The sequence below is a fragment of the Palaemon carinicauda genome, chromosome 12, assembly GCF_036898095.1.
Source record: "Palaemon carinicauda isolate YSFRI2023 chromosome 12, ASM3689809v2, whole genome shotgun sequence".
Lineage (NCBI taxonomy): Eukaryota > Metazoa > Arthropoda > Malacostraca > Decapoda > Palaemonidae > Palaemon > Palaemon carinicauda.
Window position 1 is genome coordinate 65,946,014 of NC_090736.1, and position 117,500 is coordinate 66,063,513.

At 42.5% G+C, this 117,500-nt stretch overlaps 2 protein-coding genes across 2 annotated transcripts; both read right to left on the reverse strand.

The window, feature by feature from the left end:
• Positions 1 to 22,194: 22,194 nt before the first annotated feature.
• LOC137650862 (serine/Arginine-related protein 53-like) lies at positions 22,195 to 23,562 on the reverse strand. Its single transcript, XM_068384017.1, has one exon. It carries the CDS (start codon positions 23,560 to 23,562, stop codon positions 22,195 to 22,197), a length of 1,368 nt encoding a protein of 455 aa, XP_068240118.1.
• A 15,332-nt stretch (positions 23,563 to 38,894) lies between these two features.
• LanB1 (laminin subunit beta-1) lies at positions 38,895 to 108,129 on the reverse strand. The gene is made up of 24 exons (XM_068384475.1): positions 108,066 to 108,129; positions 106,645 to 106,861; positions 106,201 to 106,309; positions 105,588 to 105,638; positions 104,514 to 104,675; positions 103,038 to 103,158; positions 90,269 to 90,396; positions 88,079 to 88,274; positions 84,790 to 84,987; positions 84,147 to 84,324; positions 83,139 to 83,302; positions 82,752 to 82,976; positions 80,595 to 80,794; positions 76,952 to 77,048; positions 76,202 to 76,393; positions 75,060 to 75,240; positions 73,937 to 74,121; positions 72,788 to 73,023; positions 71,951 to 72,322; positions 70,956 to 71,100; positions 64,126 to 64,286; positions 62,479 to 62,676; positions 61,846 to 61,981; positions 38,895 to 40,263 (listed from the first exon to the last, which is right to left on the reverse strand). The coding sequence occupies exons 1-24, from the start codon at positions 108,112 to 108,114 to the stop codon at positions 40,115 to 40,117; spliced, it is 4,050 nt and encodes a 1,349-aa protein (XP_068240576.1). The 5' UTR covers positions 108,115 to 108,129; the 3' UTR covers positions 38,895 to 40,114.
• Positions 108,130 to 117,500: the final 9,371 nt, after the last annotated feature.

Here is a 117,500-nt window from a genome sequence, read left to right on the forward strand (position 1 = left end):
TACGCGCGCCAGTGCTTCCCTACGCGCGCCAGTGCTTCCCTACGCCCGCCAGTGCTTCCCTATGCGCGCCAGTGCTTCCCTACGCGCGCCAGTGCTTCCCTACACGCGCCAGCGTTATCATGCGCACCATTGCTTCCTCGCGCGCCAGCACTTCCGCGCGCGCCAGCACCAACAGTCTTCCGCGCGCGCCAGCGCCAACAGTGTTCCGCGCGCGCCAGCGCCAACAGTCTTCCGCGCGCGCCAGCGCCAACAGTCTTCCGCGCGCGCCAGCGCCAACAGTGTTCCGCGCGTGCCAGCGCCAACAGTGTTCCGCGCGCGCCAGCGCCAACAGTCTTCCGCGCGCGCCAGCGCCAACAGTCTTCCGCGCGCGCCAGCGCCAACAGTCTTCCGCGAGCACCAACAGTCTTCCGCGCGCGCCAGCACCAACAGTCTTCCGCGCGCGCCAGCACCAACAGTCTTCCGCGCGCGCCAGCACCAACAGTCTTCCACGCGCGCCAGCACCAACAGTCTTCCGCGCGCGCCAGCACCAACAGTCTTCCGCGCGCGCCAGCACCAACAGTCATCCCCGCGCGCTAGCACCAACAGTCTTCCGCGCGCTAGCACCAACAGGCTTCCGCGCTAGCACCAACAGTCTTCCGCACGCGTGCCAACAGGCTTCCGCGGACGCCAATGGTCTTACGTGCGCGCCAATGCACCTGCCCTTGCACAACCCGTCGCACGCTTGGGCGCATTCTAGGGAGACTGCACAAAACTACACAGTGCCATACTGCGCGCCAGCGCTCACCTGTGCTCTCATATCCAGCACACTCCTGCTCACTTGTGCAAGCCAATGTACTTACCCTTCACAAAGAGCCAGCGTTTGCCTGTTCACCAGCGCTCTTCCGCACTTTCCTGCACCCTCCTGCACAGTAGCGGTCTCAGATCCAATGTGCCAGCTCTTGCCAAAGAGCCAGTGCTCACAGATCCAATGCGCCAGCTCTTGTCAAAGAGCCAGCGCTCACCTGCGCACCAGCGCTTTCCTGCTCTCCAGCGCTCCTCTGCGCATTCACCGGAATCTGCGCTTCAGCGGAAACTTAGCACCAGCATCATCCTGTGTGCCATCACTCCAGTACTCTCCTCACACTCGCGCAATAGGCAGAAAAAAGGAATAAAACTTTTTGGACTGGTCACCACTGCCCCATTCCTCTCCCTGCAAATGCATAACATGGTCGCCAGGAAAAGAGGAAAGAGGCTTCACAGAACGATTCAAGATACCAAAGATTCCATCTTCCAAGGGGAATCAAAACTGGGAATCCATGGTCCCTATCTCTTCTGAAGTTTCTTTTTCCTTGACAGACCACCATCAGCAAACAAGAAAGCATCAACAGACTGATCTCTAGATCACTGTTTGCCGATGGCTAGTTCACTGCTTGCTGATCGCTAGCTCGCCGATCACCAGATCGCTAATTGTTAGCTCAGCTCTCACTGACCTCTTGTCCCTCCAATGACTAACGATCTCCGATTGCTAGCGTTCCAATCACCGATTGCTATTCAATACCAAGTCATCAGCTTGCTGATCACTAGAGCACTGATGGGCAGCTCATCTTTCTTCGATCATTGAACTCGGCTCGCTGATCTCTGACCAGCCCATCGTCAGCTTGCTGATCTCTGACCAATTAGGAGGGGCCATAGTCAAGTGGGACCCCAATGGACCCTGATTTTCAGGTTCAATAGCTTTGCTACTGAACCCAGCACTCTCAAGTTGCCTACTGGACTGGCCTTGTATAAGGAGGTTCGGGGTGGTCCAGATTCTCTCATAGAATCCTTGGAGCTAGTCGTGAACTGCTGGACAGAAGGGTCAGGTGTCGCACCCGACTCTCAGCTGAAGGGAGCCAAGCTCCGGGATGCCCTAGTTCAGCAATTTCTGAAAGACGCCGGTTGACTAGGCTTCAAACTGGACAAGACTAGCAGGAACAGGATCAAGGCAATGCATTTTCCAGGTACAGTCCCAGCTCTGGAGTTGCTTTTGGCAGCATCTAAGCTATTGAACCAGGAAATCTGGGTCCATTGGGGTCCCACTTGTCCCGTAGTCTATCGTAATCCATCCGTGACTGAGCCTCAGTGTGTGCATCTTCAGTGTCTGTCTGGAGTGCATTTTAACCCTCTGATCGAGCTCCGCAATTACGTCCCTCCAACTGACGTGATTCTGGGCTACAAGGCGGAGGTAAAATCTCGTGTTCCTGACGCTGAGGGCTTGGTCACCGATGATCAGGAAGCGCCGGAGGATTGTCCTGTAATCCAGTACGTGACAGAAAAGGCACCTCGTCAGTCCAGTTGTACCCATGTGTCTCAACACTCAGCAGTAGGTATAGTAATGATTCAGGAGACCTTATTTTGTGCTCTTGTTGATACAGGAGCACAAGTTTGTCTTGTTAATAAGTCTGTACTGAGCCAACTTGGCACAGAGTACCAGATACTGTCAGGAGAACAGTTAGAGGGGCTGACTGGTTCCTGCACCATCATTCTAGGCTACGTCCAGTTAGAGGTGAAGTGTCCTACCGGGTGGAGGCTACCGCTGTTTAACTATGCAGTGGTGGCTGCAAAAGACATTAACTTTTGTTTTGTTCTTGGTAGAAATCTAATGGACGCAGCCTACCTGACACTGGATTCACCCCGAGAACAATTGGTGTATGACCATACTACTGTTCTTCAGTTGTCTCCCAAGGTACTCTCAGTCTCCTCACTGCATACAGAGACCACTGTTATGAAGGTAACTGACCCTGAACCTGATTAGGGAGTGTTCTCCAGTAATGCTCTTCTGTCCTTTAGTCAGGTGTCCAAGATCAAAGATCATCGACAGATTCAATCTGTCATTTAAATGATCTACTCTGGGGTTCCTGCATCTCGAGTTCCACGCTCCTATCTACCCTATAGGAGGTGTTGGTCGGACCTGGAAGTACACCAAGGTTTGCTAGTGAAGCGGAACCCAGACGGCTCAGTAGTTCCAGTAGTCACCTTCAATGTCCTGATTGACCTAGTTGCCGAGACACCTCCAGAATGCTCACTGGGGGATCGGAAAAATGATTGCAATGCTCCGTCGACTCGTCTAGCACAGATCTTTGATTAATGTAATCAGAGATATGTGCCGGATGTGTTGGGAATGTCAGACTTGTAAGGCCTCAAGGGAGGTGGTTGCTACGCCGACCTTAAAAGTAGTGACCTTTTCTTTTGAATTGGTTGGTATGGACCTTGTGAGTCTCCCAACTACCAGTACTGGTTTTATTGGGTTTCTCATGGTAGTTGACCATTATTCCAAGTGGGTGACGGCAGTACTCATAAGGAATAAGAAGAGCAGTACGATATGCCAGGTGTTTTGAGACCGAGTTTTTCCTGTTATTCCTCGTCTTCCAGTTCAGATATTGACTGATAACGGCTCTGACTTTATATCCCAGGAATTTACTGAGTTGTTAGAGCGGTACAATGTTGTACATGTGAAAACAACTTTAGTAATGGTGCAGTGGAGCGGGTGAATCGTACCATGGGCGAGTTACTGAGGGTGATTTCTGGGGAATCTCGGAAATGGGACCAGTACTTATCCTGAGCAGTTCTCAGCTACAACCATTCTCACCACACTGAGATTGGCTGTACTCCTGCTGAGAACATACTGAAGGGTGCTCACGATTTTGATAGTATTCCGTTGCTGTCAGCAGAAATGAGAGACCCATGGGCTGAAGGACATCCTCGGTACAAACCGTTTAAAGAGGGTTCTCTGGTGCTTAAGAAGGTGCACCTGTTGGGACACCTGATGAACAAGCTCATTCCTAGGCTTGAGGGGGTATTCCGTGTTACTAAGGTACACGAGAATAAGATCACCTATGAGCTGCAGAGACTGTCTGATGGTGAACTGGTAAGAGCTCACCATATCCAGTTAACCCTGGATAGGTATCATTATTTGACCACCTTAATTAGATATCGATGGGTCGACCTCGACCTGAGGTCCTAAAAAAATTCATAAAATATTCATTTACGAAGCAATTAACAATCTTTTACTATTATTTAAAAAAAAAAAAACTTCAAAGAATATTCTATTCTTCCAAAAAAGTAAATGAAAGCTAAATCTAGAATAAATAATTATTACAAATAAATTAAGAAAATAAGTATAAAGAAAAAATGACTTTGCAAAAAAATTCACCTAAAATCTAAATATGGAAATAAGCTAAAACTATTCTAAGCACTTATTCTACAATAATTGAGCACCATTTGCTAAGATCCAGGGTGAGGAGGAACTATAAGGGAATGTTTCCTAAGATGAGAAAAAATGTGTATGTTTTTTTGGCTAAAAAAATCTATCCTCTTTTCAACATTTTTCTGTGGTAGGTAAAGGACATATTTAGTGACTGAAATTTTTACAGGATATTGTAATATTATTGTACAACAAAATTGTGGAAAAGAATCTGCACTTGGATATTATATAATGGTTTAAAAATTAGAATTATGTTTTTTTTTTTCGGATTTCTATTTTGATTTTTTTCATAAATAAAATCCTTATATCCATTGCTGAGCATGTTATTTATGCATGAAAATATCAGAAATTTTATAAAAAAGAGGAATACATAGAGCTATGCCAGCTTGTTTCAGATATGCTCACAAAATGGCCGCCAACCACACCACCTTGGAAGGTCAAATCTGCTACCTGTAATGGATAAAGATGTCAATATCAGCGAGTCATTTACTTATAAAATTCTTTGAGGATTTGCAGAAAATTATTAAGGTAGCTAGAATGAAGTTTATAGATTATTTTGTAATTAAATATAATAAAATAATTATCATAATTAAGTTATCGTAAAGGTACTGCACAAACTTACAAAAACGAGCTATTTTATGAAAACATACGGGGTAGAAGACATTCACAAACACTTTACAACAATCCTTTTTCATATAAGCCTAAACACTACTGCACATTCGATAATTATATAAAAATTTGATGTTGCACAACTTACCTTAATTAGGTATTGATGGGTCAAGCTCGACCTGAGGGTATCTCAGAAATAGCACAAGGAAAAGAGCTGGGATGAAATGCGTCCTCACCCGACTGCTGTGCACACTGAACTGAGGTCTTGCAGGTTGATATCACTCACAACAAATACGGAGGAAAAATTATGGCAAAAAAACCTGTTTTTTTTTTTTTAAACCTCGGGTCGTGTACGACCCACAACACCTATCCAGGGTTTGAACCTCCAGTTTATCTCAAGAGGCACTTTCTCTGGTATCCGAAGGGTCCTGATCCTGTAACAGAGATTCGGAATAGTCCAGGACTCATGGATGATAGTCCTACTTCCTCTGAAGTCTCTGAGAGTTCTGGTTCTAGTAGTGAAGGCGACTCCTATAGTGTGGCTGCAGTAGTTGCATCCTACCTTTTGTCCCGCGATTGTAACAAGTCCCGGCAACAGAGGAAAAGTCACTATCCTACTAGAGCTATTACTTAGCCTAAGCCCATTCTTAAGCCAGCTAGGACTTACAAGAGAAAAAAAGCACTGGATGCTTGGTTATGTCCTCCAGAAAATTGTGATAAGACTCCTGTATTAAAGCCTGAATCGTTTCGAGATTATATGGTTCTCCAACTGTGGGAGAACAGCCCCACTGAAATGTGTGAAACCCCAATTTGTCTCCCGAATCGGTGGTTCACTTTTCTTTGCCTGAATTTCCAACGCCCCAGTTCTTAGCTTCTTTCCGAGAGGAAGGTATCGTTCATCCTCCAGGGAGTTGGGAATTCTGGGAAGTTTCCAGTATTCCGTTATTGGAACTTTCTGTTGGTTCCAAGAGTTCCAGTCCAGATTGGTCAAGACCTGATACTTTAGAAAGCGTTGTTTCTGAATTGGCAGTGTCTATTCATCCTGATTATGACTTTCTCGGCTTTTTGCCACCCGATTGGGATGACCGACTGTTGCCTGAAGATCTCATTTCTAGTGGATTTAGTCCCCCATGGACTAGGTCAAAAGGTCCTGTTCTTGACCTACCTTTAGTTCAGCCTCACGTCCTGGAGTGGAGACCGTGTCTCCCTGACCAGATGAATACTATAGAGAGGGAATCGTCCTCCATTCCTGAGTCACCTCGGAATTCAAGCCCTTTCTGACATTCTGATGGTAGATTAAAACACCGGTCAGAGCTCGAGGCTGAAGTGGCACAGTCAGGTGTATCTAACCTGAACGCTACAACACTGTTTGGGTCGCCCGAAACACAACTTTGCCCTGAGCCTTGGCCTGATTTTTCGGGATTTTTATTGTCCTCTTCTGAGTCTAAGGATTCTGTCTGGTTTACCTCAAAGAATGTTGATCACCCGCAGATACCAACTGTTATGTGAGGTTATCGATCGATTAAAGACACCCAGCTTATACCTGGAGAGACGCCGGCTTAGCCTGTCTCCGGTGCTGCGAGAAATTAATATGGCTCGCCAGTAGATTGCTGAATCCCGGCGCATGTCCCGAGACAGAATTTTGAGACTCGGAAGAAGAACTATAAATCTCCCACTGAATTAATCTTTGTACAGTTTTTAAAGGAAGTTTTGATAATTACCCTTTTTTATTAGTCATGTTTTGATTCTCACCTTTGGGTGGATAAAAGGCTGGAGAATGGGACAGGTGGTGTGAGGAAATCTTTATTTAGTCATGGTTCGTGAAATAGTAATAATAATTATTGTACTGTAAATTGACCTTGACTGTGACAGTTATAATAGATTCAATAAATTTTTATTATCCTGTAATACCTGTAGTCCAAAATCAATGAGTTTTGTATTCTTTTAAATTGATTTTGGACTGAAATTAATGTAATCTTTTTCTTGACAGATCATGACTGTACAGGTATACCTGTAACACTGAAATGTTTCTTATAAATAATGAAATTAATTATATTGTTTGTTATTGGAGCATTGTTGGGAGGAATAGATGATAAGCTAATTTTTTGTTTTTAAGTACTGTATCTCCATTTGTCTGGTAGTTTATCGTCTATTCCTATTGCTTTTTGTTATATCAGTAAATTGTGAAATAATGTATTGTACCTAATGTAAATTCATATAATTGGATATGTATATGAAGGAAGGGATGATGAATTAAATCTTTAGTTGATCATCCTACCTTTTTACTGAATTTATTTTTTGCAAGGTAACATTTTTTCACTTGAATGTACCGAGTTTGTGTGGGGGTGTTGCTGTCAGTTACGAGGCCTTTTTTTGGATGGGCTTGAGGGCTAATGGGCGCGAATGAAATAATGCATGGTTTGTGTCTAAGAAAGCTTTGTGGGTTGAATGTTATGAAACACACTATTATTCTTTTTATTTTTTTTTATAGCCCTCTGTGCCCCCTAAAAAGTGCCTTAATCTGTTATTATTCCTTTCTAGTGTTGGGGGCAGTTGAGGGAGTGGTAAAAAATAGAGGGTTGGGCATGAATGTAAAGAGAGTTCTATATGAGAAAGTGATTGTACCAACTGTGATGTATGGATCGGAGTTGTGGGGAATGAAAGTGATGGAGAGACAGAAATTGAATGTGTTTGAGATGAAGTGTCTAAGGAGTATGGCTGGTGTATCTCAAGTAGATAGGGTTAGGAACGAAGTGGTGAGGGTGAGAACGGGTGTAAGGAATGAGTTAGCGGCTAGAGTGGATATGTATGTGTTGAGGTGGTTTGGCCATGTTGAGAGAATGGAAAATGGTTGTCTGCTAAAGAAGGTGATGAATGCAAGAGTTGATGGGAGAAGTACAAGAGGAAGGCCAAGGTTTGGGTGGATGGATGGTGTGAAGAAAGCTCTGGGTGATAGGAGGATAGATGTGAGAGAGGCAAGAGAGCGTGCTAGAAATAGGAATGAATGGCGAGCGATTGTGACGCAGTTCCGGTAGGCCCTGCTGCTTCCTCCGGTGCCTTAGATGACCGCGGAGGTAGCAGCAGTAGGGGATTCAGCATTATGAAGCTTCATCTGTGATGGAATTGTGGGAGGTTGGGCTGTGGCACCCTAGCAGTACCAGCTGAACTCGGCTGAGTCCCTGGTTAGGCTGGAGGAACGTAGAGAGTAGTCCCCTTTTTGTTTTGTTTCTTTGTTGATGTCGGCTACCCCCCAAAATTGGGGGAAGTGCCTTGGTATATGGATGGATGGAGGTACGGACAGCAGCCCCCTTCACTCAGAGGGGAAGTTAGACCAACCCATATGGCAATACTGTAACTGTAAATAAAGTACTTGTATGTGATAGAAAGTCCCTAATATTCCAGTCCTTTATTATGTCAATGAAGAATTGATGGCTATATGGTTGGATATACCGTTAAGCATAGTAAAATCAGCTTAAATTGCAGTTTATTCAGCTTGATTACTGCTTGAAGATGATTGCAAAGCTGGCGCCTGACAAGTCAACAAAGGTCCACTCAGTTCAACCCGAACAACCATTAAGCTTAGCCCATTTATAAGTTGGATGGAGTCACTTCCCAAACTTGTAATTGATGTCAGTGTTTTCTGAAAGTGATCTGTGACCCAGGTGAAGTTTTGGAGAAATGTATTGAGGGGTGTCATAAACATTAATAGTTCACCGGAGCTATTGAAATGGCATATCTGGTCGTAGGCCCAGGAAGTGAATTCAGATGTTAGGAGGAGAGTGACGGTGTTCGAGTTTAGTCTGAATTGTGCCAGAATTATCAAAACCCCTTCCAAGAATGAGAGAATTAGGCACTACTGTAGTTGGTCAGCAAAGTTTCGATGACAACGTAACCTTATCACAGGGCAGGTTTACAATTGGAGATTTTCTAGACATTACTATTGTGGGCCCACATAGACCGGCATAGCGTCGTGTGCGGCCATACTGTTCAAAGGTTAAGAATGTTTAAGTAAATTTGCAGCCGAATGGTCGACTGGATATTGATAAGGACAGTATTGATTTAGAGAAAATTATTGTAGTACAGTATTTTCACAGTTTTATATAATTTATTCTAGCTGGTTGATTTGATATTGTTTAGAAAACTTGTGAGTGTCCAGCTTGTGAATAGTTTTTTTTTTCTTATTCAAATCTTTTTTTTTTCTTGTTATCGTGAGGCTGGAGTGTAAAGGGGTGCTTTTTTTGCCTTTAATTGCTTATTTGAATTGACAAAACAATGTTAATGTAATCCTAACAGTGTTTTTTCTTTTTCAAATAAATATTTTTCTTGTTTTTTATGAAGACAGCATTTCATTCCAGTTCCTTACCCCAATGTGCTCCCTTTCTCAGCCACTGTCTTTTTAGTAATTTTTTTTCATTGTTTTTTTCCTTTCACCAAATGTTCTAATTTTACTTATACTCATCAAGATTAAGGCGGAGGGAAGAGAAAAAGGAACTAAGGTTCTAGCTGGGTCCCCTTGCTCAGTATAAATCAAGGGGTGGTGCCCAGAGCTCCGTTCTCTTGACCTGTTACCTAGATTTTTGGGTATTCCACCGTTGTATATTTTTTGTGGTGAACGTTGGGGTGTGGTCGGCATTCGGACACTAGGCAGTTTGGGTGCTACCTCTGGCCACAGTCCGCAAACCACTACAACGGGGAATCCATGGTCCCTATCTCTTCTGAAGTTTCTTTTTCCTTGACAGACCACCATCAGCAAACAAGAAAGCATCAACAGACTGATCTCTAGATCACTGTTTGCCGATGGCTAGTTCACTGGTTGCTAATCGCTAGCTTGCCGATCACCAGATCGCTAATTGTTAGCTCAGCTCTGATCACTGACCTCTTTTCCCTCCAATGACTAACGATCTTCGATTGCTAGCGTTCCAATCACTGATTGCTATTCAATACCCAGTCATCAGCTTGCTGATCACTAGATCACCGATGGGCAGTTCATGTTTCTTCGATAATTGAACTCAGCTCGCTGATCTCTGACCAGCCCATCGTCAGCTTGCTGATCTCTGACTAATCAGGAGGGACCATAGTCAGCTTGCTGATCTCTGACCAACCAGGAGGGACCATAGTCAGCTTGCTGATCTCTAGCTCACCGATCCGGTCAGTGATCGATCGCTGATCATCAATGGCTTACCATCACCAACTGACTATCATTAAACCATTCTGCTGTCTCTCAGGGCTCTCAAAGCAGATTACCAACTCATTTATCACCAACCTATCTTGACTGACTGACCAGACAGCCTTCATCTGCCAGTCAGTTACCATCCTCGGCTCATAGACCGCCGATTCACCGATCATCGGCAATTCTCCAGCAGTTAGTGACTCGGACTTACTAGTCAACCTCTGCCCATAGTTCCCTAGATCAGAAGGTATACAACATACTTCTCTCTACTGGCCGTTCGGCATCTCACTAAAGTGATTGGCAAAGGATCGACAATCCTCATCAACGGCTTGTCGACAGTGGACTACTTGCGAGCACTCTGCAACTGCACAGTAACCACGATACCCAACCGTTAACTATTGATTAACATTCGCCAGATTGGTTCTATTCTAAGGAATAGCATCAATCCCATCAGGGCGCATGGTAGGGTTAAGCGTTGCCTTCCTTCTGTTAGTTAAAGGAATTCTCTCTCAGGGGAGAATCCTTACACAGGGTATCGCATCTGATACTTTACGCCACGAGTCAAGACCCCAGCGTCAACCATCTCCCATGCAAAAGGGTCCGCAAGGAGCTGTCCCTTTGGGTCGATGTCCACACCATGTTGGAGTTCGAACATGGGCTAAGACATCAGGTCTTCATTTGCACACTGGATCTAAAGGACACATACTTCCAGGCCCAAACCATCCATCTAGGAAGGTTGGAAGATTCAGTCTAGACAAACAAGAAACACCAGTTCAGGGCACTGTGCTTTGGTGTTTCCACTACACCCATCCTGGTCTCACAGGATTGGCTTCTGTCTCCTCCATTTCGGGATGACTGACTGGCCTTAGCAGACTCAGTGGCACCCTTGCATTAGCACCGGAACTTCTGAAGTCTTTTCACCAAGATCCAGTGATCAAGGTAAACCTGTGGAAGTCTTCCCTACTTCCCTCCCAGAAGACTGGTGTTTCGGGGAATGATTCTAGACACCAATCTCCACAAAACTTTATCAAAACGAGAAGAACTCCCATCCCAGAGTGACTTGAGTCTGATTGGAATCAGACCCTTGATCCCCCAGACATTCTGACCCCCATGGGACCAGAAGTTTGGACGAACCTCAAGGGATGGGTGTCAGTCGAGAATCTACAGAGTGGTATAACCTTCACATCCTTCCCCACCCCTCGGACTTGATGCTATGCTTAGAACACATCAAAAGAAGAGAGGAGGGACCATAGTGCTGCACCACACGACCTCAGCCCTCTGGACAAAGTCCGAAAGTACCTTCACTTAAATCTCTTAAGAGATGAAGGCCAAGTTTCCGGTCCTTCAGCAGCCTCATCGTTCCTAACAGACCACTCAGTGATGTGATGGGCGACAATACCACACACCACATAGAGGCTCACATCGGCAAGCAAGAAGGAACTTGCTCGTAGTCTCTTCCCATCTAACAGTATAAACACTAAGATGGGCCAAAGTCTGTTCGGTGCCACTATCAGCTTGCTTCACTAAAGACTAGAGGTATGTGCTCGCCGACAATCTGTGCGTAGCATCTCAGATAAGGTATACCGAATGGTCTTTGGATCACCTTGTAGCCATCAAAGTCCCGACTTTACGGGGTCCTCGAACTAGGGATCTGTTCGCAACGCTCCTGAACCTCAGGCTGCCGTTGCTCCCCAGCCCTAGACCCCAAGGGTCTCTGGCAAAAAAAAACAGGCCAACAACAGTGGGTACAACAATGACGTTTACGTCTCGTCCCTGTTTTGTCTGGAGAAGGGCACTCAAGAAGGCTAGAACATCGGTCAGCCTCTCAAGGACTCTCATAGCTCCGCTATGGCATTACGCAGAACGGTTTCCAAACCTTTTGCAGCTCCTGATAGTCTCCAAGAGAACCCTCTCCACATCACAGACAACCCACTTCGACACCTACCACAAGCTATAGCTTTGCTATGATTGTACACCTGGAGACTACCCAGTAATTCCTCTCCCACAGAGGCTTTTCGCAATAAGTTGCGAAAAGGTTGTCTAGATATCTGAGGAATTCCTCAGCATCAGTCTACCAGGCAGTATAACGCCTTGTGTGGTTGGTGTCATATGAAAGTCTCTCTCTCCACTCGATACCTCTATTCCAGCAATAGCGGAATCCTCGAGTATATGCAAGTGGAAAAGACCCCCTATTCAGTGTCAACAGGTAAAGATGATAACTCAACCTTGATCTTTCACCTTCAAACTGAAAGGGAGGGACATCTCTCATCGCTAGACCTTTCCTAACTCATATGGACTTACAACTTGCCTTTCTCCAGTCAGAATTAAGACCTTCCTCTTGGAACATGGTTCAAATTCTCCGGTCTCTAAAGAGACCTCCTCATGTTCCACTTCACCAGGCATCAAATTTTCACGTGGTTTAAGAAGACAATGTTCCTACACACTCTGACAGCAGCCATACGAGTCAAGGAACTTCATGGTCTCTCTTTCGACATCGCTCATTAATGAGAAGGGCGAAAGGCAATGTCCAGTTTCGTCACCGAGTATGTCGCCAGACACAGTCTCCAGAGGTGATAGATCCTACACAAGTCTCCACTCGTAACGGACAATCCAGAACATCTGTTACTGTACCCAGGGTAAGGTATGAGACTCTACCTTAAGAGAATGGCAACAGCCCACACGGGTCCCTTCTCTTGTCATCAGCACTAGGAGAGACTAAAAGAGGACCAAAATATCATCTCAACATGACGACTCATTATGTCAGGGGCATAGCTATGCCCCTGGTCCTTCTTAGCAGATTACTCTGTGATGCAGGTTTTACAAGAAAGGATGTGAATGCTCTAGGTGCCTTTAACAACCTTTCTCCTGCAGGACGTGAACCACAGGAACTCGATACGATCTCTATCGGTCCGGTGGTGGCTGCACAACAGCTGGTTGTATACCTCAAGCTCCTTTGTGGTTGGTGTCATATGAAAGTCTCTCTCTCCACTCGATACCTCTATTCCAGCAATAGCGGAATCCTTGAGTATATGCAAGAGGAAAAGACCCCCTATTCAGTGTCAACACTTAAAGATGATAACTCAACCTTGATCTTTCATCTTCAAACTGAAAGGAAGGGAAATCCTCTCATCGCTAGACCTTTCCTAACTCATATGGACTTACAACTTGCCTTTCTCCAGTCAGAATTGAGACCTTCCTCTCGGAACATGGTTCAAATTCTCCAGTCTCTAAAGAGACCTCCTTATGTTCCACTTCACCAGGCAACAAATTTTCACGTGGTTTAAGAAGACAATGTTCCTACACAACTCTGACAGCAGCCATACGAGTCAAGGAACTTCATGGTCTCTCTTTCGACATCGCCCATTAATGAGAAGGGCGAAAGGCAATGTTCAGTTTCGTCCCCGAGTATGTCGCCAGACACAGTCTCCAGAGGTGATAGATCCTACACAAGTCTCCACTCGTAACGGACAATCCAGAACATCCGTTACTGTACCCAGGGTAAGGTATGAGACTCTACCTTAAGAGAATGGCAACAGCCCACACGGGTCCCTTCTCTTGTCATCAGCACTAGGAGAGACTAAAAGAGGACCAAAATATCATCTCAACATGACGACTCATTATGTCAGGGGCATAGCTATGCCCCTGGTCCTTCTTAGCAGATTACTCTGTGATGCAGGTTTTACAAGAAAGGATGTGAATGCTCCAGGTGCCTTTCACAACCTTTCTCCTGCAGGACGTGAACCACAGGAACTCGATACGATCTCTATCGGTCCGGTGGTGGCTGCATAACAGCTGGTTGTATACCTCAAGCTCCTCATTGGACAAGTAGCAGAAGGTTGAGGGCACTGTTACCCGGTTTTAGTCTGCGTGAATGAAAAGATTTGACTGGCTCTTATTCTTTTCTTCCTCCTACCCTCTCGTGGGGAAAGCAGCATCCTGGGTTCTCTGCATAAGCTGACCTCAAACCACTGCAGATAAACCATGCTCCCTTGTGTACCTAGTATTAAGCTAATACTGTTGCGGCCCCATACCCTGGCGAGGTGGTATTGGGAAAGTCTTGGTTACATCAGTTTTTTCCTACAGTAGACTTGGAATAACTTTACCTAGACAGTCACACTTCTGCATGTCTCAACCCACAGCTTGCGTAGGCCACGGACCTTGCGTAGCAAGGTTTTAGCGAGGGCAGGGACTCCTTATTTTTGAGTACTAATATACTCGGATAAGGAGCCCCCGGGTAGAGCCAAAAGCCAGATTGGCAGGGAGGTCCACCCTTCCTAATGGGCGAGTCACCCCTAATAAATAGCGTGGTTTGTATTCCAGTTACGGAATAAATGACAAATTCGTAGATAATTTGTATTTTTCCTAACTATACAAATCTTAGCCCGCCAGCCCTATCCCCTTGAAGTCCTACCTCCAAGCAAAGTGAGCTAAATCACAGGTGTGTGAATGGGAGTGCTAGCAAGCTAACCCCCGCTAACTAGCGGTGTGGGTAGTTAACGCTCGCTAAATTTTAATGGCGAGTAACTAGCAGTGTGGGTAGTTAACGCTCGCTAAATTTTAATGGCTCGCCATTTCAGCTCCGCCGAAAGTATAACCCCCTAATAAATAGCTAAGGTTTGTATAGTTAGGAAAAATACAAATTATCTACGAATTTGTCATATTTTGATACATTTTACAAAAACTTTCATAGTCCATTCATAAGGTTGGACTGTTGCCCCAAATAGCTATACAGTATTTGGAAGTGTAAAACAAATTATCATAAGACACGCAATTCATAGAACAATTTTAAATCTTCTATAATTAGGGACGTTGACTTGAAGAGCATGTATGTGGTTAACCCTGGAACGGTACGGTGGGTCGTTCGCGACCCCGAGCGTCAAAAAAAAACAGATTTTTCTCACGTGACTCACCCCCGTGACTGAATTTGTGGGTGATCGACCTGCAGTAGGTGTCTCGCCTACACGCTCTAGTAGTGTCCAGATGTGCATTGCTGTAGCTGTACTCCTTCCCCGATTTCTGAGCGCGACCGAGTTTACCCTTCTAAGGTAATTTGCATAATTATCAAAGTTATTATGTATTATGAAATTGTCGTAGAATGGTGCAACTTGTATAGGTTATCAGTTGTGGAAAGTCTTGGTGGATTGTTCGGCTACCATGTGCATGATTTTTTTTTTAGTTAAAATGTCGTTCATCACCACGAGGACCATTTTACCGCGAGTGCCCCTTTTTCATTTTTTTTCCTTTTTTTGCCAAGTCATTTTTCCGTAAGATATTGCCAAATAGTGTCGTAAAACTTTTGCTTTTTTAGTGTTGGAAAGTGTGTCTAGATGATCTGGCTACCCATACGTGACTTTGTTTTTGTCAAATACGACATAGTTATTGGTATATTGGGTATTTAACTGCTGTTGCCAATTTCTGTTTTTTTTTCAATATTTGTAAAAATTTACTACGTAGTAAGGAATTGCCGTATATTATTGATTTTTTTTTCATGTTTATGTGTTAGAAAGTGTGCCTTGATGGTTGGGCTAACACGTGCATGTCTTTTTTTTTTATCTGAGATGCCGTATATTAGAATGTTGGGCATTTTACCGCGAGTGCCCCTTTTTCATTTTTTTTCATTTTTTTGCCAAGTCATTTTTTCGTAAGATATTGCCAAATAGTGTCGTAAAACTTTTGCTTTTTTAGTGTTGGAAAGTGTGTCTAGATGATCTGGCTACCCATGCGTGACTTTGTTTTTGTCAGATACGACGTAGTTATTGGTATATTGGGTATTTAACTGCGGTTGCCAATTTCTGTTTTTTTTTCAATATTTGTAAAAATTTACTACGTAGTAAGGAATTGCCGTATATTGATTTTTTTTTCATGTTTATGTGTTAGAAAGTGTGCCTTGATGGTTGGGCTAACACTTGCATGTCTTTTTTTTTATCTGAGATGCCGTATATTAGAATGTTGGGCATTTTTCTGCGAGTGCCCCTTTTTATTTGTTTTGCATTTTTTTGCTTAGTCATGTTACCGTAAGGAATTGGCAAGTAGTGTCGCAAAACTTATATTTTTATAGTGTTGGAAAGTGTTTCTAGATGATCTGGCTACCCATGCCTATCTTTTTTTTAGCCAGATATAGCGTATATATAGGTATGTGTTCGATTTTCCTGTGATTGCCATATTTTCGTTTTTTTCCCATTTCTTTCAAAATTACTACGTACTAAGGAACTATCACAGAGTAATGAATGATTCATTTATATGATTATTTGTCGGAAAATGTACCTTGATGGTTTGCCTAGCAGGTGGCTGAAATTTTTTTTTCTGAAATGCCGTATATTAGAATGGCCATTTTTCCGCGAGTGCCCCTTTTTATTTGTTTTGCATTTTTTTGCTTAGTCATGTTACCGTAAGGAATTGGCAAGTAGTGTCGCAAAACTTATAATTTTATAGTGTTGGAAAGTGTTTCTAGATGATCTGGCTACCCATGCCTATCTTTTTTTTTTAGCCAGATATGGCGTATATATAGGTATGTGTTGAATTTTCCTGTGATTGCCATTTTTTCGTTTTTTCCCATTTCTTTCAAAATTACTACGTACTAAGGAACTATCACAGAGTAATGAATGATTCATTTATATGTTTATTTGTCGGAAAATGTACCTTGATGGTTTGCCTAGCACGTGGCTGAAATTTTTTTTTCTTCTGAAATGCCGTATATTAGAATGGCCATTTTTCCGCGAGTGCCCCTTTTTATTTGTTTTGCATTTTTTTGCTTAGTCATGTTACCGTAAGGAATTGGCAAGTAGTGTCGCAAAACTTATAATTTTATAGTGTTGGAAAGTGTTTCTAGATGATCTTGCTACCCATGCCTATCTTTTTTTTAAGCCAGATATGGCATATATATAGGTATGTGTTTGATTTTCCTGTGATTGCCACTTTTTCGTTTTTTCCCATTTCTTTCAAAATTACTACGTACTAAGGAACTATCACAGAGTAATGATTCATTTAGATGATTATTTGTCGGAAAATGTACCTTGATGGTTTGCCTAGTACGTGGCTGAAATTTTTTTTTTCTGAAATGCCGTATATTAGAATGTTGGCCATTTTTCCGCGAGTGCCCTTTTTTATTTGTTTTGCATTTTTTTGCTTAGTCATGTTACCGTAAGGAATTGGCAAGTAGTGTCGCAAAACTTGTATTTTTATAGTGTTGGAAAGTGTTTCTAGATGATCTGGCTACCCATGCCTATCTTTATTTTTAGCCAGATATGGCGTATATATAGGTGTGTTCGATTTTCCTGCGATTGCCACTTTTTCGTTTTTTCCCATTTCTTTCAAAATTACTATGTACTAAGGAACTATCACAGAGTAATGATTCCTCTAGATGTTTATTTGTCGGAAAATTTTGTTTACTTCTTTTTTGATTGAATATCATCAAATTTTTTTAGCTAAAATATTATATTGTTTTACATTTTTTTTTTTTTTCGATTTTATTTCCCTTCAAAAAAATTTTTTTGGGTCAGAATTTTAATTTTATAGTCGTAAAATAATCGACAATTATCCAGCAACCCACCATACAATTTTTATGCATATCCAAGAATAATTAGATTAGTAAATAACACCTTGAAATTGACATACCCTTCCTACATTTCAAGTGGCAGATTAGGGAGTCTGAGTCAGTGTGGTTGGCGGCCATTTTGTGGACATATCCGAAGCGTAAGTTGCCCTATCTATATATATTCTTGTTCCCTATAGAATTTGTGATATTTTGGTATATTTTTACCTGCATAAATATCATATTATATATTAAATATATGTATTTTTTTACGAAATTTCTAAGTACTCAAAAAATTACCTTTAGATATGGCCCCTGATATAAATGTAATTTACAAAATAATGAAGATTTTTTTACATATTTCTATTTTAGGATAACATATGTTTATTCCCTAAAAAAATTAGCCACTTCCTATTTCATTTGGGTACCCAAAAAAATTCATGAAATTTGGACAAATTTTTTGGCCAAAAAAAATTACCCTTTTTTTCTCATTTCAGATCTTCACCTCCATGGGTCTGACTTCATCCAAAATACATCAAGATGTGTCCTAAACATTCAAGAATCAATTCCTAAAAGGATTTGTGTATATATGTATAAACTTTTTTTTTCATGAATTTTTATGTAAGGTCTTTTCTTTTCTACTTAATTTTTAAAAATATTTATAATAAATAGTTTTTCTGCAGATGAGTAGTATTTATCTTTACAGTTGTTTTAAGCATTCTTTGAAGTTTTTTTTGGCAAAAGAAAAAAGGAGGTTACTGCAAAAACTGATTTTTTAGGAATTGTTTTTGGCGTCGGGGTCGCTCGCGTCCGAGTATACCCTTAAAGGGGTGTCCGAGGAGCGTACCTATCCAGGGTTATAACTCTAATTTGCCACAACTAAGAATTTTTAATTTTCTGGTACACTTCCATCACACAACTTGGCTCGAACCCGGAAAAGGGATTTTGACATAAGAAAAATCACAAATTATTAGTAATTTGTATTTTTCCTAACATACTGTACTTACCAAGAAACACTTTCTTAAGAGTTACCTGGAACCTCTCTCAAACGACCAGAGTTTTGTGTAGTTTACCCTACTGTATTCCCATTTTCTGTAATGGTAGGTCTAGCGGAAGGATACGTGCCCTGAGGGCAAACCCGAGGTAGGCCACATGTGCGCTTGGGTCGTGATCCCCAGTAAGTTTTATGAAAGTAACAATACTAAAGATCAGTGAGGCACCCGGGGGAAGGAAGGGAGGGCCATAACCCGAAAGTGTTTCTCGGTAAGTATGTTAGGAAAAATACAAATTACTAATAATTTGTGATTTGTTCCAACACAGAGACTTACCTCGAAACACTCTCTTAGGAGATTTACACTTTAGGAGGTGGGAGTGCCTCCCTGACTAAGGACCCAAACAACTGGGAAGTAGGATAAACTACACATTACCAGTGAAAAAAGTACTCACCCTACATAATTCCTTGATGATGTGCTTGCTGAAGCATGGATATACGGGGGTTGTGCCGGTCTACTGGCTAAGCCCTCCCTAGGCGATAAAAAGTAAAAGAAGACAAGGGGAAAATAGAAAAGATCACCTGTGTCTAATGGTTTTGATATTCATGATTGAACCTGGGGCTTGGGCCGTTAAATCGGTTGAAGCGCGGAGATGACTGACCCAATGGAAAAACCATCTAAGGACTTCCTCATATATTCCTTGAGGTAGTGAGACGTGAATGTCGACTGGTTAGACCAAGTGCCTGCTCTAAGAACCTGAGCTACTGACATGTTCTTTTCAAGGGCTAGAGATGTACTTATACCTCTAACGTCATGTGCCCTGGGCTTTCCTGGAACTGAAAGTCCTGCACTAGAATAAGCTTGAATGATGACTTGCCTGAGCCAAAAGGAAATGGTGTTTTTGGAAATTTTCTTTTTCGTCGTACCCGTGGAGACAAAAAGATTCTTTATACCTGGGCGGAGATTCACCGTCCTCTTTAGATATTTCCTTATAACTCTGACAGGACACAATTTTAAGTCATCTAGATTATCTGATTTTGGAATTGCTGGGATAGAGAAACCCTCGAACCTAGGATCCCAAACGGATGGGTTTTGGGTTTTGGCGACAAACGAGGGGACAAACTTAAAGGAGATATCGGGTACTGATGCTTCTAAAGGCTTTATTTTCCTCGAAGCACACCATTTAATAAAAGCTGCCCATTTTTCTTGGTAGACTGCTGTAGAAGACTGTCTCAGGTAACGTGACATTCTAACAGCCGTGTTGGTCGAATACCCTTGTCTTTTCAGGAGGCGCTGGATAACCTCCAGGCTTGAAGACGAAGAGATTGAGGGTTCTCGTGGAACCTCAGAAATTGTGGCTGCCTCAGGAGGTCTGGTCTGTCCGGAAGAGGCCACGGAGGGAGAATAGCCAGACCTTTTAGGTCTGCGAACCACTCTCTCTCCGGCCACCAAGGCACTACCAAAGTCATCTTTAGGTTGTTGGCTGTCCTTACTCTGTTGAGAACCTGCCTGATCAGAGCGAAATGAGGATAGGCGTACACGTCCAGATTGTCCCACTTGTGCTGAAAGGCGTCCTCCAATACCGCCTTTGGGTCTGGGACCGGAGAACAGAATACGGGGAGTTGCGCGTTCAGTCTCGTCGCGAAGAGATCCATTACCGGAGAACCCCACCTTCGGATGATGAATCTTGCTACTTCGGGGTGAAGAGACCATTCTGTCCCCACTACTTGGCCTACCCTGCTGAGGCCATCGTCTAGAACGTTTTTCTTTCCCAGAATGAATCTCGCCGACAGTCTGACTTGTTCCTCTTCTGCCCATTTCAGGACTTGCAAGGCTAGCACGCACAACTCCTTCGACTTCAACCCTCCTTCCTTCTTTATGTACGCCACTATTGTGGCATTGTCCGACATCAACGCCACTGAGTTTCCTTTTAGAAATTGACTGAAGTGTAGACAGGCTTCCAGAACCACTCTCATCTCTAGAACATGATGTGGAGAGCCTTCTCTTTTTTTGTCCAACTGCCTCTCGCTGCTTTTCCCAGAAGGTGGGCTCCCCACCCTTCTTTTGATGCGTCTGTGAAGAGCAGAAGCTCTGGAGGTCTGGAGGACAGTGGCATCCCTTTCAGAGTGTTCGCTCAATCTTGCCACCATTCCAGGGCCTGTTTGGTCTCCGGTAGAACTGGCACAATCATGTCTGGGGAACTTCTCTGATCCCACCGATCCTTTAAGTTCCACTGGATGCTCCTAAGCTTCTGTCTTCCTTGGGGGGACCAGCTTCTCTAAGGACACTAGGTGTCCTATCAACCTCTGCCAATTCTTTGCTCTTCTGGGTTGACCCTCCAGGAAGGGACGGATAACTTGGTCCAGATTGGTCAGCCTGTCTACTGATGGAAACGCCTTGATTAGTAAGGAATCCAGGACTATCCCCATGTACGTCATCTTGTTGGTTGGGGACAGGTGAGACTTCTCCAGATTGACGGTGATGCCCAGAGTTTTGCAAAGATGAAGAAGCTCCGCGCCTTGTTGCTTCAAGACTTCCTTTGAGGAAGAAATGAGTAACCAGTCGTCCAGGTACCGAATTAGACAGATCCCCCGTTCGTGAGCCCAAACGGAGATCGTCGTAAAAATTCTTGTGAATACCTGGGGGACTGTGGACAGTCCGAAGCACAGGGCTCAGAACTGCAAAATCCGGGCACCCCACTTTACCCGGAGAAACTTTCTGCTTGCTGGATGAATTGGGATTTGGAAATAGGCATCCTTGAGGTCTATGGATATCATGAAATCTCCTTCCCTCAAGGACGCCATGACCGTTCTTGGGGTGTCCATCTTGAATTGTGTTTTCCGAATGAATTTGTTGAGGGCTGACAGGTCTATCACTGGTCTCCAACCTCCCATTGCTTTCTCTACCAGGAAGAGTCGACTGTAGAACCCCGGACCCGGAAGATGCTATCCATTGCTCCCTTCTCCAACATTGTGGAGACTTCTTCCTCCAAGGTTGCTCTTTTCAGCGGGTCTTTGGGGGCCAACCACTCCGCCTGACTTGCAGGAATCAAGGGAGGTGGATCTTCCAGAAAAGGGAGCCTGTAGCCCTCTTTCAAAACAGTTACCGACCACGGTTCTTCTCCGTGGAGTTTCCAAGCTTGCCAAAATTGTCTGAGGCATCTCCCTACCTGAGGCTTGGGCAGGGGAGGGGGGCCTCTCACACTACCTTCTACGGGAGGAACGTCCTGAACGGCCTCTCCTGGCTGAAGAGTAGGAATTCCTATTGGTGGAAGGGGCTGAATTAGTTCCCCTTCGGAAGGGATACGTTGACTGAGCCCACTGTGATGTTGAAGGTTCTCTCCTCACTTGAGTTGGGGAAGACCGAGAACTAGCAGGCGCCTCGGATACAGGCCTTCTAAATACTGGTCTCCTCGCCGATTGCGACTTCGTTAAGATGACATCTTTCTTCTTAGCCAGTTTCTCCGCAACTTTTTTCGCCTTCTTGATTGGAAAAAGGCCTTCGTCCCAAACCATAATGTTCCGGAGGGCCCTCGCTTCTCTGTCCGGGATTTTCTTGGTAAGGTTCTTCAAGACCGAGTCTCTTCTCCTCAAGACCCAGTTCGCAGATAATGCCAAGGCCTGGAACGTGAGAAACTTAAGGGCACGGCCGCCCGAACCGACCAAGTCCTTTAGGGCTTCTCGCTTGGTAGGATCCAAAGACTCCATCCGGATCTGGGTACAGTACCTACTAAAGTAGTAGCCCACCAGTCCAGCCATGAGGTGACATTCACGAGATCCTTGGACATCTCCTCCATCATGATGGACTCGGATTGCGAAGAGAAAATGGGTGCCGTCGCCGCCCTGTCTTCTGGGGCACCTTGTCCTAACACCTCTAGGACGTCCTCTAGCTTGCTAGCCCCATGTGGTCGTCCTTCCATAGCATAATACTTGCTTTGTGATTTCAAGCCCTGTAGCAGTTTGGCCGAACTGTGACCTTTTGAGTTGTCCCCATTGCGGGTGACCACCTTATCAATATGGGCGCGCCCCAACTTCACGTCTCTCGCCTCCGGAAGAGCCAGTGATAATTTCCTCTGGACGGGCTCCTCCATGATCCTGTTAAGGCCAGACGTCCAGTCATCTTCTTCCTGAGGTAGAGGCTCCACAAGTTTATTGTGACTCCTTATTAAGGAGATCACCCTCCTATAAGCGGAGTCCTCCGTCCGTCGATGGGGTGAAGAAACTGCACGGGCATCTCCGCTCTGACGGGACCCGCGGCTAAGACCTTCCTCAACCACGTCCTCCATCCGTCGATGGGGTGAAGAAACTGCACGGGCACCTCCGCTCTGACGGGACCCGCGGCTAAGGCCTTCTGGAGAGACGGGCGCCCCTGTCACCTTAAGAGCCTTTGACAATGGAACGGGCTCCTCCGTGAAGGTATTCGACGGAGGGACCCGTACACGTCGATCCACACCACGAGCCAACTCGTCGAGGCTGCCTGTCCTAGGAGGCGACTCCCTCCGCTGGGCGGATTGAGTCTCCTTGGATCGGGACTTATGCCTACCAGACGAGGCCTTTCGGTCTGAGGCTGAAGCCGACTTACGGCTATCGGAGGCCCTTCTAGGAGGACTGTCTCCTGTCAGCCTAACCACTGAGCCAGAGACTGAAGACAGGTCTCTAAGCTTACTTTCGGGTACTAGGATCCATCGTTCCTGTGGAGATTCAGCTCTCCTGCACTTCTTCTGTGGGGATCGAGATCTCCTCCTCCTATACCTAGACTCCTTTGGAGACCTAGAAAAGGACCGCCTCCTCCTGGAACGATCCCTCTTCCTCCTACGTCTCCTGCAACGTTCTTCGTCTGACGACACGGAAGATTCATCTGCCGACGATTCGGACCTCCCATGGAAACGGGTCCTAGCAACAGATGGAGCCTTGCTCAACACCTGCTGGGTTCCTGAAGTCGACGGTTGAAGAAACTCCTCGGGAACTGCCGTCGAAGGTGCTGGAGGCGTAAAAGGATGATCTACAAAAGTGAAGCATCCGCTCAAATCTTCTTCCATCCCCATAGGGGACTTGCCTGGTGTCCTCGGAAGACTCCATCCCAGGGGATCTTCCTGCGGGGAATCCTCTCTATCCAGGGCGCCCTCCGCTGCGGAAGCGCCAGAAACATCCACCCACGAATCAGGCGAAGAAATGGGCACATGTTTATTCCACATGGGGTCCCCGGCCGAGACGCACTCCCCTTGCACAAGAGCAACGTCCCGCGGATCCCCACTACACATACCTTCAGGCACCTGCTTTGCCTTTAAAACAGCAGATACCCCAGAAACAAGACTCCTGGGGAAGAAGCACCGACTTCCCCTTAACAGACTTACCTCGTCCCCTACTCTGGGTAGGGGAAGAAGAAGGAACTCTACCAGAACCCTCTCCGGCCGAAGTCGCAGGAGAAGAAACACTAGCCTTCTTGGGAGAACACTTCGAGGACTTCTTTTTCTTGGTCCCGTACTTGACCCATTGGACCTCACTCCAGGCAGCACATTCCGGATACGTGTCCAAAGGAGAGCACACTTTACCCCTACACGAGAAACAAAGGGAGTGCGGATCTACATCAGGCTTCGATAAGAAAGCCCTACACGATTCCCGGCCCTAGGCCCAGGACAACGGCGAGTATGCTCCATCGCTCATAAACACAATACCGCTAGACACAGGCACAAAGCGGAAAAAGAATGAGAACACTAATAAGCACAAGCGAAAGCACAAAGGAATGAAAAGCCAAAGCACAAAGTTAAAACACTAAGCACGAGGGAGAGCACAACGGACCATGCGGTAACAACGTGGCCACGAGACACAAAGGGTCGCACTGAGATCAGAGGAGCGTCGAGATGATATCATGACGCGACCAGAGAACTTACTGGGGATCACGACCCAAGTGCACATGTGGCCTATCTCGGGTTTGCCCTCGGCATGTATCCTTCCGCTAGGCCTACCATTACAGAAAATGGGAATAGGGTAAACTACACAAAACTCTGGTCGTTTGAGAGAGGTTCCAGGTAACTCCTAAGAAAGTGTTTTGAGGTAAGTCTCTGTGTTGGAACAAATCTATTTTTGGGTGAGATAGCCATAACGTCTTGATGGACCCGCCCATTACTTTTCATCCCCTCCTAATTCTCAGTGAGGCCATATTTCATAAAAATGACTGCTGCTGGAATGGCAAACCAGCAAACGTGTTTATAGTAACACACTGGAATCAGAGTTGTATCGACTCTCCCATGCATCCAATCCTACCCTATAGTCTTCGAGACAAGATTAAGTCTGTTCGGGGAAGGATAGCTGTGGTTGTTTTAAACATGTACCTGTACCTGTCACATACACAATGTCTTTCGGGATATTTGTTCCAGGGGTTAGAACCCTGTGATACCTCTACAGGTAAAATTTACTGGTATATCACTAACATGTAATATCCCAAGTAGAAAGCTGCCTAGAGGAACTTCCATAGGACAACATGGCTATCTCACCCAAAAGTAGATTTTTCTTCTGTCAAAATCCCTTTTTTAAAATCTGGCAAGGATAAGTTTTCAGCAGCAAACTATCGACAAATTACATCGACATCTTGTTTATGTAAGATCATGGAGAAGAAGGTCAATGCAGGACTGGTGTGGTACTTGGAGAAGAAAAGAATTTTATCATTTATCCAGTGTGGATTTTGAAAAATGCTCTCAACGACTGATGTGTTGATACGACTTAAGTCCTCTATTTGTGAATCCTTTGCTTTGAAACAGCACCATGTAACAGTTTTTTTTTTTTTTTTCACCTTGTAAAGGCATATGATACTGCATGGAGATATGGTATACAGTACTTAAAAACATTCATAATTTGGGATTGAGAATAAAGCTACCATTCATATATTTATTTCATATAGGTTTTGTCAAGTTAGAGTAGGTGCAACTCGGTGAAGAGAGGAAATGTCAGGAAGAGGGAGTTCCCAAGGTAGCATGCTGTTTGTAACATTATTTGCATTAAGGTGCGTTCACACGATCGAACAATGTTCGACGGATATGATTGTTGCTAACTAGCAGTGGAAAGTGAAAAGGCTCGCTGATGACGTCAGAAGCAAGCACCAAGTGGTGTACCGGACACTGTCTGTGTTCCCAGCATCGAAACGTCACACACTGTCTGGTGTGGAAGTATACGATGCTGCCAGGCACACGATTAACATATTGTATCTCATTACTAGCCATTATTGCTTATAATTTTCTCTGATATATTATCTTTCTCTGAATAATTCTCTTAAATAATTTTAGATTATTTCTCTGGTACTCTCATTTCCAAATCTACCATAATCGAAGGATACCTTCCGCTTGTTGGTAGTAAGTGAATTTCATTCATACATGTGGAAGAAAGCATGTCCTTTATTATCGTAGACTAAAGCATTTCATTGTTTTCATTATATAATTTCCTTCGACAATCATTCACACGTTTGCACAAAACGACTCCAAATACTATATTTGTACATAGAAATGTAAAATGGTAAAGCCTTCCTCGAATGTACTTTATTTTGTTATGCATTGAGGAATCTGCTTTTCAACAAGGCTCATTAATATTATTATTATTAACATTATTCATAAATCAGATTTTTACAGTTAGGCAGATATGCGAGAAATATTTAGCAAAAGGTAAGGAGGTGTATGTTGCGTTTATGGATCTGGAGAAAGCATATGATAGAGTTGATAGGGAAGCAATGTGGAATGTGATGAGGTTATATGGAGTTGGTGGAAGGCTGTTGCAAGCAGTGAAAAGTTTCTACAAAGGTAGTAAAGCATGTGTTAGAATAGGAAATGAAGTGAGTGATTGGTTTCCGGTGAGAGTGGGGCTGAGACAGGGATGTGTGATGTCGCCGTGGTTGTTTAACTTGTATGTTGATGGAGTGGTGAGAGAGGTGGATGCTCGAGTGCTTGGACGGGGATTAAAACTGGTAGGCGAGAATGATCATGAATGGGAGGTAAATCAGTTGTTGTTTGCGGATGATACTGTACTGGTAGCAGACACAGAAGAGAAGCTTGACCGACTAGTGACAGAATTTGGCAGGGTGTGTGAGAGATGGAAGTTGAGAGTTAATGTGGGTAAGAGTAAGGTTATGAGATGTACGAGAAGGGAAGGTGGTGCAAGGTTGAATGTCATGTTGAATGGAGAATTGCTTCAGGAGGTGGATCAGTTTAAGTACTTGGGGTCTGTTGTTGCAGCAAATGGTGGAGTGGAAGCAGATGTACGTCAGAGAGTGAATGAAGGTTGCAAAGTGTTGGGGGCAGTTAAGGGAGTAGTAAAAAATAGAGGGTTGGGCATGAATGTAAAGAGAGTTCTATATGAGAAAGTGATTGTACCAACTGTGATGTATGGATTGGAGTTGTGGGGAATGAAAGTGATGGAGAGACAGAAATTGAATGTGTTTGAGATGAAGTGTCTAAGGAGTATGGCTGGTGTATCTCGAGTAGATAGGGTTAGGAACGAAGTGGTGAGGGTGAGAACGGGTGTAAGAAATGAGTTAGCGGCTAGAGTGGATATGAATGTGTTGAGGTGGTTTGGCCATGTTGAGAGAATGGAAAATGGCTGTCTGCTAAAGAAGGTGATGAATGCAAGAGTTGATGGGAGAAGTGCAAGAGGAAGGCCAGGGTTTGGGTGGATGGATGGTGTGAAGAAAGCTCTGGGTGATAGGAGGATAGATGTGAGAGAGGCAAGAGCGCATGCTAGAAATAGGAATGAATGGCGAGCGATTGTGACGCAGTTCTGGTAGGCCCTGCTGCTTCCTCCGGTGCCTTAGATGACCGCGGAGGTAGCAGCTGTAGGGGATTCAGCATTATGAAGCTTCATCTGTGGTGGATAATGTGGGAGGTTGGACTGTGGCACCCTAGCAGTACCAGCTGAACTCGGCTGAGTCCCTGGTTAGGCTGAAGGAACGTAGAGAGTAGAGGTCCCCTTTTTTGTTTTGTTTCATTGTTGATGTCGGCTACCCCCAAAAATTGGGGGAAGTGCCTTTGGTATATGTATGTATGTAAAAACTCATATATTCCATTCAGTTGGGTCTTGTGTGTCCACTCTCAGGAAATTTTTTTTTCATTATCAATTAATCAGGTTTTGAAAATAACATAAATAAATATTAAATATCTATGAAGAAATTTTGATGCAATACTGCCTTTAAAAAAAGGTTAACAAAATATTGAACATTGGGCAAACAATCTGAACCTAATATTATAAAGAAAACAATAAAGAAGCCAATTTTTTTAAAGGAACTGGGCAAACCTGTTATTATATAACTTAATTTCTAAATAGTTTTTTACCAGTTCCTTAATCATTTACTCCCCAGCCCCTTATTATCATAATTATTTAATAAGCTAGAACCCTATTTGGAAAAGCAGGATGCTACAAGCCTAAGAATCCCAGCAACGAGATCATGCTTGTTTGGACGTTGCCTATATAGAGAAAGGCAGAATGAACTATGAATGAAAAATCATAAAAAAATAATAACCACAATTAAATCGGTAACAACTTTAAATAGGTCAGTCTACTATAAAATGACAAATGTCAACCTGTTCAACAGAAACTTATTAACATATATCTAAACTTCTGAATATCCACCGATTAAACCACCAGGCTTTACGGACTGGTCACAGCAGGAATAAAACTTCTAGCTACTGTATGTCAAAGAGCCTTATGGAGGAAAAGCCAAAGTTGTTAGAATTAGCCTTCGTTACCAACGGACATCACCTTCGAATATTGTCCACTGGTCTATGCCCTGTGAGCAGATTCGAAACGGTGGTAAATACCCTCATCTTGTACCACTGCTTGTTGCCAGATCCGCTTCCATTGTTTCACCACTCATGACGTCATCCTGCTTCTCCTATGATATGGTAACGATTTTGTCCGTCGAACATGGTTCGATCATGTAAACGCACCTTTAGACATTAATGAGATATTCTCTGTCTTTCTCCATGATATTCTCTCTTCACTGTTTGTAGATGATCTCTCTATATCATTTGCTGGAGCTAAAATGTCAATAGTTGAGAGAAAATTACAACTCTCAATCGACAAAATAATTCAGTTGGCTATGAATGGATTCAAGTTTTCAACAAGTAAAATTGTTGTTGTCCATTTCTGTCGTATTCAGGGAGTACATCCAGACCCAGATATGTACATCAAAGGTAAACGGATCCCATGTGTAAGTGAATCTAGATTTGTTCCAACACAGAGTACTTACCTAGAACTACTTTCTTAGGAGTTACTCGTAACTCTTTCTCAACCGACCAGAATTTTGTGTAGTTTACCCTATTCATGTTTTCTATGGGGGTAACCTCAGGCAGAGTGATACGCGCCCTGAGGCGACCCGGGGTCGGAGAGCGTGCTAGCTCAGGTCGTGCTCTCCAGTAAGTTTCTGGTTGCGACGGGATTACCATCTCGCCGCGCTCTCTCTTACCCAGTGCGACCCTTTGTGTCTACCACGCGGTCCCCACGTGGCCTTATCCTTACCCTTTCCTCTGTGTCCCTGTGTCTCTTGGTGTGTTAGTGTTTCGTTATGGAGCATCCCCGCCGTTGCCCTGGGCCTGTGGCCAGTAACTCTTTTGGGGCTTTCCTCTCCAAGCCCGAGGTTGACCCCCACTCGCTGTGTTCGTCATGTAGGGGCAAGGTATGCTCCCCTACCACCACGTGCTCGGAGTGCGAGTCCTGGAGCGAGATTCAGTGGGTCCTTTATGGAACGAAGAAGAAGGCGGCCAAGAAGTCGCCCAAGAAAGCTAACGGGTCTTCCTCTTTGGTGTCTCCAGATGCCTCGTCGGAACGTGGCTCCCTTCCATCTTCCCCTACCCAGAGTAGGGGACGAGGTAAGTCCGTTGCGGGGAAGCGGCCCATTGCCCTTCCCCAGGAGTCTGAATTGTCTGTGGGGGAAGATTCTGGTGTGATAAAGGCATGTGAGGGGCCTGAGGGAGGTGCGTGAGGGTGTGTGGGAGACGAGGTCCTGGTGCCCGCAGGGCCCGTCTCTACTGAAGACCCTATGTGGGGGAAGTTGGGTACTACCTCTTCCCCAGCGTCATGGGTATGTGTTTCAGGTTCTTCGGCTGCCGGGGGGGAAACAGAGAAAGAAAGTTCGTCTAATTCGGACCCCGCCGTTTGGGATCCCCCTAGGAGGCCCTTCAGGTCACCCTTCAGGCTAGAGGAGGAGTTCGATCATTGGTTCTCCCGTAAGAAGGTGCCTCGGTCTCAACCGGCGCCCTTGTCAACGCTCCCGCCCGTCTTTCTGCAGCCCGCGACACCAGAGATTTGACATGGAGTTCCCCCTGCTGCGTTGGACGTCTCAGGTGATTCGGCGGATTCCCTCTCCTCCTCGTCGTCATCCTCATCCTCAGATTCATCATCATCGGAGGACGGAACCAAGTCCACGAAGAGGAAGCGGGAGAGGTCCCGGAGAAAGAAGTCCCACTCCCGTTCCAGACAAACCAAGAAAGAGTCCAGACCATCCAAGAAGAAGGCTAAAAGGAGTAGATCGAAGGATTGGGTGAACATCACGGTGCCCCGGAGCGAGCTGTTTAAGGTCACCACAGCCGCGGCTGCTTCCGGTTGGGTCCCTAGAGCCTCATCTCCACCGTCTCGCCCCTCCTTCTCCTCCTACGGACCAGAGTCCCATCAAGGGAGGTCTATCCAAGCCCCCCGTGACGCGCCTAAGTCCAAGAAGACCTCCGCTACATCGACCCTGCGGAGGGAGGCGCTTCACCAGATGGAAGGCATGGCGCCAGCCGCGGGCACCTTGGCTGACTTCATTAAGCACCAAGGGCGCCCGATGGTGGCCCGGGATAACCCCACGGACACGAGAAACCCCGCAGGGCAAGGTAATCCCATGACGGATACCTTCGCCTCTGCGGGTCCGCCCGTGCCACGGGCAGGCCCGTCCAACGTTATCCCCCCCACCGTCACCGAAGATACTCGTGCGGAGGGACTGGTGACGGAGGCCCTGGTAGATGGAGGAGAGTGCTCATCGGATGACATCTCCTCCTACCGAAAAGTGTTGGCCCTCATAAGACGGCACCTTCGGCTGGATGAGCCCAGCCCGCGGCGGAACAGACCTGGCTCTCCGGACTCAGTAGGCTTGTAGAGAATCCAGTGCAACAGAAACCCTCCTTAGCTCTACCCTTAGCTCCTGATGTCAAGCTGGGTATGGAGCACATAGATAAATTCTTAGCCGGCCTGGCAGACGCCCCTAGGAGCCAAAGTTCCTCGAAGCTGCTCCCGGGGCTAAGGATGAGAAGAGGTTCTACGTGCCAGAAAGTCGTCGTGGAGGGCCCCGCGCAGTGGAGGCAGCCATTACCACGTTGAACCAGGGTGCCGCTGAGGACAGAGCATCCACGGCCCCGGTGTGTTTTTCCCTTTCGGAGACTTCCATGATGGAGGACATGGCTCAAGACTTGGTTTACGTGTCCTCCTGGTTAGACTGGTGGGCCTGCATGTTGGTAGGCTTTCAGTCTTCACATGATCTCTCCCTTCCAGAGAACCAGTCCTTATTGAAAGAGCTGATTAGCTCAGGGGGCAAAGCCCTAAAGTTTTTATCTTACCAATCTCTCTCCCAGGCCACCAATTGGGTCCTGAGGAAGAGGGATAAAGTCCTCAGCAAGTTAGTGAGGAAACTCCCTGACCGAGAAGCGAGAAAGTTGAGGAATACCTCGGTCTGGGACGAGTCAATCTTCCCCCTCAAGGTAGTGGAAGAGACGATGGAGAGGGTGAGGAAAATGAAAGACTTGGGAGAACATAGACCTCCCCCCATGAGACGCCCACCACACAGGAGACCCTCTGTGGACGTCCTTCACCCTTCCCGTGCATCCCCTGCCCAACCTAGAAGAGAGGCTTCTCCGGATCCTTGGCTGCAAGCAACACACCCCCCCCCCCCCCCGTAGGGGTAACATGGCCCCTCAGTCAAACTTTAGACTGTCCTTTGGCAACTCAAGGAGTGGTCGGTCTGGCCGCTCCTCCAGAAGGAGATAGGAGGCGAGGCCCCCTCAAGTAGGGGGATGCCTCAAACACTCTTGGCAAGCATGGCGGGATTACAGTGCGGATCCCTGGACAGTGACAATCCTGAGGGAAGGTTACAGCCTACCCTTCATAGCAGAACCTCCCCCTCTCATTCCGGCCCTACAGGCCGAGTGGTTGATACCCAAGGACCCCTTGAAACGGGCGGCGTTGCAAGAACAGGTGTCGTCCATGATCTCCAAGGGAGCGTTGGAGCCAGTCGAAGATCCCGGCCCGGGGTTCTACAGCAGGCTCTTCCTGGTGGAGAAGGCGACAGGGGGGTGGAGGCCAGTAATAGACCTGTCGGCCCTCAACAAGTTTGTGGAGAAAACCGACTTCAAGATGGACACTGCGAGGACAGTGTTGGCCGCCTTGAGAGAAGGGGACTTCATGATATCCCTGGATCTCAAGGACGCTTACTTCCAAATCCCTGTTCACCCCTCCAGAAGGAAGTTCCCCAGGATAAAGTGGGATACCCGAGTCCTGCAATTCAAGACCCTTTGCTTCGGACTTTCGACGGCCCCTCAGGTGTTTACAAGAGTTTTCACGAAGGTCTCCGTATGGGCACACGAGCAGGGCATCCGTCTGATCCGATACGTGGACGATTGGTTGCTTCTTTCAGCCTCAAGGGAAGAACTGAGGGAGCAAGACGCAAAGTTGCTCCGTCTCTGCAAGGAGTTGTGTATCACAATCAACCTAGAAAAGTCCCAATTGAGTCCCACCACCAGGATGACCTACTTGGGGATGGTCCTGGACACCCTACTACGTGAGAGCCTTCCCCTCATTGGAGAGGTTGGAAAACCTGGAGCGAGTTCTGCAACCCTTCCTGACGGACCAACCCAGGAGGGCCAAGGATTGGCAGAAGTTGCTAGGCCACCTAGTGTCGTTAGAGAAGTTAGTACCACAGGGGAGACTCAAACTCCGGGCAGTGCAATGGAACCTGAAGGAACACTGGACCCAAGGAAGAAATCCCCACAAGGTGGTTCCGGTCTCCCCAGAAGCGAAGGTGGTCTTGCAGTGGTGGCACGACAGAACGAACAATGAGAGGGGAATGCCCTTCGCTCCCGACCCTCCGGAGGTGCTATTGTTCACGGACGCATCGAAGGAAGGTTGGAGAGCTCACCTACTCGACAAGTCGACAAAAGGAAAATGGTCGTGCGAGGAAGCAATGCGACACATAAACATTCTAGAGATGATGGCCGTTCTGAGGGCGAGTCAGGAATTCGTTCATCTCCTCCGGGGGAACACAGTAACGTTAATGTGTGACAACGCCACAGTAGTATCCTACGTAAAGAAGCAAGGGGGTCTAAAGTCAAAGGAGCTTTGCACGTTATCGACAGAACTACTAAAATGGGCTGCAAAAGAAGGGATAGAGTTCACAGCAAGGTTCATCCCAGGAAAGAAGAACGTCCTGGCAGACGGCCTCAGCAGAGTAGGCCAGGTGATAGGGTCGGAGTGGACTCTACACCCGGGGGTAGCTCAGGCAGTCATACTGAAGTGGGCTCTCCGGTAGTGGACCTTTTCGCTACACGTCTGAACGCCCAGCTCCCGTATTCTGTTCTCCAGTCCCAGATCCGTCAGCGGCGTTCGAGGACGCCTTTCAACACCCTTGGTACGGCCTCGATGTGTACGCCTTCCCCCCTTCGGGATGATCAGGCAAGTTCTCAACAGAGTGAGAGCAACAGCCAACCTCCGGATGACTTTGGTCGCGCCTTGGTGGCCGGAGAGGGAGTGGTTCGCAGACCTAAAAGAACTGGCCCTTCTTCCTCCTTGGCCGCTTCTGGACAGGCCAGACCTTCTCCGTCAGCCTCACTTCCAAAGGTTTCACGAAAACCCTCGATCCCTCCGCTTCACGCGTGGAGGTTAAAGAGCGGCTCCTGAAGAAAGATGGATACTCATCGAGGACCGCAGCGAGGATGTCGGGTTACTTAAGGTGTTCCTCAATCGCAGTCTACCAGGCAAAATGGGCGGTCTTCTCAAAATGGTGCACTTCCCGGGATATTAAACCCTTGGGGGCTTCGATTCACGACATAGCGGACTTCCTGGTGTGCCTCAGTGACGATGTGGGCTCTTCCATTCCAGCCATTAAAGGAGTACGTGCAGCATTAGGTCAAGTCTTCCTCCTCAAGGTCATTGATTTGGGAGCCTCCCGACACATCTCGATGCTCATCAGGAGTTTTTGAGCAGTCATGCCCCCCACAGGAGGTGAAGGTACCACAGTGGGACCTAGCCAGAGTACTCAAAGCCCTGTCAGAACCGCCCTTCGAGCCCCTCAAGGACATCCTGGATAAGGAACTCACCCTCAAAACAGTCTTCCTCTTGGCCCTGGCTTCGGCGAAGAGAGTTAGTGAGTTACACGGACTATCGTATGCGGTCTCACACTCAAAGGGGTGGCGTGAGGCTACGTTCGCGTAGCACTACCTGAAGGACTGTTCTAGGAAATCCTTGGACGGGTTAGCCCTTGGCCCGGTCATTTCGGCCCTTCAAAAGATTTAAGGTCATGGCCCCAGGGAAACCGGGGGCGGTAAGCTAAGAGACACATGTTCATCCCTTACCTTTCCCCTTATCATCCTTTCCTTGGCCCTTAATCCCCTGCGTGGAAGTGACTCGAAGGCCTTAGCGGACAGGATATACGTCTTCAGCAAGGAATACGTCTCGGAAGTGTTTGTACAGAGGTAAGCCACTTAGACACTAAGATAGTTTTTTGGGTAGTTTCCCCTATTTTCTTACAGTTTTCTAGTAATGGTCGTCGGAACCTTGTCCCCTATCTAGGTTCCTTTTCACTTCGTGCTTCCAACCTTAGGTCCCTAGTCCCTGCAGGACACTCCCACCTCCTAAAGTTTAAGTCTCCTAAGAAAGTAGTTCTAGGTAAGTACTCTGTGTTGGATAAAAACACAAATTTTCAAGTAATTTGTATTTTTCCTAACATAGTTACCTAGAACTACTTTCGGGTTATGGCCTACCCATCCTTCCCCGAGGGCCCTGTAGGGCTGAGGAGAACCTTTCCGACGAAACTTACTGAGGAGTACGACCTGAGCTAGCACGCTCTCCGACCCCGGGTCGCCTCAGGGCGCGTATCACTCCGCCTGAGGTTACCCCCATAGAAAACGGGAATAGGGTAAACTACACAAAATTCTGGTCGGTTGGGAAAGAGTTACCAGTAACTCCTAAGAAAGTAGTTCTAGGTAAGTATGTTAGGAAAAATACAAATTACTTAAAAATTTGTGATCTTTAGGATTGATATTTGATTGTAGGCTTACATGGGTTTCTCATTTGAAAGCTTTAAAAGTAAAGTGTCTTAAGTCTCTGTATCTTTTAAAATTTTTGTCCCATACATCATGGAGGTAGACCGCAAAACTATTTTAAAGTCATACAAGGCCTTAATTATTTAAAAAATTAGTTAACGGTGAGAAATATATTCGGCCACCCCAAGCCGATGAAAGACATTAGATTCTATACATCATACTGGTACCAGATTGGCCACTGAAGCCTTCAGAACTCTGCCTATCCTAAGCCTCCTTGTTGACACTGGAGAGTTACCTTTAGACCTTTACCCAAAGTCTTCTGTTGTTTGGTGTTGGTTTAGGTTGCAAAGACTTCCTAATTCTTTAGCCTATCAGACTGCAAACCTTGTAAGACACTCAACATACTTCAAGGTGCTCTCAAAATCTCCTCAACCTTATGGTTTTCTGGTAAAACAATTGGTACACAATCTTGATTTTGTTACTGTAGAAGTAAAGTGATTGCATTTAAGATATCATTAACCCCTCCATGGAAATTACCAGAAATATCTTTTTGTAAATGTTTTATTGGTGTTAAAAAGAATATGACTGACTTAGAAGCCAGGTCTCTTTTTATGGAACTTATTGCAGACCATGGGGAATTGACTTTTATATATACTGATGGCTCCAAATATGATGCTGGCATTGGATTTAGGGTACCAGTGTACAGTAATGCTTTGAATTATAGAGGTGCACTTCCTCTAAAAATTTCCATATACAGTACACTGCCAAACTGTATGGCATACTAACCACTATTGAGAAAATAGTGTTGGATGAGGAGGGTAATTTTACAATTTTTAGGGATGCAAGGAGTGTCCTTCAAGCTTTAGAAGGTAATTCCAGTAACCCTTTAGTTTTAAAGATTTAAGAATGCCTTTTTATTATTGGACTGCGAGGTATAACAGTTTGATTTTGCTGGGTTCCTGCACACGGCACATGTAGGTGTGTCTGGGAATGAGAAGGCAGATTTACTGGCAAAGAATGCTGCAGCTGAGTTGCTACCAAGAAGATATCCTATTCTCTGTGGTGATTGTTTATCCAGCATTAAGAGTTTGATTCATAGTAATTGGCAAGAGCATTTGGATAGTTTAGTTGAAAATAAAATGAGAGAAATAGTGAAAGTTATATCCCCTTGGAGGTATAACATGATGCCACGAAAGTGGGAGACTACTCTTTTGTCGTCTCCACATTGGTCATACTCGGTTGACACATGAATTTCTGCTAACTGGTCAATACCAGCCATATTGCGACGACTGTTTGGTACTCTTGACAGGGAGGCATTTGTTAACCGAATGCCCCACTTACAGTACCTAAAGAAATGGATATCTGTTTGAGGCTTGAGGGAAGGATGGCAGGTTCATCCTTGACAAGGTTCTTGGACAGAATGCATCGTACTATGCTAGTGGTATTTTTAGAATTATTTCTGAAGTTGGTCACCTGAAAGTTATTTACATTTTATAAGGCCACCTTCGCTTTTTTGTTTTTTTTAATTGAATATTTTATTCTTTATAAGAAACGATATTGTCGTTAATAATCTTTGATGTCAGGATGCCAGAGAATTTTCAATCAATTAATCAATCACTTTCCCCAAAAGGGTTCAGGGAACTACCAAATAAGTTCGGTGGTATTCTCATTTCTTCAGATCGACCGAGGAGGATCACCCAAAAGGACAATGCAGATGCCCGTTTGGATTGATGAAGCTAAGCAGCCTTCTTCCCCTCAGTTCCAGGTACAGTACCGAGGCAGCGTTCCCCAAGGAGGCAATCTCCACCACCAGGTCTCCCCAAGGACACCCTGGACTTGACTGCAGAAACTCCTTCATGGTTTGACACCTTGGTCAAAGCCATCAGGCAGGTATTGGTCGACACAACCCAGCAAGGGCAGAGATGCGTGCCTCCAACACAATCTCCTAAGCAGAGGTCGGCAATAGCTTCTACTCCTTTAGAGAAGTCAGTGTCCTCCTCTTCTGCTTTTCCAACGGACCCTAGGAGGAGACCTGTTTCTAGCAGGGTCCAGAAACACCCCATGGTTCTCTCACCCATTGGAAAACCACATACAACTGCGAGTGGGGGTGCCAGGAGATCCAGCTCATGCCTTATTTCAGACCCTCTCTAATAGAGCTCGTGCTACCGGAGCTCCGACCCATCTCCAGACCACCACTGGAGGATGAGGAACCTCCTGCAAGAGGGGTTCAGACCTCTACAGAATGGCTGGGACCTAGACCTCTGCTGGAGGAGTACCTGCCATCTTGCAGAGTCAAAGGATGCCAAGACCATTCCCAAGAACTCCAAGGCACGAGCAGCTCTCTTGTAAGAGAGAGCTAGATCTTCCTCAGCAGCTGGAGTGTCAGGAAGCGACATTCCCTCTGATGACAACCTCAACCCACCCCAGGCTCCTATGGGTGAGAGCTTGGAGGTGAATGATGATTTGTGCTTGGAAGATGACTATCTTCCTAGGGCTGCTAGCCCCAAGTTCCACTCTGAAGCTGAGCGAAGGGAGTCAGAGTACGCCTTTGTAAAATATGCCATGAACGCTACTTCGTGGCTTGATCTGTTGCTGGCATCAGTGGACCACCTTGTTAGAACTAAGGATTGGTCCAAGGAATCTAAAAGGTCTATGAAGACCTATCTCTTGTCAGGCACTTGCACCTTGGAATTCCTTTCCCACCAGGTTGTCAATCTATGAGCAAACGCAATTCTTAAGAGGTGGGATGCCATGATTGAAAGGTTCCATAGGCAGGTCCTTAAGGCTGAGATTATTAGGCTCAGAAACTCCACCCTTATGACGGCTCAGCTCTGTTTAAGCCAGAAGAGGTCGAGAGGGCGGCTGAGCAATGGAGGAAGTCCACCAAGGACTCTCTTCTCCACAGGGCATTCACATTCAGGTCCTATGGTAAGGCACCTCCACCAACCAGAAACAGCCGCAATCCACCAAGCCCTCGACCAGCAGGAGGCAGGGTCCTCCTAGAAGGTGTCGAAGCAACCCTTTCCTGCTAAAGAATCTAAGGGCTCCAAACCATCCAGAGAAGGTAAGGGTGGTAAGGAAAGTGGCCAAGGCTGCTCCCACTAGGAAGGGCAATCCTCTTACTTGTCTACCGGTGGTGTTATGCCTGCAACGCCAATAGCAGAGATGGCTGCAGCACAGGACCGATCCTTGGACAGTCTCCGTGATTTGCTCAGGGTATAGTGTCCCGTTCATTGAATCTCTCCCTCCACTAACTCGGGATCCAGTTCCATTGAGCTCCTACGCGAAGGGTCCGCAAAGGAGCTGGGCCTCTAAGCCAGTGTCCAGACCACGTTGTGAATGCTGCTCTCCAAGAGGTTATCAACAGCTCCCCAGGCTTCTTCAGTTGACTCTTTCTTGTGAAAAAGGCATCTGGAGGCTGGAGACCAATCATCGATCGCTCGGCTCTGAACAAGTTTGTTCTTCAGACTTCGTTCAGGATGGAGATGGCAGACATGGTTATACAAGCGGTAAGACTACAGGACTTCATGTGTACTCTGGATCTCAAGGATGTATGCTTCCAGATCCCAATCCATCTATCATCAAGCTAATTAACAGAGCTTACTGATAATACCGTACCTCTCAAATCCTTCTTAAAACTGAGAGGATGAATGTTTAGGCTTCATCATTTTTCAAACCTTAAGTTTCCTGTAAGATGAAAAGATTAACATTTTTTCAGATACAGTAATAAATTTTATTATTGAAAATTTTGTTAGTTATAGCAAATTATATAATTTCATGTTTAGCCAACTGGTTCTTTTTGGGAGGGACTTCAAAATATGTCAGTATATAGGGGATGTTATTTGATATACCTGTCAGCCGTGTAAGGGTTAACGGTGCATCCATGATTTGTGATTTTTTCCTATTTGTAGTCTTTGTTGCCTAACTGACCCTCAGTGGCAAGGTTTGCCTATATACTTACTGTATATAGTGTCTCACTTTTAACTGAAATATGAGGCCAAGACAAAGATTTGTATGTGACAATTTTTTTTAATTTAGTGGTGGTTGGAATTTTCATATTTTATACAACTACTGTATAGTACAGTATATGCAAATTAGATGAGAAATAATTTTACATTTTATTTAGAACATGAAAGTACAGTGTACAAATTAGAAAAAAATAAATTACATACAAATTATTTATATACTGTAGTACTTCACATATGTTTTAATATGTAAAATCTTCTTGTCACATGAATAGATTAAACATTTAATAATTACTGTACAGATATACCAAAGAGAATTTTTGAGAAAATTAAAAAACTTCAGCTTAAAACAGGTGCACAGTAACTGGTAATACTGTAAGTACTACCAAGTGCTTTTATTGCATTCACACCTGAATGATTAAAAAAGATATACCAGTAGTTAAAAGTTCTAAATCTTATTCTGTATTTTAGTTTTTGTACAAATGTCACTAGCACCCATGAAAAATACTAAATAACAAAATATAATTTGGTTACCAGAAATCATAGTCCCTTCAGATCTTTTGACAAGCAACAGATGTCAACTAGGCAGAAAATGGTTATTTTCCTCTGGATTTACTGAAAATTGGGACGATTTGAAAGCCTATGTTACGTAGCTCGGACCCTGAGTCCTTGAGTGAATGGCTAATGTAGTACTTGAACCTCTTGGTCTATTAAACATGTAAAAATATTCTACGGAAAATATTCTACTCATAAATCACGCAAAAATTCTATTATATCATTTCAATTAGTACAAGGAATATCTTGAAATGCTTTTCTTATGTAATCAGTTATTTTTACACTTGTTAAACTGTGAGTAATTTCTTTATAACCAATAAACTAATAAGTACTTATTGTCTTGTGACTTGTATCATTTTCAGAAAAAGAAAACGTTAGTGTATTTATTCTTGAACGATATGAATATCCAAATAATATACTGTAGATATACAGTATATTCTTCATTATTCAGTATACGGTACTGTATCAACTGTCTTGATAGAAAACTATACAAATTCTAATAATTACCAAAAAAAAATGCTCATGCCTCAACACACAATTTACAATATCTACTCTTATTCCATGAAGTAAACTGAAAGCACACACTTTTGAATTCCAAAATATTGGATACATATATTACTGTGTTTCTAGTTTTGAACAGGTGTAATATATTTATTAAAGTCATTAGTTAAATAAGTTTCTTACAACTTGGGAATCACTGTCTATTAAAGAACCAAAGCATGTACAGTCTTATTGGCACAATGATACTTTTTTAACTCTTGATTCGATCAGTTAAAATTCAAGATTTTCAAAACATCCTGGTGTGATCAGCGTCTCCCAGACTGGCATGTAGCATAGAATTCTGTCTTTTGAGATATACTGATATGATATTCTTCCATGCTTATTTCCATTCGTCTTATTTCCTCCTCAAAATTCTCGAGTATAAGTTCATTCTTTTGGAAAACTCCATCCATTTCTGAAAAAGTAAGGACTTATTAGAATTCATAAGCATTCGGTGGTTTGAAAAACATGGAAAGAAATAATTATAAAATCTTGTCTTTCATTTTGATACCCAACCAAAGTTTGAGCATCCATGCAACCAACAAGCCATTGACTTACATTTCAATTTGAAATGGAAGATTGCAAGGGCCTTTGGTAGGGAGATTATACTCATACCCTAAGGGGTTGGAGATAACCCCTCGTTGAGTAAAGCTCTGTCCACACGAGGGGCAAATGTTCTCTCGCTTTTATGCAATATTACCAGATCTAACAGTTGAAGGCTGGTAGTAGGCACAGGCAGGTGAACCTTTGACTTAGACTACGCGCCTGTCAAAGGGCAATGTAATCAGATTTGTGTTGGGCACCGTGGTCCCTTGTCAGGTACCCATCCACTGCCTCAACAACAGTTATCAGTACTTTGATGGTTTGCCCATGGTTTCCTTGTCTATGATGTCATCTACACCTCTGATTGCCATCCACCCATAAAATTGGTTACAGTGTCTACCTGTTGTGCATTTGCCTCTCACGTAGACAGGACTTGAGATTCTCAAATCTCTCGCCCTCCAGTTAGGCAGACTATGATCTTCTAACATTTCACTTATGTTCTCTAGTACAGCTGCTGATAATAACTACTAAACTGACAATTTTACTGGTTGTGTAATATATATATTCTCTCTCTCTCTCTCTCTCTCTCTCTCTCTCTCTCTCTCTCTCTCTCTCTCTCTCTCTCTCTCTCTCTCTCTCTCTCTCTCTCTCTCTCAAAATGGACTAATTTACTGTATAATCAAATTGGTTAGTAATTCCACAATTTGGCTAACCTGACATTCTAAAATCTAATAACAATCTGACAATTTTATCACATGCAGGTCTCAGTATAGTAAAGTTATTTAAAACTAAGTTTAGTTAAAATTACATTCTTCCTACTGCCTCCTTGGATCTCTATAGGCACACTTGCTCAGGTTTTAAACTCATTGAGAACTGAAGTGGGTAGGTTCTTGGATGGTTCAGTTCCTTTAGTTTAATCACAAACAATTCAATAAAAGACAATCCTCTACAGTACTCTTCTCCCCCCCCCCCCCCCCCGCCAAGGATTAGAGAGATTTTGCATTTCAGTTAGTCATACCCAACTAATAGATGTTTCATACTGTGTTTAAAATCATGAAGACTGGCTTAATATTTTAAAATGTTTTTATCTTGGGGACCTCCATATGGAATGAAACCAGTCACATTGGTCCTTTGTTTCTTTATAAAGAAAAAAAAAAGAAATCTTCATAACCTTGTGTTAATCTTTATAAGGCATAATTTCAAGTCTACATGCATGGTGCATACAGTAGTTAGGTTCCGAATGTGTATTGTGCTAAGAATAATGTATTTTTTACTTTGAAAATACTTTTAAGTACCTTTTACATTAAAAAAAAACTTGAAAGAAATATGCCTAATATACACCTAATTCACATACATGAACTGGTAATCACTGTAACACTTACTAGTGGTGGAATGTAACAGTAAATAATTAAAATATTTTTATTGCCTAACAGGTTTGTTGTAGAAAAAGAATGACAGTGCACCTTCTTTCCTGAAAAATTATGCCATGCTACAAGTTCAAGGCAGCCCAGTCTTACTACTCAAACAGTATTTTGCTTCTTTGGTTACATAAAATATTTTTTTTGGCAGAAACCTGATAAAGCACTATATTTCCATTTTATATTAATCAGTTATCAATTAAATAAACATTATATCATCATAATCATATGAATTTATTTTCCTTTATTTCACCAGGTGCATGTTGATATTGCGTAAGAATGCTGTGGGTCACTTTATGCAGCATAGTTTCATTTATAGGTCAACTAACCCATATGTGTTCTAGAGCAGCAACAAGAACTTATACCCAATATTTTGGATGCACAGTATTACAACATGGAGGTGGTTTACTTTCCTCCTAACACTATATTACTTATGCAGCTGATGGAATAGTGGGTCACTAGGAACTTGAAGCTCGTTACATCAAATACATGATGGACATACTGTACTCCAATCTAGAAGAGGAATCTTTCAAGGATGTGAAGAGGACATTAGATGCCTACTAGAAACAAGTCAGCTCTGGCTGAGTGAAGGTCTTAAATACTGACAATGCTTTCAATGAGATTGTGAAGATTGTGGCACTGGCAGAGTGACCATCAAAGGCTTCCGAGAAGTGGCTGAGATCATTGTCTTGTTTGAATGGCATCATGCTGAGATGACTGAGGAAGACCTTGAGGAGTTGGTATGTTAAGAAAGTGAAGAGGAAGAAAAGACAATGAAAAGGGGGTGGGGGGGGGGTATTAGGAACAGGGCATCACTTTTGATAAGTAGGGACATATCATAATAGCTGGAGGAATTGTGGGTACCTCAAGTTTGTGCATGCAGTGGTGAAGATTTTCTCTTCACAGAAAAAGTATGGCGGAAGAGAAAACAGCTCCCAATCATAGCATTTCTTAGCCCTCTGAGAAAACCTCTGCCAGCCACTGAATCCCCTTAACCTTTAACCCCCTTCTGCAACCCCAGTGGAAATTCACATCTGTGATGATGACGATGATGTAGACTAATCTCTGCTCATTGCAAAGAACAACTAAGTATTTTTACAACTCTAGTGAGGTCTTGTTCAAATTCTATGCTCCATAAACTGTAAAGATGAACATAGGCAATCTAATTTATTGGCAGAAATTTGTGTTTTTTTTACAGCAGTGATGACAAGTCTAGAGTATTTGTTCATGGGATAACTAGTAAAATATCCATACTGATGTTAAGATTTATTTTTTCATATTATTTAATGATAATCGGCCTTTAATTGTAACAAGAGTACATACTCCACAGTGCTTCCATAATATCACAAACTTCCCTTTTATTTTTAGTCTATGTTACTGTAATACATATTAGTAGGGTTTTGTATACAGCATGGTTAACTATGACCATGTCATAGTAGACTTCAGAGGTCTACTTGGCAAGGAAAGATTTACCAAAGCACAGTAAATCATTCAGCTTTGGAAATATTTTCTCAACACTCAACTGTTTTGAAATATTCTATGGAACGGAGAGTTGACTTCCGGCACACAGCTATGACTTGGTAAGGGTGATGAGTAATGCATTCTTGTTACCAGATAAGGCAGCCATAATTCAAGTTTATTTGCTTCTACATCCACCGTCACATGGTAATCTACTATAGGATAATTTTGATATTTGTAGGGATCTCTCAGATTAAATGGTACTGCATTGTACTAAATACAGTATGCGATTAGTTGGAAGCAAGAAAAACAGTGGAATATCGTCGAGCATAATGTTTCCCGTTCATCACAAAAAGACAGGAGGTGGCGACCCAACAGAGCAAGGACGAAGAGCTGGAGGCCCAATAGAAAAGGGACATGAGAGACCAGAGAAGACAGACACCAGAGAAGTGGAGTTTGGATGAGACATAGGCCCAGGTATAGCAAGCAAGAAAGAAACTGACCCAGTTATGAAGCGATGAGAGGTTGGGGTCCAGTTAACTAAGAACAGACGATGGCCAGTTTAAACGCAGCAAGGCAGCCAGAGTTAAACAGGCACAATACAGAGCTACGGCTTAAGCAGACAAGAGTTGGGAGTGCCAGCGGAGGTGGCCCAGCTGAGCAGGAACGAGTCGCAGCCTGGTTGAACAGGCGGTGTGCAGGCTGAGCAGGAACAAGTGGCAGCAGTCTCAGCCGAGCAGGAACGAGTGGCGGCAGCGGCCCAGCCAATTAGGAACAGCTAAGCAGAAATGAGTGACGGCAGAAGCCCAGCCGGAGGAGGAACAAGTGACGGCAGAAGCCCAGCCGGAGGAGGAACAAGTGACGGCAACATCCCTGCCGAGCAGGAACGAGTGACGTCAGCATCCTGACCAAGCAGGTACGAGTAACGCCCGCTTCCCGGCCAAGCAGGAACAAGAGACAGCAGGGTCCCAGCCAAGCAAGAACAAGTGACAGCAACGTCCTAGCCGAGCTGGATCAAGTGACGGCGGTGGCTCGGACAAGCAGGAACAAGTGACGGCAGCATTCCTGCTGAGGAGAAACGAGTGACGGTAGTGATCCTGCTGAGCAGAAAAGTGACGGCAGTGTCCCGGCTGAGCAGAAACGAGTGACGCCATTGTCCTGGCCTAGCCGAAACAAGTGACAGCACCATCCCAGCCAACAGGAACTACCAAGCTGGAATGAGTGACATCCGCGTCCTGGCCGAGCGAAGTGACAAGGTCCTAGCAGAGCAGGAACCGCCAAGCAGAAACAAGTGACGGCAGCGTCCCAGCCAAGCAGGAACTAGTGATGGCAGCGTTCCTGCTGAGGAGAAACAAGCGATGGCAGTGTCCCTGCTGAGCAGAAATGAATGACAGCAGCATTCTGGCTGAGCAGAAATGAGTGACAGCAGCATTCCGGCTGAGCAGAAATGAGTGACAGCAGCATCCCAGCCGAACAGGAACAGCCAACCAGGAAAGTGACGGCAGCATCTATGCCGAGCAGGAAAGAGTGACGGCAGCGTCCCTGCTGAGCAGAAATTAATGACAGAGCATCCCTGCTGAGCAGAAACGGGTGACGGCAGCGCCCCTGCCAAGCAGGAACAAGTGATGGCAGCGTTCCAGTGGAGCAGGAATGAGTGACGGCAGCATTCCTAGTGAGCAGAAAAGAGTGATGGCAGTGGTCCAGCCAAGCAGGAATGAGTGACGGCAGCGGGTCGGCCCATCAGGAATGAGCGACAGCAGCGAGTCAGCCAAGCAGGTACAAGTGACGGCACTTCCGAGCCGGAACAGGTGATGGCAGTGTCCCTGCCACGCAGGAACGAGTGACTTAAGCGTCCCAGCCGAGCCGGAATGAGTGACAGCAGTGCCTAGCAAGAACGAGTGACGGCAGTGCTTAGCAGGAACGAGTGATGGCTGTGCCGAGCGGGAACGAGTGACGGCAGTACTGAGCAGGAACGGGGGATGGCAATGTCCCGACCGAGCAGGAACGAGTGACATAAGCGTCAAGGACGAGCAGGAAGGAATGATGGCAGTGTCCCAGCCTAGCAGGAACAAGTGACGTAAGCGTCCCGGCCAAGCAGGAACGAGTGACAGCAGCATCCTAGCCGGGCTGGAACGGTTGACGGCAGTGTCCTGGCCGAGCAGGAACAAGTGACGTCAGCGTCCTGGCCGAGCAGGAACAAATAGTGGCCGTGTCCCGCCCGAGCAAGAATGAGTAGTGGTAGCGTTAAGGCCAAGCAAGAATGAGTGGCGGTAGCGTCCCGGCCAAGCAAGAATGAGTGGCGGTAGTGTCCCGGCCAAGTAAGAATGAGTGGCGGTAGCGTCACGGCCAAGCAAGAATGAGTGGCGGTAGTGTGCCGGCCGAGCAAGAATGAGTGACGTCAGGATCACGGCCGAACAGGAACAAGTAATGGCAGCATCCCGGCCGAGCAGGAACGAGTGGCAGTAGCTTCCTGCCCGAGCAGAAATGAGTGATGGCAATGTCCCAGGTGATCAGGAATGAGTGTCGATGGTCCAGTCGAGGGGGAATGAGTGTCGACGGTCCAGTCTAGCAGGAATGAGGGACGGCAGCATCCCAGCCGAGCAGGAAAAGCCAAGCAGAAAAGTGACAGCAGCGTCTATGTTGAGCAGGAAAGAGTGATGGCAGAGTCCCTGCTAAGCAGGAATGAGTGACAGTAGCATCCCTGCTGAGCAAAAACTAGTGACAGCAGTGCCCCTGCCAAGCAGGAACGACAGCTTCCATGCCAAACAGGAACAAGTAACGGCAGTATCCCTGCCGAGCAGGAACAAGTGACGGCAGCATTCCCGTGGAGCAGGAATGAGTGACGGCAGCATTCCTGGCGAGCAGAAAGGAGTGATGGCAGTGGCCTGACCAAGCAGGAATGAGTGACAGCAGTGGGTCGGCCAAGCAGGAATGAGTGACGGCAGATCCGAGCAGAAACAGGTGACGGGAGCAGGAACGGGCGATGGCAGTGTCCCAACTGAGAGGGAACAATTGTTATAATCATCTTGATCGAGCAAGAACGTGCGATGGCAGCGTTAAGGCCGAGCAGGTAGAATTGACGGCAGTGACTGTGTCCTAGCCTAGCAGGAACAAGTAACATAAGCGTCCCGGCCAAGCAGGAACGGGTGACGGCAGCGCCCCTGCCGACCAGGAACGAGTGACGGCAGCATCCCTGCCAAACAGGAACAAGTAACGGCAGTGTCCCTGCAGAGCAGGAACAAGTGATGGCAGCGTTCCCGTGGAGCAGGAATAAGTGACGGCAGCATTCATGGCGAGCAGAAACAAGTGATGGCAGTGGACCAACCAAGCAGGAATGAGTGACGGCAGCAGGTCGTCCAAGCAGGAACGAGTGACGGCATTTCTGAGCAGGAACAGGTGACGGCAGCATCCAGACCAAGCAGGAACGAGTGACGTAAGCATCCTGACTGAGCAGGAATGAGTGACGGCAGTGACAAGCAGGAAAGAGTGATGGCAATATTGAGCAGGAACGGGCGATGGCAGCGTCAAGGCCGAGCAGGTAGGATTGACGGCAGTGTCCCAGGTAGGATTGACGGCAGTGTCCCAGGTAGGATTGACGGCAGTGTCGCAGGTAGGATTGACGGCAGTGTCCCAGCCTAGCAGGAACAAGTGACATAAGCGTCCTGGCCAAGCAGGAACGAGTGACGGCAGCATCCTGACCAGGCAAGAACGATTGACGACAGCGTCCCGGTCGAGCAGGAACAAGTGGCGGCAGTGTCCCGGCCAAGCAAGAACGAGTGGCAGAAGCATCCCGGCCAAGCAAGAACAAGTGGCAGAAGCATCCCGGCCAAGCAAGAATGAGTGGCAGAAGTATCCCGGCCAAGCAAGAATGAGTGGCAGAAGTATCCCGGCCAAGCAAGAACGGGTGGCGGTATCATCCCAGCCGAGCAAGAACGAGTGACGTCAGGATCACAGCCAAACAGAAATGAGTGACGGCAGCATCCCAGCCGAGCAGGAACGAGTGGCAGAAGCGTCCCGGCCAAGCAAGAATGACTGGCGATAGCATCCGGGCCAAGCAAGAACGAGTGACGTCAGGATCACAGCCAAACAGGAACAAGTGGCAGTAGCGTCCCGGCCAAGCATGAACCACCAAGCAGAAAAGAGTGACAGCAGCATCTATGCTAAGCAGGAAAGAGTGATGGCAGTGTCCCTGCTAAACAAGAATGAGTGAGAGTAGCATCCTTGCTGAGCAGAAACGGGTGACGGCAGCACCCCTGCTGACCAGGAACGAGTGTCAGCAGCATCCCTGCCAAACAGGACCGAGTAACAGCAGTGTCCCTGCCGAGCAGGAAAAAGCAACGACAGCGTTCTCGTGGAGCAGGAATGAGTGACGGCAGCATTCTTGGTGAGCAGAAACAAGTGATGGCAGTGTCCCAGCTAAGCAGGAATGAGTGACGGCACCGGGTCGTCCAAGCAGGAACGAGTGACGGCACCGGGTTGGCCGAGCAGGAACGAGTGATGGCAGTTCAGAGCAAGAACAGGTGATGGTAGCATCCCGGCCAAGCAGGAACAAGTGACGTAAGCGTTCCGGTCGAGCAGGAACAAGTGATGGCAGTGTCCCGGCCAAGCAAGAACGAGTGGCAGAAGCATCCCGGCCAAGCAAGAACGAGTGGCAGAAGCATCCCAGCCAAGCAAGAATGAGTGGCAGAAGCATCCCGGCCAAGCAAGAACGGGTGGCGGTATCATCCCAGCCGAGCAAGAACGAGTGACGTCAGGATTACAGGCAAACAGAAATGAGTGACGGCAGCATCACGGCCAAGAAGGAACGAGTGGCAGAAGCGTCCCGGCCAAGCAAGAATGACTGGCGATAGCATCCGGGCCAAGCAAGAACGAGTGACGTCAGGATCACAGCCAAACAGGAACAAGTAGCAGTAGCGTCCCGGCCAAGCAGGGATGAGTGATGGTAACGTCCCAGGTGAGCAGGAACAAGTGATGGCAACGTCCCGGCGGAGCAGGAATGAGTGTCGATGGTCCAGTCGAGCAGGAATGAGTGACAGCAGCATCCCAGCCAAGCATGAACCACCAAGCAGAAAAGAGTGACAGCAGCATCTATGCTAATCAGGAAAGAGTGATGGCAGTGTCCCTGCTGAACAAGAATGAGTGAGAGTAGCATTCCTGCTGAGCAGAAATGGGCGACGGCAGCACCCCTGCCGACCAGGAATGAGTGTCAGCAGCATCCCTGCCAAACAGGAACGAGTAACGGCAGTGTCCCTGCCGAGCAGGAAAAAGCAACGGCAGCGTTCTCGTGGAGCAGGAATGAGTGACGGCAGCATTCTTGGTGAGCAGAAACAAGTGATGGCAGTGTCCCAGCTAAGCAGGAATGAGTGACGGCACCGGGTTGGCCGAGCAGGAACGAGTGATGGCAGTTCAGAGCAAGAACAGGTGATGGCAGCATCCCGGCCAAGCAGGAACGAGTGACGTAAGCGTTCCGGTCGAGCAGGAACAAGTGATGGCAGCGTTAAGGCTGAGCAGGTAGGAATGACAGCAGTGTCCCAGCCTAGCAGGAACAAGTGACGTAAGCATCCCAGCCAAGCAGGAATGAGTGACGGCAGCATCCAGGCCGGGCAGGAATAATTGATGGCAGCGTCCCGGTCAAGTAGGAACAAGTGATGTCAGCGTCCTGCCGAGCAGGAACGAGTGGCGGTAGAGTCCCAGCTGAGCAGGAACATGTAGTGGCCATATCTTGCCGGAGCAAGAACAAGTGGTGGTAGTGTCCTGGCCGAGCAAGAACGAGTGACGTCAGGATCAAGGCCAAACAGGAAAAAGTGACAGCAGTATCTCGGCCGAGCAGGAACGAGTGGCAGTAGCGTCCTGACCGAGCAGAAATGAGTGATGGCAATGTCCCAGGTGAGCAGAAATGAGTGATGGCAACGTCCCAGGTGAGCAAAAAGGAGTGATGGCAACGTCCCAGGTGAGCAGGAACGAGTGACGGCAATGTCCCGGCCGAGCGGGAATGAGTGTCAACGGTCCAGTTGAGCAGGAATGAGTGTCGATGGTCCAGTCAAGCAGGGATGAGTGTCGAAGGTCCAGTCAAGCAGGAAAGGGTGGCAGCTTATCTATGTGGCAGTGATCCTGCTGGGCATTAATGAGTGGCAGCAGCCTAGCTCAGCAGGAATGAGTGCTGGCAGCAGCTTACCAGTTGAGCAGGAATGAGTGCTGGCAGCAACTTACCAGTTGAGCAGGAATGAGAGCTGGCAGTGACTTACAAGCTGAGTAGGAATGAGTACTGGCAGAAGCTCACCAGCTGAGCAGTAATAAGTGCTGGCAGAGGCTTACCAACTGAGCAGGAATGAGTGCTGGCAGCTTCTTACCAGTTAAGCAGAAATAAGTGCTTGTAGTGGCTCTCCAACTAAGCAGGAATGAGTGTTGGTAGCAGCTCACCAGATGAACAGGAAAAAGCGCTGGAAGCGGCTTACCAGCAGAACAGGAATGAGTGCTGCAAGCGGCTTACCAGCTGAATAGGAATGAGTGCTGGTAGTGGCTTACCAGCTGAACAGGAATGAGTGCTGGTAGTGGCTTACCAGCTGAAGAGGAATGAGGGCTGGTAGTGGCTTACCAGCTGAAGAGGAATGAGTGCTGGTAATGGCTTACCAGCTGAAAAGGAATGAGTGCTGGTAATGGCTTACCAGCTGAAGAGGAATGAGTGCTTGTAGTGGCTTACCAGCTGAACAGGAATAAGTGCTGGTAGTGGCTTACCAGCTGAACAGGAAGTAGGGCTGGAAGCGGCTACCAGCAGAGTCGGAATGAATGCAGGCAGCAGCTTACCAGATTAGCAGAAATAAGTGCTGCAGTAGCTTACCAGCAACAGCAATGAGTGTTGGTAGCAGCTTATCAGTTAAACAAGAATGAGTGATGGTAGTAGCTTACCAGCTGAACAGGAATGAGTGCTGCAAACGGCTTACCAGCTGAATAGGAATGAGTGCTGCAAGCGGCTTACCAGCTGAAAGGGAATGAGTGCTGAAAGTGGCTTACCAGCTGAACAGGAATGAGTGCTGAAAGTGGCTTACCAGCTGAACAGGAATGAGTGCTGAAAGTAGCTTACTAGCTGAACAGGAATGAGTGCTGGAACTGGCTTTCCATATGAGCAGGAATAAGTACTGGCATTGGCTTACCAGCTCAGCAGGAATAAGTGCTAGCATAGGCTCACCAGCTGAGCAGGAATGGGTGCTGGCATTGGCTTACCAGCTGAAGAGGAATGAGTGCTGACAACAGCTCACCAGCTGAGCAAAAATGATTGATGAGAGTGGCTTACCATCTGAGCATGAGTTCTGGCAGTGGTAGCTTACCAGGTGAACAAGAATAAGTGCCGACAACAGCTTTTCAGCTGAATAGGAAAGAGTGCTGACAACAGCTTACCAGCTGAACAGAAATGCTGACAGCAGCTTACCAGGAATGAGTGCTGAAAGTGGGCTACAAGCTGAGTAGGGATGAGTGCTGGCAGCAGCTTACAAACAGACCAGGAATGAGTGCTGACAGCTGCTTACCAGCTGAGCAGGAATGACTGCTGGAATTAGTATTCCAGCTGGACAGGAATGAGAGCTGGAACAACTTACCAGCTGAATAATAATGAGTACTGAAAACAGCTTTTCAACTGAATAGGAAAGAGTGCTGACAACAGCTTACCAGCAGAACAGGAATGCTGACAGCAGCTTACCAGGAATGAGTGCTGAAAGTGGCCTACCAGCTGAGTAGAATGAGTGCTAGCAGCAGCTTACCAACTGACCAGGAATGTGTGCTGGCAGCAACTTACCAGCTGAGCAGGAATGAATGCTGGAATTTGTTTTCCAGCTGGACAGGAATGATTGCTGGAAGTGGCTTACCAACTGAACAAGGATGATTGCTGGAAGTGGCTTACCAGCTGAACAAGGATGATTGCTGGAAGTGGCTTACCAGCTGAACAAGGATGAGCTCTATACGTGGCTTACCAGCTGAACAAGGATGAGCTCTATACGTGGCTTACCAGCTGAACAAGGATGAGCTCTATACGTGGCTTACCAGCTGAACAAGGATGAGCTCTAGAAGTGGCTTACCAGCTGAATAAGGATGAGCTCTAGAAGTGGCTTACCAGCTGAACAAGGATGAGCTCTGGAAGTGGCTTACCAGCTGATCAGGAATGAGTGCTGGCAATGACTTACCACCTGACAAGGAATGAGTGCTGGAAGTGGCTTACCAACTGACCAGGAATGTGTGCTGGCAGCAACTTACCAGCTGAGCAGGAATGAATGCTGGAATTTGTTTTCCAGCTGGACAGGAATGATTGCTGGAAGTGGCTTACCAACTGAACAAGGATGATTGCTGGAAGTGGCTTACCAGCTGAACAAGGATGAGCTCTAGAAGTGGCTTACCAGCTGAACAAGGATGAGCTCTAGAAGTGGCTTACCAGCTGAACAAGGATGAGCTCTAGAAGTGGCTTACCAGCTGAACAAGGATGAGCTCTATACGTGGCTTACCAGCTGAACAAAGATGAGCTCTAGAAGTGGCTTACCAGCTGAACAAGGATGAGCTCTAGAAGTGGCTTACAAGCTGAACAAGGATGAGCTCTAGAAGTGGCTTACCAGCTGAACAAGGATGAGCTCTGGAAGTGGCTTACCAGCAGATCAGGAATGAGTGCTGGCAATGACTTACCACCTGACAAGGAATGAGTGCTGGAAGTGGCTTACCAGCTGAGCAGGAATGAGTTCTGTCAGGATCTTACCAGTCAAAAGGAATGAGTGCTGGCAGTGGCTTACCAGCTGAGCAGGACTGAGTACTGGAAGCAGCTTACCAGCTGAACGGAAATGAGTGCTGGCAGCAGCCTACCAGCGAAGCCGGAATGAGTGCTGGTAGCAGCTTACTAGGTGAACAGGAATGAGTGCTGGAAGTGGGTTACCAGCTGAGTAGGAGTGAGTGCTAGCAGATGTTTACCAGCTGAGCAGAAATGAGAGCTGACAGCAGCTTACCAATTGAACAGGATGAGTACTGGCCGTGGCTTACCAGCTGAGCAGAAATGAGTGCTGGTAGAGTTTCACTAGCTGAACAGGAATGAGTGCTGGAAGTGGCTTACCATCTGAACAGGAATGAGTGCTGGAAGTGGCTTACCAGCTGAAGAGGAATGAGTGCTGGAAGTGGCTTACCAGCTGAACAGGAAGGAGTACTGGAAGTGGCTTACCAGCTGAACAGGAATGAGTGCTGGAAGTGGCTTACCAGCTGAACAGGAATGAGTGCTGGAAGTGGCTTACCAGCTGAACAGGAAGGAGTACTGGAAGTGGCTTACCAGCTGAACAGGAATGAGTGCTGGAAGTGGCTCACCAGCTGAACAGGAATGAGTGCTGGAAGTGGCTTACCAGCTGAACAAGAATGAGTGCTGGAAGTGGCTTACCAGCTGAACAGGAATGAGAGCTGGCGGCGGGTTACCAGCTGAGCTGGAATGAGTGCTGGCAGTGGGTTACCAGCTTAGCAGGAATGAGTGCTGGCAGCATTATACCAGCTGAGCAAGAATGAGCACTGGCAGAAGCTTATCTACTGAGGAATGAGTGCTGACAGTGGCTTATCAACTGAACTGGAATGAGTGCTAGCAGCAGCTTACCAGCTGAGAAGGAATAGGTGCTGGAAGCATCTTACCAGATAAGCAGGAATGAGTGTTGGCAGTTGCTTACCAGCTTATCTGGAATGAGTGCTGACAGCGGCTTACCAGCTGAACAGGAATGCGTGCTGGAAGCAGCTTACCAGCTGAGCAGAAATGAGTGTTAGTAGTGGGTTACCAGCTGAGCAAGAATGAGTACTGAAAGCAGCTTAGCAGCTGAACAGGAATGAGTGCTGGAAGTGGCTTACCAGCTGAACAGGAATGAGTGCTGGAAGTGGCTTACCAGCTGAACAGGAATGAGTGCTGGAAGTGGCTTACCAGCTGAACAGGAATGAGTGCTGGAAGTGGCTTACCAGCTGAGCAAGAATGAGTACTGAAAGCAGCTTAGCAGCTGAACAGGAATGAGTGCTGGAAGTGGCTTACCAGCTGAACAGGAATGAGTGCTGGAAGTGGCTTACCAGCTGAACAGGAATGAGTGTTGGAAGTGGCTTACCAGCTGAGCAAGAATGAGTACTGAAAGCAGCTTAGCCGCTGAACAGGAATGAGTGCTGGAAGTGGCTTACCAGCTGAACAGGAATGAGTGCTGGAAGTGGCTTACCAGCTGAACAGGAATGAGTGTTGGAAGTGGCTTACCAGCTGAGCAAGAATGAGTACTGAAAGCAACTTAGCAGCTGAACAGGAATGAGTGCTGGAAGCTGCTTAGCAGCTGAACAGGAATGAGTGCTGGAAGTGGCTTACCAGCTGAACAGGAATGAGTGCTGGCAGTGACTTACCAGCTTAACAGGAATGAGTGCTGGAAGTGCTTACCAACTGATCAGGAATGAGTGCTGACAACAGCTTACCAGCTGAGCAAAAATGAGTGCTGGCAGTGGCTTACCATTTGAACATAATGAGTTCTGACAGCAGCAGCTAACCAGCTGAACAGGAATGAATGCTGACAATAGCTTACCAGCTGAACAGGAATGAGTGCTGGCAGCAGCCTACCAGCTAAACAAGAATGAGTGCTGGTAGCGGTTTACCAGCATAGCAGAAATGAATGATGGAAGTGGCTTACAAGCTGTACAGGAATGAGTGCTGGAAGTGGCTTACCAGCTTAGCAGAAATGAGTGATGGAAGTGGCTTACCAGCTGAACAGGAATGAGTGCTGGAAGTGGCTTACTAGCTGAGCAGGATTGAGTGCTGGCAGCGGTTTACCAGCTAAGCAGAAATGAGAGCTGACAGCAGCTTATCAGCTGAACAGGAAGAGTGCTGGTAGCATTTTACCAGCTGACCAGGAATGAGTGCTGGAAGTGGCTAACCAGCTGAGCAGAAATGTGTACTGGCAGTAGCTTACCATCTGGGCAGGAATGAGTGCTGACAGTGGCTTATCAGCTGAACTGGAATGAGTGCTGACAACAGATTACACTTTGAGCAGAAATGGGTGTTGACTATGGCTTACCAGCTGAGCAGAACTGAGTGCTGGCAGTGGCTTACCAGGTGAGCAGAAATAAGTGCTGGCAGCAGCTTACCAGCTGTGCAGAAATGAGTGCTGGCAGCTGTTTACCTACTGAACAGGAATGAGTGCTGGAAGTGGCTTACCAGCAGAACAAGAATGAGTGGTGGAAGTGACATACCAGCTGAACAGGCATGAGTACTGGAAGTGGCTTACAAGCTGATCAGGAATGAAAGCTGGCAGTGACTTACCAGCTGAGCAGGAATGAGTGCTGGCAGCAATTTACCAGCTGAGCTGGAATGAGTGCTTGCAGCGCCTTACCAGTTTAGTTATGAGTGGTGGTGGCGACAGTCCGCTTGAGAAGGAAAGTATGGTGGCGGCACCAGCCCTGTTGAACAGGAATGAGTAGTGGTGGCCCAGCTGAGCTGGAAAGTGTGACGGTGGCCCGACTGAGCTTAGTAAAGCGTGCTAAACAGTAAATGGGCGGAAGCTGCTCAGCTGAGCAGGAACGATTAGCGGCAGTGACGGCGGATTAGGAATGACCGACGGCCCGGCTGAGCAGGAATGAGTGGTGAAGGCAGCCTGTCCTGGCTGGGTGAGAATAAGCAGTGGCAGCAATGGCAGCAACTTGGCCTGGCTGGGATGGAACAAGATGTGGCCCTGATGAGCAGGAACAAGTTAAAAGGGGGAGGTAGACCATAAACAGACATGGGAGGGGGCAGCCCAGTTAAGCAGGCATATGAGGGCGCAGCAGCCTTGCTGAGCAGGCAGGTTGAGCAGGCATGAGAGGTGGCAGCCCAGCTGAGCATGCACGAGATGGGGCTCAGTTGAGCAGGAGTGAGAGGCGCACAACGAGTTGAGCAGCAATAAGAGGCTTAGTTGAATGGGTGTAGGCCATGAGCAGGCATGAAAGGGGGCAGCCCCGATAATGCAGGAAAGGGAAGCAGCAGTCCAGTTGAGCAGGCAGGAGAAGCAGAGTCCCAGTTGAGCAGGCTCAAAAGGCGGCCCAGTTGAACAAGCACGAGAGGCAGCGGCCTAGTTGAATGAGGGGTATACCATAAGCAGGCACGAGACAGGCATACTGGCTGAGTAGTCACAAAAGGGTGCAGCCCGGCTGAGCAGGTATAAGAGGTAGGGGCGAAGCAAGCAAAAAGGGGGGGAAATGTATAGCAATCCAGTAGATCCCAAGGATGTTGCAGTGCGTCCTCGAACGCAGCCGTGGGATCTGGTACTGGAGAGCAAAACACGGGAAGCTTGACGTGCTGTGTTGCGAAAGGTCAATGCTTGGTTCTTCCCAGAGATCGAGTACTCGACTCGCGACCCAAGGGTGAAGAGACCATTCTGCCCCTATTACCTGATTTCTGCTATTTAGGGCGTCTGCCAGAACACTTCTCTTGCCTGGAATGTACCTGGCTGACAAGGTTACGTGTTGACTCTATGCCCACAGAAACACCTGCCTCGTCAACTGCTGCAAGGGACGTGAGAGCGTGCCCCCTTGCTTATTGACGTGCGCGATCACGGACGTGTTGTCGCTCATCAGCACTACCGAGTGCTCTCTCAAACAGGCCTGGAAATGAAAGAATGCTCTCGAGACTGCCATCATTTCCAGCACATTGATGTGCAGGTGTTTCTTCTCTTCAGACCACACGCCTGACACGACCAAGTCGTCCGGGTGTGCACCCCAACCTTGCGTGGACACGTCTGTGAACAGACGGAACTGAGGTGGAGGAGGGTTTATGAGAAAACCCTCTCATGAGGTTCTCTTCGTTTAGCCACCAAAGGAGATCCTCCCTTACCTCACGTTCCATGAGAATCGGACGAGAGGGAGGATCAGTGGCTGCTGACCACTGGTCCTTCAGACACCACTGAAGGGAGCGGAGATGGATCGGCCCGAAAGGAACAAGCTTCTCCAGCGAGGAGAGGTGACCTAGAAAAGCTTGCCACTGGAGGGCTGGAATGCCGAGTCGATCAGCATTCCCAGATACTTCACCTTCTGCTTGGGAATGAGGTTCGACTTCACGCAATTCACCACGATCCCCAGATCGCGACAAACTGCCAGAAGCGAGTCTTGATCCTGAATCAACTGCTCCTGCGAGGAAGCGAGAATCAGCCAGTCGTCGAGATACATCAGTAGGCGGATGCCCTTCAAGTGGGCCCAAGCTGCTACCATCGTGAACACTTGGGGAGCTGTGCACAGTCCGAAGCACAGGACTTTGAACTGGTACACCGTGCCCTGGAAGGTGAATCGGAGGTACTTTTTAGACGACCGATGAACTGGTACAGTGGTACCTCTACATACGAATTTAATTCGTTCCACAACCAACTTCGGATGTAGAAAATGTTCGGATGTAGAAACAAATTTTCCCATAAGAATACATGGTAATTCATTTAATTCGTTCCTCAGCCTAAAAACCCATAATAAATCCTTAATAAATGGCTACACATAATTACACATAACAATAACATAACTGCATAATATGAAAGAAGCATGTAAAAAAGATAATTATAAAGAAATAATAAATAAAAAATGTGTTTTATTGCCACTTTACCTTAGAGACAGGCCAACGCAGGTGTAGGATTTGCTACGCCAGGAGGAGACGGACGATCGGCGAGAAGGTAGACATGGTGTTAACATGTTCTTTAAATAAATTCTCTCTCTCTCTCTCTCTCTCTCTCTCTCTCTCTCTCTCTCTCTCTCTTCACTGTTAGTGTTAGAGACGTCTATTAATTTTTTCTGAGAGAGAGAGAGAGAGAGAGAGAGAGAGAGAGAGAGAGAGAGAGATTAAACAAAAATGTGTTGTGTACATATGATTTTTAACAGCGTTAACGAGTTGAAAGACAGTTAAATGTAACTAAAAAACAATACCAGCGTATCTGAATTCCTTTATTAAATAAAACAAATATTGATACAAACACACTCGTGTGCGTATGCGCAAACACACACACGCACGAGGAGACACGATCGGCGAGGAGGTAGAGATGGTGACCGCGATAACATACCGTAACTTACACTACGAAAATTTTAATCTAACTTAGCTTATTCATTTTTTTTTTATTTTTATATTTCATATTTTTTACATTTTTTTTTTTTTTAATTTTTTATTTTCATCACTTTCAGTGACGAGTTACGGTATGTTATCGCAGTCACCATCTCTACCTCCTCCCCGACCGTCTCTCTTACTGCATAGCAATTTTTGCACCTGTGTGTGTGTTTGTGCATACGCACACGAGTGTGTTTGTATCAATATTTGTTTTAGTTAATAAAGGAATTCAGATTAGCTGCTATTATTGTACTTTCTTAGTTACATTAAATTGTTTTTCAACTCGTTGACGCTGTTAAAAATCATATGTACTCTAAACACATTTTTGTTTAATCTCTCTCTCTCGAAAAAAAAAATAATAGACATATCTAACACTATAACAGCGAGAGAGAGAGAGAGAGAGAGAGAGAGAGAGAGAGAGAGAGAGAGAGAGAGAGAGAGATTTTATTTAAAGAACATGTTAATGCTATGTTTAGAGAGAAACAGAAAAAGAGAGAAGTCTTATTTAAAAGAGCTTGTTAATGCTATCATGGTTTTCTTTGCTTCACTTTTTTCTTTCTTTCTGTTCATCACGCTGGCCCTTCTCACAAATGATCGTTGCCAACAATCTCTTTGTCCTTTATCCCTATCAACAAAAGGCGTTCTATCTCTTCAAGGGTATTGCTACGATGTCTTGTAATAATGGTGATCCCCTTCGATGGTTATTTGCTTTAATGGCTGCCTTCAGCTTGATAATCCTCAAGATCATAGGCCTATTCCGGCCATATTGTTTAGCCATACAGTATCACTCACATGCACATTGCTCTCATGTTTTTCTATAATTTCTTGCTTCAATTCTAATGAAAGAATTGCCTTCTTCCTGTACTGAAACTTAGCTTCTTAGGCACCATGATTATAGGTAAAATCAAAAAGGAAATGTGAGAAAAGGAAGAAAATAAGCACTGTTAATAACAGACAAAAAACAGAGGACAACTACACGATACACACAAGAATAGAGAACTGAGCACTCGACGCTCAATGGCGTAATGTTTACTTCGTGTGTCGAAATAAAATTCGGGTGTAGAGTCAAAAATTTGCTCGAATTTTACTTCGGATGTTGGAAAATTCGGATGTAGATACGTTCGTGTGTAGAGATTCCACTGTACTTGAAAGTACGCGTCCTTCAAGTCTATTGAAAGCATGAAGTCGTACTGCCTGATGGCTAACAGTACAGTGCGAACTGTTAGCATCTTGAACGCAGTTTGCTGAACAAACTTGTTCAATGGCGAAAGGTGACTGATCGTGTACGACTTATAGCGCATCCTTCTCCAACATTTCCTGGACCTCCGCCTCCAAGGCCAGAGCCTTCAGGGATGTTTGAGTGTATGTGTGGAATGCTATTGGAGTGAAAGATAGGGGGGACCAATGAAGCAGGAATGGGAGCTTGTACCCTTCGCGAAGGGTCGACACTATCCATTCCTCAACCCCGAGGTGCTGCCACATCGCCCAATGGCGCGATAGGCATCCCCCTACTCTCGGCAGCATAGGAAGGGGAAAGCCAATCTCAGCGTTTCCCTTTCCCTTGCTTGCCCCTGTTCTTTCCCCGACGTGGAGGAGCTCCCGAGGGAGGCTGAAAGGTCTGTTTGGGGGCAGAACCCTTCTGAACAGGAGCAGGTCTCGGCTGCACAGGAGCAGCAGGAGCATGACCAGTGGTACCCTTGCTTCTTCCCATGGGCTTGGCCTGGCTCGGCCTAGCTGTGGACGGTTTCGCAGGACCAGGTCCCTTGAAACTCGCAGCCTCCGCCTGGTGGATAATGGAGTCCTTCGAGTCAAGGCACCATTTATCCCGAACGGCCCGAACTTCCTCCGGTGGAAAGAGAGAAGTTGCAGCTCTAATAGGTTTTCCTGAGTGCCAGGCCTCTCCTGAACCAATCTGTCTCGCCAAACGAGCGGCTACTGCCTTGCGTTTTTTGAAGATCAGATTGGCATACTGGGTAGCAAGCTGGTCCAAGAGAAAAGCAACAGCATTCCCACCAGACAAAGCCAGGTTCCTGTACTGCTCCATGTGTTCGGAGGTAGCGAGCTTGGTGTCCCGCGCGAACACTGTGGTCGTACTACACCAGGCGAGCTTGGTGTCCCGCGCGAACACTGTGGTCGTACTACACCAGTGGTCGAGCTACGAAGCAGCCTTGAGAGCAGCTACAGAGATGGACTCCATAGTTTAAATCTCAGAGGCCGAGAAAGCCACTCTCTGGAATTTCAAGCTCTCAACCGAGGAACCTCCAGCAAGTGCTCCGACCGTGGGGTCGAGAGGGAGAGGACAAGACACAGAAGACACTGTGACTTAGTTATTCTTCTGTTGCTGGAGTGGTCGAGGGAGAAGCTTGTTCAAACCTTTGGCTCCTAAGCGACTCACCAATTCCTGTGATCTGGTTACTCACTCGGTCCAATGCTCGAGCAGCCTGTCTCATCCAGGGTAGTGTGAGGGGCCGTGAACTGCCTTCGGGAGCTCCCCATAGGATCTCCAAGACTGTGCACTTATCTCAAGACACTACCTGAGGAGGAGCCCTGAGGCCATTAACCTCACGCGTGGGGTTAATGACTTCTAGGAACGGCGACTCCACCTCGGGATCTTGCGTCTCCACACCCGGTGAAGGCCGTGGAAGTGGCTGATCCCTCTGGCCCGCTACATCCGTAGATGTAGGGGAAGGGACATGCTGCACGGGTGATGACATCCCCCATGAATACCCTCGCTCTGGTCCTAGAAATGAACCAGGCGTGTATTCAGGAGTCATCCCCGACGGAATGCATCGAGGTTCCCACTGCGACCAAGTGCGTGACTGGTCGCTGCGAGCCCCACGAAGCTCCCGGAGGAGCTCGAACTCGAGCGCGAGCGGGGTCGCTGGGAACTGCAGCGCTCACACCAGGAGGTGTAGACAGGTTAATTGCGCAAGTGACCGTACGTCTCACCTGTTACATGGCCAGAAAGCATGGGGGTTGGCTGCATCTCGCGCGGCTGGTATGCGCGAGAGCTAGCCTGGTCGTGCACGACCGGCCCCCATGCCGCGGGCTGAGCTGCGAGGTGGCTCCATGCCGGGCCCCAGTCGCGCGGGTCAAGTGCGCGGCTGTCTGGGGCTGCTCCCTGCTCACGTGATACATGAGTCGCTGAGTCAGTCCGTGTGGCTACCCCCGTGGAGATAGTCGTGCGTAAGGGGATTCTTCACGAGAAACCACAGCTGAGATTTCTCGTGCCAAACCCAGGACTCTCCTTTCCCCGCTCAAGAGCGGTTCAATTGGAGTCTGAGCAGTAGATCATGGGCCCGAGTACCCCGTCACCATGCTCTGGGAGATGATACCTACGCCCTCAAGCGCGGTTGTCGTGCATGGAGGCCTTGCGCGAGATTCGCCGTAAACAATCCCACTAGTGCAAAGAACTCAGGAATCTCACACATCGCCCTCATTCTCCAGAGGAGAAGAGCTGTCTCAGGGCGCCATGTCTCTTTGACTGCGACTGGCCTTCCTGGCCCTCTTCGCTTTCCTCTTCTTCCCCTTCCTCTTTCCCCTGGGGGAGAAGAGTTAGAGTCAGAAGATGAAGACGAAGAGGAGCAGGAGGAACTAGAAGAGGAATACCCACCACGCTTCCTCTTCTTGTACCCCCTCCGAGGTACTGGAACGTTGGTCGAGGCAACAGCAAACGACACTGGACGAGGATGAACAACCTGAGCCATGTCCGTATGGTGACCCTGAAAAACATTGTATCAGCAGGAGTTTGGCAGATTTTAATACTTAAACGGCGTCTAAACAAATTTAAGTCAAGCTTACCCGATAATCCGAGAGATGCCCAAAATTCCCCCTCATTACCAGGTAACATGTCGTCATTGGTATCAGACTGTCCATCAATCTGTTGGGTGTCTCTCGGGATCGCAGAAATAGCGGGAGCACTAAGGTCAACCGCTCCCCCGGCGAAACCCGGGAAAAACCTGACAGGCTGTGAATCCGACTTCCCAAAATGGCGGCCAGGATTCACACTACAGCAAGGAGAACCTTGACAGCAAGATTTTCCCCTGCATGTCGAGCAGAGCGTGCTGGTCTACAGAAGGTGACGAAAGCCACCCACTGCAACGCCCGCCACGGCCTACACAACATCGCATTTTAAAGAGTAACTTTCTCCTTCATAACAATGACCAATCACTAGTACACAAGCACAAGAGAAGGCAAAGGGCTGCAGCGTAGAAAACGGAGAGTAGCACAACCATCCAAATTGAGCCGAAGCGAGTGAATGAGGAAAGCTCAGCCCCATACCGCCAGTAAACCAATCCGCATAACTGCCTAGTTTTCTTTCTCTCCGGCTGTTCCAGCTGAGCTGAGGTGAATTCCTATATTAAATGATTACGAGGTTTGTATATCGCGTTGAAACAACAGTGCTTTTTAGCTTCACATGAATATACCATTTTCAAAACTTTACATTGACTAAGTAAAGAAATTTAAATCATATCTTGAGTATTTCTTACAATGTGATTCTTACCTTTTAACATGTTTAACTTAGCAAATGCCTCTGATGCTAGCTTGTTAGCTTGATTTTTCAAATTTTCTGCTCTGTTTCTTGCCTCTTCTGCAGCTCTGGATTTGATTTCTAATTGTTCAGCTACCTTAAGATAACTCTGAAAAGATTATTAATATATTACCATCTTGAGACTAAAACTTTACAGTCTGTCAGGATAATATTTCATATCCCTAACCATCATAAATACTGCAATCAAATTTTTATACTAAAATAATTTATTTCAATACTTCTTTAATGACAAGCTTTAGATAAAATAAAATTTTAAAAAAGCATACAAGAACCTTTATTGCCTGAACATGGAGTTTTGAGGTTCCAAATACTTTGCATCAGCTTAGTTCTTCTTTAGTAGATCAAGCTATGCCAGTCGCCTATGCAGAGCATATGCCTGTTTTGACTTATGTTCTTTCTTGGGTACAGGTTGTGCCAATGGATATTAAAATTAAAGACATGCTGGTAGAGGATAAGGAGGGAGATTAAGAACAGGTCATGCCAATTGATACTAAAATGGTGGTAGAGGATTGGGAAGGTGATTGAGTAGGACTGAAAGTTAACTTTTAAAATCCAAGAAATAAGCCTTGTGAAATGTTTACTTACATCTTCAAGGCCTTTAGCATCATTAGCTGCCCGCTGAGCTTTCAGAGCAGCTTGATTGACAGCTGAGGTTGTATCTTCCAGATGGCGCTGGTTAATCTTGTATTGTTTTTTCACCTCGTCAACTCGCGTTTCTAGACCCTGAACCTCTCTTAGAGAAGAATTTGCTTTATCTTGTGCTGCATTGGTTTCACTTGCAATCTGTTTGAATAAATAGTATGTATTAAATTAGAAACATTTGAGAATTCTAGTGAAATATGCATATTCTGGAAGAACAAAAACCAGTATAAGAAAGCCTGATATTATTTAGGTTTTGTTTAAGTGAAAATATCAATTACAACCTATTCTAATTTTATTTTCATAATTGCTGTTTTTCTTATCCTTTTGATTTGGTTATCATAGTATCTAGAAAAAACACTAACTTATAATCATCACAGTAAAAAGGGAAATGTGGTCTTTAGAAAACTATAGTGCAGGCATAGACAGCAATTCTTTTAGAGAAATAAAGATGAAATAATGACAGCAGGAATCTACATTTACCAGCAAAAAAAATAAATAAATAAATAAATGAACCCAGAGTGAAAGAAAATGAAAACTGGTACATCTTTGAAAAGAAAACTATGGCGTTGATTAACGTATATGTTGTATGCATAAAAAAGTTCAGGTAAGCCTATTAGATGAATAAATGAATTCCACTGTTAACTAAATAAATTGACTGAAGTGGGTTTGATCATATACTCTATGTATATTAGAATAGTTTGGATGAGATTAGAACATTATTGCATTGGTATTAATTTCATTCATAACACAGGACTTGAAAGCCATTCAGAGGCATAATGAAAAAAAATGAAATGATAGGTGACATGTATGGGAGATAATGGAATATTTCAAAATTACCATATTACAATGAAAATGATTAAGTGAAATAGGAATTCTTTGGGGAGTTTTCTCTCTAGTGGTATCACCAGAATGAACTCAAATATCTGCAACTACAGTAATATATAGCCTTTATTGTAATGTTCACAACTTAAAGTGAATGAATTTTATATATTTTTTCATCTTATTAAATTTACACAGTTTGCTTACTGTTTTTTAATAAAAATTACCAAGGTTGAAAAATATGTTTCAATTCTCCATGGGAACAAGACCTTGGGAAAAGTTCTCTTGCAAAATCCCTAAATACACATCTACATTGGTTTTCTCATCTTTCATACCTTTTTGTCCATTCTCATGTTATTGATATTGTATAAGTTTTTTGTGTGATTTGTAAAGGCACATCTATTTAAACATGACACCTATTATCAAATATTTGAAAGATATAAAAATTTTCCTGCCAAACCCAGGTTCTGAAAACATTAACTCATGTATTGCGGAACCTAATACAGTACTGTACAATACAGAAGGTGCAAAAGTTTTTTTTTTTTTATTTACAAAGCATTTTAATATCTTCAATGCCTGTACATGGAAAGTATTTATTAAAATATATCACAAAGTAGGATTCATATTAAACTGCTAGAGAACCAATGTCCCCATTAAGAAAAAAATATGGGAATCTCTTATGTAACTTGACAATTTATGACCTGAAATTATATCTGGGATCTTCAACAGTTGGATAATGAAAGAAAAAGGAAATTTATTATAAGTACCAACCTGTGTTAAGTGGGTTTCAGTCAACTGGATATCATTACTTGCATTCATAATGGCTTCCTCAGCAGAATCTTGAGCAGTAGCTGCTTCCTCAAGAGCTAATACTACACGCTTTGCAACCCCTAAAGTACCCTCTGCTTTCAATTTTGCTCTATCAGCCCGCTCTGTTAAATATATTAAAATTGTTGACAAAATCCACAGTATAATGTGTATAATTAAACTACCTTTTATTTATATTATGCCCATAAAAGGGAAGAGCTGACATACCATTTTCTATGTTGGTGATTTTATTTACACATTCATTTATTTACTGTAAAGCTTACATAAAAAACATCACAGTATTGTATTACCATTTTTGACACAGTAGAATTTAATTTGGATCAAGGTTTCAAATCATAGGAATAGTGACAAGACCTGCAATTATAGTAATTCAAAGACTTAATCTTTTACCATTTCTTTAACAAATGCAAGGTCATAACAAAATAGTTACCCAAATACTGCCGTTTTTATTCACTTTCATACCTTGTATACACATCAATAACGACAGTACATAAGATCATTTTTTTTTTAAGTCCAGAAACAAGGTAGTTGAGAAATTACCATTTATACTTGAACCCTAAAACTAATGCATGTACACAATGTCCACATCCTGTTGAAATTTCAAGTTAACACACTACCCAATAACAGAATCTTTCCTTACATTTAAATTTTTTCCACAACAGGATATGAGAGAAGGGATAACGTACCAAAAGTCAGAAAGTAGCAATATAAAAAAAGTAGGATGGCCAAAACGAGATGAACGATTGACCAGGAATTGCACAAATTAGACAAGAGAATTGACAACTCTTTTACATCTAACCCCATATAGAAACAAAATCAATTAAAAAGGAACAGCAAAGATTATGTATAAGTGTTTCGGATGAGTTAACAAGACTTGTGTATCTCCATTGATAATACTGGCATGTCAGGAATAAGATTCCAAATTTTCACAATAATACTAAAAGACTTCTGTAAGTGGACAGTGTGATAACTTGACAAACTTTGGATGCTGGGTCTTGTGTTGAGTGCTGTGCTCATTAGATATTCTTTGGAAAAGTATTAATATTGATTTTCTCGTGAAATGGAACTTATGGAAGATTGACTCTAAACCATGATTACCATTATAAGAAAAATTTAAATTTTAACAAATAAACAAAAGACTTTCCAAAGGTTCAAAACTCAAACCTTTTTAAATATTGTAAAACTACACTAAATTCCAAAAATAGATCCGACTAATGAAGGTCTGAATACTAAAAGACCTTAACACATCTGCTATATAATACCTGAAACAGATTGAATACAAGATGCTTGAGTACAGAATTAAGCATGGACATATATCCCTTAATGGATGAATTTTTTATTTTTTTTTTTTTTGTAATAAAAGGAAACATAAAAATATTATCCAAACTAGTTCTTGTCATTGGTGCATTTCTTTATTTACACCAGCAATAATAAACATTACATTGTCTTTGATACCGTTTACTGGTAGACAGTCTTTTTAGAACATATGATAGACAGTCCAGAGGGGCTGTAAAAACCCTTTGTTTCTGAGAATATGGTGGATAGTCTCCAAATGACTAGATGTAGCATGGATGGGTTTTGATGAATCACATTAAATTTTTTTTTTCTTTTTGAGAAGATTGCTTTTTACAGTAATCTTCTTGAAAACTCTAATATTAAAGTCACACATGTGCCATTCCATTTGCTGCCAGAATGAACCTATCAGGATTCAGTATTATCCTGCTGTTGTGGAAATTTTAAAATTTTGAACTTGTTCATCACTTTTTGAATCATGGCGAAAGATGGAAATGCACAAAGATCCAGATTTAACTCGTCTTGTAACAGGGCATCCACTGTACCTTCCACGCTAAGGGATCTGGTATTGAGAACTGGTGATCAAAATACTTTCAATCTTTTTGTTTAGTGATGTTGCAAACATATCTATGTCCAACCCCACCACTTCCAAATTTCTAGACATATTGACAGATGTAGACCATTTGTTTGGAAGAATAGGACTTTTCCTTCTTAACTGATCACTTAAAATGTTCAGTTTCCCAGAATAAATTGAGGAAGAAGGTTTAGTCCTCTCAAATTTGTCCAAGTCAATAGCACCTCCTTCATCCGGTACTGGCATCGTGACCTTGAGCGCCTTGGTTTCAAATGTAGGACAATGCCGTCGTGCTGTATGTAAACATTCCCACGATCTTTGCCCTGAATAGCCTTAAATATTGTGAGAAGACTTTGGCAATTGATGTGAAGTGTTGACTCTTGCAACATTCATTTCACTGACAAATGTAAAAGATCTAGAATTGCTCCCAATCCTTCCTGTGAATCAGGCATTCCATCAGAACAAATTACTCTGAGAAAGTCATAGTCGCTAGAAGTCTCATTCACTTCTAAACTGTCATGGACTTCAACCTTCTGAACATACTCAATAATACACCTAATCCCTTTCTCTGAGGGAGAATACCCAAAAATGAACTTGCTATTGCCATTAAAAAATATAGAATTATTTTAGTTAGAACCAGAAGGGACTTTTTCAAATTGACTAGGTCCCCAACCATTCCAGTAACGTGAGCAACCAAACTTGCTGAACCAGAATCTTTTTCAACAAATTGCTAAAAAAACTCCAATCATTCAAGTATAAAAGAATTCTTAAGCGGGCCAGTTGGCTAATGGAGTTTTTTAAGGACAGGACTTTGACATTGATACCACTTAATAAGGTAACTTAGGACATCTCTAAACTGCATAGGATTTTTGCCTCTGGGTGTTTTTCAAACTTCATCTCCTCCCTTGATATTTAATTTTAAGACCTGGGATTACTACCCTATATAGACCTGATGTAGACCTCCAATAAAATAGTTTTTTTTTCTAAAAGTCGTTTTTTTGCTAGAGGTGAATTTTTTTATTATCGTAAAAAATTAAACCCTAAAAATCAGGGAAAATACTATGAAAACAATATGAAACAAAAATTGGAAAAAATTGTTCTATTTGATTGTTTTATAATGTCTTTCCTAGTTATTTACAAAATTGAAATGCTATATCTTTAAAACTTAGGGAGAAGAAGAATTTGAAGGTGAATAAGTATAATTTTGAGATATGGGTGTTCAAAGTTTTTCTTTGTATTTTTACATTGGCAATATTAATAAAGCATGATGAGTATGAATTTTATGTTCCTTTTTGGATATTAATAAACCAAAACAATGTTATTTATCATAATTCAATCATATATGAAGATCCCTTTGCTCAATATCTTGCTTCTTTAGGTTCCTGGTTGCTCCTTCATCCACAACTCTCTCTCTCCTTCACTAACTCCGCTAATATCGCCGATATTACCCACTTCTGAACCCTTATTAGAGAGAATTTTCTTCTTCCTTATGTTACTGAGATGTTGAAATTGTATTTTCCTCTTTAGCATACATAATGAAATTCTTGCCAAAGCCAAAACAAACAAGACACAAAACCGAGCGAATGTCAGAGGTCAAACTCAAACGTGTACTCCCTCTGAGGTTTGTGCTAGCACTGAAGGGTGTAATCATAAAAATTCCTGTCCTGTGACTCACAGAATCTATACAGATGCCATTGCCCACTATTTTTTTTATATTAAAATGTAATAATAATCAAAATTTATGATAACAGAAGAAATACTGCATTTTCTTGTAGGGATCAATATTTTTGACTTATTGAGTTACTTTTACTAATCACCCTGTAACTATGAATGTAAGGGGAATTTTGACAAAATATTTTGTATACGCATTCTCCATTGCCATATGAAGCTCAGTGAATTTTTTCAGGCTTTTGTGTTTTTTGTCCTATACCCCCATATACTGGCATACCGGGCGGGCCCTTTAAACATTTTGAAATAGGGGTCATCATCCTGGTGAATGCTTTTAAGGAGCCATCCTGAGATCAAACATAGGCTTTTGAATTGGTAAACATTTGAGTGGTTGATGAAATGAAGGTATTTCTTTGAACAGAAATGAATAGGATGGGAAAAGATGCTTTTGAGAGGTGTAATGTAAACATCTAATCTTGTTTCTCTATCACTCCCAAAATTGTCCGGGGAGTTTCCGTGGAAAATTTGTTAGAACTGCAAACTTGTTGAGGGTCAAGACATTCTGGTATCCACCGCTGTGAAGCTTTGGGGACTAGGAATAACCTGTTATAAAGTCGTAGCGGAGGGCTTGAGAACTCTTCTATCATTCTAAGACAAAGGAAGATTGGAGTCTAGAGGGATCAGGTAACTTTCTTTGACTGTGGCTAGTACCCACCAATCGGGATAAAGGCTCTCCCAAATGTGATAAAAGTGGGAAAGTCTTCCATCTACAGGAACTTGCAATGTTCTTTGATAAGCTCTTAGAGACTGGCTGGGAACTCTCCTGGAGTGTCTACTATATTGGAATCCTGATGTTTTACCCCTTTTAGAAAAGGAATCCCTTGGTGACATTCTAAGGCCATCTAAGCTATTTGCTTAAAGGCAGAAACTTTGCATATCCCTAGCAAGTTACTTTAAAGCATCACTTTTGAGTTCCGATACGCACTTGAGCAATTACTGTAACAATCCTATTAACCCTTTTACCCCCAGGCTATTTGGAACTTTCCAACCCTTAACCCCCAGGCTTTTTTTTTCAAGCACATTTTGCAATATATATTTTTTAAATTGGTCTAACAGCCTTAATTTTCGTCATAGAGAGGTCAGGTTGGTCTCATTCTTTTGGAAAATACCTGAAGTACGTCCATGGGGGTAAAGCGATGAGTTTTGTGAAACTTACCAGTACGTTAATTGGGGGTAAACGGGTTAATACCCAAAACAAGATCCAATATAGGGGAGGAAATCAATTAATATTCTTGCCTCTCAGAAACATTCCAAACAATGAGGAACATACTTCTTCTCTTCTCTTAGTCACATAACACATAAAGACTGCTATAGCCTTGGAAACCCCACCTGAAACAGTTCTAACTGATGGAAAAAGTGAAGGCTGCCTGCCATTTCCTCTCTTCATTTAACGTCTAATGCAGCTGTCTTCTAACCAATTAAGTAGTGATTAAAGTTCTAATGGCAATCGTTCTGACAAGGTATCGATGTTAGTATCCAAGTATGGAAATTTTTCAAGAGAAACAGTAACGTGAAATTATATAAATATGTTATGATAAATAAATAAATACTGAATTAGTACTAACTAAACTGGCCGTTAGGCTCTTCCAATAATGCTGCTTTGGTACAACAGCAAATGACAGGCTCAACTCTAAAGTCCTGACAAAAAGAGGAGAAATTGCACAGTTCTTATGGGAGACACTTCAATAGTGGTGAACATCTTATCTGCGTAATCCAACAGGTATAGATCTCCGCTCAACCCACTTATGGGAGAGTGAGAGAGATCTGGATACAACGGGCAGATTAGGGACCAAAGCATCAAGCGGATCTGGCTCAGGGAGCATAGCCTCCGTAGCTACAGTAAGAGCAGATTCTACCAAATAATGCACATTAACACTTGTAGATATCATGTTAACAAAATGGCCATCCCCCTCCATGACAGAAGCCACAGTGAGCGCCTGACATGAAGGCCCTGGAGGGGAGATAGCGTTTGACACCACACCTACCTTTCTCTACTTCTCACAGGAAGGAGGAGGAGAGCAATCCCTCTAGATTTGCTTCTTCCAGAAGGAACGATATCTATCCCACTGGGATGATGACCACTCTCTACAACACTCACATGGGGATTCTACATAACATCTCATCTCTCCACACTATGGGCATACTGGGTGAGGGTCCACTTCTACCCGGCTCATAAAAGTGCATCACAGGCAACCATTACGGCCTGGGCAGGATTACACTGTACTGACATAGTTGAAAACAAGGCACACTCAAAACAAATAATTAATAAGCCACTGAACTACATCAAGACAAAAAAACTATAACTGCGGAGGAGTGGGCGAAGCGGTTGTCTGATTTTAGGAGTGAGGGCAGGATACGTCAGACTACCCTCACGTTCAGAAGCGGTGTGATGGGACGCTTATCCTAAGCAGGTTGTCACAGATAACGGTTGTCCATGGCAACGTATCATGGTGCAATCTACCAAATTTAATTTTGTCCGGCTGTAAAAACAAAACCCAGAAGTAACCCCCATTAAATGACTCAGAAGTATATCCATGTAGGAATAAACCAAGCTTCCAGAGAGAAGTAATATGTACATCAGGTAGGTTCATTGAAATAAAGAAAACCACCACTTTCACTTTCAGTAGACCCATATCAATAACAAAACTGAGAAGCTGTTGATTTCCAGATAGGAGAATGGTTTCCTAGTGACAGTAGAAGAAAAGATCTGTATACAGTAAACAGCATCATGTAAAGCAAAAGCTTAGATCAAGCAATGTGTTAGGACACAGACTGTGATGAATGGTTATCAGATGCATCTTTCACGTATTTGTCTAGCTCTGAATATGATAAACTATCTTTTCTTGATCTACTGTGTGCTCTACTAAGGTGACAATAATTTTTACTTACTGTACTTATTCTGTCCTAAGGTTACAAAGCACAAACAATCAATTTTAAAAGTACCTTGATTATTTACACACTGTACTGTATTAGGCACTTTCATCAACTTCTCACATATGCAGAGGAGGTACTTGTAGACACTTTACTTAAACTAAGATACAGAAATGTGATAACTTGTATATTATATTGTGGTCCTCTATAAATTATCAAATCCTTACAGTCTAATAATGTATAAAAAAAATCTTAAACTCAAGTCTCCAAAATGAAATTAATAATTTTTGTTTATTTGAAAACTCACCCTTGAGATTTACCGCAAGTGCCAAGTCATTCCTTGTTGCATCAATGATTGCATCAATATTTGTTAAAGACTCGATCGTTAATGTGATTTTCTCTGCTAAGCTAGTTATCTGCTCTGGTCTCAGAGAAATATCAAGATTCAAAACCTGTTAAAGACATAAATGTTATCAAATAAAAAATTATAGGAATTCATGTACACAAAGTCTATTGAAAAAAAAAATCAGTATACAGTAGAATAAATAACTGTAGACCTAAGAAAGAGCATATTATCATTAATATTTTTTTTTACTTAAAATGTGCTCAAATAATAGCCTTCTGCACTTGAAAATCTTTAGTTTTAAAGGGAATAAAAAATTTAAGGCAATTAAAACATCAAAATTTATATATTGATAATAAACTATGTGCCTTTAAACTTTACATACTGTACTTGAAAACCGACAATACCAGAATACTACTGTAGTTCAGAATAATATGCTAATTTTGCAAGAGACACATGCTAAATCCACTAAATGAATTAGTGAATGACTTCAAATGGAGAAATACTTTGCATTTATATAAAGGTACAAAGCACTATACCTTCAACTTTTATATCCTTAACTTCATTCCAGTTATAGAGAGTATAATTCAAAAATGAAAATCAGTGGGATTCAAGATAAAAAAAAAATACCATGAAACAAACTATATTTAATTCCGTGACAGGCTACTGGGCTATTTTCATTTCGTTAAAATTTTTAGCCATCCATCACCTCTCAGGCCTTTTGAAAAAGAAAAAGTTTTCTTGATCAAGTGGAGATAAAACTGTTTTAGTCAAACTAAGATACCTAGTTAAATAAGAATAGAAAAGAGATAAGTAAAATTAATAAAATATGGAAAATTAAGACTTGGACTATTGGTATCATCTTTTGCTGAAACAATTCACAAGTTTATTTTATGAAAACAGTTATTTCAAACTTATCATTATAATATGATCACAAATAAAAATAAAAGTGTGCCTACCTCTTCAGCAAGTTCCCTTATTTCTTGTGGTTTAGCTCCTGGAGTGTTGAAATACTCTTCAATTTCTTGAAGCAGCTCAGAGATTCTCAACTTGTAGGAATCTGTCATGTTTCGAGCATTATGAGCCATGTCATACGCCATCTTGGCTAAATCGAAAGCAGCGCTGGCTTGGCGTTTGGCTCCGGAAACTCCCCTCAGTAGTTCATCAGCTGATGCCTCTTTTTTCTTGAGTGTTTCCTCAGCATCCACAGCAAACTTTAAGGCTAATTCAGCAGTGTTTACTAAACCATCATTGCAGGATAGACCACCACATTTTCCACAGCCAGCTCCACCACAGTATATATCGCAAGGATCACCACGTCTGTCACATACCTTGAGTAAGGCGGTGGTATAATTGAATAATATAAAATAGCAGCATATACCAAAAGCTAGATAAGTATGGTAAATATTATCATACTCTTTTGTAATAGAATTACTGTATGTAACTTTTGGATCTTATGAATCTAAAAAATTTAATTCTTTCAAATGGTGCTAATAACCTAACTGTAAAAGAGGAGCTGCTTCTATGAATATTGGTTTTTAGCAAATCTTATACAGTTTTCATAAACTATGACATAAGCAAGGTACAGATAAGTAAAATTGAATAGTGAATTAAAATTAAACTCAAAACAGTCTTGACTACGATATACAATACCCAACTGTCATGAAATTAAAGTAGAGGAATTTAGTTCCTTAAATTGGCTAACTTAATCCGCCACTGACACAAAAATGCCTGAGTTCTAAAAGCTGTCATAAACACACAATAACATAGTTAAAGAGCTAAAATTTAAATATTACCTGGTCATTGAGATCTGGCATTCCTGATTCCATGTCACTCAGCATTTCACCAAGTTCTGCCAGTTTTAGTTCATTATCATCCTGGGTACGGTTGAAACGGTCGCCAGCATGTAATAGCAAGAATTCAACTCTTTTGCAATTCCGCTCAGATTCACTAACAATAACCTGAGTGAATTCTACTTGTTTTTCTGCAGCTTTTGATCTTTCCCCTGCGACTCTGGTAAGATTGAGCGCACCTAACAAAAAATAAATGCATTTCATTAATTATTTTTTCTATAATTTTACTTGCAACAGATGTCTAATTTTGATAATTTTATAGTATAATTTTCCTCAAGCTTCCTGCATTTTATTTTTGTTTTGTCTTCTAATTCCTCATGCACTTTGAGTAACTATTTATATTTAAAAGTTGGCAAAGGCAAAAAGTGCTACTTCAGATATTGCCACTTTTAGGACTGGCAAGCAGGATTTGATGTTGGACTCTGACACAGTCTTTTTAATAATAATACCTAAAAAGAATATTTTGGCGAGTTTTTTACAATTTATCGTCTCTTTCTAAACCTCTGACATTAATGGATATACAATATCACATATTTCTCCTAACACATACTAATTCTTCTTGGTAGAGGACAAATAATAGCTAGCACATGAACACTACTAACCAGCATTTCAGAATGTTTTCAATACCTTAGTAGGGTCTTCAAGTTTAACAAAGATGAGAGAGTGAACTTATCCAGAAGTATTATTGGTCCTATCACTGATTCATTGGTCTGCTATGTGCTGCCAGCATTTCTATTCAATTCCTTCTCTAGCTTTCATGGGCTAGTTATAATTTTCCTTACATATCCCACAATTGTTAAGTTACCTACACCCAGCTCAATAATTTTGTCTCTAATCCTTTTAAAATTTGTAAAGTATTTCAGAGATGATGTCACGCTTACTGTATCATTAATGTAGATATTAGCTAGAATCCTAAATTCTGAATATCCACTTTACAATTCCTTCTGGCTCAAAATAAATTTTTGAAATAATGAAATAATATGTAACCCCAATAAGAACAACAAAATATGTTATATGGCTGTTTACATACAAAGAAAAAAGATGCAATAACAGCCCTGAAGTAACAAAAATATATACTGTATTCTTAAATACCTTCAACATTTGCTTCTTGGAGTTTTGTTGCTTTTTCCTTTAAATCTCCAGCCTGATTTCGAAGTTCCTCTGCTTGTAAACGAAGATCTGCCAGGTCGTTAGTTGCTAAAGAGATACGCTGGGATGTCGTATCTACACCCGTCTCTAACCCCTGAAGCTCAGTTCCAGCAGCAGTAAGGTTTGCACTGAAAAGTATGAGACAATCTAGAAAAATCTCATCATTTTATAAAACTTAAAATGATTAGAGGTGAAGGTGTCTGGTTTCAGTTCCAGTTTCATCAGAAAGATATTCACCGGAACGTCAACCAGGCAAGCCCAACCACCCCTCTGGTGCCCAACCACAGCAGTGGCCTCCCCAGTAAACAGCTTAAACTTACTAGCCTGAGCTGGGAACCATCTGCTGCCATGCGAATACTAAGTGAACATGTTACCACTGTAATAGCCATATGTACAAATATTCTTCTTTATCTTGACATGACGTTAAGGAAGACAAATTACAGTACTGACTACATAACTGATTCAAATGAGCATAATGATGGTTAACCATTGAGAAAATGTACCACAACCGAACATCTTTTTCTATATCAAATAGCTACTTGGAAGAGATATATGATAAAATGTTTTCTCAATGCCTTTTCCCATTGATGGAGAAGGTAACAGGTAACAATAACTCAATTCAGATTTGCAGTGTCTACCTGGATTACTAATTATGTAAACCTTATATGTGTGCCTTGATTAAATGTTTTTTTTATTTGGGGTCATGTCTATACTCATAAATGTTAAATAATTAATCCATTGTTATTAATTTAAAAGCAAAATCACAGCAGACCTTGCAAGTGTAGTAATTAGAATCATAAAAACCTTTGCCTTTGTGTAGATCTACATTCACTCTCCAGCCATATACAATTTGAGTATCCTACTTTACCTCCATTCCCTCTTCCATCTTGCCGTCAAAGCTCTTCTAACATTTACTTTTCAGTTGCACTTTGGTGCTGAGTGGCCTGTCAGGCCCCAGTGAGCTATATAGCCCCAATACATAAATTCCTTCTATATACAATTTAACAAAAATAAAAAATACAATAGTGGTATACTATAAAATACAAAAAATCTTGAAACATATTACCTGAGTTCGGCTATAAGATCCTCAAGAGATACCAAGTTCTGTGAAGTCATGTTCGCAGACAATAAAATATCTCTGACGTCTTCAATCTTATCTTTCATTGAGTCAAATTCGTGACTATAGGCTCCAGTTGCTCCTGTCTGTTTGATCTGACCAGCAGCCTCAATAAGAGCTGTTGTGCGTTCTGTTTTATGGTATAATATTGGTTAATTCGAAACTTTGAAAAAATTACGTAACAAATACTAAATGCAGTACCCACTAACTTCTAATTCCACATATAACATATAATTCTATGATTTATAAAAATCTAATTTCAGCATAACAATTCCAGAAAAAATGCCAAAGAAGGAAACTAATGATAAGTGAACTTAATTTTTAATGCAGTAAAGTCATTCATTGAACCAAATTTACAATCTGATGTACACATACCCTTTACTCTATACCAAGAATATTATACTAAAGTATACTTAAAATATAATTATCAACCACAGAAAATATAGTAATAGTAAACTTACATAATTATGAACCTACAATTTTTTTAATGTTAATTTTCATTAAAAAGTACTGTAGACAGAAACACATAGCATACCTTGCTAGATTATCTTGATGTTACATACAATTTCAAGCTTTTCTTCCTTTTCCAACAATCTAAATAATTAAAAGTGTACATGGTATCCTTACAGTTGAAACTTTTTCTAATCTGTGTTTTACATTTATTTAATTCTCTTCTATATAAATCTCACTTTAGCAATCATTTTAAGGCTTGTAGAATGTAAGAAAACTAGTGCACAAGCATAATTCGTAAGTCTTTTCAGCATGTAACCATTACACACTGACAAGGGGAACCTGCTGTCCATTATAAAAATTTTGAAACCTGTGCATTATTAGACCAGGGTAACATCAACTAGAACTTTATGTAAGGACTAATATTCATTGTGAAATACTTTTATTATTATAATGAAAAACTCTTGGATCTTCTTAGCTTTTGAGTGAGAAATCAGAGGATAAATTAATAGGAATTACTTTTTCATTTCTTTCAGCTCTTGTCAAAAATGTTATAGCATTTTCATCCATATGGTAACACCAAGAACAGTAACAAGTTCTACAAGTTCCATATAAAAATTGTGAAAAAAAATATTTCTTACCTTTCAACTCTGTGAGAACTATATCCCAGTTGTCAAAACATTCTCCACAAGGCTGACAATATGGTGCCCTACCAGTAAATCCTCTTGCGCATTCATCACATTTCATTCCACCAATTCCTTGCAAACACTTACACTTCCCTGTCTCATGGTCACACTGAAGAGTCTCTGATCCCTCACGGTTACAATTACAATCTGCAACAACATAAATTAGTATTACAATACAGTAGAGGTATTCATCAAACTTATTATGACCATCCAATGCTTAAATGGGTTTGCTTTTCAGTGCTCTAATAAACCAGATTCCTTGAAAAGGAAACTTAAATCCAGCTCCAGTATCCAATCAGCAATCTATGACTATGGAGAAAGTTAGGTCTCTATTCCTAACTCAACAGTCAGCACTCCAAAATCAATGACCAATTAATAACAATTTTATAACAAAGATTGATTAAATTTTCAATATTTCCACATTCATTAAATTGCTTTACTATTTATACAGTACAGGAAAAACTTCTTTAGTAAGTATACATTTACATTCACCATGACAGTAAGGAACTTCGAAAATAACTTTGATCATAAATATCTTTATATTACAGTAATCATCTTTTACATGGAAAACTTTAGTAAGCATACATTCACTATGGCAGTTAGGAACTTCATAAATAACTTTGATCATAAGCATCTTTATATTATAGTAATCATCTTTATACTTATTGCACAAAAAATTATACAATAAACACTTGATTATATTACTTAGACATTCAACTCGGGGGTTGCCAAAGAAGTTAGTTTGGCATTGATTACACTGACGCCCTCCAAACCCAGGTCGACATTGACACTGCCCATCAAACTGTAAAAAAAAATGGCATGGATTACGAAAAGACAAACATGCAAGCTTAAAAATCCATTTATGAAAATGGGAAAAAGTATTTACTACTTTTAAGTGAACGGGTGAAAAAATAATGAAGTAATTTCTAATAGTAAGTCCACCACTCATTCCTTGGATGTAGATTGTAAATCACCTCATATGAGCCAAAATTTTTTTAGTAGCACACATGAAATTCCTGGAACTATCAAATGAGTATATATTAGACCCAGCAAGCTGATTGTTATATGGATCCATTTAAAGGATTATAAAGCAAGTTAATGGTAGTGGTCATCTGATTTCACATTATTAGATATGATCCATTTAATGGCTTACGAAGCATGTTAATGGTAGTGATCATCTGATTTCACATTATTAGTCATTATGCATCCAATTAACCCAAGCTAAGGTGCAACATCAGCATGTAGCAGGATCATGGAGAAGAATAACTCTATCTGTGAAAAGCTATTAATTTTGTTCACTAGCTAAGTGTCAAAACTCCCACTATGCACAATATGGAGAATTAAAACTGAATTGGCTCACAAAGAAATAAAAAATGGCATTAGTCAAGATTAATGATGATAAAACTCCATAATAACCAATCAGCATTTGATTAATCACTATCCATGTGAATGTGTTCACTGTTGCATTTACAAATATAAATGATGATATTAGTTCATTCTTAAGCCTTAAAACAGGAAATGACAATGCAGAGATTAAAACACAATTCATGACATGATTCAACATGTAAAAAATGTATATCCACCACTCACATACAGTAGGCTACATCTCAAGTCACAAAAGAAGAAATACCTGTTTCTCCACACTATTGACAAATATTGCATGAACAGTATTCAAATGACCAGGGCAAGGAATATACTGTATACTGTAAATATACAGGTAGTCGTCGACTTACAACAGAGATAGGGACCAAGAGACACATCGTAAATCAATCTTAACGCATGTCAAACTCAAAAAGTAAAGTTTCCATAAATTTATTACGCTATGCCATGATTCGGCAAACATCTAAGTCGTTTTTATCAATATTTTCTTACTGTATATCATTATGTAATTTTCTTGTTCCATAGGATATCATAAGTTCTATTAAAGTATTATTGAATTCTATTTCTCAATTTCGGAAACATATTAACAATCATCAATTACAAACGTTTTTGTTTCCCTTTGGTTGTTATCAGCTGTGGTGCTGATCTGAAGGTTCCGCTACGTATCAAGATGATGCGCACGTACAAATGGCGTACTGTTTATATAACTTCTTAATCTATTTGAAATGTAATCATGATGAATATTACATAAGATCCAGCATGTTACAAGATATAGTTTTCATATACAGTAGTTCGTTTATAGCCATTATTATTAGTTATCATGCAAATATGTTGACACTCCCTCTCTTTCCTGTGCGCACATGTGTGAGCGTGTGTATGACTAGTTCATTGTTAAAGTTTCAAACAGTATTTCAATTTTAGTTTCTCCTTAAGCCTTCATATTTCACTAAAATTTATTGTGTTTAATTGAGGTTTATTAACGCATATTTTTATTCTAATTTTCTATTTTGAGAGCATTCAATAACCAACAATTACTTTAGTTTTACGTAATTTACGGCATCAGCTGATCTTAAGGTCACGCTACCATATTGCGTTTATGCGCACATAGTGTTGTTTATACAATTTCTTTATTTGAAATATCTTCACAATGAATATTACATCAGCACCAATATGTTATAGGATATCATAGTTTCCATACAATTTGTTCATAGCCCTTATTACTACTTATCATATGAATACTCTCTCTCTCTCTCTCTCTCTCTCTCTCTCTCTCTCTCTCTCTCTCTCTCTCTCTCTCTCACTAAAACACTTGATATCATTACACAATGTTTCGATGATGGGAATACTGTAATAAGATTAATCGGTAACATACCGGTCTCCTATCGATCCTTCCGCTAGAAATATAACTTCACAAGACATGCGACGTGAACTCGACAAAGAATGACTTGCAAAATAAATAAAACCCATTTCTTTTTTTTCAGTAGGAAATGAAACAAAATACTAACTTGCCAAGGAAAAGTATACCATTTTAATGATGCAAAAGAAAATATATTATCTTTAAGAAAATATTCATCCTAACAGTGTACTTTCTTTAGATAAATCTCAATCTATTATCAGAGAATAAATAAAACTAGCATAGAATCAAATTTATGCTACGTAGTACTCATAGCAACCGATACAGACCCACAAAATACTTTGTATCGTTACTTGATATTTCAATAATGGGAATACAAATGCTAATCGTTAGCCTTTTGGAAGGAAATCCCTGTATTAGCCCGCTCGCTTTCCACCGGTAATATGACGTCACCAGACATATGATATGAGCTTGACAGATATTAAAACTTTTGTTAATGTATTTTTTACTGAAAATGGATACTGTATATTATCAATAGTAGAAAATACTAATTTACCAAGATAAATCAGTTCATTTTTATACAAGAAAATAGATTATCTCCAAGGAAATATTTGTCCTATTAGCGTACTATTTACGACAAACTTGTGACGTCATTACCCTGAAAATATTGCCGTAAAGTCGAACAGTCATAAGTTGTACAAGTCGTAAGTCAACGACTACCTGTACTGTACCTTATAGACGAAAAAGACCATGACAATAGCAAGAAAAATACCAAATCACACGAGTTGAAAATGACAGATTAAGGACGCGATTTTTGTAAAATGCAATGGTTTTAATTAGCTTTGAAGTCAACATTTTCTAGGATCAAGACGTCAAATATTGTTCAACAATAGATATGTTATGCTTAGGGAGCTCAGGGACCAAGATGTATATTAAAAATGCTGGAAAAAGTGTCTTCTTTTAGGACATGTCTAATGATGGTGGCTACTACAGTGCATTATCATCATCATCTCTTCCTACGCCTATTAACGCAAAGGGCCTCGGTTAGATTTCGCCAGTTGTCTCTATCTTGAGCTTTTAATTCATTACTTCTCCATTCATCATGAAACTAATGAAACTAATATTTACTGCGTAAAATAAAGAACACTACTCAGTTCTCCTGAATCAATATTTGAACTTGAGTAAGATGTGCAGAAAGATAAATTGGTTACTTAATAAGACAGACCTATGTTCCTGCACAAAATACTTACAATATGGCTTAGTAAGATGCAAGCAACAGCCATATACATAAGTTGCTACCATGAAACAAGATGATGTGCTTAAGTATAAGACGAAAGTGTGCAGCAGCATCTTGGAAAAATATAAATGTATTATAGAAAGCAAAAGAAGTAATTACAACATACAGGGTGGAGGTTTTTATTAAGTTTAAGAATCTCTCTCGTTCCCTAAAAAAGAAAATAATAAGTACATTTTGAGCGAATGGGCTCTTCATGAACCAAGCTAACAGACTCTACTGGGGCCTTTAAGAACCAAACTGACAGCCTCAAATGGAGTAATGCTCCATTTGAAAAAACATGCAGTATCTGTGAAATTAACTTTAACTATATCACTTACCTCATTACAGTGTTCTGAATATGCTCCCACAGGATCACAAGCACAAGCTTCACAACCCTCTCCTGATGCAATCTTCCAGTGATTGGGTGCACAATGATCACACTCTTGCCCCAAAACATTAGTTAAACATGGACATTGTCCTGTTTCATGATCACAATCACCAATGCTTTGATCAGTGCCTAATATGTTACAAACACATTCTGAAAAAAATACACAATTAAAATAATTGACATAACCCAATCACTGTAAAGTACGTCTATGAGTAATAGTTCAAGAAATAAAAATACCGGCATTATGATAAATATTTTTAAACTATAATCATTTATTATTTCTATACTGACCATTGAATGATAGGCTGTTAAGTCTAATAAAGGTTAACGAATCTAATTTACTTTTTATCAACTACTATGAATAATTTAATATTTTATATGAACTATTCTATAAGTTGATTTGATATCTTAATATTCAACACTAATATTTTTGTTATAAATCATTCATTGCATGACCATAAATCATGCAATTCCTTACAAGTGAAGTCATTCATTCCTAATGCATCATACAACTCATCTCATCAGCCTTTAAATCTAATTCTCGTTTGATTGTTACTAAAAGCCTAGGTCAGTGATTCAACTTGCAAAGTACAGACTCAGTATGTATAAGAAAGACCCTTGAGTTCAGTCAGTGTTAATAAACTCAGCATGGCACCTCCAAGCTGAAAACTATCTGGCTACTGACTGATAACATGTCATCACCACGAACCGACATTGCTACTGGAAACAATGCTACTTATGCACTAACTTACATAATGTAACTGTAGGTCAGCAGCTTGACACAAAACTGGTCTGTCTTGCAGACAGAATAAAGTACAATACAGAATCCTACATAAACAAAGATGCTAGTCTTATACTTTAACAGTTAAATTAATCCTGTAATTCTGTCAAGATATCAGAGCAAGAGGAGAATCATACCCTCCTAATACTATACTGTACCTCTATGAAGCCTTATGCAGTGTAACTCAGCTACAGCATGTACAATAAAGCAAATAACCATATCAGGAAAGACCAAATTTATTGGAACAATCCTGACAACAAAATAATTATAAAGCAAACTCAGTTATCCTAATAATCTAAAATTGAATATATCAGCTGGATTGAAAAGGTCTATCTATTGGTCATGTGATGAAAATAGCGTGAGATCCAAGAGGTAAGGTAATGTGCTCAACCACTGAGAATGGTTTAGATATCACAAATCTGTGCAATATTTCCATACTGGCTGATTCACATAGAGAAAAGTATAGGATATGGAAAGAAAATTTTCTTTTCATTTAGGTTGAAAATCTCACTCTTTGGAGACATTAGCAATGTGACTTTCATGTAAGATTCATCAAAATGATAGATTTTTATCAACTGTAAAGGGCTATCAAACACTTATATAGAAAATAAGTACAGTACAACAAAATTATTTAAATCACGCTCTTTGTTAGTGCTACTTCTGAACTTGCTTTCCTCCACTGCTCAGAACAAGGCATCAAGAGGTAAATTTTTATTATTACTTTTATCTTTATTTTGGGATTGTGATGTTGGTGCTTAATAATTAATATCCTATTGATCAAAGATAATATTAGGCAAGTAATATACAGTATATTGTACGTACGGCTCAAGTCAGCACACTTGCAACTTTTAGTTTACAATCTTGACATGTCATCAGATAGAATCATCAAAATGCTTTGCTTTCCTTAGTTACATAATCAATCATGTGAAATATGAGACATGATAAAACATTGAGATCACTCAATTAACTTTCCCTTTTGATTCCTTATCCTTGAGCAGTGGGAAAGCAAAGTGCGATCCTTATAGGCAGTTGGACTTTTTTTAAATAGAAAGCAATCCTATGTTATGAAAGATTTGAAAGGCAAAAACTATAAGCTCTAAACCTGTCTTAACATATTCACATATCTGTCATTATTTAACTAAGGCCTGGCACTGATTTTATTTTTTAATTTGTACTGTAATTAAAATTTTGTGAAAGTAATTATAAAATTATCAAAATATTTTTACAGCACATATCATTAGTCATTGTATGAGCCCTCTGGAAGTTAAAACAAAAAACTGACCTGCTTAGTCAAACAGTGATCCTTATATTTGATTTTCAACTAACCTCTACATTGCTGACTTGATGCATCACCATAATAACTGGGTCTGCATCTTTCACAGTTGAAACCAGCTGTATTAAAGAGGCACTGTAGACATTCACCCGTTCGTGAATTACAGTTGCCAGATCGTGAGATATCTACATTATTACTGCAATCACATGGTGTACACTTGCCACCTGGGACTTCTGGGTTGCCATAATAATTATCAGCACAAACATCACATCTTTCACCTGAAATATAACATTTACAAATCGATGACAAATTTATAGAATATGATAATTTATGTAGAAAGTGGTTTTCCAATATTCTTTTTCAAAATAAAACCTAACTAGAGTTTTAATTCTTTAGAATGTATTGCTAAAAAAGTTCTGAACTCTTTCAAGAATACCAACCTGCATAACCTAGTTCACATTCACAAATAACATCTTTAGTGCGAGGATCAAGTAAGCACCGTGAGGCAAAACTATGTCCAGAGTTGATTATTCCAGGGCATGGACAAGGTCTGCAAGCAATTCCAACATCTAGTCTTGGATCACCATAGTACCCTTCTGTGCATCTGTGATGTGAAACAAAATTCTAGCATTAATGAACATAGACACAGTAAATCAAAATAATGATGTAAATATTATAAACTGTTCAGGTATTACCAACCTGGATGCATAGCAACATCTACATTATGATGTGATACCATGAAGTTTTGTCTAATGCTTAATTATGGCCCACTAGCAACATTTTTTTGCTTATGTTGCAAAGTTAATAACAAATGTATTGCTATAAGGTGAAATAAAAATATTCCTTTAATATTTGAATTTTTGATATGTCCTGCAGGAGCAAGGCTACCCCATCATCTCTTATTAGTGTCTTACAAACATGGAATTTTGATACTGTATATGAAAGACATTTTCTATATCATAATCGTAATCGAAGAATAGCTAAAAGAAATAGGTTTCGTACATATATACAAATTTTATGGAATAGTTCCAAGTAAAATCTACATTATTTGACTTCTTGGGTATTACTGTGTCTTTCAGACTAAGATGTACTGGCCTATAAAACACAGCCCTGTTTTACACAATAATAAAAGTAAATATTTTTAGCAATCTGAGTCAAACACCATGAGTTTTCCACAGAGAAAAAATGGGAAGATACAAAAAAAAAAGACCATAGAAGCTACAGAGTAGTCCTCTATGTTCCAAAATTAAATCAAGACCTCAATTAAATGATGAAGTTGCTAAGACAAGGGATTTCCTATTGGAAGAGTTCTCATACAGTATTGTTTGCTGTTCCAATTGTTATAAATAATTTGTAAACACTTGTGTAAGAAGTAACTTGACATCATGGAATCCTTAAAAAATACTTGAATAACTATCAGTTTACAAATACCAATAAACTATACATACAAAGCACAGTTTGGTCCAGTAGTATTGTCACGACATTCATGGCATATCCCTGTATATGAATCACAAGTATCAGCATGTCCATTACATTCACAGCGTTGGCAGTTTGGGAAATTCCAAAATCCAGGCTGGCATTCATTGCACTGACGTCCATATGTATTTGGTCTGCACTTGCATTGTCCTAGAAAGAATAATATACCAAATGTTTTGATTTGAGTTAAGATAAGTATACATGTAGAAAAAAGGAAATATAAAAGGCTGGACTCCTTATTTTTCATAATCAGGTTTACATTAGAGCCTATCATATCTGCTAAGTGATTTACAGCAAAACTATTTCATTATTACTTTTATGTCAGAAAAGATGTAAACGAGAAGAAATGTTCTATTAGATGCTATTTACTTAATTGATTTTTATTCCATGAATTGCTGTTTTTGCCATTTTCATCAAAATTATATTGGATCAAATTTCTGATCAACAATAAATATGAATCCATCATTTGATAACATTAATAGGGAAAAATAGGCCACGAAAAATCAACAGACGATATTAACAAATGAGTAATTTTCATATGATAAAAACTAAGAAGTTTTAGCTATTGGGAACAGTACTTACATCAGTATATGAGAGTAAGCATGAATAACTCACCTGTCTGTTGATCACAGAAGTTATCTAGGGATCCTACTGGACTGCAATCACACGCTTTACAGCCAGATGGACCAAATCCATAGGTGCCAGGCGAGCACCTATCACAGCGGCGTCCAACAACATTAGGTTTGCAGTTACACTGGCCACCCAAAGTATCACAGATACTACTGTAACTGCCAGTGCCATCACACTGGCAAGCTGAAGATGGGAGTCAAAGATCTCGGGTTAAGACAAGCTAATTATAGAACTAATAAGGAACAGTATTTACAGATAACATTTAAAGAATATTCATAAAATAAAGTTAACTACATAACACAAATTAAAGGAGAAAGATTCTGATCTGCTACAGGATAGTATACACATCTCTCAATATAATTTACTTTTCTATATTTCAGCTACTTCCATCAGTACAAAACTTTCAAGAAAAGGGTATAGGTCCAACCATACCAAACAAGCCAGACTAACACAGCCTAATAGCTACTTTGGCCGGGAGGCAACTGGAAAACTTATCAATTTCCTTTAGAGTGACATGTTAAGTAAAAAGTTTGTGTATGTGTGTTATGTTATCTCATTGAAAGAGGTGGGGTCAATCCAAGTCTGGATTATTGTAACATTGTTAATTGCTTAATCTGGTTTGGAGATTTTGATATAGATCAGATATATGCTTGCTGACCATCTTTAAACCACAATAAGATGGATTTATGATCTAAATGACAGCCTGGAAGGAATATGGCATGAGAAGGGGTGTTCAACAGGATGAAAAATAAAATATGAAATAAGAATGTACAAGGTTAAAGGAAAGGTATTTTGTCACCCCCTGACTTTATTCTCAAGTGAGATTCATGGAAATAATAAAAGTACAAAAAGCACAGGGAAAGTGAATAATTGTGGTATACTTCGGGGAATTCTTAAAATTCAGAAGCGCTGGTTAAGACTGTAAAGAGCTTAGAGAATTTATTCTTGAAAACTAATGAAAACTCTCCATGGAATAGGAAGTGGCTTTCTAAGATCCCATTTATTCCAAGTAATGAAAGTTGTCAGAGGTGAATTATGAAGATTTTATGAATTTATCAAAAATGGAGAATTTCATTATGAGATTAAGAGAGCTTAAAACAAATTTTAAAAACTGGCAGAAGGGATTATATAAATGGTAAACCCATGATAACAAGAGGATATGTGACAAAAATGCTTGTCTGGATATCACAGCTACTATCTAAATATTATTAAACTTTATCATAATAAGTTCCAGATGAAGAAATCTATATGCATTAAGTTCACTCTTCTTAAATTCCTATAATTGTAACATCTGCCAAAGTTGACTATCTTATGTAAAAGTCATATACCGTACATTACTGTGTAGAGGACGACCCCATGTAAAGGGCGAACCCCAAAATTTTTTTTAAAAAAGGTGTTTTTATCATATATAGTACTCCTTGTAATGGGCCAATGGCAATTTCAAGGCCAGCCTAATGTTACTACACTTCAATTATAAATATTTTACCATACATACTTTAATCTTTATTTATATTAATATCTTTACAAAAAGCTCTAAATATAATTAATTATTACTTGCATGTATAAATGCGTTCGTTTGTTCGTCATGATCGGCAATTAAACGTAAACAAAACGTTTTCTGGTTAGGTGGCGTTTTTTAGGAAAAACATGACACAAAATCGCTCTTATTTCATTTATTTTGAATTTCTAAGGATAAAGTAAATAAACCAACAGTAAGTTAGTAAAAGAAAATTTTGTTGGGATTGCAAGTGATGTGTGTGGCAAGAAGTTTGTTGGAGGCAGCATGAGGAAGGGCAGTGAATGGTGGAATAAAGGAGTGAAGGTAAAAGTGGAAGAGAAAAAGGGGGCTTTTGAAGAATGGCTGAAGCGTAATAGTGTAGAGAAGTATGAAAAATATAGAGAGAAAAATGTGGAAGTAAAGCGCAAGGTAAGTGAGGCAAAGAGGACGGCTGACCTGAGGTGGGGTCAGGGATTGGGTCGTTCATATCAGGAGAATAAGTAGTTTTGGAAAGAAGTGAAGAGAGTAAGGAAGGCTGGCTCAAGAATTGAAGAGACAGTGTAAGAAGAAAAATTAATTACCAGTACAAATATGGAAAATTCTAGGTTTCGGACAACTATGTTAGCCTACCAACAGGTTCACACAACATAGCTCGAGTGCAGTACTATAAATCAATAAAGATTAAAAAATCACCGGTAAATATTCCTATTCTACTTAAACATAAAACTCTATATCGTAATTAGAATGAGTATATTATATGATTTTAAGTCATTCGTTCTAAACTACTAACCTATTAACCCTTTTACCCCCCAGGCTATTTGGAACTTTCCAACCCTTAACCCTCCAGGGTTATTTTTTTTTCAAGCACATTTTGCAGTACATATTTTCTAAATTGTTCTAAAAGCCTTAATTTTCATCATAGAGAGGTCAGGTTGGTCTCATTCTCTTGGAAAATACCCGAAGTTTCTCAAAAAATTATCAAAAATATGCAAAAAAATTGTAAATAGCAGTTTTTTGCAAGGACGTACCGGTACGTCCATGGGGGTAAAGGGATGTGTTTTGTGAAACGTACCAGTACGTCCTTTGGGGGTAAAAGGGTTAATGAACCATATGCAATTAGAATACCCTAACAACAACACAACTCATGTCGAGAAAATAAATATTTTCATAATTCCAAAAGTATCTTTCATGTAATGGAGAAACCCAGACTTTTTTCATCCAAAACTGGTCTTAAAATTTTGCCCTTTACATGGTAATATACAGTATATACTGTACATATATAATTTACTGTATATACTAAATCCCATCATAAAAAAAATTTATGAATTTAATCATTTTTATATGATGTATCGTACCATTAACCTTAATCTACCCATATATGAGTTACCACACATTCCCTTGTAGAAAAATCTAACATAAGGTATGTGGGTTTATTGTATATCAATTCACAAATTAAGCCTCAAGCAGAATTGGTATGTATTCAACATAATGCTTCCAGCCTTAGTTTGATACAAATACATTAAATTACTTAAATTATAGTTTGATAGCAATATATTGAATTACTGAAAGAGATTACTGTAATTAAAAAATATCTGAATTAAACGACTACAATAAAAAAACAACACAGGCTCTATGAATATTTTGTGAAAAGATGTAAAATTTATTGCTGAAACTAAATTCTCTAAATCTAATAAAAAGCATCAGGTAGTTTTATAGCTCTGAATCTCATTTTGTGGAAAAAATATGTAAACATAATCAATCATGTTCAAAACTTACAAAATGCCTGTCCATACACATAAAATCCAATGCTGCCAAAATGATTATCTTTGCAAACTTCAGGCACAGTAGCTAGGGGATGGCCATCATAAAAACCTTCGCTGCATCTGAATCTGTCATACTCGTATCTTAAATTGTCACGTTCATGGGATCCTGAGTAAAATGGTAATTTTTCTGCTCTTGGAATTAACATAATCTGAAATAAAAACAAAATTTCAAGTAACTTTATGATTCATAACTATAAGGTCCTTCTTTATCCTTACCGAACACATAATTTGAAGTTAACAGAGTATTTACTGTATGTGTTGTACTACAGTATATTACTACAAGAAAGTATTTTTGTGTATTTTTTTGCATATGTTACTATCATTACTATTGATATTATAATCATCTGTATGTTTAGTCCTATAACACGTTTTGTCCCTCATATCTCTTTGAAGTCCCTTTACTATTTTGACTATTTTCTTTTTCCACAGTTGTCAAGACATTCTGATTCCATGCCTCCTGACATTTCTGTTTTGCCCTTGCCACGTGCCTTTTAGCCTGTCTCCACTTTTCTGTATATAGTATAACTCTATCCTCTTATCTACCTGTCCTCTGGCATAACTTGAAAGTTTTTTCTTCTCTTCAATTGTCATAGTACATTCTGATCCAACCGATACACCTCAGACTTTTGCATCCTTTCTTTCGGTGATTTCCATCGACCACAATGACCACTATTTGATACTTTATTTTCTGACACTTTTCCTTGACACTTCATTTCTTTTATGTTCTCATTTTTCCATTTCCATATCTCTGCTCTTTGACAGGCTATTTTTTTTCATCATTCTGTCTTTCACTATTAAATTAGTTTGCAGTAATCTATGCAGCTTCAAGTATCTCTCAGTACAGTACCACTGTGCAGTCTTTTACTTTGATGTTATCCCTGCTTTTTGTTATAATAAAATCAATGTGTTCCATTTTCTAAACTGTATTTTCTCAATTTCTTTCTACGTTTCTCAAGCTTAAGCTCAACTACTTTAATACTCGGCTTTGGAAATAATTTCAAAATTGCTTCTACTTCATGATTTCCTTCTGCCCTGCTACATCCACCTATAACATACTCAAAACCAGTTCCTATGTGACAGTTTAGATCAGATCCTCAATCAGTATCCAATCTGCCTGTGGAAAAACTATTACAGGATCTAGTAGGCTTCCCAAAATTCTTTTTCTTCTGATTTTCCTGATTTTGGTAAATACACAAAGCACATGTATCACCGTCTTTCCCATCATCTTCATCATTATTCTTTCATCGATTTACCCCACCTCTAGCAAATCTTTTGGCCATTTCATCTTTGACCAATGTGCCCCCTCCAGTTTGCTTTGTCTGGCTGACATTTCACCAGAATTCATTTTTCCACGTTATTTCCTCTTTGATTTTGAGCCAGCCAATTTATATCTCGACTCTTAAACATAATACATATCTATGCTGCCTCTTGTCAGACTTTCCAACACAACCTTAGTCTTTCCTACAATTGTTCCTACATCTATAGAGCTGACTTTTAGTAAGCTTGGTTTATTTTTCTCCACCTTAAAGATTATTTTGTAACCACTGCCTATTTAAAGGTAAAATAGTGTCCTAAAAATAAATTCCAAACAAAGAAAAGTAGGCTTGATTGTTAACAAGAAATGTCTGTGTATTTGATGAACTTGCCATAGCTAAAGTTGCTAGAGCAATATTCAATGAAGCACCTACTTTCATCTTTGTCTGCCTGCACGCCAGATTTTGTTGCAAATATGACGTCACCATATTAAATTTATCCAATGATGCCAAGTTAAACAAATATGAATTATCAGACATTGTTTGCTACTACCTTCCTTCCGGCACAAGTTGAAAATGGAAGTATGAATGTGGTAACATAGTGGTATCCTTGCATCATTGCTATACTGTACTTACTTAATTAACCTCATACTGAAGTACTAACGCATTAAAAGAAGTACTTGGTACATCATATGGAAATAAATCAATAATGCTTTGTGATATTCCAGTGATTTGGGATCAGCCGTACTTAGAAATTACTCAAGCCAAGGCAGCAGACTGAAAAATTACTAGTTCTAAAACCTCTTTTTACACTATTATTAGATAAAAAATATTACAAAGGCCTTGATCATCACTTACAAAAACACAGATAACAAAAAATTAACACTAACCGAGTCAACAAGAATTGAGGCTGAAGGTGAATCTGTCTGGGCATTTGATCTTCTGAAATCCAACCTTACTTTATATCGTTTACCAGCTTCAAAGCACACAGGGGGATAAACTGTTACAAATCGTCGACCTAAAGATGAGAAGTAAAAGACATTTTTTAAAAACAGGAACAGTGCTTAAGAATCTATTCTGTTTCCTCACCTTTTAGACTTTAACTTCCAGGAAAAAATATCCATCTTACATGAATCTTAAGGTAATCTTTCTTACTGTATAACATCTATGCAACCAAATAGATCTCGTTTTTACACTTCAACGCTTATAATTTCATAAAAGAAATCGGTTGTGTACTGTATCTAAAATTTCAAATAATAAGAGAAATGGAAAGCCTATGAATGATTTGGTACCAATAAAAAGTCATAATTTTGTCACAAAATACTCAATATTTTTCATAGCAGAACATAATAATGAAAATAACTAATGAGAACTACTCAGCAAAAAATATGGAAATAAAATGAAACACATGAATAACTTAGGAAAATGTACACAAATGATGCAAGAAGAGCAGGAAAAACTAATACCCATATAAAAAAAGAAAAAAAGACAGAAGCTTTATTCTGATCATGAGGGGTGTGAGTTATGATGGTTTTATCCCACTTGAGCAAGATTTTCTCACCACTGTGGGTTCTCCCCTTCCGATATGAAGTATGAACTTATGTATTGTAAGGTTTATCAGGGTAAAACTACCTGTACACTAATATCCACTCTTCTGAAGGTACAGTGACTTGATACCCTGATGCATAAGTTCTCCTTTTGCCTATGCAAATTTATTCATATCAAAACTGGTAATATGATTATTTGCAATTTTTTTAGTAAGTGCAGCCCAAAATACAGTATCTAAGTAATTTGATAAACTATATTTCAATGAATCCTAAGAAGAGAAATCTTAATGACTTGGCTTTACCATTCTGTCAGGCCAGAAAACAATAAAATTCATCTGATATGGGAGATTTTGTAAATGTGTCCTACTAATCCCTATAATACAGTACTTATAACTCTACAGATAATAAATAGAATCATTATTATAGTTTGTCATTTTTATAATCACCTGATGTTCATATTGCCTTTACTTAAAGCTGTATCAATGTCCACCCCAAAATAAAAATTTCCTGTTCTCTCTTCTTGGAAAATGCCTCTCTCACTAGAAAACAAATCATCTAGTGGTTGACGATCACTAGCTAGTTGATGATATGAGAGTTTAACCTCCTACTCTTCATTCTTTAAGTAAAAAACCCAATTATTAGTCTCTTGACAATCTCAACTAGTGGGGAGGAAGGGGGGCATCTATATGAACATAAGGCGAGTATAAATATGATGAATTTTATCATTAAAATTCAGTTTATTTTTATGAAACTCGCCTGATGTTCATATTACTTATTCACACACTCCAATGGGGATAGTAATGGAAAGAAATGGGAAAGTAACAATGCAGATTAATAAAGTTATCAACCTCTAGAGATTAGTTAAAAAGGTAACCAATCCTAACCCAAAGTAAACAGGCAATCACTCTAGTTTCCCGGTTGGATTTCAAACCTATACTCACTATCCACCTTTTAAAATTAAGTGTTATACAGTATAATAAATAAAACCTTGAACTTTCTTAGTGAGAAAAAAAGCTATAACTTAAACTAAGTTTAAGTAAATAAATTAACAGTAAATTCTTATTTACACCTTATCTCTAGCTTACTACAGCACTTATATGTTCCATAGATCTCTAACAAAAACAAGGTTTCTTTCAACATTACATTGAACAAACTGACTATGTAAACTGTCAACACTCCTTTCCAAATTTACTAACAAATAGCTGTTGCTGAATTACCTCTTGTGAATCTAAATCTTTCAATACTCCCTCGGATTTGAACCTATCTTGGAGGGTAACTTTGTTACTAAACTAGAAAGAAACTCAAACACACGCACACACACACACACACACTCACACACACTCTCTCTCTCTCTCTCTCTCTCTCTCTCTCTCTCTCTCTCTCTCTCTCTCTCTCTCTCTCTCTCTCTCTCTCTCTCTCTCTCTCAGCTTGAGTGGGACTTGAACTCCAGTCCGGCATATTGTTGGGAAGGGACATTTCCTAATAGGCCACCACAGCCGTAATGGGACTTTGTGCCTGTACTGTATATGGTAAGGGACTTGTTCCAGCAACTGGGGTGCTTGTAACTACAATAACATTAATAGGGAAAACTCGAGATGTTTTATTGGCTGAGACTACAAGCGCATGGTGTACACTACCATCTGAAACATGATGAAAACCATCAGTAATAGGAACCACACAAAATGTCATGGCATTAAAATAAGAAGTGAGTGCTCATTAATGTCTTTCACCAACATTAACATTATTAGGAAAATCTGAGATGTGCTGGTGCCTGAGCCTATAAGCGAACAATGCATACTGCCATCCAAGACATGATGCAACTTTGGAAAATTAAATACAAGAAATAAGGGGTTGCTTAATAGCGCCTACTTCAACGAGTGGAGGGCTATAGGATCCCGACTACTAGCTTGGACGTCTACATAAGGAAACCAAAGGTCCATAAGAGCTGACTGGTTTCCAGATTTCCAAGGGTTACCCAGCAGAAAACACAGTGCGAGGTTTTAGGGAACTGTAACAGAATGGTGAGCTAGAATGACTAGTCATAACTTACGGAATATGGCTAGAGTTCGATATGGGGCAGGTTAAGTTATGATCACTGTTAGGATTGGAACATTCACTTGATAATTTAATACTGATATTTTAATATTAAATATACAAGACATACAATAAAAAAAACCTACTAAGGTCTTCTTATATTGCATAAAGTCTAAAGCTGTAAAGAATTAGGAGGCTCATAATTATCCAAAACCCAAAAATTTATTAAAGGCTGTGGTTTGATAACAAATGAGGGTATATTAATGGCTAACATGGCATTCTCAACTATGTATAATCAACAAGTCTAACTCTCTTAGATTTTCCCTAAATTGAAACAAGTTTTTTCTATGTTTGGTCCTTTCAATCTGTTCCCAATTTTTATTGTATCTCCTAATTTCATTTATTTAATATGGTCCACATAAATTAAAAATTTTTGTCTAGGGTAAACTTAATTGGTAAATTAGGTCCATGAAAATTTAACCAATTCTAAAATTCTAAAATTAAACTGTATGAGAAACTTTTCTGGCCCTCAAAACAAATAGCTAGCAATTTGTCTATAAAATCAAGGAAACCGAAAATAAATGGATTTTGAGCGAAGCGAAAAATCTATTTTTGGGTGAGATAGCCATGGCATCCTGATGGAAGGTTCCTTTTTGGTAGCTTCCTTGGGTAAATAACTACTAAGATATTCCCAGAGAATTAACCACAGGTTATCACAGAATTCTAACTTCTGGAGCGAGTATCCTAAAGGTTTCCCTTTTAAGACATCGTATATCAACAGGGGACGCATGTATTAACACGCCACATAGCTATCTACACCCCGAACAGAGTTAACCTTCGGTGTGTAAAGGCGTAGAATAGCTGGGAGCCGTTCCATAGCTAATCTCGTCCGTGGCTACTTTTGGTACTCGAGACGTAAACAAACGGGCGCCATTGCTAAATGACGTCACGTCCGTCTTCATCCTGAAGCCAGTTGCTTGCCGATCACCATGATACAGCAGAGCAGGGTGGGACCTAAAAACTGGACGAAGTAGCAGGGAGGGTCCATCAGGACGCCATGGCTATCTCACCCAAAAATAGATTTTTCGCTTCGCTCAAAATCCGTTTTTTGGGCTCAAGCCATGGCGTCCTGATGGAAGAATACCAGAGAATCAATGTATCGTGGTAGATTTTCCCCTATTGGGTAAGTGCCAAGGGCTTTGAACAATATAGCATAGTAATCTTAATAAAAGAACCGTAGGGAAGAATCTTCCTGCCCCCCTTGGCAGTGAAGTTCCCACGGGCCATGCCGAGATCAAAGTGGTTATCGAAGGGCTATTCACCTTGTTAGAAGAACCTGAAGAACTTGGAGACGAGACTGAATGGTTGGCATTCGTATCGGAACATTCTGGAAGGCAGACAAGTGGTGGTTGGACACTGTGTGCTGAGAAGGTTAGTTTTGTCTCCAGGGTATGAAGAGTAAGTATTCGTATTGGAATATTACATTGTAAGAGTGAATATATAATAAGGGTTAGAACCATAAAATCTCCATGAACCATAGGGAAGGGGATAATAAAACTATGACAGGCATGTATTTCATAGTAAGTAGGAGCGGATTGAGACGCACAAGTAATAAAATAGGAATTTTATTTCACAATTGCAGAAATTAAATGAATAGCAGCAATAAGTAAAGTTAATTTACAGTAAATTATAATGTACATAGTAATAAAGACTTGCTCTTGAATCTGAAAGGGAATTTCAAATTTATTAGTAGGCACTCGTTCTCGAGGAACGTCAGTCTTTAATTAAAACACATCATGCTTTAGGCATGCGGCACTTGTGTGACGACTATGACATTTCACCTGGGATAAGAACAGTTATAAGAAAGCACTAAGTGTTTTCGACATCACTATGTATCGCTCGAGGGTCAACATAGGCACCCGAAGAGTTAGAGTCCCAAGTAACTCGCTGTTCTATGCAGAGTTAGGTGCAGGTTTCATAATACTACCTGCGGCTACCACAAAATGTTTGACTTCGTGCACTTGTTTCGCATAATGTTTGAAGAAAACACGCGAGGACTTCCAGCCTGTGAAGCTTTTAAGGCTTTCGAAGTCCATACTCTGAAAGAAATTCAGAGACGATGCAACTTTTCTAGGATCGTGACCGGCGGGTGTACTGTCGGGATCCGCTCTGCGAATGAAGTAGGTGATTTTCGCTCTTAGTTGTTTCAGTGACAGGTCGCTGCCCGATGTTTCTCCTTTGAAGAGTTGGCCTCCACCAAAGTTCGAAGTTCTGCGAAGATAGACCTTGAGGCTCTCCACTGGGCATAGAGAGGCATCTTCCTTCAGGGGGCATATTCTCCAGGGGCCCCATCTTTTGGTGGGTAATTCGTTTTTGGCGAGAAACGTCGGATCCGGGGAGAGGGTAATGTCTCCTGAATCAGTAAACAGGATATGACCCTCTTCTCTTGACAATGCCACTATTTCGCTGACTCGGGCTCCTGAGGCAAGAGCAAAGAGAAATATAACTTTTTGAGTCAGATCCTTGAGAGGGCATGAATCACTATCCAAGTTGGAGGCGAAATGGAGCACCTTGTCCAATGACCAGGAGATCGGTTTCGGTGGGGGTGCTGGGCGTAGACGAGCGCATGCTTTCAGCAGTTTATTGAAGATGTCGCTGGACAGATCAATTTGGAAGGCATACAATAGTGGTCTAGTCAAGGCCGATTTGCAAGTCGAAATCGTATTGGCTGCTAATCCCTGTTCATGAAGGTGAATGAAGAAGGACATGCAGAAATCCATTGTGATTTCCTTAGGATTTTTTGTCTTGACGAATGAGACCCATTTTCTCCAAGATGATTCGTATTGCCGTCTTGTGGATTCGGTCTTGTATTCCTCGAGGAAGTCTAGACTTTTCTTCGAGATCCCAAACCTCTTCTTTGCGGCTAGGGAGAGAAAATCATGAGATGAAGGTCCTTGATTTTCGATGATGAAGCGAAGACAGTCTACTTCTGTACTTGTTGGGAGAGAACTGGGCCCGGGAGAGGGATCAGCTTGGGCTGCAGCTCCAGGACCAGGGGGTACCAGTTGCTCCGGGGCCACTTGGGAGCCACTAGGGCCGCTGTCCCTTTGAAGGTTCTCAGCTTGGAGAGGAATTTCAGCAGAAGGTTGGTGGGAGGGAACAGGTAGATCTTGGACCATCTGTTCCAGTCCAGTGACATGGCATCCACTGCTTCTGCCTTGGGGTCCTCGTACGGGGCCACATACCGAGGAAGTTGATTGATGTCGCTCGTTGCGAAGAGATCGATCTGAAGTTCTGGGACTTGGTGAGAGATGAAGGAGAATGATCTTGCATCTAGAGACCATTCCGACTCTATCGGGCTTGTCCGAGATAGAGCATCCGCTGTCACGTTGCGGAATCCTTGTAGGTGAACTGCAGACAGGTGCCATTTCTTCTTCTCTGCCAGACGGAAGATTGGAAGAAGCACCTGATTTATCTGGGGCAATCTTGAGCCTTGGCGATTGAGACATCGAACTACCACCGAGTTGTCTAGGGTTAGACGAATATGGATCGAGGGAGGCGGGGAGAGTTTCTTTAGAGTTAGAAGGACCGCCATGGCCTCCAAGATGTTGATGTGAAACGTCTTGAACAGGGGAGACCATGTGCCTTGAGCCTGTTTTTGGTGGGAGTGACCTCCCCAACCCTCCAGCGAAGCGTCCGTGTGGATGTTGAGTGATGGAGGTGGGTGTTGAAGAGGAATGGACCTTTTCAGGGCCTTTGCTTCCGACCACGGCTTGAGGAGAAGTCGAAGTCTGTTTGGGAGCCGTCTCTTGAGGTCTCTTCGAGCGATGGATGCAGAACGTCTCCAGACTCCCGCGGCATCCTTTAGCTGTGCACGAAGCACTGGGTTTGTTACTGAGGCGAACTGTAGAGAGCCTAGAACTCGTTCCTGCTGGCGTCTTGAGATCCGCTTGGATTTCAGTAGTCGCTTGACAGACCCTGCTATTTCCTTCCTTTTCTTCTGGGGAATGGAAAGGCGGTGTGACTGAAGGTTCCATTGGATTCCTAACCATTGGAACTTCTGAGCTGGAGAGAGGCGAGATTTCTTCACGTTTACCTTGAATCCCAGGTGTTCTAGGTACTGGGTGACTTTGCTGCAGGATTTTAAACAATCCTCGGGCGATGGAGCCCAGACTAGCCAATCGTCGAGGTAGGCCATCACCTGGACGTCTCGGAGGCGGAGCTGTTGTACTATGGCGTCCACCAGCTTTGTGAAGATCCGAGGGGCCACATTGAGGCCGAAGGGCATGGCCCTGAAGGCGTAGCTTTTCCTTTGGAGTCGAAATCCTAGGTAGGAGGAAGTGTGATGGTTCATTGGAACGTGCCAGTAGGCATCCGCCAGGTCTATGGAGACCGTGTAAGAACCTCGAGGCAGAAGGGTCCTTATTTGTTGAAGAGTCAGCATCTTGAACTTGTCGTTCGCTATGAACTTGTTGAGGGGGGATAAGTCCAGAATGACTCTGAGTTTGTCGGAGTCTTTCTTGGGGACACAAAACAGTCTCCCTTGGAACCTGGTGGACTTTACCTTCCTTATCACCTTCTTGTTCAAGAGATCTAGGACATATTCTTCCAGAAGGGGGGTTGATTGTTGGAAGAATTGCTGGAAGGTTGGGGGTGGTTGAGTCCAACTCCAGCCTAGACCCTTCTTGACGATGCTGTGTGCCCAGGGATCGAAGGTCCAACGATCCTGGAATTGGCGGAGTCTTCCTCCCACCGGAAGCACTTCATTGCTTCTGATGTCCCGAGGGCTTACTGCCTCGGCCGCTAGCTCCCTTTCCTCCTCTGCCTCTGGAGGGACGGCGAGACGCGTCTCTGCCTGCACCTCTGCTTGAGCCTCTACCTTTGGGACGAAAGGTAGTCGTCTGTTGCTCGAAAGCAGGGGTGAAAACCGGTGACTGTGACAAGACCGGTTGGGTGACCAGCTGAAAGGTCTGCTGTGGCTGAGCTGCCACTTGGGGAGTAGCGGGTCCCGGAAACTGTCGTCTTTGTTGACGTTGCTGGGGTTTCTGTTTGGAGGATTTCCTCTTAGGTTGAGGTCCGTCGTCCTGAGAGGATTTCCTCTTTTTTGACATGCCCCACTTGTGGAGAAGGTTCCTATTCTCCATGGCAGCTTTGTCGGTGATCTCCTTCACGAGGTCAGAAGGAAAGAGGTGTTTTCCCCAGATGTTGGAGGAAATCAGCCTCCGGGGTTCGTGTTTCACAGTGGCACCTGAGAACACGAATTCACGACAGGCTCTCCGAGCCTTCATGAAGTGGTACATATCCTTCACCAGGGTTGCCATGTGGTCTGGTACTCTGGTGTCACAGGCCATGATATCGAGTTAGACCTGGTGGGACATGGATGCTGCGAGCCTCTCTTTCGTATCTTGTTCCCGAAGAAGGAGGTGATCGTTGAGTTTCGGGAGGTCTTCGTTAAACTGACGTCCGGCGACGTCAGGATCTAGCTTTCCCACCACGAAAGTATGCTGGATGTCCTTCCAGTGTCGAGCGTCGGGGGGAGTCACTATGGAGAAGGGTCTGCACTCCTCCAGTGCAGGGCAGGCTTTTCCCTCTTCCACAGCCTTGAGGCACGCAGCGAAGGCCTTTTCCATGAAGGGAAGGACTGCATCGTCGGGTGCGACGTAGGTAGGGTGCTTCTTGCTCAGGGCCGGAAGCTTAGAGCAGGTAAAACCCCTACTTTTAAATGTATTGGCTAGCATAGCCTGGGCCTTCGCGAGATCGAACACTATCTCCTCCTTGGGTTCGGTCTCTTCTTTAGAGGCAGGTTCAGAACGAAGCCGGACGTAACAGTCCGGGTAGGCCTCGAAGTTTGGGAAGAACTCCACATCTTCCAGGGGGACCGTGCCGATCTTGTCGCTGACGAAGATCCTGCCGGTCGCGATAACCATATGCTCAGCATACCTCCAGGGGTTGGCGTGTGAGCATGCAGGGAGATCCTTAACCGAGATCTTCTTCGGTTCTTTGGATCCTATCATGGACCTGATGAACTCCTGATTTTCTTTCAGCCTGTCGTCCATGATGGCTTTGATCATCCGGAACATTTCTTGGGCGGATGGCATGGGTTCCGGGGTAGCGGAGGTAGACGGGAGAGACACTTCCGTCGGTGTAGGAGTAGGGGCGGTGATGGAAGGAGGAGCGACATCTTGCTCCGACTCGGCGTATTCCACCTGGTCCTCATCATCTTCCGCACCTTGAGCCATACGGGTCTTCTCCGTGCCCTCCGAAATATCCGACATGTGTTCGTCGTTCTCGGAATCCAGGTGGCACTCGTGCATGGACTGGGACATGACTACGTCTGGTTCCACCGTAATTTGGACAGTGGGGATCAAATCTTTGGGTACCACAGAATCAGGGGAGGCCTTTGGGAACAAAAGGGACCTCATTTCTTCAGTGGCCAGGTATGGTCCGGTGGCATTCTTCTGGAAGCCACGCACCCACTTGCGTAGCTTATCCCGAGAAGTGTCCCTGACCTCCGCTGAGGGAGGATTATGGAAGGCATCGACTAGGCGAGCCTGGCAGACCGTACAGTTCAGTGGGTCCCAGAATTTCAAATCCCCTTTCTTGTTAGCACAAGGGGCGTGAGTCCTACAAGCCGTATGCCCGTAGAAGTGCGGGCGTTCCACAGCGCAGAAGTCGAAGTCACACTTCATCTGCTCCTCCTGTGGAAGAAAGAGAAAATGAGTATGGGGGGAGTCATAAGAATGGCTCTTAAACTAAGTTAATATTAATCATTAATTTTAACTTGATAAAGGGTGTGATGCACAGAGGATTGAGATAGGAAAGAAACATACTCCGTGCATCCCGCCCGGCTGGTTACCGTAAGCTTCATCCTTGGACAATCCGAGGTGACCGAAGGCACAGGATAGAATTCCAGTAGAAGTCCATAGGGCAGATGGAATTCCATGGGAATTGTCAAGGATAAGGTTGGGACTGAGGCCACTCAGTCCCAAATTAGGGGGCTAAAGGATCCCAAAGGGTAACGGCTTCCGGCAACCAGCCGCGCTAAGATACACGCAGCATGCTGGAAATCTGTAAAATGCAAGAAGACAGCATGATTACCAGTAGAACAGTACTAAGATACTGATCCATTTACGTAAACAAGCCATCTGGTTGCAGTGTAGGGCTATCAGTATTAGATGATAGCTAGTAGAAGGGGGTGCAAGTCGTCTTGACGCCTCCGGAAGGTTCCGGCAGACCGCCGGCACGCCGGAGGCCGCTCCAGCAGTTTCTGGCATTAGGACAGACAATATAAAAGTCAAGAGTAATACCAGGGTGGCGGCCGCCGGCACAGCGGCGGCACGCTGGCAGAGGGAGCGGCGGCTCCGGCAGCCGGAGGTTGCCGGATTGGTGACAGGAACAAGGATGATTATAGCAGAACCGGACTGCCGGCACTCCGGGGGCCGGCCGGCGGGCGGACGACCAAGCTAAGAGGAAGGGGGAGAGCCATCGGCTGGAAGCCGGCGGCAGGCGGCAGTCCCCCAGCACACGGAGGACTGGCGGCCAAGGGGATATGGAGTGAGTCACCAAGGTAGGAGGTGGGTATCACCGACAGTGGAGGCGGCAAGGGACCGGCACCCGGATAGTGAAAGAGACAGAGGGAGGGATGTAGGGGGTCCGGCCATGGACTCCCAGACATCCCCCCTGAGTGGGTGTACCCATGATAGAGGCTGACTCTATCACCCAGAAGCAGGGGCCGCAGAGGACCGGGAGCTAGGGTAGCCCAAGGGAGGGCTAGGGGACACCCAAAGGGGGGGGGTGAGACCCCTGCATACAGAACACATCCAGTGGCTAACCCCATAGGACACTATGAAGGGTATATGTACCAGAGCGGACTGTACACAGAAGCTCAAGGTAGCCCTATCACTCCACCCTAAGGAGGAGTTGTAGGACAGGGGCAGATGGGTATAGACTAACCTAAGTATAGGCTAGGCCATACAAGAGATAGGTGGGGAGGGGAGAAGAGAAGGGTCTTCCATGGAAGGGGTTCTGTACCAGAGCGGCCACTAAGGAAGGGAGGACACTCCCTAACCTAAGGTAAGGCAGCCTGACTGAAAACGGTGCATGGGTACAGTTTCAGCAAGGGACAGAATTAACCCCTCCAAAACCTAACCTAGAGCAGGGATGTACGTCCTGAACTAGGAAGGATTGAAGACATATCGCTATCGCAGGAAAGTCGTAGACTTAGTCCTAGCAATAGAGGAAGGGCTAGCCGTTCCTCACTCTCAGGCGCAACCCTAAGGGGGGTTCATTCCCTTAGGGAGGACAGAGAGGCGATAAAATACTCTGATAAGAGCTTGATCCCCTTACGTGGTAGGGGGAGCAAGGCTACACAGAGGGAATGCCCAAGGGCAGGGGGATGAAGGAAGCACATAGGGGTCCTACATGTAGGTTACGTTAGGAAGGCACACTAACTAACCTATCCCCTATATGGTCCCTGAAGGCGAAAACACTTGCATCACAGTCAATAGTATTGTAAAATAATGCCACTATCTTCATAAGTAAGCCTAGGATCACTGATAAAAATCATGCATGAACACTGATATAGGCGCTCTGGCCTGGGGGCTATAGCAGCCAACTGGTATGGGGTCAATCGATGACCGGTAAAAAAGCGTCAAAACACGATATAAAAGTTCCTAGCTATGAAGACTAAATAAACTAATATTATCGATTAGTAAATAAGGCCGGAAGCGTTGTTGCGGCTAACTAAATAAGGCATGCAGAACAACAACGACGCCATAAAATGGCGGGTCCGGTTGAGGCACAGCTCTGCCACAAAACATCAAATATCTCGAAAAGTAATATTTACTTTACGGTCAGAGCTTAACTAAACAATACTGGAACCTTGTACTCAACTTTCCAGAAGAAGGCGAGGCCGAAGGTAGCGACATGATAAAGATGCAAGACGATAAAGTGAGCACAGGGAAAATCCGTCTAAGTAAGGCGAGCTACTGTACAAAGGATGAAGACGGACGTGACGTCATTTAGCAATGGCGCCCGTTTGTTTACGTCTCGAGTACCAAAAGTAGCCACGGACGAGATTAGCTGTGGAACGGCTCCCAGCTATTCTACGCCTTTACACACCGAAGGTTAACTCTGTTTGGGGTGTAGATAGCTATGTGGCGCGTTAATACATGCGTCCCCTGTTGATATACGATGTCTTAAAAGGGAAACCTTTAGGATACTCGCTCCAGAAGTTAGAATTCTGTGATAACCTGTGGTTAATTCTCTGGGAATATCTTAGTAGTTATTTACCCAAGGAAGCTACCAAAAAGGAACCTTCCATCAGGACGCCATGGCTTGAGCCCAAAAAATCATCTTAGTGGACATCTAGAGGTGACTTAAAACAAAGTATCATCAAAACTTACCTCAAATAACTTATTTGGATATTATACCAAAATAATTTTCCATACACTTTACACCTCTTTAGGCCAGGATTTGATCTGGAGGAAAATTTACTAGCCTTTCCTTAATGCATCTAGTGGCCAACAAAAATACACAATAAAATTCTAAACTGGGCAGGGCTCGCCAAAATCAAAACATGAACCTTTAACTTCTTAAAGTTATATTAAAAATAATATTTACTTAATATTCACCCCCATAATAAAGACATAAAAAAGTGACCGCGATCAACTACAAACTCGGAACTCATTGGTCTAAAAAGCAGAAAGGCTGTGGAATTAGCATAGACAATGTGGGAAGAAAAAACCAAACTGCTAGGCAAAACTTATGCAGTTATCCTAGCACTTTATTTTCAGTCTTCTCTGGATTTAACTGAACTAAATGCTTACATTGCAAATAGTACAAGGTGAAGTGTATGTGGTGAATACTGTATGTTGTATTATTGACCAGTTAGTGATCACCAACCACCAGATTGCATTGTGGTTCCCTGAGGGAGAGGCCTTTTGCAAAGAGAGAGACTAGAAAATTTTAATTTTAGGTTAGACGTCGACACAGCTTCGAGTAAAAGCAATATGAACATCAGGGGAGTTTCGTGAAAATAATATAACATTACAAATTATTCATAATATAATGTACATACTGTCAGGTAGACTAAGCACCATCTGGTCATCTGAAGGTCTAGTGTTCCCGCATTGTCCAGTTGGGTCAACTGGTTCAGGGCGTTCTATGGTGACCAATACATTGTCCCATTCTCCACGGAACTGCCAACAAAAATATGAAATAGATTACATATTTCTATTACTTTTACAAAATATGAATTGCTTCACATCAAGATGAATAAGAATTTGCTAAAAAAAAAAAAAAAAAAAAAAAAAAAAAAATGCAACTTTAGTTCCTCCTGTACATGAACTGGGTATCTGACAGAGTAAGTAAATGTAATTTTTAAAATATGATACCTTGTTTTGCTTGATTGATTAATTGTTTAAAGCTGATATCCATATAAAGATGCTGCTGTATTTATAACCATTTATCTGATGGAATTCCAAAGATGAGATAGTACGACAGCACGGAGGCAGTTTGAATATTGATGTGTTTCTATATAATACAATACTAATATAAGATGATGGTAGCCAATTTCAGTAATAAATTTACATTAGAAAATAAGTTATAAAATTATCAGATTTCTTATTAAAATTCTTTCTTGCTACTTCCTTCACCTAAAATCCCTTTTAGTATAAGAAAGCTCTTGAAACTTGAGATAAACTAAGAAAATTTACATTGCTTAACTACTGCCTCAAAATAATTTTCATTCATAATTAGTAAAAAGGCATCTATCACAGTGTTTACCAAATAATTGTTAGCATTCAAGGTCAGGAGGCTGATTTTTTTTGTCTATCTCTAACTAAAGGCTAATGAACTCATCAACTACCCCATGCTAAAAGTTATCTTAGTGTTGGTTTAACAGATTCAGGAAGATCCCTTATGATTAAAACTCTTCCAAACAAATTAAATAAAATGTTCTTTTTAGACCAAAACAAAACAAAAGAGCCTGTAAATTTATGATAGCATGTAGAAAAGTTAAAAAAGTACTGTATTAAGTTTGAGAGAGAGAGAGAGAGAGAGAGAGAGAGAGAGAGAGAGAGAGAGAGAGAGAGAGAGAGAGAGAGAGAGAGAGAGAGAGAGAGAGAGAGAGAGAGAGAGATATTGTTAGCAATACTGTGTATTGTACTGTATCAAGATTATAATCAAAGAGAAGTACACTACTGTACTGAATATTTTACATAAATTTATCAGTGTTATATTTGTTAATATGAATTTTCTACATTATACATAGAATTTAGGGTCCTCTATTATCAGTGGATTTCACCAACTGCATGGAGGCTCCAAGCATAATGCCAGAAAATAAGAAGGGAGTACTGTACTGTAATTCAGTTTATTAAATGGATGCAATACACATCTATAAAAATAAAAATATATATAAAAACTCCCAAGCATCAAAAGGATAAAAGTTTCTCTCAATGATTTCAAAATCCTTTGCCACCAATAAAAACATCATCAAAACCATGGCCTTCTAAATACTACATTGGCACATATCGTAGGCTTAATTCCTGCTTACCTGAGGCTCATAGCGTATAACTAGATCATATTCCATGTTAGTTTCGATATTTTCAATTTCAAATTCCAAATATGAACTTTCAAAGACACGCATAAATCCTAAGCCAGTCCAAGTTGTTTCCCGTCCATCACGATAGGGCTCTCGCATCACAACTTGGCAATTCTGTAGATATATATAAAATTAATTCAATGAATCAATTTGGAAAGGGTGGGACACTTCTGTATTCTGAATATCTGCATGAGAAATAAGTCTAATTTCACAAACAAAAATTGTTCGAATATGTTGCAGATGACTGACAATACCATCCATTATTGACATGTTTGGATAAATAAAGTCAGTCAATTTACAATGATTAAAATATGTTATCAACAATCACTCAGCATCACACTTGAACCACATCAAATTAGTGAGTTTGTTAATACGGTGCATACAAATGTATCATTTCAAATCTTCACTATTTGTGACAATTAAAATGAGGTAATATCTTATATCAAGATTATTAATAATATTTAGGAATTTATAGATATGTGCTTGTCATTATTACTTCCATTGTTATTTTTGTACTGCTTTATTAATACAATTCATGAAATATCTCTTGTCCTTTCACAAACTGCTAAAACAATCTTCCTTGCTTATGTGCAGCAACAAACAAAAACTACCAAACCACTGAAATGCAACTTATCACTGTTCCCCAATAAGGAAAGCATAATAAATGGAAGATCAGTATCTGTATTCTATATTACCAATCACAAAAACAACAAAAGCAACTTAATAACCAACTGGCTTGTTACCTCAGAAACAAAATATGAAGATGCATTTAACCTATGATAAAAAAACAGTAATAGTTTTTAACCTTGTATGTATACTGTACATGTTTTTCAAATTAAGCATGTCATCCTTTGCTATTACTAAAACCCAGGCACTATTGTTATATGCACTTCATTCTAAAATCATCTTAATGCATCTACCCACAAAAATAGTTAATCTGAAAAAAATATAAAACCAAAACCAAATTTTCGACAAAAAAATGTTATTGCACCATCACCAAAAGATTTTACTTTTCTGAATACATACTGTTCCACTGGATTGTCTGAAGCTATACAGACTTGCCTCTTCACAATAAAGCTGCAATAACAAATGTTACATGTTCATAATGGACAGTAGGCTACAATGCACAACATTGAGCTCTTTGAAGATTATGAAATATAATGAATCTAAAAATATTTTCTCGTAATGGAACATCCCATATAAATCTAGATTATTGTAAAAGAGAAAAGTTGTACCTTACCCTAAACTGATTTCATAATGACACTTAGGTAGCTTAAGGGAAAAAATTTGCATTATTTTGAGGACATTAACTATACATGTTTTCAATATGTAGAAACTGACAAACTATTCACACTGACCAACATAATAGCTACCAATTCTGGGAATTTCATTAACATTGAGAACAAACAATCACTCATCTGCATACTCAACAGTTTCTGTTATACATGAATTCCAAAAGCAGATGAAAACTCCATGAATCATAAATGTTCTTTGGTTACTAGACATTTACTTTGTTTAATCACTAGGTAGCTTGGAAAAATGGGAGAGACTGTCAACATAGAAAGGAAAATAGGCCATGATATTTGAGTACATCTAGGGGAAATGTAATAGCTGTTATCAAGTACATGCATACGCTTACCTCTGATCCCCTGGATAATTCTGCCTCATAGGTCAAATAGTTTAATGTGGCAACATAATATCCTTCTTCGGGAGTATCACACCGACGACCCATCACATGCGGGCGACATCTGAAGGAAAAAATTGCTAAACATTGCAAACAAAAATAAATCCATTCTGTTTTCCATGAGTATTTTGGAAAAAGAAGGTTCATTATTTACACAGATGTCATTTAAAGTATTGTAAATCTTATAGGCAGCAGAGAGGAATTATCAAAATATAAGCATTTGAATTATAAATAAAATATTTAGAATCTATAATTTCAACATAACTTCAAAATCATCTACAGCATAAACATAAAATGTAACAGTAAAATTAATATACAATAATTCACTCATTGTTTTTATGAAACATATGAAGACAATTCAATATTCTTGGCTGTAACTTTAAACCAAGGAACACTTACTTGCACTGTCCACTAATAACATCGCAATTATTATCTAAAGAGCCACCAGGATCACAGTCACAAGGTTGACAACCATCTGGGTGCTCAGAAAGGCCATAATGTTGCGGTAAGCACTGATTACAATCTCTGCCTGTTACAAATCGCTTGCAAGAACATTCTCCGGTGAGAACATTACACCCAGCATTATTAATGGTTCCAAGAATATCACAAGAACAGGCTGAAAAAAAAGACTCGTATAATGTAAAGGCTAAAAACAATTTACAAGATAATTTTAAAAAACACAATTCGCTACAAAGTTATGATTTTTATTATTATCACTATTTCTAATATGCTAGTAGCCTACCTAAAACCAGACTGACATGTTAGAGCTTTTAGTTCTTACATATTAAATAAAACCACACAACAATTTTAGATCTTGTAGGTCCCAATAATGAAAGATGTAGAACCATAACTCAATTTCATCTTAGGCTTCGATGAACAAGATGAACAATTGCAAAGAATGTCTACAGCTAGTGAGATATGAGATTTCCCTAGAAAAGATCCTACATGGTATTCAATTACTGAACTCCTGCTCTTACTTCTGGGTGAGATTTATAGCTTGGGTTTCCTTTCAAAACCTATAATAAAAATATCTACTTAGTAAAAGACTCATTTTCATATCAAAATATTATCATGGGATCTTTTTGTGCTTGCATAAATTACTCAAAACCGTACCTGAACTGAATTTATGTATACTTTCTAATTTCACAATGTTAAATTTCAATTATTAACATTTTAAAAGAAACATCTTTGCGTGAATTCTACTGGGAATAGCTAACTTTACTGATTGATGTAAATTCTTAGTGAGGGGTTGTATTTCACAGCATATTTACACACTTAAGTAGCCTACTGTAGGCTATATTTTGCATAATTACATACACTATACTGCTACAATTCAATATTCCAAGAGTATACATAACTTGAGATTCAACATTTCAGCGGATTGGACCATTATCTAAAATCACAATACTGTAATTCCAGATGATTTTGTACATCCCTTACATACAAGTAATCACTGCTACACTTTATTCCAAAATAGATAAAAGAAGTTAGTACTTGTACTTTGTTTGCAGCAGAAATTTTCATATTTCATCAAAGATTGTGGCCTGAAGGACAGAAGCATTGATTATTAAAGGTAAAAGTTAACACAGTTTCAACAATTGCTACAAAACCTAAATATTAAACCTAAATTACTTGCGTAAAAAAATATTAAATAACACCTTTTATTAGAAGAGCATGCAAAATCCATGAGAATTACCCCTGCATTAGGAAAATTTAAAGTAACGCCAAACATTACGAGGATCGGTTAAAAGGCAAACCAGAAGTGTCAAGAAATCACCAAAAAATCACACAGAAATTTGACCATTTTCAACCATCCTTACGTATCTGCGGCCACTCTGATTTTGGCTGAGACAAATAGTCTTCTGGCATCCCTGTAAAATCAATATTTTACTTTTATACTTAAATAAAATAATAGTGGTTAATGAAATTTCTGAAACAATAATAGTATAAATTAACACACAGTTGAACACCAAAAGTACAGAGTAATATCTATCACAGAAGATAATAAATCTGGAAGAGATCAGAGTCCCCCTTCAGTTTTTCTTCATAATTCTCAAGTTAAAAGTCAATTAAATCCTTCTCCACCATCTCCAACTGTTCTACGCATTACAAAATCCATGAGGAGGATAAACAATATAGGCGACAACACATTCCCTTGGAGTACTTCGCTGTTCACTGGAAATTCATTTGATAGGACTCCAATAACATTAAATTTGCACTTGCTATGGTCATGAATAGACTTAATCAAATTTACATGTTTAAGAGAGATTCCATAAAAAACACAGGATTCTCCACAAAATTGGCCAATACATACTATCAAAAGCTTTTTCATAGTCCACAAATGCCATCAAAAGTGGATTGCTATATTCAACGCATTGCTGTACAACAGGTCTCAAAATGAAAATTTGGTAAGTACAGCTTTTACCTTTTCTAAATCCTGCTAGTTCATCTCTTAGCTTTCATCACTCTTTCTCTCAAGTCTCTTTAGAATAAGCATGCTATATATTTTCAGGACAACTGACGTAAGTGTGATGCCTCTGTAATTTTTGCAATCAGTCAGGTCTGATGTGTGTGTGTGTGCGTGTTTCATCTCACAACATCATCATGAGGACAGTTTCTAATAGAGAATTTCTCAATACATAAGGTAAAATGAGAGTAAAAACTTACATACAATCATTTGTAGAACAAAACACCAGAGAAATAGACCATCTGTATCTGTGAGACAACATGTCTGGGTCTTTGTGGGAGGAGCTCATATCCCATTAGACAGGTGGGAAGACTAAAGGGTCAGGTCACAGGTCAAGCTGCATTTATCCTTTTTATAAACGTTCAAATAATTACCTAATATTTATTTATACTATTAAAGAGAAATTGTAGATAACTTGATCATATGTTTGTTATAAATCTAAGTTTATGACATTACTTCTAGTACTACATTGCTATTTAATTATCCTTCTCTTTATATATATATATATATATATATATATATATATATATGTATATATATATATATATATATATATATATATATATATATATATATATATATATATATATATATATATATACATATATATATATATATATATATATATATATATATATATATATATATATATATATATATATATATACATATATATATATATATATATATATATATATATATATATATATATATATATATATATATATATATATATATATACATATATATATACATATATATATATATATATATATATATATATATATATATATATATATACATATATATATATATATATATATATATATATATATATATATATATATATATATATATATATATATATATATATATATATACATATATATATATATATATATATATATATATATATATATATATATATATATATATATATATATATATATATATATATATATACATATATATATATATATATATATATATATATACATATATATATATATATATATATATTTTTGGGCTCAAGCCATGGCGTCCTGATGGAAGGTTCCTGTTTGGTAGCTTCCTTGGGTATAAGACTACTAAGATATTCCCAGAGAATTTAACCACAGGTTATCACAGAATTCTAACTTCTGGAGCGAGTATCTCAAAGGTTTCCCTTTAAGACATCGTAATACAACAGGGGACACGCATGTCTGAACGTGCCACATAGCTATCTCCACCCCGAACAGAGTTAATGCTTCGGTGTGTAAGGATTGAGAATAGCTGGGAGCCGTTCCACAGCTAATCTCACTCGTGGCTACTACTGATACTCGAGACGTAAACAAACGGACGCCATTGCTCTAATGACGTCACGCGCGTCTTTATCCTTTGTTTAGTAGCTGCCCTACTTAGACGGATTTTCCCTTGTGTTAACTTTATCGCTTTGCATCTTCGCTATGTCGTTACCTTCAGCCTCGCCTTCTTCTGGAAAGTTGAGTACAAGGTTCCAGTATTGTTTAATTAAGCTCTGGCCGTAAAGTAAATATTATTTTGCGAAATAATTGATGTTTTGTGGCAGAGCTGTGCCTCTACCGGACCCGCCATTTTATGGCGTCGTTGTTGTTTTGCATGTCTTATTTAGTTAGCCACAACAACGCTTCCGGCATTATATACTAATCGAATACATTAGTTTATTTAGTCTTCATAGCTAGGAACTTTTATATCGTGTTTAGACGCTTTTTATCGGTCATCGATTGACCTCATACCAGTCGGCTACTATAGCCCCCAGGCCAGGAGCCTACATACAAGTGTTCATGCATGATTTATTAGTGATCCTAGACTAAGTTATGAAGATAGTGGCATTATTATTTTACAATACTTTTGACTAGTGATGCAAATGTTTTCGCCTTCAGGGACCATATAGGGGATAGGCTAGTCAGTGATTCTTTCTAGCCTAACCTAACCTTAGGACCCCTATATGCTTCCTTCATCCCCTGCCTTGGCATTCCCTCTATTTAGCCTTGATCCCTTTTCTGAGTAAAGGGATTAATTGTCTAATAGAGTATATATATATCGCCTCTCAGTCCTCCCTAAAGGAATGAACCCCCTTTAGGATTGCGTCTGAGAGTGAGGTTAGGCTAGCCTACCTCTATGGCTAGGATAGTCTATGACTTTCCTGCGATAGTGATATGTCTTCTTCCTTGCCTAGTTCAGGACTTTTAGCTCTGCTCTAGGTCGGGTTAGGAAGGTTTCTCTGTTCCATGCTGAAACTGTACTCTTGCACCGTTTTAGCCGATCAGCCTGATCTTAGGTTAGGGAGTGTCCTCCCTTCCCTTAGTGGCCGCTCTGGTACAGAAACCCTTCCTGGGAAGACCTCTCTCTTCTCCCTCCCCATCTATCTCTTGTATAGCCTAGCCTATGCTTAGGTTAGTTTATACTCATCTGTCCCCTGTCCTACAAATCCTCCTTAGGGTGGATGAGTAGGGCTACCCGAGCTTCCCTGTGCAGTCCGCTCTGGTACATATACCTTCATAGTGTCCTATAAGGTTAGTTACTAGTGTAGTTCTGCATAGGGGAGTCTCCCCCCCCTCTTGGGTGTTCCCTAGCCCTCCCTTGGGCTACCTGCTCCCGGTCCCTAGTGACCCCTGCTTATGGATGTTAGAGCCTGTCTCTATCATGGGTACACCCTCTCAGGGAGGGGGAGGGATGTCTGGAACCCTGACGGTACTTCCTGCATTCCTTCCCCCCTCCCCCTGTCTCTCTATCTATCCGGGTGCCGGTCTCTTGCCGCCTCTACTGTCGGCAATACCTGCCTCCCTCTTGGTGACTTCCCTACCCTTGCCGCCAGCCCCCCGTGTACCGAGGGACTGCCGGCTGCCGCCGGCTACTACCGGCGGCTCTCCTACTCCTATCTAATCGTCCGCTTGCCGGTCGATCACCGGAGTGCCGGCATATACTGCCGGCAACCCGATACTACCTGTACCATCCTTATCCCAGTCACCAACCTGGCATCCTCCGGCTGCCGGAGCCACCGCTCCTTGCCGGCGTGCCGCCGCTGTGCCGGCGGCCGCCATCCTGGTATCTAACTGACTTTTGAAAATTGTCTGTTCTAATGCCAGAATCTATGCTGGAGCGAGCTCCGGCATGCCGGCGGCTTGCCGGATGCCCCGGAGGCGTCAAGAATACTTGCACCCCCTCACTGTAGCTATCATAAGACTAAGATAGCCCTACATAGCAAATAGATAAGCTGCTTTGCTTTTAAGATCAGTACCTGGTACTGCTTTATTAGTGATCATGCTGTCTCTTTGCATTCTTCTAATTCCAGCATGCTATGTGCATCTTAGCACGGCTGGTTGCCAGAAGCAGTTACCTTTATGAGGCCTTCTGGCTCTTTACTGGGAACCGAATGAATTCGATCCCAACCTTGTCCTTGGCTTTCCATGGAGTTCCAATATAATGGGAATCCTAGGAAACTATATCCAATGATCTCGGTCATTTGGATTATCCCAGGACCAAGCTTATGGTAACCAGCCGGGCGAGATGCATGGAGCATGTTCTCCTTTACTGTTTTCATTCTCTATGCATCACACCTTCTTAAGTTAAAATTAATGATTAATATTAACTTAGTTTAAGAGCCATTCCTATGACTCCCCCATACTCATTTTCTCTTTCTTCCACAGGAGGAGCAGATGAAGTGTGACTTCGCCTTCTGCGCTGTGAAACGCCCGCAGTTTTACGGGCATACGGCTTGTAGGACTCACGCCCCTTGTGCAGACAAGAAAGGGGATTTGAAGTTCTGGAATCCACTGGATTGTACGGTCTGCCAGGCCCACCTAGTTGAGGCCTTCCATAACCCTCCCTCAGCGGAGGTTAGAGACATTTCTCGCGAAAAGCTGCGCAAGTGGGTGCGTGGCTTTCAGAAAAATGCTACCGGACCGTACCTGGCCACCGAAGAACTGAGGTCCCTGTTGTTCCCAAAGGCCTCCCCTGACTCAGTGGTTCCGAAAGACGCAATCCCCACTGTCCAAATTACGGTGGAACCTGATGTGGTCATGGCTCAGTCCATGCATGAGTGTCGATTAGATTCCGAGGATGATGAGCAGATCTCTGACGTCTCGGAAGACACGGAGAAGACGCTTATGGCTCAAGGAGCCGAAGAGGACGAAGACAAGGTGGAATACACCGAGTCGGAGCTTGGAGCTCCTCCCTCATCCATCCCTCCGCCTACTCCTACACCGACGGATGTGTCCCTTCCGTCTACCTCCTCGACCCCGGATCCCTCTTCGTCTACCCAAGAACTGATCCGGCTGATTAGAGCTGTCATGGACGACAGACTGAAGGAGAACCAGGAGTCCATCAGGTCAATGATTGGATCCAGAGAACCGAAGAAGATTTCGGTTAAGGATCTCCCAGCTTGCTCTCATGCCAACCCGTGGAGGTATGCAGAGCATATGGTTATTGCGACCGGCAGGATCTTTGTTAGTGACAAGATTGGCACGGTCCCGTTGGAAGACGTGGAGTTCTTCCCAAGCTTCGAGGCCTACCCGGACTGTTACGTCCGGCTTCGTTCCGAACCTGCCTCGAAGGAGGAGACCGAACCTAAAGAAGAGATAGTGTTCGATCTCGCAAAGGCCCAGGCTATGCTAGCCTCCGCATTTAAGAGCAGGGGCTTTACCTGCTCTAAGCTTCCTGCCTTGAGCAAGAAGCATCCTACTTATGTAGCACCTGACACTGCGGTTCTTCCTTTCCTGGAAAAGGCCTTAGCTGCATGCCTTAAAGCGGCGGAAGAAGGAAAACCCTGCCCTGCACTGGAGGAGTGCAGACCCTTCTCCATCGTGACACCCCCTGACACTAGACAATGGAAAGATGTTCAACATACTTTCGTCGTGGGTAGGCTCGATCCTGACGTCGCCGGACGTCAGTTTAATGAGGACCTCCCTAAGCTCAATGATTACCTCCTTCGCCGGGAACAAGACACGAAGGAGAGGCTTGCGGCATCTCTTTCTCATCAAGTCCAACTTGAAGTTATGGCCTGTGACACAAGAGTACCTGATCACTACATGGTACTAGCCAAATCCCACTTACTTACAGTAATGAAGGACTTGTACCATTTCATAAAGGCTCGTAGAGCCTGTCGTGAATTCGTGTTTGTCGGTGCCACCGTGAAACACGAACCCCGGAGGCTGATTTCCTCCAACATCTGGGGAAAGCACCTGTTTCCTTCTGACCTTGTCAAGGAAATAACTGACAGAGCCGCCACGGAGAATAGGAACCTTCTCCACAAGTGGGGCATGTCCAGAAAAAGGAAACCCTCTCAGGACGATGGACCTCAGCCTAAGAGGAAACCTCAGAAACCAAAACCCCAGCAACGTCAACAACGACGTCAGTTTCCGGGACCCGCTACCTCCCAAGTGGTTGCCCAACCACAGCAGACCTTTCAGTTGGTCCCCCAACCGGTGTTGTCACAGTCACCGGTCTTCACCCCTGCCTTTGAGCAGCCATCCACTACCTTTCATGCCAGAGGTAGAGGCTCGTCCAGGGGTGCAAGCAGAGACGCCTCTCGTCGTCCCTCCAGAGGTAGAGGAGGAAAGGGAGCTAGCGGCCGAGGCAACAAGTCCTCGGGACACCAGAAGCAATGAAGTGCTTCCGGTGGGAGGAAGACTCCGCCAATTCCAGGATCGTTGGACCTTCGATCCTTGGGCACACAGCATCATCAAGAACGGTCTAGGCTGGAGTTGGGTGCAACCACCCCCAATCTTCCAGCGATTCTTTCAACAATCGACCCCCATTCTGGAAGAATATGTTCTAGACCTCTTGAACAAGAAGGTGATAAGGAAGGTAAAGTCCACCAGGTTCCAAGGGAGACTGTTTTGCGTTCCCAAGAAGGACTCAGACAAGCTCAGAGTCCTTCTGGACTTATCCCCCCTCAACAAGTTCATAGAGAACAACAAATTCAAGATGCTGACGCTTCAACAAATAAGGACCCTTCTGCCTCAAGGTTCCTACACGGTCTCTATAGACCTGGCGGATGCCTATTGGCACATTCCAATGAACCATCACGCTTCCTCCTACCTAGGATTTCGACTCCAAAGGAAAAGCTACGCCTTCCGGGCCATGCCATTCGGCCTCAATGTGGCCCCTCGGATCTTCACAAAGCTGGCGGATGCCATAGTACAACAGCTCCGCCTAAGAAACGTCCAGGTGATGGCCTACCTCGACGACTGGCTAGTCTGGGCTCCATCGCCCGAAGAGTGTGCAAAGTCTTGCGACGAAGTTACCCAGTACTTAGAACACCTGGGATTCAAGATCAACGAGAAGAAATCTCGCCTCTCTCCAGCTCAGAAGTTTCAGTGGCTGGGAATCCACTGGAATCTTCAGTCACACCGCCTTTCCATCCCCCAGAAGAAAAGGAAGGAAATAGCAGGGTCTGTCAAGCGACTACTGAAATCCAAACGCATTTCAAGACGACAGCAGGAACGAGTTCTAGGCTCGCTAAAATTCGCCTCAGTGACAAACCCAGTGCTTCGCGCACAGCTAAAGGATGCCGCGGGAGTCTGGAGACGATCGGCATCCATCGCTCGAAGAGACCTCAAGAGACGGCTTCCAAACAGACTTCGACGCCTCCTAAAGCCGTGGTCGGAAGCAAAGGCCCTGAAAAGGTCCATTCCTCTCCAACACCCTCCTCCATCTCTCAACATCCACACGGATGCCTCACTGGAGGGCTGGGGAGGTCACTCCCACCTGAAACAAGCTCAAGGGACCTGGTCTCCACTATTCAAGACGTTCCACATAAACATCTTGGAGGCCATGGCGGTCCTTCTTACTCTGAAGAAGTTATCCCCGCCGCCCTCGATCCACATCCGTCTAACCCTAGACAACTCGGTGGTAGTTCGTTGTCTCAATCGCCAGGGCTCAAGATCGCCCCAGATAAATCAGGTGCTTCTCCCAATCTTCCGTCTGGCGGAGAAGAAGAAGTGGCACCTGTCTGCAGTTCACCTACAAGGATTCCGCAACGTGACAGCGGATGCTCTATCTCGGACAAACCCGATAGAGTCGGAATGGTCTCTAGACGCAAGATCATTCTCCTTCATCTCTCATCAAGTCCCAGAACTTCAGATAGATCTCTTTGCAACGAGCGACAACAATCAACTTCCTCTGTACGTAGCCCCGTACGAGGACCCCAAAGCAGAAGCGGTGGACGCCATGTCACTGGACTGGAACAGATGGTCCAAGATATACCTGTTCCCTCCCACCAACCTTCTGTTGAAAGTCCTCTCCAAACTGAGAACCTTCAAAGGGACAGCGGCCCTAGTGGCTCCCAAGTGGCCCCGGAGCAACTGGTACCCCCCTGGTCCTGGAGCTGCAGCCCAAGCTGATCCCTCTCCCGGGCCCAGTTCTCTCTCAACAAGTACAGAAGTAGACTGTCTTCGCTTCATCATCGAAAATCAAGGACCTTCATCTCATGATTTTCTCTCCCTTGCCGCAAAGAAGAGGTTTGGGATCTCGAAGAAAAGTTTAGACTTCCTAGAGGAATACAAGACCGAATCCACGAGACGGCAATATGAATCATCCTGGAGGAAATGGGTCTCCTTTGTTAAAGCAAAAAATCCTAAAGAAATCACCATTGATTTCTGTATGTCCTTCTTCATTCACCTTCATGGACAAGGATTAGCAGCCAATACGATTTCAACCTGCAAATCGGCTTTGACTAGACCAATTCTATATGCTTTCCAAATTGATCTGTCCAACGACATCTTTAACAAATTACCAAAAGCATGTGCTCGCCTACGCCCGGCACCCCCTCCGAAACCGATCTCCTGGTCACTAGACAAGGTGCTCCATTTCGCCTCCAACTTGGACAACGATTCATGCCCCCTCAAGGATCTGACTCAGAAAGTTATATTTTTATTTGCTCTCGCCTCGGGAGCTCGAGTCAGCGAAATAGTGGCATTATCAAGAGAGGAGGGACACATCCTGTTTGCTGATTCAGGAGAAGTGACCCTCTCCCCTGATCCGACGTTTCTCGCCAAAAATGAATTACCCACCAAAAGATGGGGCCCTTGGAGAATATGCCCCCTGAAGGAGGATGTCTCTCTATGTCCAGTAGAGAGTCTCAAGGTCTATCTTCGCAGAACTTCGAACTTTGGTGGAGGCCAACTCTTCAAAGGAGAAACATCGGGCAGCGACCTGTCACTGAAACAATTAAGAGCGAAAATCACCTACTTCATTCGCAGAGCGGATCCGAACAGTACACCCGCTGGTCATGATCCTAGAAAAGTGGCATCTTCTCTGAACTTCTTTCAGAGCATGGACTTTGAGAGCCTTAAAAACTTTACGGGCTGGAAGTCCTCGCGAGTTTTCTTTAAACATTATGCGAAACAAGTGCACGAAATCAAACATTTTGTGGTAGCCGCAGGTAGTGTTATGAAACCTGCACCTAACTCTGCGTAGAACAGTGAGTTACTTGGGACTCTAACTCTTCGGGTGCCTATGTTGACCCTCGAGCGATTCATAGTGATGTCTAAAAACACTTAGTGCTTTTATAACTGTTCTTATCCCAGGTGAAATGTCATAGTGTCACACAAGTGCCGCATGCCTTGAGCATGATGTGTTGTTTAAAGACTTGCGTTCCTCGAGAACGAGTACCTACTAATCCTGAAATTCCTTTTCAGATTCAAGAACAAGCCTTTATTTCTATGTACATTATTATTACTGTAAATGAACTTTACTTTTGCTGTAAATTATTTAATTTCTGCATTGTGAAATAAAATTTCTATTTTATTACTTATGCGTCTCTTTC

Bases quoted from the DNA above. Each gene is read 5' to 3' on its own strand.
- LOC137650862 (XM_068384017.1), bottom strand. From the start codon at position 23,562: ATGGAAGAAGATTTGAGCGGATGCTTCACTTTTGTAGATCATCCTTTT.
- LanB1 (XM_068384475.1), bottom strand. From the start codon at position 108,114: ATGCCAGAAGACTATTTGTCTCAGCCAAAATCAGAGTGGCCGCAGATA. The intron at 83,303-84,146 runs GTATGTATAGTT...TTCACATCACAG, and splicing joins ACTGGACCAAACTGTGCTTT to ATGCACAGAAGGGTACTATG. The intron at 72,323-72,787 runs GTAATATTTAAA...GCCTTACTCAAG, and splicing joins TGCCAGATCTCAATGACCAG to GTATGTGACAGACGTGGTGA.